The following is a 144,179-nucleotide window of genomic DNA, read 5'->3' as shown; positions in this document are numbered from 1 at the left end:
AATTCTTTCTGTATTAGCAGTCCTGCCACAGCCATCCTCTCAGTTGTTTATACTCTGTGTGTCATAGAGCTAATCAGGCTATAGTTACTCAGTAAATAGGGTGCTGGCAAGCTGCATCCAACTTACTATGCTGAAGGTACATGATACAATTCTGTAATGTATTGGGAATGTGACTTGTCCTGGTACAGAAAGAAACTAAACAGCCAACCTTCCCAGAAAGCTGTGGCAGCACTAAATGAATTTATGTTAGAATAAGTAGAGAACAAATATTTGTATCCTAATGACTCAAAGAGCTATATTAAAACTGTTCCCTCAAGTGAAAATAATTTCTAGTTCATCTGGTTTTAGTGTCAGTTGAGACAAAGACAGAGGATTGAGGATACCTTATGACAATTATAATGTTTATGTCCAATCAAAATGAAAGCAATAGTGCAATATCTAGTTTAAGTAGTATACCTTGTATAAAAACAACCAATTTTGGAAAAGTATATTGATCACAGGAAACACTGAAAGAAAAACAAAACAAACAAAACAGGATAGATAGAGACAAATTGCAAGTGGACTGATGTCTAAAACAAGGGTGCTATACAGAGGTTTATTAATATTTCCAAGTTAATTCATCCCTTATCTGTTTGAATTAAGCCTGCTTTTTTTTTTTTTTCTTTTTTTTTCTTTTTTTCTTTTTTTTTTCTATTACTTTTACAGAAATGAAAAAACATGTAATTGGGACCTTGTGGGGCCTGAATGGGACTGTGGCACATTCCATCCATCCGGTGGCTCATTCATTTAGATTTCATCATAAGAAGTTGATTTTTTTGCCAGTTACCAGCATTTAAATTATGAAAAAAATAGTGATAATTTCATTGTACTTTTTTTTTTCTTTTTATAAAAGAATTTTGTTGTAATGACGACAGGCCTATTTATTTGACTTTACATAAATGACTTTGGAACAGAGAATTGTCCCGTGGGTTGTAGTAGTTCAGTGGTTCATCTTTATGAGTCCAGAACTTATGATTGTCTCTTAAAAGACAAAAACATACTTATCCCATGCAAACATTTTATCCTACACCTCAGATAAAGATCAAGTAGATTCAAATACCGTGCTTAAAGTAAGCAGATGTTTGACCTTATGTCCTGAGGTGAGTAAATTCCATGCATTTTTGTATATATAGCTTAGTCCCTGCCTTTTTCACACAGGAGAATTAGAGGTCTAACCGATGCTCAGTAATGCATGTGATCTCAGCTGAGCTTGAGAAATGCAGGCTTGAACTGAAACTGACCAGGAAGGAATATTACTTTGCTCAGTCTTGTTTTAAAGTAATTATCTTGATCAGAGTTGGGCACTGGGACAGGCTCCCCAGGGCAGTGGTTACAACACTGAGCCTGTTGGAGTTCAAGAAGTGTTTGAACAATGCTCACAGACACATGGCTTCTTTTTTGGGTGGTCCTGTGCAGATCTGGGGTTGGACTTGATTATCCTTGTGGGTCCCTTTCAACTCATGATATTATGTGAGTATATGATTATAAAAAATATTGGAAGAGATAGAAAAGGTATCTGGCACTAAAACACTTTGGAAATGCACGTTATGTATTGGGAATAAATGGAAATAGGCAACATCATTTCACAAGTTTGGTACACTTAAAATTGATACAAAGAGAAATACATTAATCATTCCCCAAACCTACTTCAAATTATGTGTGTGAAGCACTAGGAAATATTGTTAAAAACACTTTCATGGTTTTCAGGAAATAAACACAGCTGTCTGCAGTAAAGGATCCTTAACATAATTTTGTCATTTTGTCATGTTCATTATATCCTTTATTTATGATTTTTTTTTTTTTTAAGAAAAAAAACCACATTCTTTATTGTGTTCTTTGGAAGTTACTCAGTTAACTGTATCTGATATTTCTTTTTATCCTGTTTTTAACTTTCAATACTATTCAAGAACAAGCATTTTCAGTATTACCCTAACACATCTCACAAACTGTTGCCTCTTCGTGGAATAGATAGTGAACAGTGCATCTAAGATAAAATGAACATCAGAGAAAATATCTTACAGAAAACAAGCACATTCTGAATGAAGAGCCTTATAAGAGCCAAGAAGCACCAGCCCAAGGACTTAAATTGCAGTTACAGCTGATGAACTTGGCTCACAGTGTAAGCGAGCCTTCAATTTGGAACACTAACTAAGAATCTGAATCAATTAAAGTAAATTAGGTAATCCCTGGCTCATTTCCCCAGGTGTGAAAACAAGACAAGCTCTTTGACTTTATTTGAAATGAACAGGTTAAAACAATATGGTCTTTGCATCTGACCGTGACTAGGGAGCCACTGCTGAGAGGCAGGCAGCAGAAGGGCAAACAGAGACCCTCAGCAGAGAAGGCTGCCTTTGGGAAGCGATGGAGGGAGGAGGAAAAGGACAGTACAGAGCACTCTTCCAATGGTGGAACAAGGTCAGCAGGATTTTCTCAGTCCTCTTTTGAACAAGAAAGGAAAGAGATGTTAGAAATCATATATGCTCATAAGAAATTGCAAACTTAAGCAGGGTTTTTTTTTTTTGTTTTGTTTTTTGTTTTTTTGTTTTTTAGCAAATTGCTAGTAACCGTAGGAAGGAGAAGCTACTGGAATCAGAGTGTGATAGTCCAGTAGCAGGCTTTGCCAAGATTTGAAGGATGGAAAAGATTCTTCACTGAATAATTTAGCTCCTTCAACTGCATGGATTATGCATACAAATATTTCCTAGAGCTGCAGTTACTACAGGAAGGTTAAGAATAGGCTGAGAAGTAGTTTATATGATAGCAGCCTCTACTGTGAAACAAAGGAAAGAAACCATTTAAAATTTTTGAATAATGTCTTTCTTAACTGGACTGAATTTGCCCTCAAAACCTCACAGATCCAGAAGGTTTAAATGTCAGCTAGAATCAAATGATATAACTGTAGACTCCTCCATGTAGGAACAGCCAACCGTGCAGAGCAGTGTAAAACCTCCCCAAAGGCACATTTTGGCTCATGTACTTTTCCTGGCGTGTTAAGAGATACAGGAGCTTTAAATGAAGAATTGCTGAGCTTTCAAATAACAAGAAGTCTATCTGTGAATATCAAGGGAAAAAAAAAAAAAAAAACAGTTTTGACTTGGCATGTGCTAAGCAGTGACGACTGTCTCACAACTAACAGCCCTGGTCCAGGTGTGTGTTTTTTTTTTTTTTTTTTTTTCCAATTTGCAATGGCTTCTATTTTCAGTTAAATAAATTAAAAAAATTGCACACATATACTCTCACAGTTACCCTGCCAGGAATTTAAATTCAAAGAGATGAGAAGTAGACAGTTTAGATTTAAATAACTAACTGAGGGCTAAGCAGTGCAACGCCAGCTCCCTTAAGGAAGCCTACATGTTTGAGATGATCGTATGTATGACTAATAGCTACATAAAATCTTTCCAAGCTTTGCTTCTGTAAATAGCAGCTATAGTAACCCTTGTAGTTTAGTCTTTGGTGGAGCTTATTCCTTGCTTTACTGTAATTATTTTCTTACCAGTGGAAGTGATATGAATAGAATAATTGGCTTTTAAAATCTAAATGCACTGCAGTTGTTTCATACAAGCTCTCTTTGGATACTCTCACTGACTGCAGAAACTCTGCCATAACCGTTAAAAACCCCTATAACACTACTGCTGTTAAATAACTATTGTGATTTGATATGTGAGAACATACAACTTCTTCTTCCCAAAGCATGATTTATTGCATCCAACATTGTCAATACCTCAGATATGAAATATTAGAAATGAAACTGTTGGCATTTCACGTACATTGTTTCCACAGGTCAACGCTGACTGCTGATTACTCAATTTAAGGAGCCAAGTGTTTGTATCCTCCTCCCCAAATCCACAGAAATTATCAAGGTTATCTTGGTACAGTTCCCTCAATGAATATAAAGATTGATACGCATTTCAGAACAATAACATTTAATCTTCAGTTCAGGTTAATTTAATTTAGTCATACATGTTGACAGTTATTCTGAAGATCAGTGTTTTGACATTGCATTTCCTCTAGATATTTGGAGAGTTTGCTTTGACTCATTTGGAAGAAACCTTGAGGAAGGTCAGCAGTCATAGCTGAAACATCACTTTCTTGAGTGACTGTCAAAATAAATAATTTAGACTAGCATAGGTTATTGAAGTCAGTGTTTCTTTTGCAATATTCTATGTTAATTGAGAGGGCTATGTTACAAAATTTACTTTTGCAAATAAGTTTCAAGGTTACTTTTACCGTTCCCCCAGTCACATCTTTCTGGTTAGATAATGTAGAAATAGCCAAGAGTGTTATTACTGTCAGCTTTTTGCTCACCAAAACCTCAGTTCAAAGAGGACACAGGATATTTTTAGGATGCAAAGTTTATATTTACTTTGGCAATATTATGTAAAGTTGGCTTAAGAACTGGGACATCACCTTGTGACCTGAATTTACTGGTCTACCACTGATTTGCTGTTGCCTTGGTAAAAATTGTGGTTAACGTTTTCTTACACTGCACAAGTCCTGTGAAGATCAAGAATAACAGAAGAGCTCATATATGACAATAATGGAAGTAATGCAAGCATATTAGATATGTAGCCAACTGAAAATATACAATGCATTAGAAAGCATTTACTTCCATAACTGTGTATACAGAAGGATAAAGCCATCCTTATCTACTATGATTCCCTAGCTGAAATGACCAAGTGTCTGTTTATATTTGGGCCAGGTTAGAGATGGTGTTTTGATCATGGTTAGATGACTTAAGATCATTTAGGTCTTCAGGAAGACGTCTTACTATAGTGTTGTAGAATATTATCCCAGAGACTGATGTTATGTTACTTGTTTATATAAATGTTCTCAGACATTGGGATGGTCTGTATAAATACCCTCTACATATGGATACAGCTACATTAGCAATTTTTCTGAATTTACTATGAAATGTAACCAGAAACTCTTTAACAGAACTGAATTCCTGAATTCTGTCTTTCACTTAAAACAGTGACTAAGCTTATCCTCTCTAAAACATTATCACTCTTGTTATAAGTAATGAATACCTAACAACTTAGAAGTAATTACTAATTATTTTGAGTTAATGTTTAAATGTATCTTCCTCAAGTAATTTAGGACACCACACCAGCCTTTTATCCAGAAAGAACCTCTGTGCAAAATAATTCTTGAGCTGAAAAACTGCTGAGAGTAATTTAAAAAAGGAATTATTTTTAAGGAATAATGGAGTCAAAGAATGGTTTGGGTTGGAACGGACCTTAAAGATCCGACCCTCTGACATGGCAAGGACACCTTCCACTAGATCAGGTTGCTCAAAGCCCCGTCCAACCTGGCCTTGAACACTTCTAAGGATGGGGCAACCACAACTTCTCTGGGCAAATTTTTCCAGTGTCTCACCCCCTCATGGTGAAGAATTTCTTTTTTGTACCTAATCTAAACATACTCTCCTTTAATATAATGCTGTTATCCCTTTTCCTGTCACTACACTCCCTGATAAAGAATGTCTCCCCATCATTTCTGTAGGCCCCCTTTAAATATTGGAAGGCCACTATTAAGTCTTCCTAGAGCCTTCTTTATTCTAGGCGAAATAATACCAACTTTCTCAGTTTTTCTTCATAGGAGAGGAGCTCCACCCCTTCATGGCCCTCCTCTGGGCCTGCTCCAACAGGTCCATGGCTTTCTTATATTGTGGGCCCAAAAGCTGAATGCAATACTCCTGGTGGGGTCTCGTGAGAGTGGAGTAGAAGGGGAGAATGACCTCCCTCAACCTGCTAGCTATGCTTCTTTTGATACAGCCCAGAATATGGTTAGCTTTCTGGGCTGCAAGTACACATTGCTGGCTCACGTCGAGGTTCTCATACACTGGTACCTACAAGTCCTTCTCAGAGCTACTCACAATCTCAGCCTGTACTCATGCTTGTGTTTGCCCCAGCCCAGGTGTAGGATCTTGCACTTGGCCTTGTTGAACCTCATGATGCTCCCACAGGCCCACCTTATCCAGGTTCTTCTGGATGGCATCCCTTTCTTCCAGCACATCAACTGCACCACACAGCTTGCAGTCATTGTCAAACTTGCTGAGGGTACACTCAATCCCACTCTTCATGTCACTGACAAAGATTTTATACAGTGTTGCTCCCAGTACTGACCTCTGAGGAACACCACTTGTCACTGGTCTCCACCTGGACATTGAGCTGTTGACTGCAACACTTTGAGTGTGACCATCCAGCCAATTCCTTACCCACCATCCATCAAATCCATGTCTCTCCAATTTAGAGACAAGTATATAATGTGGGACAGTGTCAAATGCTTTGCACAAGTCCAGGTAGATGATGTCATTTGCCCTTCCCCTGTCCACCAATCCTGTAACCCCTTTGTAGAAGGCCATCAGTTTTGTCAGGCACGATCTGCCCTTAGTGAAGCCATGTTAGGTGTCATCATCCACCTCTCTGTTCTCCATGTGCCTTAGCATTGTTTCCAGGAGGATCTGCTCCATGATCTTGACCAGCACAAAGGTGAGTCTGACTGGCCAGTAGTTCCTGGAGAAGTACTTGTTCTTTTTCCATAATTGGAAAAAGAATAATTTCATTACTGGCTAAAATTAACAGCTTTCGTCAAGAAAGAAAGAAAATCAAGAATTGTTTGCTTCCAAGTCGTATGTTCTCATTAATGTATTGTAATAAAATAATGTGGAAATAAAATGATTTAGATACCTCAGAAAAACAAGCACTTAATTATGCTTGTATATAATTAAAATTTTTAAAAGCTTACTGAGCCACAAGCAACCTAACCACCATATTATTTTTTTCCCATACTACGTGTATGTTTTAAACTCACAGTATTTTTGACCATATGTCTTATAATGAAAAAGTTATTGTCTTCTAAGTGGTGAAATTTCTCCTCATGCATCACATTTTAAATCAGGCAAAAGTTTTCTTCTGTCAAGAGATTAATAACATCTAACCAAAATACCTTCCCATCTCTTTGCTTGTCTACTTACTGCAAAACAGAGCCATCACTTCTTGCATTTTTTTTAGCTTCTTGTCATTTTCTCATAATCAGAGACAATCTGGAGAAAGCACTTGTCTCGTTGGTAGACAGATATATATCCCCTTTTAACCTCTAAGCTGGCTGACTGCATGCTGAATTTCAGCCTTGTAGAACTGAAGGCACATGTTAAAGAGCTGCCATCGCTGTAGCTCATGAAGGAATTTGTGTTGTGGACGGTTACAACACTTGCCAATTACAGCCTCATTCAGAGAGTCCAACTTTCATGAAAAGAAGTAATTATTGCTTTTAGCTGTAGTAAGTGGTCCATTATCATTTACTGAGCTTACTTCCTAAAATTTGGTACAAGTCATCACTTAATTCCTTTACTGACAAGTCAAAAGAGTAAAAAAAAAAAAAAAAAAAAAAAAAAAAAAAAATACTGATTAGCTGCAGCATGCAGTAATGTTGGCTTAAAATTCAGTGAAGTTTTTCAGCACAGGTGACTATTTTTATAGTATATAGCCTTGCTCTCCCTTCCTTCCTTTTGCATTTTTGTATGCATTACTACTTGAAAAGGGTTTCAACTATGCTTCTTGAAGCAGATGAGAAAATTTAGCAACTTGCATCAATAGTATCCCAATGAACATTAAATCCCTTCCAGGAGGATGAATTTCAGCACAGTTTTAATCAAGCAACAAGGTTTCTTTGAAGGCTCATCAACTTCCAGATGAATTCTATGCTCTTGTGATAGCTGCAACATTTTTCTTACACCTCAGTAGGGATATGACAGCAATAAGGCTATTCCACATTCGGAATATATAACTTGAAGTTATACATGATATGTTTCTTCAGTGTTATAAGCTTCATGTATATTTGGTCAACCAAATAGGATTTTTGTGCCTGCAGGAGACTGTGCTTTGTTCAACTTTGTTTGACCTTAATGGTAGGCTTTTTCTTGCTCTAAAAGTGAACAGTGAGATTTACCAGCTGAATGGCTCGAGTTTCACAGATCTGTTGTATACTAGCGTGTTTTTCTCCAGCTTCTCAGAGCCTGATGTTCTCTAAATTTTGTCTTTCTTTTTCTATTCCTGAATCATTCTGTGTATTAGACAAGACAGTGGTAAGACTTGTCTATAGGGTACTGGTTATATTCCTTAATTTATGCACGCTGTCTAGGGATCCAGTCTAAACTTTCAAAGAGGTATCAATACTCTTCTTTGAGTATTTTGTAGGGTATTTTCCTGTACATGTCTGATAAGTGGCTTCCTGCTGATTCATAGCAGCTGTTCTCTGTGTTGGCTAGGACATAAACACATAAGACATAAACCCTTTCTTTTACCAGATAGATTCCACCTATACACGCTGAGTGTCCACTGTAGTTTTATATCTGTAAACTTACCACCTGTCTTGCCTTTTTAAAACAATGCCAATATGATCTTTTATAATACTTAGGTTAGTGTCTTTTATTTTCTCTTCTTGAGTTACTGAGCAGTAGTATTTCTCCAAAATACTGCCGTTAATTTTTCAATAGCCAGGTCCACATGAGTGCAACATGATACACTAGGGCCTTTCTCTGTGGAGAAGATTAATTCTCTTTCCTTTTCAGGATTAATTCTCTTTCCTTTGCCTACATTATAGGGATATAATAATGTCCATAAGTATCAGCCTGATGAAGAAAGTACTCCACACTCTTAGCAAGGTAAGTTCTGATGCCACACCAGTGAATTGCAGCCATATTTACCTACTGCGCTATAATTTGAGGAACATTGTTGCCACTGATCAGTCCAGTTGGAGACAATCAATGACTAACTCAGTAGTCTTTTTGTTTAATTAAAATAAGATTTCCCCCCATCCTTTCTAATAAATTTATGTCCACTGACAGGCAGGCACAGTCATCTTACCGTTCAAACACTCTAAGGCACATCCTTAGAAAATCATCCCACTAAAACCTCCTAATCTCTTTCCAACTAAATTAGTAATTCTAATTTATTTGCAGTATTTTAGGTGCCAGTATTTTCTTCTTTGTGTCTCTTCCCTTGTTATTCTTCTGCATGGCCCTCTGGATGATAGTACTCCGTAATCCTATATCTCAGTTACTGGTACCACTTACTACCATTCACAGAATTAACACTTTTTTTTTTTTTTTTTTTCTTTCAGTTATCCAGGATACTGTGATCAAATCTCTCTTATATTAAGGTAAACCAAAATGGTTAAAGCTGACTTATCTATCATAGCTCACAGGGAGATATGATTTTAAACTGTTTTATTTTAGTTGTGCTGGTTTTAGTCACTAACAGTTGACAGATTTTCTACTGGCATGTAATTTCCTTCATCTTTTCTTAGAACAGTTTGTCATTTTTAGTTTTTCTTTATACTGTTTCTGATTTCTTCCTTCTCTCTCTCTCTCTCTCTCTTTTTTTTTTTTTTTTTTATTTTTCCTTGTTGTAGTTCATTTTAATTTTTCTAGCTCTTCTTCTTTAAGTAATTTAATATTTAATTCTCTTCATGGATTTTGGCTGTTTTATGCCATTGTTTTTTTTATGCCATTTCCCCCCAAATAATGCTCACAGACTTCTCGTAGGTATCCCTTCTTTAGCTGGTGTAAAAGCCCTCCTATCCCAATACAAAAATCTTTTAACCATTCTTTAATAATACTTGTGAGTAAATAAATCTTCTGTGGCAACTTTTCCTACAGCAATCTACATCAGGTAAGCGAGACTCTTAACAGTTTAACTTCTTTTTCCAGGCCAGTTAGATGTCACAAGAGGCAATTTTAACACTAAGGATCTTTTAAATTTAGGAATGTAAAAATTCCAAACCATAACTTGCATGGGTACCTGTCTTATCTGTTGAGTTTCTGGAAAACAAACAAAACATGACTGTTACAATCTGGTGATTCGTCTCTTTTACTGTTTTTTTTTTTTTTTTTTTTTTTTTTTTTTTTTTAATTCAAATCCTAAAATAAATAGATCTTTTATAAGTGTAATTTAGCTTAACCTTAGATAGCCTGTGGATATCCCACTAACCTCTTACAATGCAGAACTTCGAAAATATAATTGAATATTGGTCCTTCAAAAGATCTTGTTCTGCACCAGTTAGACCTTCATGTTCAGCCTGGTTTACAAATGTGTTCCAAAAGCCAGAGACCTACAGGGACTTAACCCCAAAGGGCCAAATTAGTGACCAATAGCTTGCTGAAACTGTAGTTCAGATACTGAAAATATAAATTAATTAGAAATTGCTATCCACATGGCATCCTTCTTTTCCTGCTTGCTATAATTCCCTGTACTATAAAGGCCAAGCATAAAAGCAAAGGACTGAATCAGGCTTTGTGCTAATTTCTGGAAAGATACCCAAGATTGCCTGAGTTATGTAGGGCAAACTGACAGCAACAGTGACATCTGCAGAGCTGGTACTGTCACTATCAGCAGCACAAATGTGTTCTTGCATCTTTTATGAGTTTAATTCAGCTGAGGATAGAATGGATCTTTTGACAAATTCTGTTCTACAATTACAAGTCTGTTGCTCAAAGAGAAGGCTGTTTCTCAACTGAGAAATCAGAGACTTTGGTCATCTGTAGGCTGAACTGCTACAGTAATTTAACACAGAAGCAAGGAACATATAATCCAATTATGGGAAGTAATATCTAAATCACCCCAATTCCTTTTTTTTTAATGGTTTGCTTTGGAATCCATTAGGACAAAAGGATCTTTATGTATGTAAAATATTAATAAAATGAAAAATTGAAGTGATCATACTTAGTTGTAAGTGAACAAAGTACATTCATTTATGTTCCTTATAAGTATCGTCATTCAGACATTCACTGTCCAGAATATGTTGTCATGGTATCCAATATGGCCAAAAAAATAGTAATAACAAATGATGGTGGTTAGGGAAATGTAGCAGATTACTTTTTTGGTTTGATACCTAATGATGCCTTGAATAGTCAAAGACAAGGACCTGTTTGAGGTGCAGTGGTAACAATGTTCAGAGGGTAAGCTCTGGAAAAGCATGACCTAATGATGCTGAAAATACAGAGAGTAGAACGAATATTAGAGTATTTTTTTCATTGTTTGTTTGTTTGTTTGAGAAATGAATAGATCTTATTAAAAATAATTTGGATCTCAGCTTCTATATACTAACTGGGTTAACATTTTTGAATTAATCTAAGTTATGTAGCCAGATCATATAAGTCAAGATTCTGAGCCCCTGCCCTTAAGGAGACCTTTGGATAAGATTTTGGTTTTGTATGAGGTCAAAAAAAAAACCCTTTGCAGCCTGTGACCAGAAACAGGCTGACAGATCTAGTTTGCTAACATGTGAAAGTATACTGATTTAATTTCAAATGTTATGTTATATTTGGTTAGTTAAGACTGTGATAAAGGAAATGTTTATCAGTCTCTCTGTCTTTTCCTGGCCTGAGACTCAAGACCAAATATGCTGGCCAATATGAAGAATGTAGAATTGCTTTCATATGAATGCCTTGAATGGAGAGATTAGTTGTCTTGAAAGAATTATTTTTTCTGTGACAGATCTTTAGAATTGTTTTCTAGGGTGCTGGGAAATCAGTGGCTAGTCCAAAAGCAAGACAAAGGAGCAGTTAAAAATATCCTTCTCCTTCCAAATCCTGTAGAAAAGATGGCAAGATTAACGTATATGTGGCTGCATAATTTTTTTCTGCTGTCAGTCACCCTTAATCTCTTCCTATCTTTGGCAGGCAGGAAAACACAAGGATTTGAAGGGCCAATTCAAAGGACAGGGTGGCAATCTACTTTGTTTAACTGTAAGACAGAAGCTCTGAATGGAAAAAGCTCTCAAAGATCTGCATATCGCAACCTTTATGTGATGACAGCAGCAACCACATCCTTGCCCAATGAAGCTTTCCATTGGTGTTTTCATAAGAAAGATGATCTCAACCTTGCAATCAGAAATGTTTATCTGCTGTTGAGCCAATAACAAACTCAAAGTTTAATGTAGTTACGTCCTTGAGGTTATCCTAATTTACATCAAAATCTTCCCCCAAAACATCTAAGACTTTTCCTGTCTAGGTTTAGTCATCAGCCATTCTACCTTCCCTCTTCAGTCAATGGAGAAAGACAGACATCTCCTGAAAGCAATTCAGAGAGCTCCTTCAGACAGCGATTTGACCTGTCTTGCTGCATGAACTATATATAGAGCCATGATTTTTAGCTTGGGCAGTATGAACTCATCCTCTTTGTGTCCTGGGCTTTGTTTTAGTAGGTAATAAGTGATGAATCTGTGGTGCTATATACTAAAAGCTGAAAGTTCCAGTTTTCTAAAACCTCTCTTGTAAACCCACAGTTAAGAATTGTGGTACAGATCAGAGGAAGACAAAACAAGGCATATACACATAGAGTACATGTCTTCCACAGTATTCACAATCATAACTCTGAATATCATCCTTCCTAACAAACAATGTTTGACTGTGAATGGCATTTTAGAATTTCTGAAGCACTTAGTAAATGGTCAATTCATAAAAGAACAATGTGACAGATTTTGCCCATGTACCCTACATAAAAAAGGGACAACAGCTACTTAAAATGTTTTGCATTTATCATCTTTAGGAAAAAAAAAAAAAAAAAGAATTTGGAATCACTACCCAATCCCATGGGATACTTACTCTGTGTCCAGTGTGACCCTAATTATAATGATAATATAATGAAGAAATGTTCCATCTCTTCCTGTAGCTGCACAGTGGCAATCTGCAGAAAATTGCCTTCAGCTGTAGATATATGAATCTATGTTTCCGAACAGTGAGCTGTGTTCTCACAACAGCACAAGTTTTTTTAAGGGATCCTTTCATGAACTGTGATTAAGAAAGGAGAATCTCTCATACTGTTAGAAAGCACCAGGCAGCCCAAAGTAACAACCAGATGCCAGCTTAATTTAATATAACTCAAAAAAAAAATAATCAAAAAACAAAGCAAAACACAAAAACAACAACCCTACCACAAAGCCCAAAAGGGCACTAGCACTGCCACTAGTGTGAATTATAGATGGTTGTGACCTTATTCCAAATTAAAGTACATAGCAAGCTTGCATACTCCAGTGCCACAGTTGCAATTCTGACTAGCAATGTGTGAATATCTTCTTTGTTAGTCAGTATTTCCATGTGCTCATCACTTCTAGAAACTTCCATTTACCACTGTTATATTTTCTAATTCAAACACAGTTTTTTTTTCTTTTTCTTTTTTTGTTCTTTTTCCACAAATTTCAAGGAAGAGTTCAGCTTTCTCTCTCTCTCCCTCACTCTCTCTGTCTCATCATGCCAAGTGAAAAATGTTTTTTCCCATAATAATTTACTTTAAAATTTGTTACAATCCTAACACCAATGAAGTAGGTGGCAAATAAGGTGACATTTGGCTGGGTGGGAATTCTGAAGTGTGCTTCCAAAATTCATTTTGATTTCTTCAGTTTGCGTTGCTGGAGTACTGAGAGCTTCATGCAATTCCATAAGGGAAATTAAAAAAAGAGTCAGAGCTGTGAACTTACATTAGTTCTTACTCTTGAAGCAGTGCCTTATAGCTACATCCTTATAAAAGGCTAGCTTCTCAGTATCAAGGGATTTCTCAGTAATCCTTGTGTGAACAAGTATAAAAATCAAGGCATACTCCTCTATTAAGAGCATTCTATATTTTTTTTCCCTTTCTGGTTATTGGCATTTTGTCAAGGAAGAGAAGGTCAGTTTTCATTCAGGTAACAAACTAATTTCAGTCAGACTACAAAAATTTAGCACCTAATTGAATATATACTGAGAGCACATGAGCTGCCTCCTTTGTGGCCAGCAGGATGGAAGAATATTGCAGAGTTTTTCTAGCTCATTACCAGAAGCCTTGCTGTTGCAATCTCAGTGGATGGAACCTAGCAAGCAGGGAACATCATTACCCAGTCTATCTTCCTGCCTCTGAAGGACAGTAATATTTATTGATTCTCAGGAAGAAATAAAGGGATCTTATAAGCAGAGCAGCAGATGAAATCAGTAGACTATTGACACTGAAAAAGAAAAACATGAAAAGCAGTGTGTCAGCAAAAGGCCTGTGTAGCTCCAGCTGAAGAGTGTAAGGCACCTTTACAAGCAGGAGAATGGTGAAGAGGGCTTATGAATTTTGCCCTCCTGTTTCTGACTGGATGTCCAGGACCAGATTGCTTGCATGGTCTAACTTAATAATTAAGGCCGATCCTTCCTTGTCATTGTGCTTGGGGTTTTTGCACTCCGGTATTTGGCAGCCCTTGTTGAGCCATGAAATGCTTACAGGCCTGTGCCAAGGGCTGGAAGGTTGGCTGAGGCCACCTGCAGCAGCTGGCTCAGTTGTGGAGCGAGTTAAACCCCGGCCATCTGAACAGCCCCGTGGGTATGAGGGTTTGCAACACTCACCCTGTGAGTGGTGAAAACAAAGTGACAGTGACGGGTTTGCAGCAAAGGTTCTTTGAAGAAGTGAGGCCTTTACTCAGCAGGGTCAATTAGGGCCTGCTAGCTCCACACTGAGCCTTTGATATGAACTTGATTCCTTACACGTTCCAGTTTGGGGTTGCTGGAGGAGGTCTGTAATGTAATCCTTTTCTGTTTAGAATCATGTAAAAAGTGTACTGGAGTTGCTGAGGTTGTTTTTCAGTACTTTGAGAAAAAGGAGCTGTACAACTACAAGCTGTGTGGCTCTGTATTTTAGTTTGTCCTCCAAGAAGGAGCAAGGCGAGGTGACCTCCTGAGGTCCCTTCCAACCTCAGCCGTCCTGTGATTCTGCGACCGTGCTCTGGTGGGGAGCTCCATCTCCCAGGTCAGCCCACTGCTATCTGCAGGGCCTCGTGCTTGGTGGCATGGCACAGGAGGTTAAACTGCAGCTTTCATCATCAGGGGGGAATCTGATCTCTGATACAGGCGAAATGAGTTCTGGTAAGTGCACCAAACGAGTCAAGGCACCTTGCTGAAGCTTTTGTTATATGAGACCACATTTATAACGTTGATCTGTATCGAGTCAGGACGTGTGACCTCCTTTGTCTGATGTGGGCACTGCTATAATCTATACCTTCATTATCTCAAGTGCAGGAGCACTGTAACCCCACTCTTGCTGTCGAGTCACAGCTGAACACTGCTGTGAACTGCAGGTGCCCTGAAAGGCGGCCATGCAGTGATGAAGTGACTTGTCACGCTGGGACCGCCGTGCATTACACCCATTGCCTTGGGAGCACGCCGGTCACCAGCTAGAACGGAGGGGAAATTCATGTCCTCTGCCTTGACCTTTGCCTCCCTGGGTGGCTCAGGGCCAGCTGACCTGCAGGGACATTTATTTCTCCACGCCATGTGCTACACGTGTGATTACAAGTTCAGGAGCTGGGGGCCAGCTTAACCTTTAATAGGTCCGGGATGTGACCTGTGCATTTTTGCAGGCACAGGGAGGAATATGATGATGATGCATACATTTAAATAGCGTGCATGCCTATGATCATCTAGTTTGACTTTCAGCATGGCAATGATCCTTCCCTTCCACTGGAATCTCTGTGTGATGTACATAGGTATGTGGTCAGAAATATGGGCAAATATTTTGCCTGCTCTAAAATGCTCTTTAATATGTGATCATTGTTAACATTTGTAAAGCAGATAGGATTTCCTAAAAATAAACCTTGCCCAGCTACCAAGACCAAGGTGAAAAAATAGCTGGGACTGCTTTTTTCAAATTATGTTGTTGATACAGTGATTACTGTGACTGAGTTTTCTGCTGTAGTTCTCTTGGCCCTTTGTTTCCTGAAGCTATTATAAATATTTCAGTCACTGTGTGAAATGAATTTTAATTTTCGAAGAATTAACTGTATAGCTTAAATATTTATAAAATATTATATATGGAGACTATTACAAATACTCCTTAAATGAATCAGAAATAAAAATGACATTAGGAATTGCGATCCTTTAGAGCATTAAAAATTACTCCACTAGGTGGGGAACTTGCATCAAGTATGTAACTAAATTGTTAGCACTGAAATCATAGTTGCTGCTGCAAAAACTAAATTTCTAACAACTGTGTAGTTTTTGTATACTTTCCTTCTATCAGTTCTGATGAAGAGCATTTTTAAATTTTTGGCATAGAAATTAGGTGAGGTTTTAGAATATTATATTAAATTATGTTTAAAAATAATGTGTATTATCATATATTTCTTGATATTTTAGGTAAAGAAAGGTTATCAACTTTTCTGTGAAGTTGACGTGTTTAAATTTTTTTTTTTTTTCACTATCCAGATCATTCTAATGAGGTATTTACTGCATGGACTCTCCAAAGGAATAATCTATGAAAAATATTTGAAAAAAAAATAAAAATCATATTTAACTTGATCCCAGTAACTTCAGAAAAGGATTACTTTATTTTTTTTTCCCTGATTTTGTAAACATGGCCAATATTAAGTTATCAAGTTCCTCAGAAGTAGGAAGGGGACAAATGCTGACAAAAGAGAATATTTTAAGGTGTCTTTTTGTATTTGATATAAATCTGAGTATAATCATGACTTGGTTTAATTTTGGTGTTTCTGCAGATTCAGGAGCTACAGGTATTGCAATATTCTGTAGGTTCCATATAGGTGGGAGGAGAATGAAGATTAGTGGGGCCAATTTTTCTTAATCTAGTGGCATTAATCTGTGGAAACAATCTGCTAGGAATTTGCAATCTGCATGTTTGTCTGTTAGAAATAATTGAAAAGAGGTATAATGTTTGTTTAAGAGTCAGAATGTGAAATTTCCGGGACCCACAGCTCCAGAAGGGGACAATTCTTACAGGACCAGTGCTTGTTGGGGTGTACTAACTAACATTAAGCTTCAACATGGATTTAGAGCTAGGATTTGGAAATGTAAGAACAAAGTGATTGTTTTCTGAAGGGAGTGAAGAATCAGGAAGAGGGCAGCATCTGAAAGGGGTGAATGCTCTATGTCCTCCTTTACTCATTACATATGCTAAATTAGTGCAAGTGTTAGATCTGGGATTCATGAATTCAAGTCTTCAAGACATTTGTGATTTATTTATTCTGTTGGCCTGGCAAAATTAGGAAGACGGCTAGTGATGACAGGGTAGAAGTGGGATGTACTCCTGTTATGTGGTTAACCCTGCGAATAATTAAGGTCAGAGATAGGGTTTGGAAATGGATTTCCAAGATTTCATCTTTTAATATATTCTCTGTGGCTTGCTGAACTCAGAATACAAGACAACCAGAGTTGGTAAAGGCAAATGCTGTGTGTTTTATTGTTGGGATGCACAGTGTCATAATTAAGATTAGGGCTAGCAGTGGCCTGTGCATGAGGTTAAGGCTCTACCTTGCTTTGAATTTAGGTCTGAGATTAGGTTTCAGGTTATGAGGCATGCTCTCCTATTGTCAGTCCTTCCTAACAGCCCAGATCATTGCTGCACGTTATTATTCCTAACAATTTGGAAATGGGCAGTTTTTTGATAGGATAAAGGTTCTATGTTGTTTTGCAGAAGCTAGATTTTTACAGGTGTACTGGCTAGGGTTAGTGTTAGGAATCAGGAATCTGAAGTTCACTCCCTCCAGTTTACCGTTGGATTCTCCAGAAACGAGGGAAATACAGGGATGACGTATTTCTCCATGATAATTTGCTTTCCTTTAAAACTAAATTGCTGTATCCACTGCAGGTGTTGATATCAATATTAGTGTTGGAGCTACGGTTAAAGTTTGAGGTTTAATATTAAGGGAACCTCCTTTTTTTTTTTTTTTTTTTTTTTTTTTTTTTTTGCATTCTATAGGATTTAGGTGATTATGAATAAGGGAGACAACTGGATGGACCAGCGTTTTATATTATCTTTTACTTCTGGATTTCCTTTGATTCATCCATATAACTAGATTTTACATTAGGACGTGCACTTTATATGACTTACAAAGACAACAATAAATAAAACTTATTAATATTTATTTATATTAATAATTACTATCAAATAATGACCTTCAAAATTATTAAATAATATAGGGGGAAATTCCTCATATTCTCTGTTCTACTAGAAGGGGCTCCTCCTAAGAGTTAAGTTTAGGTTCAAGTTGGAATTGAATTTAGAACTTAGAAATCTAAAGCTTCAAAAGTACAGTATAGTATATAGTCATCTTTAGTAAGGTCTACCAAATAGTGGAAAAGGCAATTTGAAACAAGATATTACTGGAATTAGAGGCCATATCCAACTAAGCATAATTGAAATTGAATTTAGGGCTGGGGTTTTAATTTGGAAACCCATTATTGTGGTGGTTATATCCCAGCCAGACCCAGTACAAGTATTTCAGGAGCCCAGTTTGGTATGGCACCTTATAGAGCACTTTGAGGTAGAAATGGGGAATTTATCACTGGGGGGCAACATGTTGTCTTTCTTTCAGTGATGAAAGGGAACTCCTGCCAGTAATTAAAGCCAGAGTCAGGGTAAGGGTTTGTTGGCCTTAAAAGCTCAGTTTATTGCTGATCTTTATGTTGACCAGAGAGTTAGAAGAAGCATTGGAAGGGATAGAGGCCAGTTTATTTTTTTCTGTTATTGTCAGTCCCAAAGGTGTAATTAAGATTATGAGCAGGGATATGGCTAGGGTTAGTGTCTGGGTGCTTAAAACCCTGATTTAAAAGCCTCGAGCTTGTCTTCTCTAATGCTTCAGATTTAGGGCGGGTGCTCATGTCAGTATTGGCCATTCCCAATTTTGTTCTTTTGTTTTCAGAATTCATCAGCTGCCCAATATTAAAGCTAGGACTTGGTTTGGGGCTGGGGTTTTGGAATCAGGGCATCCAAATTTCTGGTTATTGATGAAGTCTGGAGTGCTGCAATGTTAAGAAATAGCTGCTGGTGAGTTAAACTTTGCCTTTGGTAGTGGTGTTTTGTATTCACTTCTGAAGTATGGATTTATTCCCTGGCCACAGCTGAAGTGGGATTGAGATTGATCAGCCATCTCATTCACCTCCCTTCTGAAGCCTGCAATTATTTTACCCAAATGTAAATCCAAGCACAGTTGATAATTTGCTTTAGGGTAACTTCCAGAGAGTTTGGCAGAGGACTGCCCTGAATTTGGCTTTGTCTGCCAGAACATGTATCCACCACCCATTTGTGTTCCCAGATTTGCATTCTCTAGGACACACATCATGACACTGGTATTGTACTGGTGAGTAAATCCATCTCATTGCTCTGGACACTTTGAACTGAAAAAACAAAACAAAACAAAAAAAAAGGATTTATGTTTTATGTTTGTTGGTCAAATATCTGTGCCAAAGGAGGTGCAGGCCAAACAGTGCTAAAGGGAAAAAAATGAGAAGAGGATAAGAAGTCTGCTCAGATTGTGTTGGTGGCCAAACTTCTGCTGCTGGTGGATCCACAAAGGTGGTGCAGACATACCAGAGGTTGCCGACTTAAAGGCCTCACAGCTTTTCCAAGAAACAGACAAATCAAAACTGTGGATTGACAGGACTGGTGCTAGTGTAGAGATGAATGTGTATGCTGTACAGTGACAGGACAGCTTTTGTTTCACTTGACCTGCAACGCTCACAGAATAGGAGGTACTGCAAAAACTGTCGAGGGCTGACATCTCTGTCCTCTGCCAGATAAATGAATAGGCATCCATGGCCATTTAATACTCAGCTATCTTTTTAGCTTGTAACATCCTTTAATGACTTATTTCCTGTAATGCTTTTCTCTCTTTTTCCGGTACAAGTTGGAAAGTATTGACAGAGGGCAGTGGACCACTACGCACAGGGCATGCCTGCTTTGTTTGTTCTCTGCTTGCATGTTGGGTAAAAGGTAAAAGGGCGACAGAACCGGAGAGACTTCCTGGAGGAGGAGGAAGATGGATCCTTCCTGGGGAAACATCTGGGCACAGCTGGAGCGCAACAGTTCCAGAAACTGGAGCATGGGGGAGAAGAGCAAGGAGTCTCAGGCAGAGACTTTTAAGAGGGGTAGGGAACATCTGCAGGTAAGAAATGAGACATTTCCCAGGATCCACGAGAAACAGCAGTTTTCTTCAGTCCGGAAAGCTGGCTGTCACTAAGCCTGCATACAAGGAGGTCTATATGTGCAGTGTATAAGGCAAATGGAGAGTTGTTTATAAACTTTTTAACATCTCTGTTCTACATGCTTGAATCACTTTGAGTTTCCTGGGTATAAAAAGTGCAGGATTCAGTTTTCTAGGGAAACATGACTTTGAGTTTAAAAGTGTTGTTTTTTTGGGGGGGGGAGGGGAGAGAAGGAGTGTCAGTACTACAGGAAAAAGGTCCAGGCCTACCCATGTCAGGGTCTGGTATGCACAGACTCCTTCTCAGATGGCAAGATCACAACAACTTTTCTGGCTGCTGCACTGTACCAGTTTTGTACCTTCTGGTTTGGCAATAATGAAATGTAATCTTTCAGCTTTTTTTTTTTAATTTTTTCTTTTTTTTTTTTTTTTTTCTTTTTGAGAAAACATATCTTGTTTCTTTTCATAAGTGCTTAAAAGTGTTCAGAGTTGTTTAAATGAGGCATAGGTCAGTGTACCAATTATTGTGACAGGCTTAAGGAATGCTATTGTATTTATATCTTACGAGTCACCTCAATCACAGTATCTGTTTTTTTTTGAAGGAATAGTCTATCAAGACTTATCATTTAATAAATCAATAACTGTAACTTTTTTTTTTTTTTTTTTTTCGTTTTTTTAATATACAGAATTGAGAAGGATTACTTGATCAGGAAAGCAAAAGATCCTCTAATTCCAAGAGTGTTAAGCTTTTTTTTTTTTTTTTTTTTTTTTTTTTTTTTTTTTTTTTTTTTTTTTTTTTAAACAAACAAACAAACAAACTTTTTTGCTATGTTGAGAATTGCTTGGTTCCTAGCACTTTGTTCTCCATTCTTGACAATTTTTCACCACACGTTTTGCTCTGCCAGCTCTTGTAACCATTGTAACAGTCTGCATGTGCCAGTGCAGGTGATGCCACGGGGGGCTGTCATACTCTCAAGTATGATGTGATGGACAGAGAACAGAAAATAATTTATCTCAGTTGTGCTTTGAAGCAACACAAGTGAGAGCCAGACTGAGAAAAAGCTTCCTGCTTTCAGATCTCTGTATGGAAAACTTCCAGATAACTGGATCCTCTGAGTAATTGTTTTCCATTTAATTAAGGTAGAAACAAAAGATCAAGAGCTAATATGTCCGCAGTCAGAGATAAAGTCATGGGACACAAAGTACAGGTGTAATGAAGGAGATTTTTGTTTTTAAGTGTTATATCTGTAGAACAAGTGAAAATCCACAAGGAGGAAGATTGTGAGCTCCTTCCTCTTGCCATAAGGCAGCTGTGTAAAAGTGATCTCAGCAATGCCAATGCACAACACAGAGACATAAGAAAATTCAGTATCTGCTCAGGTAAAACTGTAAGCCTTATTTTGTGTCCAGAAGACAGCAAATTCAAGCATCTCTAACCTTAACTTGTCAATTCAAACATGTTTCCAAGATGACATTTTTTGCTTATTTTGCAATTGCAAGTCATGCACTCTGCATGACTTATTCTGTGTAAGGGAAATACTGGTTTTCTGTCCAAAAGTACTTCATCAAATCTATGTTCTTGAGAATGCAAGAACATTTGTGCAAGTCCCAGAAGTATGACTTTCCCAGGAAAATATTTGAACAGCCCAGTTTCACACTGGCATTATTACATCCCGTTAGATCAGTGAGATCATAATTCTGGAGCTCAGGAGCCACAGGAAGAAATTCTATTTTCTATTTTTCTCTGTGCCTGTATCCTCCATCAGTTGAAGACTTTTCAGGGATCATCTTTTCAGTCTGGAGACATCAATAGTTAGGCAATCATGCAAGGTATATGTAGAGTTAGGTGTGCAAGAGTGGAGTCTATGGAGCTACTTGTCAATATGCAACGATAATAAGAAATCCCATGTAAGCATAAACCTCGTTCATTAAAAAAAAGCTATAGCTCTCCACCTTCAGCAGCTATCTCCTGAAATTGGAGTCCCTTTCTCAGAAATCCCAAAAGCAGACAAAAGGCAGACCAATACAACTTATTCAGTGTTTTGAAGCATTCGCTGCTGTATTCAAACCTGTTTCTTCCATCTTTGGAGGTGGCGGAGCAGGGGGAGTTGCGTGTGGATTTTGTAGTTTCTTCTACTGCATTTTTGCATGCTGTATGAACTAGTTGAATGGACTTTGAACTGTTCAGATCACTCCAGGCTTTGAACTCCTCTTGAATTACTATAGGCAAAGTGGAGGCAATTTAAGAGGACTAGTTGAGAGAATTTATCTCTAACTTACTTGAGACATAGTAATAAATTCCCTTGGGTAGTGGGCAAGGTTGTTCAATTCATGTTCAGATTTAACCTTAAGTCTCATATATGTAGATTTAAACTCTAAATTTTGAATAAATGATAAGGACATCAGAAGGTAAGGACAAAATATATATTATTTTGTTTCTTAATTTTGCAGAAGAAACACATTTTTTTTTCCTTTGTCCAAGAAAACCAGTCTCACAAGGCCTCACAAGGAAGAAAAGACAACGGTACTTCCATCACTTGTGAATTCCCTTTGAGGGCATAAGAAATTCTGCGTGTGCCCCAACCATTTTATAAGCAAAAATTAGGTATCTGAATTTTTCATGCCTTTCTGGAGCAAGGAGCTGCTGAGTGAGGGCTTCAGGCAGGTGAGTTTCAGATTCGATATGTAAACCCCAGACCCTTTGTATGAATCCAGGTTTATATCAACATCCTGTGTTCCTGTGCTTCTGATGGCTCCATGAGAAAAACCTTAAAGAGCGGGAACACCCCCTTTCTACAATTGCAGGGTGAAATCCCAAACAAATGGCAAGGCACCCATCAACTTCACTCATGCCAGGAATTCACATGTGGTTAAAAGATAACTAGTTTTGTTTTTATTGTATGTCTTTCCCCTTTGTTGATGAGCCTTGGCAATGAACCCAACATAATGAGACTTACAGAGCTTCCTTGGACAATATTATTATTAAAAAAAAAAAAAAAAAAAGTAAAAGGAAGCTGTCTAATGTATCTAATAATAACTGAATGACAGCAAACTGTTCGCATGGTTGTCTTTGTCAGCAGGGAAAGTATTTAGTGATTAAAGGGGGAGGGGGGCAATCTTATATTCCTATGAAAAATGCAAAGCACTAAGCAATGAAGGATGGCAGAAAATATGCCTGTCCACAGCAAACAATGGAAATAACTTTTCATTAGCACCATTCTGAAATACTTAGCTACAGTTCTGACTGAATACTTCATATACAGTTAATGAGTGAGTTAGCATATAGGCTCCTTTTCCATCCACGGCCAATCTCAACCCTTATTTATACACAGATAATGTTTTATGACAAAAAATGTAAATCAGACTTCTTGGTGACCTAAGAATATTGCATTCCAGTCTAAATATTTTTTCTATCCTATTATTCACAAAAAGATTTTTGTTGTCCAATTGGAAAAAAAAAAAAAAACACACATTTGTCCCAATATTCAGCCTTGTTCTCACTCCTTCAAATATTTCAAATTAAGTGTTGTAACAACTATGACTAATACTTTCTGGTTTTCACTTATTTATTTTCAGACTGTGGTGCCAGGATTTGTCATTCTTATTTGTCGTTATGTCTTTTGTACAAGTTTTTACAACATCTTGTTTTGTTACTAATTAAAATGTAATTGTTATTACCAAATTGTTCCTGCCAGTTAGAACACAGAGCAACAGCAGCTATTCTAGCACCTTCCTGTCTCCTGGGATATTTTAAGCTACAGTTTTACTTCATATTAACTGATTATAAATTGACTTGGTGCTGTTATTTGTTTTGTGAAATTGTTCTGCATATGGCCAGCCTGTTTGTTTGGCTACAGGCACTTCTCAGCTATTGAACCCAAACGGGTTTTTGTTTGGGGCAAATGTTTGTGTAATGTCCAAAGTGTTCTTCACAACCATGTTAAAAAGAAAGTAATTGATCTGCAAATTGTCCTAAAATCTGTCTACTTGGATGTTTCTCTGTGAGTTTATATTAGAGGATGGCACAAACATGGCACATGGCACATGAAGTGCTTTGGCTATCGGGCTGTACTCTGTGTTGTGCTCTTTTTTTTTTTTTTTTGCTTCCTTGTTCCCTCATTTAATAAGACACATCACAGTAGATACTTATGAAGAAGGCATTCCAGTCTGTGCCATCACCATGATCAAGATTTTGATAATGGATTTATTCACCTGCATGGGTTTATTCCATTTTCCATCCTTATGAGAAAGCTACCTGTGCTTAGGAAATTAGATAATTAGGTTTGCTGTTCTTTTTTTTTTTTTTTTTCTTTTCTTTTTTTTTTTTCAGTGAATGTGGAATTTGCTTACATCTTTGACAATATTAATGTACGTACATCTTTCTGCTTGCTTCCCTCCCCTGGTTTTAGCTGCATGTTCAGCCCGTCCTAGTTTGGTCATGTAATATATTTTTCATCAGCAAATCACACCTACTCCCATGCTACTTAAAAGATTTCCTTTTTGTCTAAAGTTCAGATGTTTTAGTTAGATATGTTAAAATCCCCATCTATTGCCAAATGCTCCATTTCATCCATGTGCCACTGCCTTTTCCAGGCACTGTTTTCGGGATCCCTTGTGATGTCCTTTACCAGTGTCATTTCTCTCCCTTTAGGAATGAGCAGAGTTTTCCTGAGGTCAGGGGAGGAAAAGGGTGTGCCACTAAAGCCCCTTTCTGCCTTCCTGCCACAGTCACCTCCTGCGAAGTGATAAGGGCCTTCCACTGCTGCTATTGTTGCACTGGACAACTCTGCAGAGAAGTTCCTGGGCAAGGTGTGGGATGTGACTGCCTTTGTGCTGCTGTCCCCCAAGGTACAGGGTGTCAAAGTCTGGTCTCAGCACAGGCTGGAGACATTTGTACAGATCCCGTTGTATGTAACTGTGCAGCACTCGGTGTTGGAAATAGGATTCCAGACTCTCATTAAAGCCTCACATGCTGAAATGTTAATATTTCATAATTAAGAATATTACACAGAAATTATGCTGTTATGTATAATTTTTCCTATTCATCAAATTTCAGATTTTATTTTGCATTATTTTTTGGATGCATTTAAGCATTTTTCATCCAACTTTGTCGGATAATTACTTATCTGTCATCTGTTAATGTCTGCTTGACAGCTAAACAGCCAAATCCTGGCATCACAGCCAGGGATATTTGCTAGTTTGCTGCTGTAGCTTTCATGTTCATTGTTTGCTCTGTAATGGCCCTTAAACATTTCCCATGCCTATTTGGGCTAGAATGATTCTTTACATAATGCCTTAGAGGAAAACAAGGTTCTTCTAATAGCAATTAAAATTAGCAATGATATTAGGCTAAGAATTTAAAATCACATCTCATTCTGGTGCAAGTTCCCTTTTATCACTAAAAAAAAATAATCAATTTTCAGCAATGCTGTATATCTCATGCATAATACACAGTTTCAGTGATTTACTTCTTGTTTTGGCACAGGCACTGTTGAATGATATAAGAGCTAATTTTGTTTTTCTGCTTTAATAGCTGATACTGTCTGCATAATGAACCCTGTCTGAGCTTCACCAGGAGAGTTAGACTGTTCAGACACTTCTGTTGGTACAAATTTCCTGTTCATTCTCTCAGAAGTTTCTCTTATCCACGGTTTGAAAGAAAAGACCACACATGAATAAGGGTGAGACAAATCCATGGCCTTGGGATTTCTTGGCAAGGTGGTTTTCACAAAACAGGAGTGGAACAAAATAATGAGATGGGAATCTTGGGATAAAAGAATCGCTAATAGCACTGAAAGGCATTCCCAGCCATGCTACATATTTTGATAAATGACATTGTCATGTTTCCAGTGGATCAGATGAGGAATGGTGCCATACTTGGAGAGATGCTCAAGGAAGAAGAGTTTTTTTCTTAGCCAGAAGTAGATTTTCATTTATTTATTTATTCATTTATTTATTTATTGAATAAAGGCAAAGAAATAACAGTGCAGACTACCAGTTAGATCAAGAATTTGAGATATATGGACGTTTGAGATGTTTTACCAATTGGAAGTATTCCTAGAAACTGATCTTTTGGATTCAATTTCCTCTATTAAAAAGCAAGCAAGCTAACAACAAAACACAACACACACACACAAAAACAGTTCAAACAGACATGAAAGGGGAAACTGGGAGAAACTTGTGCAACCTCTACTCTTAATGTTCATCATAAAGTAAATAAGGTAAATAAGGGTAAAGACAGTTGTGAATAGAGCTAAAGGAGTACAGTAAAGGAGTAAAGAAAGAACAAACGCTGTTAAGAGTAGGTTACAGCTGAGATGTAACAGAACTGCTGGAAGGCAGCAAAACTAGGGTAAAAATCCTGTCTGGGAATGGGGACCAGGCAGCAAGGAATGATGCAAGTGCACGTATCTTAATGCAAGCCAACATATACTGCTGATACATTTCTATGTTTCTGAGAGGAGGGCTAACAAGTTTTTGTTTGCCAGTTATCTTAAGCTATGTCAGATTTATCCTTAATGTTTACGATATATCGTTCTATGTTAAGTAGATGCAATTTAGCTTAAAAATAAACACCTTTTACATAGGAAGGCTTTGTAAGATTAGTAAGTGGATCTAAGTGTTGGAAAATACTTTTTTTTTAGTAATAAAAAATGTGTAAGTGCATGCATCTGTCTGCCTGGATTCAAGTGGAGTGTTCAGATCCTAAATTTACAGTGAAACAGTGACAGAAAATAAACAAAGCCAATGCTGAACACACGCTTTGCTTTATGCATTTGTGTTTGCATAAAACACAGAGGTCTGACAGCTGTGTTCAGTAGGCAGAAAAACAAATAAGTTGAAGCTCTCAGAGTGTAGTCATTGCATTCGGACAGGTGGGATTCCAGCAAGATAAACTGCAGTGAATACCAGCTGGAAATCACAGGATGAAAGGAGTTAAAATGCTCTCTGGGGACTCTGGTATGACACAGGCACTCCAAGCATGTCTTGCAAAAGCTGAAGGCCACCTTTAGTGCTGAGTTAGAGCTAAGTTTCTGCCCCGTTTGAAAAATGTCAAGAGAATTGGTATAGATTACGTGATGCCATGCAGTGCTTACGCATTTTCTGTAAATCCCTGACAACTGTATCTATCTAATGAAGCAGGTTCCAGCTATGAGACTTGGGAAAACTAACGTAAAGAGAAAGGGAAATGGGCTGGTGATATTCATCTTGTTTCACCTGCCTCAAGTGATTCTGGTTGGAGCCATTTGCACATCTCTGTCTCAAGTGCTCTGTGAGAACAGACACCAATCTGATTCTGGAAAAATTTTGTAGGCAATAAGAGTGAGGATAATGCTTTCTGCAGAGAGGTCTTGATGAGTCCTCTGTCAGAGGACTTTTGTACTATGCCAAGATAGTTTTCTTCTGTTTGTAACAGCACTGTTTGTCATCTGGGTTCTGAGGGCATGTAGCAAAGATGGAGCAGTTCAGGCCGAGAGGACCATGATGGAAAGTGATGGAAAGCAAGTATGAAGTATGGGTTGGTCCTTGTGTCAGGATTACTGGGTATGGGATGAAAGGAATAATAAAAGCAGTTTTGGATGTCTAAATTGATAGACAGGGCTCATATTAATTCCTATAAATAAGAACAAATGATATACACTGAAAGAAATACCTGGAAGGAAATTATAACACTTTGAGGTTATTTCTTTGACTGATTTTTCATTGACTTTATGGCAAATTCCACTGCCTCCCTCTGAATTAGTGTGGCAATGTTTTCCATGTAGTAGCTCAACTGCAAAAATAATGTCTCTTACCAAATCTTTCCACCATGACACAGAAACCATTGATTTTTCTCTGCCTTAGCAAGGTAGAGTTTGCCTGTTATATTGTGTGAACCTTTGATATACATTAGCCACAGAAGCTACAGCAGCTAAAACTTGTGGTAATGCAGGTATGTTATCTCTGGATGATGTGGTAGATAAGTGGTGCAACTGGCACACAGGGGCTGCACTTTACAGTCACTTAGCTGGCATGCAAATGTGGTAGGTCATAAAGCAAGTTGTCACTCTTTGCTAGAATCATTAAGGTTGGAAAAGACCTCCAAGATCATCTGGTCCAACCATCAGCCTACTACCAATATCACCCACTAAACCATGTCCCTAAACACCTTAAGTTCTAGCATTATAAACAGAGTTAGTTGTCTATCCAAGCTTGCAAAAATAAGTAAACAAATAAATACATAAAAAAGTATTCTGTCATATTTGCTGAATATTAACTTTGGATATGTTCTATTCCTCTTTATAATAGCATCACTGTCAAGTCTCTCAGTGTGACTTAGGAAATGTGTGCTTATGATGTACAGTATGGTGGTTCAATAAACCACCATCAATAAGAGTCAGAAAATACTCCTGTAAATATTCCTCTTTGCTTAGTGAAAACATAAACGAACAGCCAAAAAAAACCCACCCACCCATACATCAAGTATTGTATTAGGTACTATATATATTTTGGAAAGGTCAGTGTAAGGAATTGCAGTAAATCTAGGACCACCTTCAAACAGATTAACCTCCAGGTAAATTTGTGAGCAGCAGTGCTCTCTATTAACAAGATGTCTCTGAAGGCCTTGGGCTGGCCAATAGGAGACAACAGACCCAGGGATTTAGGTAAAATTTAGGTCAAATGAATGATCTTTAAAGCATATTTCAGAAAATGCTCTAAAAAGTAAATCCAATTGCAACGCAAGCTACAGCTCAGCAGATTGCATGCCCTATGCTTCACCATGAGAAAGTCATCTGAAGAACAAGCATTTTTATTTAGAGGAGAAACTAAACAATTGGGAAAAAATACATAATTTGAAGCTTTTTTAAGATTACGGGCTAAAACTTCTTGATTAATTTACTGAAATTAAAAATCGGTAGTTAAAAACATTATATTGAATGTTTTATTTAAAAGATATCATAAGAAAATGGCCAATGCTTTCAAATTAAGGAATTTAATTAAAAAGGAAAATGTGAAACTTAAATGTTGTGACCTTTTTATTTGCCCCACTCCCTGTTTCTGGGTGAATTTATGTGCTCATGTTATCCCAGGTTCCCCACTTCCAGTCCCCCCAGAGTTCATTTACTTTACACAAAAGCTTATTTGCCCAGCTCTGATGCCAGCCTTAAATCTCACCTTTTTTGTAGGAGGGCCTTGGAAAGAGACCAAATTGCTAAAGCTTGTGAGAGTCGGAGAGTAGCTTGCTGAAATACTGTCTCTCTCTCTCTCTCTCTTTCTCTCTGTCTTTCTTTTTCCAGAGAAGAAGTGCTAATGCTGTGATGCCCAGCCTGTGGTGTACAGATGGTGATGGTCAGTACAGTTAGCATGTTGTAATAACATAATATTTCATATCCTGACCTCTGAAAATTGATGTCATTTATATTCTGCACATGGTAGATTTAACTGTTTCAAAAAGGCTGGAGGATTACCTGAAACATTATATTCAATATCAGTATGTGTTTCAGACCAGTAAAACAAAAAGAGAGATTTTACAGATAGAACTGAGCTTTTCCAGAGAAATTAATTATTTTTATGTCCCTGGTAGAGAAGATATAATATACAGAAGGGACCTACCTTTTTTTTCCATTTGAGAAAGTGAGAAGTATGTCTCTTCAAAGTGTCTCCAATTTGAGACTAAATAAAACCAAGCCAGATTTTGCAACCAGATTTAACAGACCACGATAAGCCTAGACATATATTTCCTACAATGTTACAAAATGTTGGCATTATTTAATGGAACACATAGCATTTATGCTTATTGCAATGACCATCCCTTTACTTGTGTGGTGCCACGCACACACACTGTGCTTTGTGTATGCCTGTTACTAATAACACGTTTTGAAGTGGTTCAGGGCAGAGTGCAGAACCTGGTCCTGTGTTAGATCTTACATGCAAAGGTCTTGGCTTAATCTCCCTGTACACACCTGAGTGTTTCTACACAGCCAATGCATGCAAATGAAAGCAGATGATTTTACTGCCATCATTCCTCCATCAGTGCTCCTGGAACAGAGAGGAGGCAAAATGAAACAGAACCTAGGAGTGAGTTTTCAGTGACAGGTTCAATCAGCGTGTTGCTAAGATGGCTTTGAGTCCTCCCTTTCTCTTTGCTTTCGACCAATGTAGCTGGACTGTGTGAGCTGTTTTGGCTCTATGTGCAGAGCTATAAAATGTATGACATTTAATAATTAAAAGTCTTCTACCATCTTCTACCATTTGCAGCAGAGGTACTGAGTTGAAATGTCAACAGCAGCAACCCTCACAGAAAAGAAGTAATAACCGAATGCCTTTTCACACTCTAGGATCTGAATCCAGGAGCTGCATCACTTAAAAGCTGTGCCTCCCAAAGGCCACTGTGAAGTCCATGTAATATACAGAGTGAATGGTAGTCAGACTAAGCGCTGACAGGGTAAAGTAAATGAAAATAACCAAAGGAAACAATATAGTACAGTGCAACATACAGAAAATGAAAATGAAAATATGTGAGAATTCTTTGTATATGCTAAATTATACATATTGGTGACTATTTAACATCTTGTGTCTGTCATGTATTTGTTTTATTTACTGTGAAAGCTAGAAAGGAAAACGTTCATAAAGTATTTAAGAGTCGGTCTAAGTGGAAAAAATGTTTTCCCAGGATAATGGACTCCTCCAGCTATTAGGCAATGAAGCAAAGTAGAAACATTTATTTTTCCAAGCAGAAGGCATTGCTTCTGAGATAAATCTCTACGATAATGAACATAAAGCAGACATACAGTATAATTAACCCAAAGGAACCCAATTGTGCACAGTGTGTATTGAATGAGCAGTGACGGTAGTGGCCTGACTCCAAAGCATCACCATGGGGCTTGGGTCCCCCATTTGCAGCAGGGCTTTCCATGGTCAGCAGAGACAGCAATCTCCAGCTATGTATTTACTCTCTGAGAGTGATACTGTTAGAAAATATAGCTTCCCTTTTTAACAGAAGTGGAGTTTGGTAAGGGGCAGGTGTTGATAGACTGCTCTTTCTGCACAAACGTCCTTTATTTGTTTCCTACACAATAAAGGCTTTGCAGTGGGAGAAACTTCTAATCTTGCTTTCCAGTGATCCTTATATTGCTTTTCCCTCCAGTTAGTTTTGATGCAATAGCTGCCTACACTTGTTCCCCCCAAATTTCCAAACATAACCGCAAGTAGTTTATAAATTCCCTCCTCATGCACCTCTTGTGCTTTACTCTGGGCCAAATTAACACTTTGTTTTCCTGCTGATTTCTCACACCTTGTGGCTCAACATCCTGCAGACTCAGATTCAACATAATTTTGATGGCACAAACAATTTGAAAATCTCCCTGGCTTCCCTACCTTTCTCACACTTGCTTTCTTCAATATTTGCTCAACATTTTCAATATTCCTTTAAAAAAAATCTCATTTTTAAATGTCATCTCTTGAGAGCTTTTTAACCCCCTGAACTTGTATTTCATCATCAATTTCAGAAATATTTAATTTTGCCTTAGTAGTAATTCCCTTCCATTCTTTCAGGAAAAGAGTCACCAACCTGAAAATGTAAAGAGGTAGAAGCATTTCTAATTACTGTATAAAACACTTCATTAGGATATTGTCATAAGGAAGTAACTTGAACTCAAATACATAAGTACATAATCTGGTGATACTTGTAGAAAACAACAACAACAACAAACCAACAACAAAACAGGATTAACTTCAGGAGCTCAGAATGAAATGCAAGCCTTTGTTATTGCAGGCACTAGCTCATTTGCTTGGGCAGATCAGGCTGAACTTGTCACAGCTTCCCTTGATGATATGAAATACAGGTACTTGATGCTGGGGCTATTTGATCTTAAAATGTCACCAAGGCTATTTGTTCCAGGTCATATCACTTCAAACAAAGTATTTTAAACTCTTCTCCCTCCTTTCTTCTTATCTGATAGGTGGATATCTTTTCTATTGCATATTGTAAAACCAGCAAATGTCTCTTGTTCTTTCATCTTAAATCACTGCTTTCAGAAGTTGATACAATTGTCTGTGTTGAGAACTGGATACAATGGCTACCTGTAATATGTATAATGGTATTAGTAAATAAACACTGCCAGACAGCCCCAAAGTGCATTTAATACTTAACATTTTCATAGCCATTGCTCTGTCTCATGGCCACATGCAGAAATAGCTGGGGCTTCTCATTACACCTCTGTTCTGCTTAACTTCTGTATTTGATAGCTGGCATTAAAGTTATGTTAAAATATGACAAAATAGGATTCTGGTGTTGGCTTATCCAACGTTACAAGGAGTCATCTTTTCAGTATTTTATATCAGATTAATTTATCTGATTCAATCTTATTGGCAATTGAAAGATTTAAAAATGTATTAATATATCAAATTCAGATACTCAGCTGTGCTCTGCTTGCCCTAAGGCCTGCACTGGAAGTGTTGGGTAGCAGTTTTAGACGGAGATGGGGGAGCTGCATGCAAGCCCAGCCCAGACTTGAAAAAGTGTGTGGTAATCCTCATGAGGCTGGTGTGTATTGGTTACAGGTACTAGATGAGACATATGTACAATACTGCTGTTTGCAGTGTGGGTTTACCATCTGAGGACTCAGTGAAGCTGGGGAGAAGTGCTGTTGTGAATAGATGAATTAGTGAATTGGTGAGCAGCATTTGGTGCAGGCATTGAAATATTAAGGGGCATAAAGCCAAAACAAAAATATCCCTGTCTAGCTGGAGGCAACAGAAAGAGTTTGGGAAAAGATAAACATTCTGAATCTGATACAGGTCATGCTGCATCGGTACAGTGCAAGCTGTAGAAATCCTTAGAAATCATGTATCTTTATGTGGTTGTCCAATCTGGACTTTATATTCAAATTCAAACCTGCGTTTTGAGTACTTCCCCTCCCTTCATTTAAGATGAGAAGGTGCAAAGAGGACGGAGCCAGGTTCTGTTCAGTAGTGCCCAGTGCCAGGACAAGAGGCCATGGGCACAAACTGGCACACATGAGGCTCCCTCTGAACATCAGGCAGCACTGGCTGTGTGGGTGATGGAGCACTGGCACAGGTTGCCTAGAGAGGTTGTGGAGTCTCCTCCTTGGAGATCTTCAAAAAGCCACCTGGAGGTGGCCTTGCTTGGGTAGGGGGTTGGAGCAAATGGCTCCAGAGGTCCTCTTCAGCCTCAGCCATCCTGTGAGGACTCACCCCTTTTAAACTCACAGTCAGGTGTCTCAACATTAGGTCAAATGAACTTTTAACAATATAAATTAATGATTTGGCTGAAAATCAGAGGTTAATTTAAACAAATATTTGGTAAGATTATGATTACTGTCTATACAACTGAGAACTCTGTGATTTGAAGATTGTTACATAGGTGAGAGGAAGGAAATGTCTCCATATGTATGCTATCTTCATTTAACGAAATCTAAACTATAATTGAGGCCACTAGAAGTGAACATTGCAAACCTGAACTCATTTAAAGGAAGCCCAGGAAAACAAATGTGTCCTGTTGTAATCATCCTTACCAGCTGTTTCAGATTTTTTCCCCCGTGTAAATACAAAATAAGAAAAAGTTCATATCTTGCAGACATATTATTTTAGTGGCACTCACTGACTATATTTAAAAAGCTGTGCAGGCTGGTAATATCTACACAAGGGAGAACAAAAGTTTAAAACCATAATTACATTGCCAAGTCATTTCCTGAGGGGCTTGTAGGGTGGCCAGCAAAGGCTCCCACAGATAAGTGAAGAAACACTGCTCTCCGCTTCCTCACGATTACACGTCTTTTGTTTTGTCTGGCTGAGGTTATGATTATTATTTCCACGGTGCCTGGGAGGGCCAAGCCAGGCTGGGAATCCTGTTGTTTAACTGCAAAGAGAGAGTCAGAGAGACAGCACTGGTTCCAGAGCACCTGTTGAAAAGAGATTACGTTTGAAGGATGAGCAAGGGTCACTTCCAACACTGGCAGCTGAGCATGCTCAAATATACCCTCACCAATACACTTACTGTTCAGCTCAAACAGGCATTTTCCAGGCAAGTAAACAAACACGTATATTCACATCAATATACAGATCCATGGTCTGTCTCCTACTTCTGAAAATTTGGCTCTGTGTACATGGAAGTAGAAAACAACAGCTGTGAAGGAGGGAATTTGGAGTACAAATGAACACCAGAGCCAGCTGTAGATTTGCATTCTTTGACATCTGGTGCTGAGCAGACACTGGGGAATTCTGTGACAACAGGAGACTTTATGCATCTGTCAGCTAAATCTAGCATTTCTCTTTGGGACGTTTGCATGGATGAGGTTGATCTCAGAGAGCCGTTTTAGGCCAGAACAAAATAAAGGAGGAGGACTGTGTATGATTCAGACTCTCAATTTGTATGCAGAGCTGGCAGGTTGCAAGGAGCTTGCCTTGAATTGGGATTGCACATCTGTTCTGCCAGAATTTGCAAGATAGCTTCCACAAAATGCCAATGTATTTGATTTCAGCAATGCTGTGACTTGGGGCTCCATTACAGCCTTTTGGTGCATAACAAAAAAGTTAGGTGTGTGTGTGTGTGCATGTGTGTGGATGTGGGGAATCCCATTAAAGGAGAGTGACCAATACTGTTTAAAAGAGGGATTTTCAACACTTCTTAAGATCAACTGGCATATCATGATAAGCCCAAATATTCAAGGAAAAGAAGGGCTGTTACCATATGATATCATCCCTTGAATTAAAGTAATTCTGTTCTTACTTTTTGCAATTTGATTTAAACTGGAGTCTTTTTGTAATGTTAGCAGGAAAAACACAGACTTCACAGAAAAGCATTGAACCTCTTCGCCTCCTAACCCTGGATAATTGAGGGTGGTTGTAGACTGACCCATGGTGGAGATGCTCTGAAATCTGTGGCTGCAACCTTTCCACCTCAGACATCTGAGAACACACAGCGATCAGCAGTGGGGCTAATGAAGACTGCCCTTTCTCACTGTGTGCACGCTTCCCAATCCCTGCTATGCCCTAAAAATTATTGGCAGTGCAGAGGATGAATTAAGCCTTCCTCCTTCCTTATTTTCCTTCTCAGACAGGCACGTGTTAACTTGTGCTGTTTGAATTGCTTATGTCTGGGGATGACCCCTGTGCCAAGTGATTCCTGCAGCAGAGGGAATGCCAACGAGCTTTTTAGAGCTGCTGGTTGTAGGCGTGTGTGGGGGGTTCCTCAGGTACCAGTCAGCAGGACCCTTGTCCCCATTATTTGATCACATTAATCAAGTTAGAACCATTGACAAATACAGTGACTTAAGAAGGACTTGAGTTACTAAGACTATTTTTTAATGAAAATTGCTATTATGCCCTTGCTGTGTATATGTGAAGAAATACCCCAACTGTGTTGGCTGCCACTTGTCTCTTTAAATAGTATGTGTTGTGCTACACATGGTGGTGGTGAGTGGTTCTCTAATTCAGTCCCCGAGTCCCTCAATTATGGCTTATTACCCCATGAAGGATAAAAAGGAGCTAAAACTCTTAAGTATACCCTTTTAATGACAGCTAGAAATGTCTATATTACTTCAGCAGTGCTGTAATGGAATCTGGTGTGCTGTATAAAGATCCACAATTTTCCAAAAAAATACACTCCTGTAACTTTGAAGGAGAGACAGGTGGAAGTTTATCAGAAGGAAATAGGCTTTGCTGAAAGCTCATGGCTGACAAAATGGTGAAACCCAATTTCTGTGAAATTCTCTGTTGGTTATAAGTCAGGCATGAGAGAAACCTTGCTCCCTACAGATGACTGCCAAGTTTTTACATTGGATACAGATGCAGCTTTTTGAAGACAGAATGCATTTGCAGCGTATGACATGCCTTCCACTGTTACTAATTCCTCTCAACCAGGAGGTAATAGCTACTTTTGTTGGTATTATGAAGTGTTAGGTACATCAGTGTGTGGTGTTTGTGAGTGTGTCCACATGTGTGAACGTAGCCCTTGTAATTAATATGCAAACTGTGGCCACTACAGGTGGTATTTTAGCCATTCGATTAATTAAGTCCAGGCTCCTCCTAACACACAACCCCAGGATATACACCCACCAACCTTTCTGAAATGCTAGATCACAACACTAACATGCCTCAGCAAGGGGTGGGCACTAACCTCATGCTAGACTTGAATCATTCCAGGCAGTCTGTTTTGAATTTCCAAATGTGCTGTCCTGTTCTAATGAGTTAATTCATTTGGTATCCATTTCCTTCTGTCAGCTGCTTTGGGAAAATAATAGATTGCGTATTGTTATCTTATCCTTGTCCATCCTGTTAATTATTGAGGAAACGCAGCTGAAGATTATCTGGAGTTTTCTATGGCAGAGGTTGACCTGTGGCAGTGGGACAATGATTGATTACATCTTGAAGGAGTCACAAATTGCAAAATGAGTATTCATTTTATTTGCTGTCATTAGCATGGTGTTTAAAAATGTTTTCCTTCTTTCATATAGAGAGACAAAAACAGAAGTATAATCTTAGAAATTGCGTAAGATAGTCCATCCCAGTACATCAATGCCATCCACCCGATGAGGATGGATATACTAACATACTGCAATTTCCACATTTGCCAGCAGCACATTAGAAGTCTCCTCTATTCCTTTCTTGCTTGTCTATAGTCATTAAATTGACCACACCATCGGAATTCACATTATATTCACTCATAGTGCTGGCATAAGGCTGGTGAGGCATGAGGACACAGTGCTTCCACCCCACATCTTGCTCGAGCTTTGGACTCACAAGGCAGCATTGTCTGAAGCAGTTACCCCAGTGATGCTCCTGCTCATTGAGGCCCAACTTTATCCTGTGATTGGCAAGGGCAGCTCCCCTGCTTCCCAATGCTGTGCCAAATAGCAGTACCTGCACCCTCTGTGTTATTCTGGTGAGAATCGCAATGGTGAACTGACCCTGCCTGAGCTTCATTAAAAATAAAAATAAAAAAAAAAAAAATAGCTGGGGTTCTTCGGATTCCCTTTTTAAAAATAAAAAAAATTCCATGAGGCACAGCTGCTGTGCGACATGAGCTATTAATTGCAGCCTTCCCAGTTCTTTCCCATCCCTCCACTACTTCTGGGAGCTTCCATGTTTATTGTGCACATCTTCCTCGGTTTCCTAGCAAGCATTTCTAATCTATGGATAGTCCAGAAAATAATTTCTAGAAATGCCTGGATATCTTTGCTCCTCAGTGCTCTGGTCATGTTTCCCATGTCAAAATTTTTGCACTGAGCTGTGTGCTGAGCCCACTGTAGCACAGAGCACAGCATTGCTTGTGCCCATGCTCTCTCTTTTCTCCAACCACAATTAGATCATCTCAAAATATCTGCACTGCTCAGGGGCTCTAGATTTCACGTGAGGCTTCACAGATTAATTTAGCACAACTAGTTTACCTTGGGATTTAAACAAGCTACTAATTTAACAGCCCTGAATCTTTCCTGCTGTCCCTGTGCTGAAGTCCTATGTTTCCCATAGGATCTGTGGGAATAAAGAGTATATAAAAAGAAAAAGAAGCATGAGATTCTTAGCCTTTTAGCACTTCATCTCCCTGTGACTTTCAGACAGTTCTGACTTGCACGCTGGAGAGACTCTTTTTTTTTTTTTTTTTTTTTTTTTATAAAATAGGAAACAGATTGAATGTGCAGGCTTTCATTGATCTCTGTGCAAGTTCACCTCTCTGAAGAAATCCCCAAAGAGTTCAATGCACTGCGCAAGGCGTATATTGGACCTTGTACTCAAGTCACTCAAGTCTGTTCTCTCCTGCACTTAGTTTCTGTTCAGCAGGTGGTGGGAAGACCTCTTTATTTTCTCTTACTGTGTTTTTAAGTATTGCAAATGATTTTGACCATCCTAGCCCTCTGTTAATGCAGGCCACCGAAGTGGAGCCCTGAGATGCTCTTTCATCCTGAGCAGAGAGCAGAATGGGAGCAGAGCCTGGTTACACGAGACTGAGGAAATCTGTTCTCAGAGGAATCCTCTGCAGCTGCCTGCAGCATTGCCTGAGCAGTCTTCACCAGCACCGGGATGATGCATGAATCCAAGCTGGGCCAAACAACTTTCACCCTGTACACAACTGAATTTCCAATTTTCCTGAGCATTAAGTTCCCTCTGAGGTACCAGTGGCTCCTGGATGGCCCCGCATACCTTGGGTGGGCTGCCTGGCTCTTCTGGTGGCCATGGGTAGATCAGATTTTCCTTGCTGTTGAAGAGCTGCAGCTGCACATCTGCAGGAGACTCCAGGGAGAAATCAATCTCAGTTTGATTTTCAGAAATAGACTCACAAATATAAGATTTGTGGAAGAAAATGCTGGCCAGGCTTTCCTAAAATTCCATCATTATTTTTACAACTTTGTCCAATTTTAATTCAAAAAATATGTCCTGTGTTCTCCATAATGTAAATTGGTGCAGTCCTACTGAAGGCTCTGGAATTACATCAAATATGCTAGCAGACAATTTGGCCCATGAAGGGAAAAAAGCCTCTATAATGCTATGCTGTCAACATCAGCATTCATTTTCCTTATTGTCTGTACCAAGGGATCATTTTCTTTAGAAAGAACTCTAACTGCAATTCTTACTATCAAGAATATTGCTTTTAAATAGAAAAATAAAAAGTAAACTATGATAATTTTCAATAACTATACTACTATAGCCTTAATTTTCAAGGAAAAACATTACCTAAACTCAATTTCAGATAATGTTCTATTATGTGAAAACCACTGTTGATATAATAACTTCTATTCTAGGTTGCTAGTAAAGAGAAGAACAATGTGACCCATTTTAAAACTGGCTCACAGAAAAATATTAGCAAGCCATTTATCATTTCTGTTTAATTTCGTTGATAAGAACCATCTGATAGAAACATTTCTTTGTTGCAAAACTAACAGCAGCATAGGACATATCTGACCGTGACACATGAACTTTGCTGTGGTAAGAAAAGGATTTTGTGTTTGTTGCCTGTTCAGTTTGAAAGAGAAATGGAAAAAAAAAAAAAAAAAAAAAAAAAAAAGGAAAACACTCACCTTTGAATTCTTCAGTAGATGGAGCCTGGATTTTTAGTAGTCTCCAAGTCTCCAAGTAATGGGCAAATCACTCTCCCATGACTGGGGTGCTTCAGTGGCCAGGTACAGGCTCTTTGGGGAGGACAGGATGGGAGGATGAGGAAAGGCAGTTGCCCTGTATTTGAGAAAGAATCAGGAATGCAAGGAGCTCTGCCATGAGCCAGCTGAGAGCTGGTGGGACTGGACTGGCTGGCAGACCACGGGTAACATTGAGTGGGTGTCTGTTCCAGACTTCCTGATAAGAAAGAAGCAGCAGAGCATCAGGCCTTTTCCAGACAAACCGAAGAAATCCCTTCTTCACTGGCCCTGGTCCTCTTGGGAGCCTTTAGCAATGCTGATATCTCCTGGAGGGGGCAACACAGCAGGGAACAGCAATGCTGGTTTCTGCAGGGCAATGATGACAGTTTCCTGACATGAGTGATTGATGAGGAGATGAAATGTGGAGACTGTGCAGGACCATATTTCTACAAATAAATAACTGGATTCACTGGATGTGAATGTCAGGGGCAGCCCTGGTCACTGTGACTGGTGGAGCTCAGGATGCTGAGAGAAGGCGCATAGCAGATTAACAGCCCTGGACATTAGGAGAGCAACTGCTGGCCTATTCAGGGACCTGCTCAGAACAATCTCATTGGAGACCATATCGTAGAGAGGAGGAGTCCAGGAGAGCTGGCTGATTTTCAAGGATTACCTCCTTCAAATTCGAGTGTACCGTCCTTGTATGTAGGACTACAGGAGGCCTGCATGGATGACATGCACGCTACTGACAAAACTCAAAGGTAAAAAAGAAATATTGAGGAAGTGGAGGTACAGTCACATGGTATGGGAGGAATTAGAGACACTGCCCAGTCGTGCAGTGGTCAGACTAAGAAAATCAAAGCCCACCTGGATTTGAATCTGGAGACGTCTGTGAAGGGCAACAAGAGAAGTTTATCCAGGTATGGCAGCTTCAGAAGGGAGGCTAGTGAAAATGTTGGCCTGAATTAATGGGGCAAGGGACCTTGTGGCAGAGAACAAGGGCAAGGCCAGTGTACTCAATGCCCATTTCTCTTTGGTATTTGCTGGTATGACCAAACTTCAGGAATCCCAGGCCTCTAAGACCCACAGGAACACCTGGAATGAGAAAGAATTAGCATTGTTGATCCTGATGGGGATCAGGTTAGGGAAGACTTAAAAAACTTAGACACACCAGGCTATAACCTGATGGGATTCAACCGCGACTACTGAGTGAGCTGGCTGATGTTACCATGAAGCCACTCTCAATAATCCTTGAAAGGTCATGGAAGTTGGGAAAATCATTCCGATCATTCCCTGAGTTGGTAGCCTTCTATGACAAAAGAACTAGCCTGGTGCATGAGAAAGTCTTTTGGGAGGTGGGTCGTGCTGAAGAAGCCCCACGTTGGGCGCCAAAAAGACTGTCGTGGTTTAACCCGACCGGCAGCTAAACACCACGCAGCCGTTCGCTCACCCTCCCCCCTCCCTCTCTGGGACGGGGGAGAGAAATGGAAAGTGAAGCCCGTGAGTTGAGATAAAGACAGTTTAATAAGACAGGAAAAAAAAAATAACAAAATAATAATAACAATAATAATAATGATGATACAATGGTGATAATACGAAAGTAATAATAGTATGTACAAACAAGTGATGCACAATGCAATTGCTCACCACCCGCTGACCGATGCCCAGCCTAACCCCGAGCAGTCCGGCCCCCTCCCCCCAGCTAGCCACCCCTATATATTGTTTAGCATGACGTCAGATGGTATGGAATACCCCTTTGGCTAGTTTGGGTCACCTGTCCTGGGTCTGTCCCCTCCCAGCTCTTACTGCACCCCCCAGCCTGCCCGTTGGCAGGACAGAGCAAAGGCTGAGATGTCCTTGGCTTAGTATAAGCACTGCTCTGCAACAATTAAAGCATCGGGGTGTTATCAGCACTCTTCTCATTCTAAGCCAAAACACAGCATTCCACCAGCTACTAGGAAGAAAATTAATTCTGTGCTAACTGAAACCAGGACAATTAGTTACCTGGACAGTGGGACAGAGTGCACCCTCAGCAGGTTTGCAGGTAATACAAAATGGGGAGAAGTGACTACTACACCAAAAGTTTGTGCTGTAATCCAGAGTGACTGTGACAGGCTGGAGAAATGGGCTGACAGGAACCTCATGAGGTTCAGTGAGGGGAAGTACAAAGTCCTAACCCTGAAGAAGGACACGTCCAGGCACCACTATAGGCTGTGGGGTCAACCAGCTGGAAAGCAGCTTTAACAAAAAGGACCTGGGGGTCCTAATGGCCAGAAAGTTGAACATGAGCCAGAAACACAGCCATGAAACAGAGAAGGCCATCAGCTTCCTGGGCTGCAATAGGCAGAATGCAGAGCAAGAATGGTGATCTCTTCCCCTTGGTGCTGAGGAGGCCGTACCTGGAGTGCAGTGTCCACTTCACAGCTTCCCAGTACAAGAGAAACATGGACATACTGGAGAGAGTTCAGCAAAGGGTCACCAAGTCAATGAAGGGACTGGAGCACCTCTCCTGTGAGGAGAGACTGAGAGAGCTGGGACTACTGTGTCTGGAGAAGAGGGGCCTTGTTGGGGAACTCCCCAATAAACACCTGAAGGGAAGTGCAAAGAGGATGGAGCCAGGCTCTGTTCAGCAGTGCCCAGTGCCAGGACAAGAGGCCATGGGCACAAACTGGCACACAGGATGCTCCCTCTGAACATCAGGCAGCACTTCTGCGCTGTGTGGGGGACAGAGCACTAGCAGAGGTTACCCAGAGAGGCTGTGGAGTGTTCTCCTTGGAGATCTTCAGAAGTTACCTGGGCATGGTCCTGGACAGCCTTCTCTGGGTGAACCCTGCATGAGGAGAAGGTTGGAACAGCTGGCTTCCAGAGGTCCTTTCCAGTCTCAACCATTCTGTGAAATATTTGCTGATTTAATTTCTAAAATGTTCTGTGTCTGAATAAAGGTCCATATAATAGGAACAGACATAATCACACTTCTCTGCTGTTAATAGGTTCTATGAGAAAGAATTCCCATATAAGCCTTCTGGTTGTAAGTGCACACAGAATCCTGACATCCAAACAGAAAGACAGCAGGGACCTTTTCTCACCTGATGCTGGGGCAGATGGTGTATGCTTTGCCTCTCCTCACTAGCCACAGTCCTTAGGGGCTGGGCTGTCCCCAGGCAAGGAGCACAGGGAGGATGATGACCTTGGTCCATCCAGATCACTGGTGAGGAGGAGAGGGCTGCTGGTGCTGGACAGCTGGCTCTGCTGGCACTGAGGCAGCTCAGCCCTTCTTTCAAGGAGAACCTGCAGCTGATTTCTCCAGCCTACTTTCTAGACCTTTTGTGCTGATCCTGCAAAGCTCAAAGGGAATAGAGCAGGGCTGGGAATATGTGTGAAAAAAATTATCTCCCCCAGCCTTTTTAGGTACTGAACAGAAGGAATATGTAAAAGCATGGTATTTGCACCAGTTCCACTGAGATAAAACTGCTTCTGAAAGCAGTTTTTGGTTGTTCAGGAAAACTAATTTTCTTCCCAGGTTTGAATTAAACAAGGTCATTTCATTTTTTTCTTCAGCTTTCTATTATTGTGTTGATGATTATCATCAATTAATTATTTTGAACATCAAGCATACAGAGAAAAGTATTTATTTATTTATTTACATCATACTTTTAATAGTAAATTTTGGACTTCATTTTTATTAAATGAAGAACCACTACCTACTCTGTTTTAGGATTAATGAATTCATGAGGCTTATTTTCACTGGCTATGAGGGAAAGACAACATTTTAAAGCAAAATGAGGTAGCTGATATCTTTCTTAATGCATTTTTAATGTATGAGACATGGCGAGGAGCAGAAAAACATTCTGTGCTCTGCAATACACTTTGACAACAAAAGAACATAAAAAAAAAAAAAAGAGTAAGATAAAAACAAGTTAACAGAAGGTATGGAAGAGTGAAAGATACAGCCATGCTATTAGTCTCCAGTTGGATAATTTTATTGGGATTTCCAGCACACGATGAATGAATCAGATGAGTGGTGAGGGGATGAGGATGTTGTGATATTAATAAGAATGTAATTCCATATGAAACTGTCCTTCTGTGATTTATAGCTAATAATATTACTGAAATGAGGAAATGAGGCTAATAAAGGCAATCAATCCTATATTATCTTTTTTCATTGTAAATCTGATTCTCAAAGCATTTCTGATAGAAAAATGACAGATTTGTCTTCTCCTCCCAGCAAGCTCTGCTGACAAGAGAAGTCCCACTGAAATCAATTGATGAGCAGTCCAGGGAGTACATAAAACTCTGGATGCACTTCTGTTCTGCTTTGCTTCTGTGGTTCCTCTCTGGTGACAATGTCCTTAGAGCCACATTTTCTTTGAGTAAGAAGGCTGCTACAGCACACTTGAAGTGCAATTATAGATCTTACTGATATACCAGCAAACTCTTGTTGCTCTGACAGTTACCTTTGATCTTGCTGACTTGGGTACCGATCACAAAGCTGTGCTGTTCCAATCTTCCCAGATCCCTGGGTATTTACGCACTTAGCTAGGCTGCACTGCACCCCATAGTGCTTGGTTTCTCTGGTATTAGTACTGGAGTAAACCAAAGCAAGTTTAGCTTGATTGTGTCTACCCATGCTATAAGAATACCACAGACTGCAGTGTATCTCCACTTCTGACTGTCATCTTTTCCACTCCAGCATGTCTTAATCTCAGTAACTGAAATCCAGCTGCAGTGAAATTTGGCAGACCTCAGAAAACTCACAGACTCTTTTTCTCTCCATTATGTGCCTTGCCTGTTTCCAATATAGTTTCATTACTTGATTTTCTCGGAAGGGAGTATGTGATTTAGAGTATTTATATTTATAGCATCTGGATGAACACCTATTTTTTCAGAGAAATGTCATGGGATATCTCAAAGAGAGACATTTAAGAAATACTGGAAGTACTTTGCTTTGCTTCAAGTACAGAGTTCACAGTTCTCCTTATGAGAGAACATCTACAATGAAATTACTAATTTGGAGATAGTGTTGTGGACACTAATGTATGATCAGCATTTTGGTGGAACGTGAAGAGAAGCTTCTACACATATTTCTGTCCTCAAGCCCAACATGTTCTTTTCTTGGATTCTGGAAATGGACACCATGCCCATGTAAGTCGATGGCAATAACCTTTTAGATGTCAGTGAGGTAGGATAAGATCTTGTGTAAACAGCCAGTAGTCATATCTTGCCCTTGTCTCATGAACTTTGCTGCTATCTGTTTTAACACCTTATATGCACACCTCACCCAAATATGTGAGTAGGCACAGATATATGACAGAAAGGAGGTATAATAGTGAAGAAAAAGACGTGTGAATACAAAGTTGGAATGAAAATATGGCATTATGGACAAGATCATACCACATATTTTTCCTGTGCAAGGCTTTTTGGGGGAGATCTTAGTTCTAAGCAGCCACTGAGGCTAATGGCATAAACAGTAGATTACTGGAAAAAAATGTTTTTGAAATATATGGTCAGAATAACTAAAATATCATCTGAACTCGGTGAGAGCAGTCTTAGATATGACATGGGCTGAGGAAACATCAGGGACACAGTAAGAAAGAAGTTGACTACTGATTTCAAAAGAAAAAATGTATATTAAGTTTTGTTAAAAAGAAAAAAGGTTTAAGTTAGAGTTCTGACTGGTTATTTTTATTTAAGGTTACTTATGAAAACCACTTAGCACAGAGCAGATTAGACCCTAGCACTCTTGTGCTGTCATCACGGTAAATTCATTAATGCTCCACTGAACTGTTCTAATGCCATTAGACTGCCCAATGTCACATGTGCTGTGTCTATGAATGATTTCTTTGTCTCTCCACTTAGCATGGAAGATGAAAGGCACTGGAACTTAACTGATTTTTCAAGCCAAGAATCTTTACAATTGTAAATAAAATAAGTCCCTTCAACTTAACATTTATGGCCTCCTTTCTCTTGTAGAAACTGACGTTAGTATCAAGAAAAATCAGGTACATAGTGCCTCTTTAGGCTCCTTTTGAAGAAAACCAGGAAGCGAATAAGTCATATGGAGATGCGTTGTATGTATCTTTAGAAAAGCGCTTACTATTTCTAGGAACATTGCTGCTAATGAGAGTGTGAGAGACAGTTCTTCATACGTTACAGCATGCACTGTTGCATTCTCATCAACTCTGATGGATGTTGGTTCTATGGGTATGTAATTCAAACACAGAGATATAAGGAATAATATATTAAATAACCAGATAAAGTACTTATATATATATATATATTTAAGACTAATAATAGAAAAAATGCCTGCATTAATAGAATACTATTAGAGGTTTAAAATTTCCTATCTCATAAGCAGGAAACCCCAAAATGGATGGTCTCCATAGACTGCAGCACTGTATGAATCTGAATAGAAATACCTTGAAGTAGTAGATCTAAAATATAATCATTCATGACAAACAGTTTTTTAGCTCCTGAACCTAATGAAGGTCACAATCTTCCTGTCAATAATATTACTTCTGTTAAAGTGAACAGCAATGTAATCTGAGATCTTGATATATTTGGTTCTGTGGATAGAATTTGACTGTGATGTTTTCTCCCTAGGGCAATCTAATTCTCACATGAAACATTTCCATTTTTCAATAAGGACAAGATTAGACAGAATACGATCCCCGGTCTCTACAAGACACCATACAAAGGTGAGTACAGAGGAATAAACTGTGTCAATGCCTCTCTGCCCTCTCTTTCCACATCTATCAGTAAAGCTGGTTTGATGTGGGTGGAAACACACTATTCTTTGTGAAGTGCTGGCACAACATGCCCTCATTAGCGGAGTATACCCACTTTTATTTGGCACTCTTGCAGTACCTCATTTAAACACTGTGCTGCGGGGATTTTGTAAGTTTCTGGGATCTTAACTATGAAAGAAGTTATTCTTGTAAATTCCTGCAGCTTCCTGGGCTTGATGCACGGCATTGCTTGGCACAGCGAAAAAGCACCAGCACTCCTGTCACAGAACAACTTGCTTCAACACCATACGCTAGCAAAGAGGCTCTGTGATAAACAAGCTTTTAATTTTGTATTGCAACACTTTCAGTTGATAATTTGCAACTTGACAAAGCTGTGTGTCAATGACTATGCCAAAAGCTCAGCCCTGAACAAAGCCGCTAAAAGAAGTGTGAGTGTAGAGGAGAAAGCACTCATGGGAAGCTGACAGAAGAAGCTTTACAGATGCTTTGATCTGGTGCCATCGGTTTTACTGTTACAGGCATTCTATTTATTGCTAATGCAGAACAGTCCAGGAAGAGTCCCAAGAAACTCTAAATGACATCTTTCAACCTGGGGAGTATCTTCCGTGTCTCTGAACTCCGAGGTGGGAGCTGCCAAAGCCAAAAATGCATGGAGACTCAGACCGATCATGAGGAGCATGCCATCTTGTACAATAAGGTCCCTCTTGATCAAACTGTCATTTAATCAAGGTGGATGGGTAGACAAACCTCAAAGAGCATCAGTTTTTCAGCAAAAAGCCCCACTGACTTCTCTAGTATGACACCAGCCCAAGTGTGTCAGGGATGGGCCATCCCTTCTGTGCAAAGGGAATGTCGGCTGCTCAAGTGCATGTTAACATACCCAAGATAAAGTCTTTCAGTGCCAAAATGAGATGCTAAGTGCCAAGCAAGAATAATAATAAAATCTAAGAGAATTTCAGGTCTCTATAGGAAATATTGTTCCACATCTAGAAGCCAAAACCGACCTATTCCAGAGATAGTGCTTACACACAGTCAAGCAACTTGTCAAGCACAAAGCACAACAGGAACATAAATAATAGAGGACTTTTTCTGCTTACCGGACTGTCGTCTTGTTCCCTGAAACCTTCACAATGATCCTTAACTACTGCCTTGTCTCCTGGTGCTCTTCCTCTGCCCCTTTTCCAGATGAAGAGAGGCGAGCTTATTTGCTTTGCTGATGCAGATATAACAAAGCACACTGTTCTGTGAACTAACTCCCTTCCTGTGGAAAAAAATATTAGGAAGCAGCTGAGGAGATATTTAAGAGTCCTGTGTTTCAGTGTAAAGCAGAAAATGCCTGTTTTCGGATTCTTAAACAGGAGGGTGGAGACTGAAAAATGAAATCTTAGAAGAAAATATCAAAAAAGCTTCTAACAAATTCTTTAGTGAAGAAGCATTCTCTGATGCCTCTCTTTTTTTTTTTTATATATATATAAAACTGATGATTTATTATATTTAGTCTGTGAGGAGAATTGATTTGATAGGAGTTTTTCACTGGTTTGGAAACTAGCAGTATCTTTATAATTCTGAATGTGAACTTTTCTGTTTGAGATGTTTCCTTTCCTTTCCTTTCCTTTCCTTTCCTTTCCTTTCCTTTCCTTTCCTTTCCTTTCCTTTCCTTTCCTTTCCTTTCCTTTCCTTTCCTTTCCTTTCCTTTCCTTTCCTTTCCTTTCCTTTCCTTTCCTTTCCTTTCCTTTCCTTTCCTTTCCTTTCCTTTCCTTTCCTTTCCTTTCCTTTCCTTTCCTTTCCTTTCCTTTCCTTTCCTTTCCTTTCCATGTGATTTGGGACAATAAGATAAACCCCTTTATCATATTATCACCCTGAAAGAATACTACTTCAAGAAATCAGTGTACAGAATACCTGATGTTTCCACCCCAACCATTTTAATTTAAAACAAAACAGAGCAAAATCAGTTGCTTCTCCTAAACTATCTGCATTGAAACATGATTAATGAACAATAGGAGCTAAAACTGAATGGAAATGTATCCTGCCCCTAGGTTCCAGCTGAACTATTTTGAACTGATGAACCAAGGATGTGGGCTAAAGGGGATTTCTGGCAACATTACCTTGTCTCATGCCATCATCCATCTTTTGCTGCCTGGTCTCCTTTTAAATACTTGCTCCTTCAGAATTATTATCTGCAGTTGACCACTGGACTTCGGAACTGTAAAGTGCTTTCCATATCTTTTTGCTTCCTGTTATTTTTCCTTTGAAATCATATAGCTTGTTTTCCATTGCTAAGATTACAAGTGACATGACAAGAGGAAAAGGGCAGACAAAACTGAAAGAAAATGGGGAGCTCTTTAATTGCTATAAAGCATGGCAAAGTATCTCAACTCTGCAACAGAAAAGAAAGGAGCTGTTGGACCTGTTGTACTGAAAATCTAGTGCAGTGAATCTAGTGTTGAAATTAAAAAAATATGACCCTGAAATGAAAAAATAATTAGAAACAAATACTATAATGTGTGGAAAAAGGATTAAACAAATATTGATATGGAGTCGAAATTGCGGACGTTATCTGGAGAGGAGTCTGGTCTGCTTACATCATGTGTGGGAAAAAAATTTGCAGTTTATTAATAGGTGGTACAATATCATAAAACTTGGAATTTTAAAATCTGATTTAAATTTATGTACTTGCATCCTAGAATTCTGCTAAAACTGTCTGAACAGATCTTTCATCTTTTCCGTTGATTTTTAACAAATGCAGGAGAAAGTTGCAAGACAAAGAATTTCAACTTCATGCAAACATTAAAGACAAAAAAAAAAAAACACAAAGAAATGAGATAATCTTGGTAGTTACTGTCTGGTTATCTGACAACAATTTCAGGAGAAATACTGAAAATATAGATATGGGACTGCAGCCACAGAAATTTGATGAAGAGCAATATAATTAATGCTAGCGACAATAGCTTTGCAGAAAGCACATTTTGTCAAATGAACATATATGATGATATAATGAGATTACAGATTTTTATGAGGCATAAGGTTTGGTACTGTACAAGATTTTGATTAAAAATAAATGAACACCAGTACTGATTGAAATGAATGGTGTTTTATGTTAACTAAATGTAAAATGATAACACAAGCTGTGTTCACATTCTGTAGACTGGCTTCTGAATACACAGACTTGAAAAGAGGACTTAATGTTTATACTAAACAGAGGCAGAACAAGAGCTCCAATGTCTGATTCAAAAGGAAAAAAAAAAAAAAAAAAAAGATTAATGTGACTGGTCACTGTGCACATAAAAAAGAAATGAATGAGAACACTGAGGTAAAAACAAGAGCTACACAGGAGGATTCTGGTGTCTGTATTCTTAATGCAGAAAACAGGAAAATGTGCAGAAAAAAAAAAAAAAAAAAAAAAAAAAAAAAAAAAAGCTTAGAAAAAGATATCTTGGTCTTATTCTTCCAGTAAGTGTTAATGAGCTCCTCTTGTTTAGACCACAAAGAGGTGACCAAGCGGGTGTGTACATCATGGAGAAAACACAAAGCAATAAAGGCTCTTTATCAAGGCAAACGAGCATAACATGAACCAGTGGCTGGATGTTAAAGCCAGATAAATTCAAATTAGAACTGGGTACCCATGAGTTAACAGTGAAAGGGACTAACTGCTGGAACAAACTGTCAAAGGAAAGTAATGAATTCTTCATTTCTTGAGGTCTTGAGGTCGTGCATTTCTGGAAAATGTGCTTTAGCAAAACACTAGTTATTATTTATTTATAACCAAATAATTAACATGGTACACGAGTAATTGTGAAATGCAATAGCCCGTGATATAGGAAGGCAGATTACACTCCCAATGTATGATTTCATAGCTTTACCAGAACTGGGTGCATGAGCACTTTGCCAGTTATAGATGTTTACACATTGATAAGCAAAAGCCAGTAGAATGAAGGAAGAACTGACTCTCCTTTTGCTATCATTTTACAGAATCAAATAACGTTGTTATTCTCCTGCCACTTGATCCTGTTCAGTGCTTCCATGTGTTCATGTGCTTCCCAGATGAAAAGCCAACACTTTTAAGCCAACATCTGCCTCTGCTCCTCCAGTGAAAAAACTGCTCAGGCTCATTATTTAGCTCATTTTCTCCTTTTATTTTTAAGAGTAGAACAGTATTGCATCTTTCCCTGATTCATATTCAGTGCTTCTTTTTCAAACATTTAATTTGCAGGTAGCACATTTAACATCTACCAGTTTCACTGACAAAGCACCACTCCATTTCAATGGGCATTAGATGATAATCCTTTAGGAATCTCATATAATGTTAAAGATCTGAAATGACTACAGTTAGGTAAATAAATATTCAGCATCTTCTTATTGCAGATTTTCGCCGTGAGCATTCAATCGTCTTCCTTGAATTTCTCCTGGGTATATCTTTAGTTCTGCTTCCTTCCTAAAGAAATAAAGAATTATTTACATAGGAGTTTTGCCATGTCAGGGCCTTTAATTATGATTTCTTTTACTGTGTTTCAGAGATATCCTATTTCATCCTTTATCTCTCCTTTCCTCAGCCTACCAGGGGAAAAAAATCTCACTTCCCTTCTACTCTTCTATTGTCTGAAGGACTAGACTTTATTTTTGTACTTGTTTTACTTCACCAGCAATTCCTGTTATCTTCTCCAAATTCTTTACATTTTTTTCCAGAGTTAGATTCTGATAGGGAAATGAAAACTTCCAAGAGACTACACTAGGTTATTCTCTATTATTATTATTATTATTATTATTTAGTAGGCACCTTAATCGCACTGTATTTCTTGTTATTTCTTCCATTCCCTTTAACTGAGGTATTTTTAAGTCCTTAGAAGTGCATTCTTATTCCTTGGATTTTCCTTAAGGAACTGGAGACTATCCTATCGTAGATTTATTGCCTTCAAGATGTGTATGTGTTCTCTCATTGGCAGCCACAATAGCCTTGTTTTACACATTTGAATACTGGGACAATATATGCCAATTATGCCCATTAGTTTAGATATATGAGCTTCTTCACGTATTCCTTTCACCTCTTGTTTACTCCTACAGATGCAATTTTGTACTTAGGGATTTTATACCTGTGTGTATTTGTGTACACACTTTCAGCTCAATTTGTTGATATTTTAATTCCAAAGAAGCCATGTATACTGTAAAGTTAAATGTGGGAAATATGTGCAGGACCAGCCTGCTATCCTATTAGCTGGTAAAGTCAAGAAGCACGAATTTATGCTTACAGACCACAAAATGTACATGGCCACTGAAACCACATTTGGTGTGGATTTAAAGGGAAGTTGGAGTGTAGCTGCTATATTTTGCAATGTTTGCAGAACAGCATTTGCCAATGTAAACCTGACTTGCAAACACATGGAGTCTTTCACTGTAAATTGTTTCTCTTTGCTCTAAATGGGCTCTTTATTGAAAATGGTCTCTCTTTACCTTGTCATCTTGGACTATTTATACCGCCTGGCCATCCTTTTCTTTTCTGTAACACAGGAAAAAAAAAAAAAAAAAAAAAAAAAAGATAGAAAAAAGATAGGCAAATAGTTTTATTCCCAGAAAGCTGAAATATTCTTCCTTGCAGCTCCTTTCAAAATATGCAAAGCATTTTTAAATTTTATGTTATGGAATCTTGTACTTTACTGGACAAATGCAGGAACTTTCTGCTTACAGTTCTATGTATGGAAAAGAGGCAAACTTATTTGAGAGAGTAACCTGGCAAGAATAAAGGCAGAAACAGTATCATGTGAGTGAAGATTTTTGGCCAACCTCATAGTCAAGCACAGGAAGCAAAATAGAAAGCCTTATTTACTGAAAAAGCTAGACGCTCCTGGTCTTTTAGTTGCCTGTGTTTCTGTATGGATATTATCTTTTCTTTCAGGATACATTGGCAAGAATTGAGAGATGGCTTAGAGAAATGTAAACTCTAAACTCTTAGAGAAATGTAAACTCTACTCTAAATTACCCCAAATGTAATACTCTAATGTCCCATAGAGCAATTCTATTATAATACTAAGTCCCTCTAATACTCTTCACAGGCAGCAAGGTAATAAAGAAAAAAAAGTGACTAAAAAGTGACTCTTACAATCTGAATTACTTAACCCCCAATCACAGAAACAACTGTCGGCTCTGTGGCCTGCAGAGAATCCTTCAGGTAGGACTGTACAGTTCAAAATAACATGTATGAAATTCTCTTTTTATGTTTTCCTACAGATTTCAGATAATAACCTGCACAGTTATGTGCATTGAACTCCCCCCTGTTGGCAAGTGGCAAGCAGTAAGTTTTCAAAGTTGTTGAAATTTAACTTCTTTAAAAAACATTACTAGTCATTAATGATGGTTTATGGATACAAATTTGGAACGTTTCAAAGTGTCATTTTACAAAAGGGAATGTCAGAGACTCAGCCACCACTGTCCTATGAGTTCAAAGAGAAACTGTAAAACCTTGGATCCCTCTGCTTTAGATCCCCTCTCCTACCCCCATTACCATCAAAGGGTCAGATGATTAATTACAGTTAAGCAAGAAGTCAGCATGCTCCACAGGATCAGCAGATGACCTGGGATGCAGGGAGATGCGCCCTACTCCTGCTTCTGCTGCTGAGTTGCTGTGTCACTCATGAAGTCCATTTTGACCGTGCTTTTCCTGCTCTTTACCCATCAGTTTGGTATTAGCTTGAGGGCCATAATTATGCCTATATATTTTACAGTATGCCAAGCCAATTTAGCAAACATTAGTCTGATGAATAACACCATGAGCAATGCATTTTTACAGAACAAATACTGTATTTATTTGTATCATGTATTTATCATGTTTTTATAGTAAAGTCAACTACTGGGATCTTATGCACAAACTTGAATTTTAGATGCCTAGTGATAATAAAGTTTCTAAAGATCAATTTAAGGTCAGTTTAATAGATGTATGGAACAGGCTGCTGATGTAAACCGTATGCTTGCCATGCAGATTGCACTTAATTAAAGAGGGAAGATCTTTAAGTGGAAGTGGATGCCTTGGGACAAGTACATCAGGTAACATAACACTACAAGGTGAGTTTATCTAGATGATTGCTTGGTACATCAACATTTGGCAAAAGGCAGTGCCTGGGGCATCATAAATATACTATACATACATACAAAAATGGACTAACAAAGAGTGCAACGATTTCAAGAGTGCCTAAAGGACTCCAAATCTCACTGATCTAGAGAAAGACCTAGATCATGCCACTATCTTCATCTGATTCTGTGATTCAGTCCCTTTACTTGAAGCTAAGTCCATAAGCAAATTAGTTGGTTTGTGCAGAGATTGTTCAGATAGATCCTGGTTGGAGCTAAATGTGAGATCTCTGTCCCATGCTCCATTTCATTTTAGAGACATTACCTTGAACTCCCTTGTTACTCACACACTTTACCAAGTCAAAAGAATCTTCAGAAGAATCTAACCTGCTGATTAGATCATCCTATGCTGGACAGTAGCTAAGGAAGAAATGATATTTGCACAGAGAACAACATACATACATACCAACTCTTTGGTAAGGCTTTACCTGCTATGCCTAATTTTGCAGAAAGATATGGAAAAAATGGACAGGTTAAAAGGAAGGGCAAAGAATATAAGTAGCTTAGTTCTTAACTTCAGTTATGAATGGAAGCCATGAAAACTCTGTAAATCCATGAAAAGTATTTATTATAAAACAGGAAATCACAGGCCTGATTATGGTGCCACTCTTGAGTGTTAAATTCTAGAACAGACGTCCCACAGGAAAGCTACTGCAGGAAAGGACTTAATACAGGGCATGAATGAAGCACTGTGCCTCAAGGAGCAATGGAATGAACCCAGCCTCCTAAGCCTGTTTTTTCTTCAAAATGAGAGACTTTGCTTGAAGAGGAAAAAGAATTTCCAGTCAGATGGACCAGAATCAACGATGCAAAGGGACTGATGTTAATAGGAATAATTAATGTGTGTTTAAGAAGCAATTATGGGATAAAATTTATCAAACAATAAAGCTAATTTTGATATATGCATATGCAACATAATATTATCATGTGATTAAAATTCATGCTAGAAAACCTGTATGTTCTGTTTGTACTGATGTTAGGTATTCACTACAAGAGAAAAAACATTTATTTGCTTTTATTTTTTATTTTTTACCATGAGTTGCTGCACCACCATTGTATTTTGTTGGGGTAGAATATATTCCTTTCAACCATCAGTAGTGAAGAATAACAAGTAACTAATGATCCTGCAGAAAGAAACTTGTATTTCCATTCTGATCTTAAAACAAACAAACAAACAAAAAACAGCAAAAGAAAACCCAATATATTCTACTTTTTCTTTGTCCTGTTTTCTTTTCACCTTGCACACAGCTCATGAACCAGTACTCTCTTGCTTCATTAATGAATTTCTAGCTTACTTCTTCCTCTCCTTCCATCTCAATTTAACACTGGTGATGATTTCTGCTCTCATGTCAGCCTGCACAGGAATCGTAAATGCTACTGCTGAGCTGGGGAACACTGAGGTCCACACCTAGATAAAAGCCTGTGGATCAACAGTGCAGGATCAGGGTATTATCTTCTCAAGGAGGTCTGGATGCTATGGTACCTACTAGTACTGTAGTCTGGATGTTACCATTGTAGCAACTTTATTTCTGTTGCCTTTCAGGGACTGCGACTGTCAGTGCTGTTTCTTTCCCCTTCCTGTCACTGATACAAAGTGACAACACTGACAAAGTTTTTGGGTCACTGCCATACAGTAGTGCCTGACTACAGAGGTCCCTTCCAACCTTTTTTCCCTTGACAAAACAAATGTTCTCCAGGTCCATGCATGGCTGTTGGCAAAGGATATGGGAGACTCTTCTGATACCCTTAAGTTGGGGCACCCTCTCATACCCTAGTACACTGTATACTCTGCAGGAGGGGTTCAAGCCACACTCCTGGATGTGGTCTAAATGAAGGAGTCCCTGTAGAGCATGGAGGCCTCAACCCTCCTTCAGAATGTATAAGACAGAGCTGGGCTCTCTTGCTTTTTCAGTGTCTCTCTTAACCTCAACAAGTGCTTCCATCCCCTCCCAGGAGGGGCACAGCAATGCAAGAAGAGGAACCACAGCATCACAAAATGTTTGGGGTGGGAAGGAACCTCTGGAGGCCATCTGGTCCAACCCCTGCTCAAGCAGGGCCACCCAGAACAGGTTGCCCAGGACCATGCCCAGGACCATGCCCAGGTGGCTTTTGAATATCTCCAAGGAGGAAGACTCCTCAGCCTCTCTGGGCAACCTGTGCTTAGTTGCAGCACAGCACGGAAGTGCTTCCTGATGCTTGTATGGCAGCTCCTGAGTGCTAGTTTGTGCCCATGGCCTCTTGTCCTGGCACTGGGCATCACTGAACAGAGCCTGGCTTCATCCTCTTTGCACCCTTCCTTCAGGTGTTTGTAGACATTGGTGATTTCAAAGCAACAGTGATCAACGATGATCAGAAGAAAGTGTATTTTTTTTTTTTCCCAGGGAAGTGGTTCAGTCACCATCCCTGGAGGTCTTTAAAAGATGTTTAGATGTTGAGCTTAGTGATATGGTTTAGTGGAGGACTTGTTAGTGATAGGTCAGAGTTTGGATTAGTTGATCTTGGAGGTCTCTTCCAACCTAGATAATTCTGAGATCCCCCTCCAAGCTTTCTCTCCTCCAGCCTGAGCAGTCCCAGCTCTCTCATCCTCTCCTCACAGGAGAGGTACTCCAGTCCTTTCATCGACCTGGTGTCCCTTCGCTGGACTCTCTCCAGTACACCCAGGCTTCCCTTCTACTCCGCTGACTCCCTGCCAGCTCGGCGCCCCCCAGCACCCCCAGATCCTTTCCTCCAGCAGCCCCCAGCCCCCGGGGCCGTCCCCCTGCAGGCGCAGCAGGACTTTGCCCTTCCCCTGCCGAAAGCGCTCTCCCCGGCTGCCCTTGCCACAGGCGGGGGTACAGCCCCGGGGCTGGGAGAAGTCGGGGCATTGCTGCGGGAAACCGAGGCAGGGAGAAGCCGGGGCAGGGCAGGGGGAAGCCGGGGCGAGCAGCGTCCCCCGGGGGCCGCCTTCACACCCTCCGCCGGGGGCGGGCCGCCGCGGGGCGGTCGTACTCGCTCGGCTCCCCCCGCGGCATGAGGCAGCGCTGGCTGCCCGCGCCCCGCTCCGCCGGCTGCCACCGTTCCTCCGCCCCCAGCCCCAGCCCCTGCCCCTGTCCCCGCCGCTGTCGCAGCGCCGTGAGGCGGCCTCGCCCCTCGCGCAGCCCCCGCCGTGCCCCTCCGGGAGGAGCCGGGGCCGCCCATGGCCGCTGACAGGAGCCTGCTCGGGGGCGCCGAGCCCTGCCCGCGCCGGGAGGAGGCTCCCGAGTGGGGCTACGAGGAAGGTGAGGGGCCGGGCGGGCTGCGGAGGGGACAAAGTTTGGGTGGCCGGGGGGGGGCTCCGCTGTCTGTCTGTCTGTCTGTCCGTCTGTCTGTCCGCCCGTCCGGGGGAGCCGCGCCGCGCGGTGGCTCCGGTCGCGACATAACGGCTTCTCCCGGCGCTGCAGGGGTGGAGTGGGGGCTGCTCTTCCCCGAGGCGAACGGCGAGTACCAGTCGCCCATCAACCTCAACTCCAGGGAAGCCAAGTACGACCCCTCGCTCCTCGACGTGCGCCTGTCGCCCAACTACGTCGTCTGTCGCGACTGCGAGGTGATCAACGACGGGCACTCCATTCAGATCGCCCTCAAGTCCAAGTCAGGTATAGCGAGACACCGCGTACACTTTTCCAGTGGCCTTCCGCAAGCGCTAAAAGCTCATATATTGCCTTAAAAGTGTGTCCAGGAGCATAGGAGGGAGCTGCTGCCAGCCCCAGCTGCTGTGCTGCTTCTGACTTAAATGGGAGCAGGAGCTGGCTTTGCAGCAGGAGCTGCAGGTTTTGATGCCAAAATGAATGGATGGTCATAGGGATTTCTTCAGAGCTAGTTTGGGGTTCCCTGCGGTGGTGGTGTCATCTGTTTCAGTGGCATTAACAGCTGGCTGTTGTCAGAAGCAGTGCAGGCTGCTGCACAGACGGTGTGATGCTCAAACTGCTTTGTACAGCTGGCAAAATTCATCTGTGGTCCAAAGACCATGTAAGTTAAGGTAAAGTTTTTCTGTGCATTCGAGTAGGCTGCCAATGCTAACTGCACAACTGGACAACTTAAGAAAGATGTTCCAGTTACACATACTTACAATACTGATAAAGAGCAGGTAGCATTGCAGGTAGCAATCATTTCTTAAAGTGTTTTTTTTTGGGTTCATTCAACAAACAAGAACTAGAAGCCAATAAAAAGAAAAGCACTAGAAGCCACGTTGAAGTTTAGTGAAATTGTGGTATCTCATTCAGACCTTTTGTGTGGATAAACTATTCTGTACAAAGGAGACAACTGTCAAGAAAGTTGGCAGAAGAAAATCCTTTGTGCTTCCCAACACTGTGGTAGTGCTTACCATGTGTTTTGAAGAGTATCCAAGTTAGTCTAACGAATCTTAGCTAGCAACAGTCTTTTGGGGGCATTTAAACAGCTGAAGATTGTCAAACCATGAGACAGTCCAACTTTTGTTTCCTTCTGAGATCCCAATAGTCCCGTAAGCTGCAGCTGTGCAGGGAGTGAGGGAATCAGTTCAGTTTTACACTATTTTTTTTTTTTAAACACAAGGGTTTGTTTTATTTAATAATGTTGTTTTCCTTTATAATTTCCCTTTCATGATAAGTTCCATGTCTTATTGCAAAACAGAACATTTGTTTCCACAGATTTTTGCAAATTGCCAATAGAACAGAAGTTTTGTACTTCCAGACAGTTTTACTGCCTTCATCAGTAGCAGAGCTCTTTTCTCAGGGAGCATGGTTCTCTCTGCAAGATCAGGAAGGTTATTGATTCTCCTGCAGAGTGGACAAGAGCGACCACAAACCACATCTCACCACTTGTGTGCCAAAATGCAACTCATTAAAACCTACCTTTCCCAAGGGCAGGTTGTAACTTGGTGACAATGATTATTAAGATGGGACAAACATACTTATGTGCATGTGCAAAACCATTAGAGATTTAGGAAAAGAAAAATACTGCTTTTAAAACTTGAATGCAGTGTGATGCCAGGCAGATGAGCATTGAAGTATAAGCAGTAATGTGAAACAGAGTAAAAGTTTATGACTGAGGTATGGGATTAGGATTTAGGAGATCTTGGTTTACTTTCATCTTCTATTTAGATTTCATATTACATAGTTTTCCATTTCTAAGCTGGGAATAATTCTTCCGCTTTTGGGAGGGAGAGGACAGCATTTGCTATCTCTACGATGAGAAAAAGAGTTAATAAGCTCTGTTTGACCTACTACTTTGGCCAATTTTCAGGGATTGCGGAAACTCCTGCAGCTTCTCTTCCTCACAAGGGATCTCTGATGACAAGTCCATTTAGCCAGATAATTTTAATGGGAACTGTTGAATACTAAGTGCTTTTGAAACTTTGTCCAATTAATGTGGAAGAGAGTCACATCTACTGTTATGTTGACAGTCAAAGAAAAACTTATTTGTGGAAAAAAAATAAACTGATTAAGTACATATTAAAAGTCAATTTGTCACTCCTGGAGATTGATTTTATCCTTTAATTCAGGACACAGTCCATCTGGAATTCCCCAGTCTTTCTTATTACTTAATTGTAAACATTTTTACAGGCTGCTTCCAATTTGATCATCATACATATGTTATACATTAGGTGGAAGAAGCATGACCAACTGTATAATGGAACTGTATATTGAAAAGTGCTGTGGAGGATATCCTACTAACAGAGACTTCTGTCAGTGGATTGTGTAGCAGATGGTGGTTTCGGAGTTGTTTTCTAGTAAGGATCAAAAGTTGATGAAAAGCAAAATTAAACATGTTGCATCTATTGACAAGGATCAAAATTTGATGAAATGCAAAGGAAGATAAACATGCTTCATGCATTGAAATTCATTTATCATGGGATCAATGTATAAATTAGGTTAAAAAATAAACTCTTTGAAGCTCCTGCAGATACAAAACTGCATCATATAGAGAACATTTTTTTTCTAGTTACACTTTATCTAGGAACAATGTTTTAGAACAGAGAAATGCTCTGCTTTTCCAAAAAGTAGACCTAATTAAGTTTCAAGTTCTTTTATTCTTCCAGGTTTCCCTAAATACTTTAATTGGTTGTTTTCTCAAATGTTCACCAGTTTTGTAGATTTTCCCTATAGATACAGGTATGGGTTCAATATGGATAAAGGAAGTTTAAGAAGCAAATTTGGATCCATGACTACATTAAGGACATTTCATTTTAGAAATGCTAATGACTATTAGATTAGTTGAATTAGTAATGATTATGAAGAATCATTAAAGGAACATTAATCAGAATATTTTACTTTTTTTTTTTTTTTTATCCAGTGCAACTGATTATGAAAACCGTAACTGATCATTTTTATTTTTTTTTTGATAGTTCTGTATTTTTGTTTTTGTGTTTGCACGGTTGCAATATGACACAATTGCTAAATTGCTTTAATATAACTAAGGCTACTTAGTTTGTGCATCAAAATAACTTTATGTTATGGAAAAGTCCTTCCCTAAAGATGTATGTTATGCAATTAAATAATCACTACCAGTTGTCAGAGATTGTAAAGGATTCACAGTCAATGAACTGTAAGCTAGAGTGAGAAAGACTGTGAACATCCTTAAGTAAAATTCAGCCCTGTGTAGAAACTGGTACTCAATGATTTCAGCAGAAAGTTACTTACAACATGTGTAGATATTTGGGCCAAAGCAGATTCACAAATCCCTGGGCAAAGGGTTTCCACTGGTTAATTTAAAAGTAGATTGGATGCTAAAAAGGTCCAAGCAAAATCGCTTGCTTATACTACTTATTCTTATGGTGAAGCACTCTATTAATGCAAAAGAATCAAGGTGTTATATAAAGTGATTGCTTTGAGCTGCAATTATGGATAGACGTTTTTAAGAATTCTGAATGTTTTAAAAAACTGCCTTAGGAAAAAAGTCATGGCTGCCTACGAGCTGTTTTAAAGTAAATAAGCTCCTGTGTCTAAGTTTGATTATATTTGGATATGGGGGCATTCTGTATCTCATAAGCCTGACAGGTGGTATATGTCTTAACTCCTTCATCTTGGAAGATATTGGCAATCAAAAGTTTTCTATCAGTTTCTGTGACACAGCAAATATAGGTGATGAAAATTAAGCATTTGGACTAGTTGGAGGTAGTGACCAGTTCAATTCAGAACCCCCACCATCTGTTTAGAGTACATACCTGCTGTCTCGATAACAGCAATAACCATATTCGCTCTTCTGATAAAGGTATAATATTTTTATTTAGTGTTATGAACCAGCTGTTCTGCCTCATAAAACTGAGACAGCAGCTGACAGTGTTTTCACTGTTGTTTGTAGCTGCCTGGATTCTCATTCTGTGCCTGCACAGAAGTTCAAAAGTAAAGATCCTAGAATTATTAAGGTTGGAAAAGAAATCCAAGGTCATCTGGTCCAACCATCCCCCTACCACCACTATCACTCATGATGCCATGTCTGTCAACTTTACTTTTCTCTCTCACACAGTTGATAATAAAGAAGCCTGCAGCCATCTCCCCATTGTATTTGGAGAATATATTCAGTGGATTGTCTGCTTGGAAAGCCAAGTTTGTTACCATTTGTGTTCTTTCCCAGTGTTAATAGGTGGGCCGTTACCTCGAGGACATGAGTTTGAACTACACGATGTTCGATTTCACTGGGGGAGAGAAAACCAGCGTGGTTCTGAGCACACAGTTAATTTTAAAGCCTTTCCCATGGAGGTAAGAGTGATCCTGCATTGTGTTAACCCTCCTTAAATGCAGAAGATTTACATTCACAGCCTGAATTTGTGATAGTTCAAAAGAGATTTTCTTCTAGCTCAGCATTTTATTGCTTTATATTTCAAAAAGCTGTCTTCCTGAGGTGTGCAATAGTGCAGGTAAACTAGCATATGCATCTGGGATAGAATGCCTCCAGCACTTATTCCATTGTGTGATTAATTGGTCATAAAGTTAACTTGCAGAATAATTAACTTCTGTCTTAATAATATTAGTGTTCTAACAAGATCTGCTGTTTCAACACTTCCTGTGTCACCTTGACTAATAGCTATAAATGGAGACTAATAGCTATAGATGGCCACTGGAAATGTTTCCATAGCAAACAGTAACAATTTAGGAACATTTGGAGGAAGCATATAGTAATTTGTTAACAATCTAGTTTTACTTACCTGAAAGCTGAAGGTTATGTGATAGTCTTACGCATGCTCTGTAATATCTCAATCACAAGCTTTTGAAATGCAAGCAAAGTGGTCTGAAAAAATTCAGCTGTTCACAGGGTGTCAGTTTGGGTTCCTAGGCAACCCAACTGCTGGGGCCACTACCTTCTGCCCTCCAGCAGCCATCCATCAGACTGCTTCACTTTCGACTGTCCCATTGCTTACACTTCCAAGGAATATCTTGGAGTATCCCTTAGACCACGGGTTACAACACCAGCTTTAACAGATACCAACCCTGATGCTTGGTGACTTCAGCTTTGCATCTTTTATTTCATTTGCTGTACACTGTGTCAGTTTTAAAGAATGATTTTTTTCGGAGTTCTCTGAGTTATTTGTACATTATATATCTATTGTAATCCCACAGGAGCCTGAAACAATATTTTTTTTTTTTTTTCTGTGTTGTTCAGTGTTAGGAAATTTATTGCAGTGTTATTTGTGAGTGCCAGACTGTTGGAATAGAATTGCTTTATCGAAAAGGTTATAAAAAGTATTAGAGTATCTATGGCAGACCTAAGTGTAAAAACCATGTGGGCTTATGCCACCAATGTAATTTTTAGGGTTGTTCAGATGCTTTCTTTAAGAGTCGTGGGTCAGATTTTGGTCTCTGATGTTTGCTATTTTGCACTGGTCTGTCACAAAAGCCCAGATATAAAGTCACTCATACAGGCTTTGCAGTTTGATTTCAGGCAGATTCCAGCAATTCAGGAGAGTTAATCAAACAGCAAAGGCTCATCAACCAAAAGGAAAGCAGAGAACTCACCTCTGCATCCTGGTTACCTGGCATAATATATACAATAAAGTTTGTACGGGCATGACCTCTGGGCTACTGCAGTGTTTCCATGAAGTAGGAAGTATCTTGCTCATTATGAAACAGCCCTGCCCTGTGCTGTTCCTCAGGACTGATTCAGCATGTGGTGGTCAAGAAATGCTGCTATGAATTATGTCAAAAACTGTACTTGGACAAGCCTTCTGTCTCCTTCTCTATAAAGGATAGCGAACAGTCTTGGTGGTATATAGGAACAGATCAATAATATCTGCAGAAAATGCAGCATCTCAATCCCAAGGAAAGTACACTTGACCCAGAGATGCAAACTAACAAACTTAATCAGTCATAAAGGGGTTTCATTCTTCATCTACTCAGAAAGCAGCATGGCAGCTGCACAAACAGAATTCTGGCAGTATTGAAGAACATCATCTAGAGATGAGCAAGCTGGTGTTATCCTGTCTCTTGCATCTAAACAACTTTCAGCTAGGCTCTGATCCCCAAGAAAGAATTAAAAAACCAAGAAGTTTGTAGTAGAAAAAATGGACTCATAATACACTTTAAATGCAGTATGAATGTTTAACTTTGCAAACATCCTTATGCATATTAATTCTTCTGGCAGAAAATAGCTGCTACCATCATATCCAGTGGCACACACAGGTATATTGTTTGAGCAAGTTCATTGTCTTCTGTCCCATGTTGTAAAAAAGCACAGCGTGGTCTCGTTGACAGATGAGTTGCAGTTCCTTTTGCTTTGTCCATGAAGAGCTGCTGTATTAAATCCAGCTGAAATTGTCCAAATCAAATACTAGACTTGAGCAATAGTAAAACAGGTGTTTATGACCCCTAATGAAGTAGCGTATCTGAGACTCCAAAATGAGTTATCTTCTCTTTATGTTTTAAGGGTTGCCCCACCTAGTTGCTTTTGTGGAGAACAATTGTTTTTGTCAGGAGACCAGGAAATCTATTTATTAATTTTTAATATTAGCATTAGTTTATGCGGATGTTGGAAGTCAGCATATTCTGAACACATATTGGACTTGATTTTCACTGGGCTTGTTAGTTACTGAACATAGATGGTGATAGGTGCTTATTTTGGATATATACAAACACTCAAAGGGAGTTTATTCTTCATATTCTAAATGCAAAATAAGCTTGATTTATAGGTTTTATAATAAGTTGTTTGTGAACAAATGCATGGCTATAAATATATTGAGCACCAAGCATGTAAGTTTGGATCTTTTGCCAGTGGAACAAATCTAGCAGGACATTTTTCCTAACAGACTAGAAATGAATTTACAAAGCAAATGATAAGTATTTTAAACCATCCTCCCTTTGTGGGAGGAAGACAAGCCAAGTAGATGAGCAGTAATATGAAAACCTACGTGCTTGGTTTAAGTGAGCACATTAACACAAGAAACTAGGTCCAGATTATATACTCCATTACACTATTATAAAACTGGGGCAGAAATCAGTGTAGCAACTTTTAGTTTAAAGATATCTATTTGAGGTAACTATCTAGGACTATTTATTGACTGGAGCAGCTGTCTTGTTTTTAGAGCTGAAGACTGAAGGCTTTATTTTATTATTTTATTACTTTATTATTTATTGGACTGGATAGTTGTGGAACAGCTTCAGATTATCAATGTAATGATCTTTGTAAAGGATGCTGTTAAAAAAGTATTATTTTTCAAAGTTTGGAAGAAAACTCTACAGTTACTTCCTTAGTGTCTTCACCTTTGATACCACAACAGCTTTTATGGAAATTAAGCAATATCCTATATTAGTTAGGTAATACCCTGTGTCTCTTAGTGCAACAACCTATCATTTCTTACCAGACAGCTGGGACCTCTGGACATGGTTAGGATATACAGGTTCCTGGTGAAATAGGTTTGACTACTAAACTTATGTAACCTCTCAAACAGCTTCTTGAAATAATTCACACTGTAGAAAAATGTTGTTTATGTGACTTGGAAGCTGAGTTATACAAATGATGTTATTATTGTCTGAAGTTCAGCAAATATATGTTTTTCACCTTTCTTGACTGAAGAAATCAGAATGTTGACGATAATACACAAGTGTTATCATTTTCAATGAAACATCTGTGTTTGCGATCAGTGAGGAAAGCAGGACAAAAAAATAAATAGTTGTCAAAAGGAAACACTGTAACAAATCTTTTTTAAACAAAGGAGGAGCAGAGTGCTCTATGTATCAATACAATACTCCTCTCTTTGTTTCATGAAAACAAGAACACAAAGGCTGTTCTTAACCCTTTGGACAAAAATTGGAAGGAGACATTGTGCAACCTTCTCCAGAAATTACTCTCACCAAGTACTTTTACTGCACATAAACAGTGTTATTTGCCCTTTGGCCACCGGTTTTTAATAATGGTCTTAACATTGAGAGACTGTTTCTTGCTAGCAAGTGGAACAAGGTACCAAAGGTTAAATCGTGCTTTGCAGTACACATTTCCATGAAGCAGTAAAACCCACGCTTGTACCTTCATATGAGTTATCTGAACATTATTTAGGTATAAAAAAGAGAGGAAGTATTCCATGTCTTTATTTCCTTCAGGCCAAGAGTATGGATTAGAGAAGGAGGAGGAACAAATGAACTAATGAAGCTCTGACTCCCTTCCTTACCTTTGCTGTACAGAAGGGAGGCAAAGAGAGACAAGAATAGCAAATTACTACTCATCCTAGCCATCAATGCATACGTCCTTATTAACAAGGTTAGTATAGGGGCACCTAAAAATGGAGTCCCACTGTATCTGATCTGTTTATAGACATAGCGTACTGTAGTGCTGGGTCTAATCAATTTACAGTCCAAAAAAGACAGAAAGGACAGCAGGAAAAAGAGAACCATCAGATGACATCAACGAAAAAAAAAATTATGAAAAAAAAAAGTTTTTATGGCTTCTGAAGTGAAGGGAAACAAGGAAAAATATGCCTTCAAGGTGTCTCCTTCTCTTATTTATTCAAGTGGTGGCGTGACCAAAAGCATAATCTGAACATAAGGAAACAGTTGTTTTCAGGCTGCTGCTCTGAAATAGATCTTGAACTGAGAAAATAAAAAGGCTCCTTTCAGTGCTTGTATATGACAAGGAACATAATTCTCTGTAATCCATCCCCTTTAAAATGTAGGATTATATTAGCTGTGAGCCATGTGAAAGCTCTCAGTGGAAGAGGATTGGCAGAAAATCATTTAAAAAACGTTTCCAAGATCTGCAGGAAGATTAAAAACTGTATTATTGTCTGTCTTACAGTTTTTGAGTAGAATGGAAGAAAATTCAGTTGCCTGAAGGACCAGAATCAGTTTTGTACAGGAAAAAAGATGCTCCTTTCTGTTGTGTAATGAAGAGCAGACTAATTCATTCTGTAGTCTCTTTCAGAGTTACTGAAATACCTGCTGCAATGTGGTTATATATAATTCAAAACCATATCATACCCTCTGTCCGATGTAAGCCATAAAGTTTTCCTTTGTTCATGTGAAATGGTGCCTGCCTGTGGATCTCATCAGAGTTACAGTTTTAGGGCTTAGACTGCTGTCATTACACTTCTTTACTCTCAAGTCTCTACAGTCTTTGGCATGAAGATTTCTCTGTGTCAAAGTTTAGAAATCAAATGCATGCACATCATGCATCTCCTTCCTGGCATTTCTTGAGAGGAAGTGGTGTGCTTTCAACATGGAAGTTTATTCTTTGCCAACCTTAGATATTTTTTGCAAATTTATTTAATCTTGACGTCTGTTTTATTCAATTACGTATTAGCTTGAGTAGCAAATTATTTTGGTTAAAAGGATAGAACTATATTTGTAATTGTAATAGGAAGCATATGCATCTCTTTCTTTCCCTCTTTACATGAAAACTTACAAACTGCAGTGGGATTGGGTAGGCTTGAATGACAAGCAGGATTTAATCCATAATGTCAGCATTTTCTAATATGTGAGCTCAGTCTTGAAACCTGTGAACTTTTGCTGATAGTTGTAGCGGGACTATGATCCTAGTCATAAACCCTAAAACAAAATGTTTTAAACCAAGGAATAAATCCCCTTCCCTGAGCAGCACAAGACCTATGAATGAAGAATATCCTGCTTAGGCAGTCATGATGAGGACAAAAGAACAAATTTCAGAGTGGTTTACGTAGCTTCATGCTGAGGTTTGGAACTCTGCTTAGAAATTTTCCAAGTTTTCTAGTGGAAAATTAGCTTGTTACTCAATAGCTTGGAAAAAAATCTAAATTTTGAAATTATTGCAGATGAATACTGTGAGCCATGTGCTTCTTATAAGAAAATGATGACTTTCATGTTATAGTTAATGACAGTGAATGTGATGCCTATAACTGTGCCAAACAATGTTATGTAAGACATAATATTTTATTGTTTAAAGAAAAAAATAAAAGCAGCAATCTTGCAAAGGCTTTGTGAAATGTGGCAATATATGACTAAAAACTAACAAAACTATTCTGGTGATAGAACAGTTCAGTGCAGTTCAGTTCAGTTGGGATGGACCTTCCAACATCACCAAGTCCAGCTGCCTGACCACGTCAGGGCTACCCAAAAGCTAAAGCATGTTATTGAGGGTGTTCTCCAAATGTCTCTTGAACACCGACAGGCATGAAGCACCTCGCTAGGATGCTTGTTTCAGTGTGTGACAACCTTCATGGTAAAGAAATAGTCCGTAAGGCCCTGTGTGAACCTTCCCCTGCACATCTTTGTGCTGTTCCTGTGTATCCTGTGATTGCCTACTAGAGAGAAGAGACCATCACCTCCCTGGGCTTCCTCTCCTCAGGAAGTTGTAGGGAGCTGTAGAGCTATATCCCTGACAGGTTATGAATAACAGATTAATTATAGTTCAAATTAGACATGCCCATTGAATGTTATTTATTTTTTTGAGGACAAAATTGTGGAAAACCACAGAAAAATCACACAGATATCAAATATAAGCAGATGTATTCAGTTTTGATTTTCAAATCTGCACTGATTTACAGAGAAACAGATTTTTTTGCCCATTATGCAGGTGCTTTTTAGAAGCATAATAATAATACTTAGCATTACACAGCACTCCATGGGCAAAATTGGTCCTAGGACCAATTCCAGGGCTGTCACTGAATTGTATTGTGTGACCCTAGCCCCATACGTGCAGGTGCTTAAGTATTTTTTGTGCTTTTGTATATCCCATACACTCCGTGGTACCCTAGTTGATGTGACTATTGTTTGCTTTTTTTATAGTGGTACAAAGCTGGGAGGTCTCTGTTCCCTCCCCGTATGCTAAATGAAAACTGACAAGAAGATAAAAACAAGATTCCTATCGTTGTAAAAGCACACATGGGCATCTTATGACTCTTGAGATTGCTAGTTGCTAGGCTCTTACAGTATTATATTTTTATTATGGTTGAGGGTTAATTTGACCCAAATAGGCACATGCAGTCTCTGAAGTATACTTTGTTTCTAGGTAATTTGTCAATATGAGCTTGGGTTGGCCCTTGTTTTGCTCAGTCACATGTAGTTGGAATTTACCAGGGAATACATCTATGCACTTCGAATTGTGAATTCATGGAAATAACAGGTGCAAAAATGGACTGATGTGCTGCCACAAATGCTTTTAGCTTGGCTAGCATCCGAGAAACGCTCAGTTAAGCTCTGTGGAAGATCTTAATGATCAGGAAGATCAGATGTAGTAAATGTCATTTTTCCTTCTGTGTGAAATCTGCAATTTATTAATTGGTTGTGAAAGACATATAAGCTGCCAGACATCGGGTCAAAGAAGAGTGGCATTAACAGTCTATAATGAAGCTTTATTCTTTCGTTTCTCTTTTAGGAGTTGTCTTACTTGCAGTCAGTTGTGTGTTGTGGCTTCACTGCTCACACACATCTAAAACTTTTGAAGGGGCAGGTGCAATAGTCTGTGATTTCTAACTTGTACCAGGATGGAGAATTTCAAGAACTAAATGGTCCAAACTACAAATGACTGAGCAAAATAGGAAGAACTCTTCTAGGGAGACATGTTGCAGGCGGATGGAATTTAGTGAAGGAAATGAGAATGAGAAGAAAGTGAGAAGTGAATCAAGCTTGGTGGCACTGCATCCTCGCTAAGGGAGGCAAGGAGCTTTGAAGGCAAAATAGCTCTCAGCAATCCCTGTCTGGGGTGGAGGCAGTACATCCTCTGAGACTTTGTTAAAATATGTGAAACTTTTCCACTCCTTGAGCTGAAATACTGCTTTGCCTTCTCATTATTTTACTTTCTCACAGAACTGTCTTGGTCACAGTGCTTCTACTCATATAAAGACTGCTGCTGTGACATCCCTTACTGGAAACCCCATTCCCAACATTAAAAGATAGTTACTGATGTTTTCACTCTGCTGTGGGAGAAGAGCTTGTGTAGTCACTTAGAAGGTGGGACTTCTGAAAAGGATTTAAGCCCAGGTTTCAGCACACACGTCTTTTCTCTGCTGGTTTCCTTGGATGTCTGCCCTTGACTTGTTTTGATTTGGTTCTACGTAATTTTAAAGTTTCTACCATGATCATTGCTGACACTCTGCTTTATGTCTTGCCTCAATTTCTTGGTGCCTTGGCACTTTGCCCTAACTCCTGTGCCTAACTGTTTTTCTGTCTAAGATCTGTCACTTGTGGAAGAAGCTGGGAAAGGAGATTCCTCATTTCCCCCGTTTCCATGCTGCATGCTGATGTCAGGACCGGTTCCTAGGTTGGCCCCAGTATGAGTAAATACTCTGTGAGAGAGACAATAGCTTTCTGACATGAGCTTAGTCCGCCCCCCCCCCCAACTTCCCCCCCTTTTTTTTGTTGTTATGTGTGTTAATGGTACACATATGGCTCTCAAGAGGTAATGGATAAAACTTGAAGCTCATCTAAGAGCTGAAGACCTTTGAAGGCTTCCACAAGTATTTACTGTCATGCCTGAGTGCTTCACAAGCACAAATAATGTAATACTTGAAACATCAGCGTGAGGGAGGCAAGTTCCGCTCTTGCCAATGAACTGGTACAAAACAAGTTCAGAGGGATTAAATTATTTGGCCTTGGTCACGCATGTCTTTTTCAGGACTGACGGAGAACTGACTCATAATTCCTAGATCATCAAATTCTAGAGAGACTTTGAGACACTACAGTACCAAAATAGCTAATTTAGGTTGTAAATCCCCGGTCAGCAATTAAACCACAGGGCTATCTGATGCCTTGCTATGTGGACCACACTGTTGCCAATGAGACAGCCTCACTGCTTATTCCTACCATCTAAGGTGGCAGCACTAAGCCATGTAAGGAACTGGAGTGAGGCACAATTAAAGCTCGACAACATTTTGGGAGTCAGTGCAGCTAGGGGACTGAAGAGAAGTATAATACCATTATGCAATGTGCAAATGTACAGTTCAGGAGAAAACTTGGATATGCATTACAAGGGTTATTATTGTAATAAAAGCATAGCTGATGCTATGGAAAAAAAAACACACAAATGACTCAGTTTCCAAGAGGAGTGTAGTATGGATGAGCAACTGCTCACTGGAAAACAGCCAGGCTTATAATTTGAAATGATAATATGCAGCCACAGATTCTCATCTTTTTAGAGAGACCTTTAGCTTTGAAACATGCAGAACCACAGGATTCAAATCAGTTATTAATAAAACTTAATAAATAGGAGGGAAAGAGTATTATTTTTTAATTTATTCTGCCTTCATTAGAGAATCTATTGTTGAAAATTAAATCAGTGATTTAAATCCTTCCACATACAAACAGTCTGGTTTTAAATCCAGGACAACAGATTGCAGCCAACACTTTGTGGAATTGGGCATGCCTATATTAAATGCCTAGTCATATAAATAACACTTCCAGAATTAACCACTTAACCTCCACCACTTTGTGTTTTCTGTGTTGTTGGCATTGCTTGCCTGTAATATCATCAACCAACATCAAGGTCCAGTTCCCTTCTACCAAGCTTCACACTTTCCAGCTATGGAGATGTAAAAGCACATGCAGACGCACATGTACACCCATGCAGGTTGGCAGCAATCCAGTCTAACAGCAGGATGGAGGGTCTTGTGCTAAAATCCTCGTTTTTTCCTTCCTGGCCTTCAGGGGAAGGAAGAAGAAAGGCTTGAATGTGTATTTGCTCCTGTAAGCACAGGTAAGGGCAGAGCTGGGGCACCTCAGCCTACGTGTTTGCTGGGGCCAGATGTGGTGTCAGGGAACAATGACCTTCTGTGGTGCTCCTTGCTTCACACACCGAGCAGAAACTTGGCACAGTGAAGAACTTGACCCATGAATCTGTCTGTGAGGACTATGTAGCTTTTCATTAATGTACTGGTTGGGTTCATACTGAAAGTCAGCAATATAGAAGGGTGTTCTGCCTTTTTCATTCCTTTTCTTAGCCTGTATAATTTTTTCTGAGGTTGGAAAAATGTTCATTTTTGATTAATTCCTGTTTTCTTTTAATTTCCTCTGCATGCCAATAGAAATAAGCAGTGCTTGTGCTTTCAAGCAGGAAGAAAAAGTAAATACAAATTATAGTACCCTCAGTTTCCCCTATACCCTTTGATGCTTTGCCAATGATTTTCCTAAAAACCAGACAAGCTAATGCCACATTTCAGTAGCCTCTGTGAGCTGTTGAGGAGATACTTTGCCTTCTGTTCAAGGCCTAGACAAAAGGGGCCTAGGTGAGGTTTGCAAAACTTTCTGGGGATTTGTGTCTTCCTTGTGCTGCTTCCTTTTTCTTAACCTTGGAAATGAAGCCTTTCTGTGACAAGTTGGCACATCCTTAGTTTGAAGAGGGACACAAGATTTGACCCATTTTTTGCCTTTTTAATAAGGTTAAATGTTTTTTTCCCTTAGCCTTTTAGCTTCTTTTGACAGAACAGAAAGAAGAGCACTCAGGTGGATTTTTGTTGTTGTTGTTGTTGTTGCCATTACTTTTCTTTTTAGAGTATTTTTCATAGCTGTGGTCTTTTGAATCTCTCCATATACACGTGTACTTCCTGCTGTTAATTTTGTTGTTTCAGTTGTCCAGCAATTGTTTTCCTCACATGAAATGAGGCTACTGCATGTTATCAGACTCTTCAAAGGGAACACAGAAGCCTGGTTAATGTTAGATGTTGCAATGTTTTTATTGTTCTTTTTCAGTATGGTTCACTAATGTGGTAGATACTTCTTTAGCACAAGGGATTTGCCACAGTGACTGCTAGGGTATTTCCTGAGATGCAGTAAACAATCCTACAGTCCCATTATGCTTTGTCTTTCCAGTGGCATGCCTGAAGGTATGCTGCACAATTGCCTGGACAACTTTTGCAATCTATTTTTGTTGTCTAGGTAATTGTTGCTGGGCTGGCTTTTTGGAAAGAGAACAGATTTTGGAAGGTCTTTGCAACCCTTCCTTATACAATCTAACTAAAATATTTTTTTTTACAGTGACATTACGGTTCAATCCTCTTTCAAAAATGTCCATGGAGAGAAGAGCACAGTCAGCAAGGGTTCTTCTGGACTAGCTTACGTCCCAGCCGAGCAGAATACTGAATGTTTTAGCCATGAATTTTGCTTTTGGCCTGAGACACTTTGTATCTCACACTGTGACTGCAGGGTTGTCTAAACACAGTCTCCAGCATACCTTGTACTCTACTCTACGCCAATTTGTTGCTTCCACCTAATTTGTCTGATTTTAGATTGCAGACTTCTTTGTTCAGGGAATGTTATCTTGTTCTGTACATACCCAGAACCTTACAGTTAAGTCACAGACTAGACCTAAGTTTTTAGATTTTCAATAAATTATAACAAGCAGAAGTTGAACAGAAGTTTAGCTTTTCCTTCTCCTACATTATATTATTCAGGAGGGTTTTTACTTAACAGTGTTGTCATCTGTGTTTCTTGGCACTGCTTCCAGCCTGTCTTTCTTCCTTAGCACTGACCTCAGCATTGCTTTCAAAGATAGGCACAGAGTTCCCTTTATGTCTTTGTTATGACAATAATCTATGTATGAAATGATAAAGATGATTTAATTCCTACTGAAATTCAGTGGCATTTTGGCACCTATCCATGACAGAAGCCTTGAAAAATTCAAGTCTACAAGCATAAACCAAGTTCACTGATTAATATCCTAGCTCCCTTGTCTACTTTCTCTTTCTCCTCTTCTTCTTGCTTTTGCCCAGAGTTCATAATACAGTCATTTGTTTTTACTTGCATTTGCTTTTTTAAAGGAATGTATTTACCTCGACTGAACTGTAATGTTTAACCATGCAGGCTTTATATTTCATGGGGTTTTGCGTCTTTTTTCGTGGTACAGAGTATATAAATGTACTCCCACTTTTTCTGATATTTTCAAACAGCTTCTGTATCATTTCCATTAACTTTAATTTCCGAAACCTCTCCTTCAGGCTGTTAATAACTAACTTTCTACTTTTTTTAATCACTTTTCTTGAAGCTGTGTGCCCTGGTCATATCCTTGGTTCGGTCCCCTTGTGAGGATTTGGAACTTAATTACTGTGTGTTATGGTCACTGCCAGCAGCTTAGTCAATTGCTTCCTGAAACAATTCAGTGCCAAGTCAAGTATCAACTCATAAATTCTTATGCACATGTATAATAGAAAGGCACAGTTTTTCCACATTTTTTCTTTATGTGATATAGTTTATGCATTTTTTTTTTTAAATATGCATAATCAAAGTATGTCTAGGCTGTGTTGCTATCCATTATTACTAGCTGAAATCCTCAGCTTCATTTCATCCTTCTCAGACCAGGGAAAGGACTTTATATTGGCCCTGGCTAGGAATCCAGAGTTTCCCATTTGTACTGTTCCCTCCTCAGTTTTTATGGCATGTTGTGAGTGGAGCGGGAGTGTACCGATCTTTAATAAACCTGGGTGAGTCCAGGAGAATGATTGTTAAGCTCTACAGTAGATATCAGAGCAGCTGCTTTCTTACTAACTGCATGAAATTTAACAGGAGAAAGTTCCAGATTCTGCGCCTGAGATGGGGCCACCCCAGCTATATGTGCAGACTGGGGGATGAGAGGCTGGAGAGCAGCCCTGCAGAAAGGGACCTGAGGGGTTCTGGTCAATGTCAAGTTGAACATGAGCCAGCAGTGTGCCCTGGCAGCTCAAAGGGCCAACTGCACAGCACTGCTAGCTGGTCAAGGGAAGGGGTTGTCCTGCTCTGCTCTGCACTGGTGAGGCCTCACCTCAAGGACTGTGTGCAGTTTGGGGCACCACAGCATAAGAAAGGACATAAAACTATTGGAGAATGTCTTAAGGAGAGCTATGAAGATGGTGAAAGGTCTAGAGGGGAAGATGTATGAGGAGCAGCTGAGGTCCCTTGGTTTGTTCAGCCCAGAGCAGAACAGGCTGAGGGGAAACCTCACGGCAGCCTGCAGCTCCCTCATGAGGGAAGTGGAGGGGCAGGCGCTGAGCTCTGCTCTCTGGGGACAGCGACAGGACCCGAGGGAATGGCATGGAGCTGGGACAGGGAAGGGTCAGGCTGGGGGTTAGGGAAAGGTGCTGCACCAGAGGGTGGTCGGGCATTGGGACAGGCTCCCCGGGGCAGTGGTCAGAGCACTGAGCCTGTCAGCCTGTTTGGACAATGCTCTCAGACATACGGTTTGATTTTCAGGTAGTTCTGTGTGGAGCCAGGAGTTGGGCTCAATGATATAGAACAAAGAGGCTTTAAACTAAAAGAGGGTAGATTTAGGTTAGATGTTAGGAAGAAATTCTTCACTCAGAGGGTGGTGAGGCACTGGCACAGGTTGCCCAGAGAAGCTGTGGATGCCCCATCCCTGGAGGTGTTCAAGGCCAGGTTGGATGGGGCTTTGGGGAACCTGGTCTGGTGGAAGGTGTCCCTGCCTATGGCATCTTTAAAGATGCCCACAGCATCTTTAAGGTCATTTCCAACCCAAACCATTCTATGATTTTGTGATCTTTATGGGTCCCTTCCAACTAGGGATAGTCTATGATTCTATGAGCTCTAAAGCTGCTTTAATTTACCTTAAGAGGTAATCACTGAGGTGGCATATACGTGGATTCAAAACAATGTTTCAATGCCACTGTCTTTCTCAGCGTGACAGAAATATGACAAAAAGAGATACTATTATGTTTCCAGACTAACATGTTTTAGATGCAACTCTACTTAAAACGTGGTGATGCACTACTCACCTGTTGGTCTTTTAAAGAACACCCCCTATGAATTGAAATAAGGATCAAGAAGATAGGAGAGCAATAATATATCTCTAACCTTGAGATAAATTCTTGGCCTGTAGTATTACTGGACTAAGCAGACTTTTTGGGAGCTTGTAGTTGCTAGTTGCACAGCTAACCAGAAATACCTGCGTAACCTAGTTCTGACCAGAGAAAAAAGCTTTCCAACAGACTCATTTACTCTTGATGCAGCATGCACTGCAGAGAGAATCTTTTGGAATACCTAGCTCCTTAGTGAAGAGCAAGAGTATATGGATTAGAAAAAAAGTACAGTGGGTGATTGCAAAAGCAGCATGCATTCAAGTAAGCCTAGTGATGATAGTGTCATAGTTTGATGTTTTAATAGTTTAACATGCAGATCTGAAGCAGGATTATTTAAAAATGATGGTCTTCTCTTGTGTATAGAGCACAAACAGGAGCCTCTTGAACAGAGTGATTCCCCATGTCACAGCTCCTTACAAAATTGGCTGTGGTTGCTGAGGCAGGACCTACACCCAGGTTATGTAGATGTTTCATCTTGCCTCCTGCTGCCCCAGCTGCCAGTGGTTTTATCAGGTGTAAGTCTGCTGCATGACCTGCTTCTGATGCCATTGAGGACTTTGGTATCGGCACCTGTACCTTGATTCCAAGGAACTGTGGGTTTGTTATTTCTGTCCAAACTGCCTAGCTTAGTCGATAAAAACATTCCACATTGAACAGTGTTTAAAAGGGGTCCCAGTAACAAATTGGGGCTCCAGGAGTTTAGCAAGAAGTATTCATAAAGAAAGCAGCAATATTATATGAACTACTTCTTATGGTAGCAAGACATTTTGCAGATTTATAGCAAATTTGTAGCATTAAGATTAAATAAGAGAGCAGAAACATTTGAGCACAGGGTCCTTCTTCTTCCTCGACTGTTAATCAGATATGTCATAACGAAAGATTAGCTGTGGTGTATTTCAGAAAGTGTTTTCCTATAATGCACTAGCTTGTCTCACATAGCCCTGGTCTGCCACTTGTATAACAGAGACCCACTAGCATGTTGCAGTGGGGGATAGTCACAATAGCGACTTTCTGACATTGCAAGAGTTAAGTAAGCTCAGGTGAAAGTAAACTTAGGTGAAACTTAGACATTTACTAGGTGATGTTCACTGACAGGGTCTGAGAAAGAGTCATCATTTGAGAGTTAATCAAGAGTCATTGTTCTGGCAGTTGTGGGCACTTCATGCCTGGCTTCCTGACCAGAGAGAAGATGGGCCAGGCTCTTCTGAGAAGTGTGAAAGGGCAAGAGGGGTTAGGTTGCAACAAGAGAGATGCTGATTAAGTACGGAGAAAAAGTTCTTCACCATGAGGGAGATGAAGTATAGAGCAGGCTACCCAGGGAGGCTGGGGGATCTCCATCCCTGGAGATATGCAAAGCTTGGACAGGCAATCTGATCCAACTTTGAATTAGTGGATGACTTTGAAGTTGGAGCTGCTTTGCATGGGGAAAGGAGGGTTGCATCAGCTGGCCTTCAGAGGCCCCTTCCTGTCTAAATTATCTTGTGATTCTATGGTTTTAAGTTTCTTAATTAGAAATAGAGTAAGACCAGCAACAGAGCTTAGAAGATCATTTTTGTTCCCAGTGAGTGTAGCACCCTGCAAAGATCTGCAGAGCAGCCAATACCATAGATGGAGGAAGAATGTACATGTTCTTGTAACACCTTTTTTATTGAGAGAAACTAGCTTCCAGAACTAATGCTAGGTCATACAGAGTGACCCTAATTCTTGCCAGAATCTGTCATCCTAGTGACTGATGCTGTGTAAAACTCTACCATCTCAGGCCTTTTCTTTTCAGCTAGGTATAAAAGACGTTTATGTGGTACAGAAAGGAACCAATTAAAGGGTAGGGTTTTCATTTGTTTATTGATTTTAAAGCCAGAATCTCAGGTCCTTATTAATTTTTGAAGCAGTCTTGATTTGAGACAGGCCCCTAGTTAATGTCAGCGTATGTTTTTCTTGAGCAAGGACATCAGGACTAGGATCAAAAATCTTTTAGTTGAGTGAAGAATGGGTAAAAATTGAGAGGATTCTCAGGATTCGTTCCATACAGAATAACCATTCTGTGGGGTTCACTCTGCTGCCTGGAATAATTTCTTAATTCTTCCCATGAAGGACAGTCTCTCCATTTGTTGACAGAATAAATCAACTTTATCAGTAGTTTATCATTTGCCTTTGTGAGTTTTCAGTTCATCCTATTCTGACTAAGTCGCCACTACAATTCTTTGATATACAGCTGGAAGGTTAAAAGGCTCCAAAGTACTTTTTTTCCTTCCTTCCTATTATTATTATTATTATGCTAAAGAGTTTCTCACAATCTTATAATATTTCTGTAAAAATATGCACTGTCTGGCACTCCAAGCCAGCCCTGACAATCAGCAGCATAGATGACTCATTCTGGTTGTACAGAAACATCATAACTGCTGAGCATCAACACATTAGCTAACAACTTGAACAGCATCTTTCCTGCTGCAGCTTGTGCGCACTCGGAATGAACCACACTAAAGTGAGCTGCCAATTTAAAAAAACTTATGGTTGTGTTTTCATCAGAGGCTGGCACCCCTTGTGAGTATGCACTCTCAAACCAATGTCCCAAATCAATATGGCCTTCTCAAATCAATGTAAAACTGAAGGTTACCAAACTACAGACCATTGATCTAGTAAGTCTGCCTGGCTGTTAGCTACTGGTAAGATACATGTGCACAGCTGTGAAGTTGTCAGTGTACACAGGTGTTACACTGGTAGTTTCAAGACTTGTAAAAGCACTGAGGTATTTCCCATGTGCACATCTGATTTCCATTAATAACAGGAGTTACAGGCCATGCTGGCTGTGGACTGTCCCTTTTAGAGTTCAAATTTTTGTAATGTTCATACATTTTTAGCCATTTTTTTCTGTTATCTGAGATTTTCATCTAATGGCAAATTAAAAAAAAAAAAAAAAAGTGAACAGAAGGCTGAAGAGTTCAGAAAACCTCATGAATGCATAGGATAAACCACAATTTGAAAGGAACACTTTGCTAAGCACACTTAGGTCTTACTGATTCCTTGGTAATATTTCCCTTTCTGAATCCTTTGTTCGTTCACTTATCCAGACCCCATATGAGCTACATTTTTCCTCTTCTGCAGAATTCATTTGACTTGGCTTCCAAGTATTTAGACAAATGTTGACATCTATTTATTTAAATGTGCATGCAAGGTACTTATCAGAGGAGAAAAGATGTGAGCCCTTGTGACCTGTTGTTGGGAGATGTTATAGTATTATTATCTTTCATTAGATCACCTACCTAATTTCAGCCTGTAAATCCCTAATGACAGAACCTTTTCTGTCATTTGTCATGAAGTTCTAGATATCACCTAGATTCTGAAGATGGGAACCTAATGGAAACCCTGCTGGGTCAAACAAATGATCCATCCCGTATTCTGTCTCTAGCAGTGGCAATAAGAGACGCTGCCTGAGGAGAGCGCATGAGCCTGACCTCTTTTTGTGTTGTACTCCTCGGTCATCCATGGTGGTTGGGCTAGGAGTGCTAGAGGCTACATCTCTAGCTGTTCTCTTTAGTATCTGTTTTTAGAAGTCTTGGCTGTAACTTGTCTAACCCATGTATGAACCTGCTGGTACAATATGGCTCCACAAGTGTTTATGGCAACAAGTTTACAACCTACTGTGTAAAAAATAGATGACTAATTTACTGTAATAATCACTACCTCAAAGGCAATAACACAGTTGCATTTTTAACACAGACCAGAAGTTTGCTCTACATTGGGCTACAGAAACATGGTACAAAATATTGATTCTTGTTCCATGGAGTCAAATATTTATTTAAATATCGAGCATTTAATATTTCACCTTCTTGAGTGGAACCTCCACATTACAGGAACCTTTGGGCCAGAAGGTGATGAGTGTCCATTTCAGTACCTTTAGTAATGTTGATTCCTAAACCTGAACCTTGTCAAGGGTACATCAATATTATGCGAAAACATCTTTTGTCTTTGTGTTATCTTCTTTTTGTCATAGACCATCCTGACCTCCATTAAGTTGGTGGAAAGGAAGGAAGCTCTAAGAGTATGCAGAGAATCTTCTTTCCCCGAGTAAATAGCAAGGCCTAGAGATATGCTTGAAATGGGTAGCTAATATTTAACTTACTCTTCCCATGTCGCTGGGAGATGTGGAAAGAGGTGCTGGCCAGTGGGTATGTGCTTTGGAAAGCAGTTCCATCTGTGGGGTGTTTGGCACCGTTCTCCCCCTTTCACGCAGCAGCTCTGTGTATTTTACAGCACATCCTCCTGGCAAGCTGTTTATGCTGCCTCACAGACGAATTCTAGATGTCTTAATATTTTACACAAAGGTTTGGATATCATTTTCCTGGCCAATATATAACATTAGCATAGGAAACAGTCTCTGCCCTGAAGAGGTTGCTGCCTAAGACAGAACCGCAACCTCTTGCTAGATACCCTGGGGTCATTGCTCGTATGGTCTGCAGTGCTTTCTCATTTTTCCCTCTCTGAGGCTAAGTGTTTTCCTTTCAAATCCTCACAAAAACAAAACAAAACAAAACAAAAAAAACCGCTGTTGTCAGAACACGGAGAAACATCAGATTACAGACTTCACCTCCAGAGCTGCTGAATGTCGTGGCAGCCTTAGCCAAGCCCCGCCTGTTGACACAGCTGAAGTAATGGGCTTGTTCCATTTGGCTATCACCCTCAGCGCTATTGTTCCAGCCGCCGAAGGAAAAGCTTGCTGTGACATTTCAAACAAAACGAATGGCCGTGCCATGTGGCATTGTTCTCCGCAGCACCAAGGACATCGCCGTCGGGACTGCAGTCACTGCAACCTTTTTCCTGAGCCTGTGCGCTCCTGCCTGCCTGCAGCCGGCTCCCCTTTCCTTCTGCAGGTCAGGGTTTTGGTTAGCATCGTGGGACTCCCTGAGCTCCCTCTAGTGGATACCTAATGCAGGCTCCAAGCTCTGGACTCTGAGGGTGGTGGTCTGTTTCCTAAAGGGAGTGTCAGGGAATGGACTGTCAGTAGCTGATCCTTTGTTTTTATTCTTTTAAAGGCCAAAGGTAAATCGGATGTATAGACCAGCTTTTTATGTCTGCTAAAGTACATGACACCAAGTACATTCATGGGAAATGATGAGATGGAATAGTTCTAACAGGGAACATTTTTAAATCTATAAGTTTTATAGCAGTGGTCTAGTACATTTATCCCTGTTTTCATGTGTGAATGAATTCTTTAAAGTTTTTTTTTTTTTTTTTTTTTTTTTTTTTTTTTTTTTTAAGTACAGCAAATGCCTGTGATCAACATGACCAGAATTATTTGCAATGATAACTTGAAATGTAATTTGATTTACAGTCATCAGGAGCAGCACCTAAAATTATCCTCAGAGATGAAATAAGGGGAGTGGAGTGGATTTTCTCAAGTGCTGAGGTCGCTTGGTAAACTCCTGCTTGTCAGAAGCATTTCATAGGGCTTGTTACTGGGACAAATTGAAGCACAAAACCAGAAAATGTTATCTGTTTTACAGACCAATTTGTCTGAAGGTGGAAACAAGTTAAGGAAGTGATATTTTAACTTTAGACGTATCTGAGCAAAATTTCAATCACTTGATTTTACAAAAGAAATTAAATTTAAGAGTTTGTAGGATTTTTTTTTTTTTTTAGCTGTTTTATCTATTTGGAATGTACAAAAGTTGTTGGCAGATAAACTTGAAAGCATCACTGTGTTGAAGCTCTGCAATGTTATCAGACTCAGCCACAGAGATTACATTTTAGTAATCTGTAATTTAGATTACATCAGTGGTGGAGAAACTCATGTTTGAAATGTATATTACATCTCAGCAGGTGGTGGTGTCCCCTGCCTTGCCTCGCCTCACCTCGCCTCTCCTCACCTTGCCTCCCCTTCCTTTCCCTTCCCTTCTTTTTCCAGGGCTTTTCTCAAATCAAGATGGACAGCTGTGACACTTCACCAGGACAGACTTGATGTTTTCCATCCAGTATCTGCTGCCTGACTTGTTCATGGATCAAATCCTATAGGGCCTGCTCCCCTGTGGAAGGCAGTTGAGGGCTCTCATTTTGCTCTTTAGCATCCCTTTCACTGCTGCCCCAAAGCTGATCCTCCAGCCATTCTTCTCTGCTCAGCTTTCTCTCTGTTTAACCTTTCCTGAAATCACTTCACCTGCTCTTACTGCTGAGATTTGAGTGACTCATCTTGGAAGGTGACATGTGAGACAAGTGACATTAAGATAATACAGTCGTCCAGTCCAATGTATGTCTGGACAGCCTGTGTCCATAATCATACCTCGGGAGAGAGCTGGCAGGATGAGGAGCAATGCTGGCAGGTTGTATTAGCTGGTGTTACTTCAGTGTTCAAAGTGAGGGAGTATGTAACTCATCATTAGCGTGGTTATTCACACCTTTGTAGCAGATATTTGGTAACTGGCTATAGATTGCTTTTTCTGCAGCTGACATTTTTTTTTTTTTCTTTTTTTTTCCTTGGGATTCCTGATGTTTATAATGGGAATCTATTTAGATAGATGTGCATAACCACAGACATGCACATGCATACATGCACTCAAACGTGGAGGCTTTGTTAACTGAAGTTAATTTCTGGTGTTTTTGTCTGTTTGTTTTAATTTCAATTACAAAACATATTTTTTTTTTTTCTATTGGTCTATTTCCACTGCTTTGTTTCAGCTTCATCTAATGCACTGGAACTCCACACTGTACAGCAGCATCGATGAGGCAGTGGGGAAGAAGCACGGCATAGCTATTATTGCTTTGTTTGTACAGGTAGGTTTTCTGTGCTGCAGTCGTTACCATGCACTGTCATTTGTGTGAGGAAAAATAGTTCCTTTACATTTTCTTTCATTTTTAATGATTTCGTAAAATAAAACAATGTGTTTTATTTTATGAAAATTTATTTTATTCTGCTGGTATTCTACTTGAAAGACATGTCTCTGTCATGCCTCCTGTGCACATGCTGATAAGTACCTCTTGTTTAAATACCATATTTAATGTATATTAGTTCAAGAAGGAGTGATATGTAGTCAAACCATCTTTTCTCTCTGCGCCTGGCTGTAAGTAGACATCCACTCACCATGCCTGTGAAGACAGAATGAGGACTGTCAGGAGGTGGAGGTGCTTCACTGTCTCTGATATGTTCTTCTCCTTTCCTGGCCTGCAGTGCAGGGATTGGGGAAATAGAGGAGAGGAGGAAAGAGGAAAAAAAAAAAAAGAAGGCTAAGAACCCACTGACCCAAAACCCAGTAGCAGAATTGTGCTTTTTTAAACACAGGTGCAAGTGTGTTTTTACACACAGCAGAATTGTGAGACAGGATCCCATTACTTCCTCAGAGACATCAGACCGCGACTGTACTGAGTCTTTCTGCAGATCTTCAGAGAAGCCTATGACATGGAGGCTTAAATCTTGCTGGGAGAAGGCATAATGCAAGCTGGGAAGCTAGGCCTATAATCTAATTGCTGCTGAAGGTTTTTCAAGGACTGCATCGTATAAAGAAGACCATCAGTTTTACTCCTCGAGCACCAGTTGCTCATCCTCCTCATGAAAAGTGGCAAACTGTTTTGTTTAAATAGGTTTATAGGAAAAGACTTAGAATTCATGCCTGGATCAAATGGTTTTTCTTCCACAGTGATATTAATATGTCATATTTCATAACAAGTTTATGAATGCCTTTGAGCTTTACCTCTGTTTGAATTTAAAGGTACATTGGTTACAGCTCCAACACGGAGATAGAACTACTAAAAATGGAAGCTAGGCGGTTTTCATTCCCTCAGTTTTGTATCCTGGAGGGCTGTGTCATAATTGCTTATGTAACTCACCTTTAATTCTAGCAGAGGTAACCTTTGAGTTAGTTAGAAAGTTATATATAAGTTCTTAAACAAATATGAAACTTAAATGATACATTTTCCCTTTCTGGTCTCTCTCTGTCTCCGTAGTCTGAAGCATTCCAAAGTGCATTTTCATCAGCCAGGAAAGGCTTCATATAATTAAAATTGACTAAGGAAGAAGAGTAGTTATGCTGTTTATTAAAGGAATGAGGAGAGGAAATTCAGTGACCATTTCCCACTGATGGCATGGAAATATAAGACTTTTGTACCACAGTTCTCAAATGCATCATTTAAAGGTTAATGAGAATATTTTCACCATCTTAAGTGACAGATCTTGGTGCAATTTAGAACCTACATTTTTGAAGTGATTTTGATATCTTCTACACACTTCGAAGGTTTTAAAATAAAATCCCATTCTGAAACAAAAGAAAACCCTTTTAAATTACTAGAAATAAAACCTACCTTTTGTTGATGTTTAATTATTTTCTTCTAGTATCTACTTTTCCATTTTATTTTAAAAAAATAAAAATCCAAAGGCCAACAATTTTTTCAGCATCCAGCTGTTCTGCTCTCTCTCATTCGCACTTAATTCTTCATGTCATATATGCACATGTTGGCAAAGAAATCAAGTGGAAGGCCATGCTCAGTCTTTCTACTTTGCCAATGCTACATAGAAAGTAAAAGCTAGGGTCTTTAGGTGGGTGATTTAGATCAGAAGCAGATGAAATCAGTGTGCAGAGTGAACAGTGTTCATGGAAACTGGTTTCTTTTGAAAGTTTTAAAAAACATTCTGTAAAGACAGTGCTGCAGAGAGCCATGCTTTTGCCTGCAAAATCCCAGGGATGCCATGAGGGAGGGGCTCTGCCATTCTGCACTCTGCAGGCAGGAAAAAAACTCCCCTGAGCCTTAGAGACATGTTGAGCCAGATTTGCAGCACTGTGGGAACAAATTCAAAAAGTGTCTGTCGTGTTTGTTCACTCTGTTCCTTTCTGTGTACTTTTCTGACAAAAACTGGTAAGGACAAACTGTATCCTTGGCATTTATATGTCATAGAGCTGCATGATTTTGAATTTACATGCAGTATATGCTGCAAAACAGGCCTAGTCAAAATTTACCAATCTTAACTGTGACTCTTTTTCTTGCTCTGTCAGTTTTTGTCTCTGCTTTAAAGTTATTCAGACCTTGTTAAATTTTGGCTGATGCCTTTATAGTAATTTCATTGTTTGGAGTTGTCATGTATCAGTGTATTTGGTTAATACAAGGTTGGGTAGCTTAAGTAAAAACAAGTACAGAACTTACTGTTCTGTTTGACTTCTGTGTTTCACAATTTCAGAAATAGCAAAACACTGAAATTCATCTTTGCTGTTGTATTTCAGATAGGAAAAGAACATGTAGGCCTAAAGGCTGTAACGGAAATTCTTCAGGACATCCAGTACAAGGTAAGGCATCAGCTGAAGAAATGTTTCCTTCACAGGCCAGAGATGAAGTAAGTGAGTGAAGGATGGATATGAAACCCCGAGGCCAAGAGAATGTTTTCAGACTTATTTGTAGTAAAACCACATGTGAAAGCCATAGTTCAGTGGCCTGTATCAAAAGCTCAGTATTTTACAGTATTTTCAGATAATGTACAATCTGTGTAGTTAACCTCCTTTGTCTGATGTCCAGAATGTTTGATCTCCTACACTAGCAACTGATTTCAAGTACTGCCTTTCTAGTGATTATGGAGTCAGTGTGACTGTAAGCACTGCAACATGCTTAGTGAACACTAGTAACAGCATCTCCAAACTTTTCTGGTTTTAATTCATAGAGGAAAAAATAGATAAACACCTGTATTAAGTTGCAGTGGGAAATCAGCAAAAACACAGTGCTACCTTGTCAGGTGGATTATGTGTTGGGATGCTGAAGAACAGATTAAAGACATATCTAGATTGAGGAGATCTGAGTGCTCTCCAGGATGCTATCTAACACTATCTTATACTATCTTGGGCAAGCTACTTCCATCTCTCTCTGCAAAATGGGAATAATCATACTTACCTTGATTTTAAAGCAATTTGAGATATATTAATGAAAAGTTCTATATTGTTCTGGAGAGACTAGCCATTCACTTCAGTGGGTGCTGAAATATAGAAAAATGAGAAGCTGTTATGAGAATTTAAAATCTTTTCTTAGGCAAATAATATATGGTAAGCTTCAGTCATGATGTTTAATATTACAGACTCATTGTTTATGAAGGTGACTTTGAAAACATTAGTGTACAGAACTGTGCAGTTTCATTACTGAAGACAGCCAAATAGATGAAGGTGGTGGGAAGCTTCATCATTATGAGCATTTTTTTCTACTAGTGGCTTTTGCAGGGCCAGCATCAAACTGACTTTCTGCACACATAAAATTTTCTTGCCTTAAATAGGTGAATCCAGAATTTAGTGTTTTCTAGATCAGTCAAGGAAAAGCTCACTTTCTCCCTTGTTTTTTTTTTTTTCAACTCATTTTGTATGGAACCCTGAATTCATGTAGAGAAAGAATTTTAAGGCTGGGGCCTGGAGGGAGCACAAGTACTAGAGGCAGAAAGTTAACTAATTGCTGAGATAATCTTAGAAGTAAAACATGTATTCAAACAAACAAACAAACAATGAAATCCACAACTGTTTGTGTACTTGCAAGGACAAACACAGTGATGATTAAATGGGGAATGTTAATGAGATTGCTTTGCACAGGAATTCAAGGTTTAATGTTAGCAAACACACAGTGTTTTGCATTACCATTCATCATCATTTTAATAAGAAACTAGAGATGAGATTGATTTGTATTCATTTTTTCAGGGAAAGTCCAAAACTATACCCTGTTTTAATCCCAACTCTTTATTGCCAGGTAGGTGCCTTTATTTATTTCTGTATGGGTGGATTACTAGCTAATTGCAGAGGCTGAAACAATCTCAATCTAAAGAACAGTCTAACTGCAAACCTGAGAGTGAATCCCATCAGGTGATAATGCATTTTCCACCTAATGGTGCTAATAGGAGTAGGGAAGAAGTCCCTTTTGAACTTGGGATAAATTCACACTTCTGTCATGCGAGTGGAATGTGATATTCTAGACAGTGCCCTGCTGGCAACATTGTGGCTAGATTTCTTGATGATTTGTTATCCCTCCTAGAGGGAGAGTGATGTGTAATCCTTTCTCTACTTCTGCATGAAATATGAAGATGATTTCCTTAAAGAGAGGCTTGTTATAACTTCAGAAAATGTAAGGTTGCCCATTATCAAGTTAGTGTTTTGTAAGCAACAAAAGACAATGCCTTAATGCAATGGCAGTTGTATAGGATACGGGGGGGGTAGTGTCAGTGGGAGGCAAATTCCAATTCATATAGCCAAGGGTAACAATAAGAAAAAACACTCCACCTTGTCTTGAAAAAAAGTGACTTCAAAAAAATGCATTTCTACAAAACAAATATTTCTGCAAGGAATCTTTTGAGCTAAATTTCATGCCATAGTAGCAAGATATTTAAACTAATTTTCCAAATAACCGTGGTCTATATTAAACTTTTAATTATATAAAAATAATGTGGTTTATGTTGCAAAGTCAAGTGCTCAGCATTTAGGAATTGCAGGAATTAAGGCTGGCTGCCTGTGTCCATTCATATACATGCATGATAATACATATTTTACCAGAATTTATTTTTACAGGACCCCTGCCTCACAGTTCCTGATGCTGATCAAGTCACATAAGCCAAAATTTTCATAAGTGATCTCTAATTATGTGTTCCTCATTTTCTAGGTGGCCGACTTGAGATCATGGGGTCTGATTTGCAGAAGTGCTGATTGCTTACACCTGCAACTGAAGTGAATGGGAGCAGTGCTCTGACTGCATTAAGTGCTAGAAAGTTAACTACTCTGAGAAATCAGGTTCTAAGCATCTCATATTAAACACTTCAAATGAATAGATGCATTTGATCTTAAACTTGCCTCAGTTCCCCAGCTTTAAAAATTGGGAGTAGTCTGTCCTTTCTCACCACACTGGGGTGCTGAAAGGATAAACTTACATACATGAAGCACTCAGACACTGAAGAAATGAGTGCACTAGAAATGAAAAATCAAGAAAATTAGTCTTTCTAGGAAGCAGGGGTTGAATAGCATGGGAAAAAGAAGACCTATGACCATATATTATGCTGAGAAAGCCAAATATTAGCTGCTGCTTTTCAAGATAGAATCATCCATCTTTGCAAAAAAATGATGAAAGCTTCTCTAGAAATTTCATATGTGATCATGTAATGAGACAGTGTCATAATGCATGCACAGGATGGGCTGAATTAATTCTTGCAGTTCTTAACTTTGAGTGCTTGACAATGCAACTTTCTTGCAATGGATTTGCTATGTAATTCCATAACTGAGAATGAAAATGATATCGGCAAACCAAAATCCATTCACTGACAATCACAGGCCTCTTTAGCAAGTTTTAATTCTAAGGACATTCCTCTTAGCTAGTAGTGAAACGGCAGTAACAGGTTAGGTCAACCAAGCAAGTTTATTCCAGTTCCCATCCCCCCATCCTGTCCTTGTCAAGCTAGTCACAACCTTCCCCTGGGTCTCCATGTCACAATTAACTACTCTTTGTCTCCAATTGCTCTCTAGGTTTGTTTCTTTTCCCCTCTTTTACAACCAAGCAGTTTATTCTACTTCTTTAGCTGAGTCAGGAAGTCATTTATGATTATGGCCTATAGCAGCAAAGGACAACCTTGTGTAGTTTCAGTTAAGTGCGGTGTGACTGGAATGTCTGGGCAATAAAAACTGAAACGATTAAAATATGTTGTATGTAAAATTAAAACTCTGCTGAGATAAACTGTTGTATGTTTTCATGAGAGACAACAGAGTAATCTCTTAAATAAATACTGATTTTTTTCCTGTGGAGTCCAGCTCACTTTCCAAAGCTAGCAGGCACTAGTGCATCTCAAAAAATATGTCACCAGAATTATGAACTGAAAAGTTTGGTTTGGGCTGTTTTCACTGCTTTTGTTTTTCTAAAAAGTGAAGTAAATTCATCTTTGAGACATACCCTAAATGTAGAATTAAGTTACAATTTTACACATCCCCTCTACCTTCAAAATGGGATGCCTCTTAACTCTAATGTTTTCTGCTTGTTCTAGGGATAAGGGATTGATATTTTAATCCAGCAGTGAACTTCAAGCTCCATGCAATAGTGGGTTTGAAATTCTGCATGACCAGAGTGTTGAGAAGAAATCCAATTCCTTCATTTGTTTTTCAAACATGGAGCTAGGCCCAAAGGAGAGCAGGTCAAACAACAGTTATTGCAGTAGAGAATGTGGAGTTGGGAAAGCTGGAGGCTCTTTCCCAAGATATGGTTTATTTGCTCTGTTAGTTTAAGGAGTTGTGCTCATGTTATTTGCCATGTCTATAAAGTGGCATTTTCATCTTTAAAACATTCATCTACAGGGAGAAGTTACTGTTATGTAATAGCTGTGTGCTCATGTGCAGTCATATGAGAAAGCATTGGACAGTGCTTGGCAGGTCATAAATTCACACCTTACCTTACTGCATACTAACTTCATCATAGGAGCAAGCCCATGGCTATCATAAGTCGTCATAATTAAAAGACACAATCCTTTTCCTTAGTGTCATTAAAATTCCACGTTTCTTTTAATTTCAGATCCTCTCCTGCGTGACTACTGGGTATATGAGGGCTCCCTCACCATTCCACCCTGCAGTGAAGGTGTCACCTGGATATTATTTCGCTACCCTTTGACTGTGTCCCAAGTGCAGGTAACAGCTGTGCTTAAAGTGACCTTGGAATATGGTTATGAGCTAAAGGTTATGGCGTGCAAATATATATATCAGGGCATTATATTTGTTCTCCATGAAGATCCCATTAGATCAGTACATGGCTTTTCAAGTAAAGGTTAAGCCTTTTGAGTCACTGAAGGCAACGCAAAGGTCAGAGATGAAAAACGTTATCATTTATAATATGCATTTAAAATAATTCTGTATTTAAGTGAAAGAAAAAGAAAGAAGTCAACGGGCAAAAGAAATTCAGTTCTTTGTAATTGTAAGCTTCCAAATATCATTGCTTTTTGATGTTAAAGGAACAAAAAAGCTCAGGGAGATACTGTGTACTGTGTCCCAGAGAATGAAAAATGTTAACATTGTACAAGCTAGCTATATTGTGTTCAACTATATTTATCTTACCTTGCTGTTTTTTAGTTCTATTTTATAATAAATGTCAAGTGGAAACTACCTGTTTAAAGTTGATTTCACATATATGTATTTTTAAGTATATTTTTTGTAATATCTAACAGTCACATAAGTATTTCTATATAAGAAATTTCAAGCTTGTCAACAAATAATCCCAATAAAACAACAAAAACTTCCAATGATTATTCTCCTGCAGCCTATGAGACCCACCTGGAGAAATGTGGGTATATTTAAGTGAAATTATCTAAAATCCTTGAAGCTGAATGCACTAATTTTCTCCACTGAAGGATGTGCAAACAGAAGGGAAAAAAGCATAAAGGTGATAAATTTGTATTATTTCAGCTTTAATAATCTAAAATTTTGCTAGTAACCCCAGCAGAATATTTTAACAACATACCATTTTAAATCAGCAATTTTTATTTTTTTTTTCCCACTTGAAGAGTGGATTCTGGTTCTAATCATAGGATAAAAGTGATAGTTCCCAATAAGCTTAATTGTATGTTACCTGCCAATTAAATGTATTTTATCAATCACTAATCTGTTATTTATTTATTTATGAAAGGATAAGTCTTATGGCTGCTTACTACTGAGTAAATGGAAACAGAACTCTGTTGGCACTATTAAATTCAGAATAACTTTTAAAAACAGTGCATTTTGTAACGTGTCAGCTAATTGGTCAGATATGATATGGATAAATAAGAGGACTTAATCAAAGGTGTAACAATCATAGCCATTAGACCAACACATTGTATAACATTTTAGTTCATGTTAGTTACATCTTTTGTATTCTTTATTCTTTTATAATCCAGTCAGTGGACAGAGGAGGGTATAGTTCAAGCCATGCATTTTCTGGGAGATGATGTGGGAGGTGAATGAGGGAGGAATTATGCAGAAAAATGAAACTTTAATTAATGTTTATGTTCTTTCACCGCAAGAAAACAAAATGTTGGAATGTGGTATGAAGGGGATAAATCTTCAGAAAAGAAATACTGCGCAGTGGTGTAACAACCTGTGATTCAGTACTGCCTTCTTGCTTTGATTACTGAGCACATCTTGCTTACCTTTCTTTAACAGAGAGCCTCTGTTACATAAAGTGTCTGGGGAAAAGAGAGGGATGCATTACTATGACCTGCTGTGGCTGAAGGGTAAATGGTCTTTACTGTTGCATTACCTTGGTTGGTATAAACTCAGTCCAACAAGAGCATTGCAGTGATGAAGGGCTCACAAGTCATGGAAGGGCTTAGGTAACAAGACCACCCTGCCACTGACATAGTGTGCAGCAAAGATGTGTCTCTGGAACAGAGAGAGATTGGAGTAGACATGCCAAGATGATTCACAATACATGAAGAGATTTGGCAAACCTGATTCCTGGAGTTTTATTACTGACTTGTGTGGGAAGGAGATCAAACCTTGTCTGAAAAGTCGCATCCTGAAGTATTCTTTTTGCACATTCTTGCCCTGCTTTTGTGTTTTTATCATCCTCACTTATCTTACATTAAAATATACAGCACAGAAAGAACTGCTTTGACTACTTTTGTAAGACCCCTTACCCATGAGGTACACTGCTGGAATACAATGCAAGAAAATAGAAAAATCTCTCCCATTAGGCCAGCAAAGAGCAGGAGGAAAATTGAAAAAAACTTGCTTGTTCTTCTCTCCACTATATATATATATACTTTTAATAGGACATTTGTGAATAATGTGCTTTTTATTCACTGAAGCCCAGAACAAATACGTTGTCTAAGCCAGTCAGAATAGGAGTTTTACACAATGGTGAAGTGAGGAGCTGTTGTTCTGCTGTACTCATTGTTGGAGTTAACTGTTTTTGTATTGAATGGCGAGATCTCTAGTTCTTTTGTCTACTTCATTCGAAGTTGAGTCCTAAAGGGCAGAAATAGTAACTAGCATTTGAAACTGGAGTGGGAGTTGTGCAAAATTTGTGTAGTCTGTGAAATAAAACAATCTGTGAAGTTCATGGTATTTTATTCACTGAGAGACAGGTCTGTTTTCTTGGAAGGTGTGATGAAGGCATGTGAAATTCTCAAGTAGAAGGTAATACTTCTGTTTCTCACGTAAAATAAATGTTCATACAGAAAACTTGCAGATATTCTTTGTTTTGTGCGTTCTACTCTTCAGCTAATATTTAAGTAAAACAGAATAAAGCAATGTTCAGAATCTGACTATTGGGAAGTGGCAAAAACATTCTTGCAAAGTTCTCCAAAATATAAGCTAACTTTATTTTCACTCGGTAGAAACCTGATTGTTAACATTGTGGAATCACTCTTTCACTTTGCTTCTGAATTTCAGCGTGAAAAGTAGAGTCATACTTAGGGACTACTGGGTGTAGATGGCTATTCCTGTTAAAAAATGTGTGAATATTCAAGAATGTTTATCTGTGTGCCTCTAGAGTATCTATATCCTCTACAGGGTGTACTTTACAGCATTGTCACGTGAGGCGTTGGCATAAGATGGTGAAGAGGAAATAGTAAATGGTTCCGTATTAGATGAAGCAGTATGAATAGGGCATACATATTTTCTTTTCACATGGAAATTTAATATGAAAAGTACCATCAGCACAGCTAGTGTCCTTTTCTGACAAAACCACTTCTCAAAACTGAAGCATGCCACCAAGTATGTCACCAAGTCTCTGACAGTGGGGTCTGAACCATGATATGAAAGATTGAGCAAGGAGACTGGTGGGCTCAGAAGCAATTACCCCTCCAGAGTGGGGCTGCAATTCCTGACTTCCCTGAGGAATGGATGTGGGGATCCAATCAGTCTTTTCTGACTGAGGAAACTGGAAGCTGCTTTGTGAAGAATACCTCCTGGAGAAAGATTTCACTACAGGGACTGGGGCAGAGCATTTGTAGTTGTAGTAGTAGATAATTCACAAATGCCAGGTTTGCAGAGTCTGCTCTTCCCTATCCTTCATCTGTGTTTGTTTAAGTATTTCATTTTCAAAAGATCAAACAAAAGACACATTCCTGTAAAATGCCCCTGCCTCTTCCAAAACTACAATTATTTCAGACTTCCCATAGTTGATTCAGTTTAGTGATGGTGAAAGATGGTACAATACTAATTTAGTGATTTAACAGCATTTGACTCCTGAAGACTTTTTCAGTTCTGAAGCCTGTAGTGGGTTTGTTTTCAGTTTGCTTTTGATAAACATTAAAACAAACAAACAAACAAACAAAAAACACAAACAAACAAACAAACAAAAACAAAAACAAACAAACAAACAAAAACAAAAACAAACAAACAAACAAAAACACAAAAAACAAACACAAAACTTCCAAAATAGGAATCTGCTTCTGAAAACATTTTCAAGGACCTTCTATGGTTCTTTCTGTTTTTCATCTTTTCAGTCTAAACTATTGCTTTATATCTCAGCTGCAAGAAACAGAGCAACATTCATTTCTAAGCACGTTGGCTTTTGAGGAAAAAGCAGCAGAGCAAAACTAGCCTCTAAATCAAATATAAAATATATAAAATATAAATCAAAATAAGTCTGTATCATTTCTGCTTTAGAGTGGAAAACAACAATGAAGGTGATTGTCATCCATTGCAGAAAGAAAGTATTCTCTGCAAGCAATATAAGAATAAAAATGTCATTACTTAGATTAGTACCTCATTTCCTTTAATTTTGGAATCACACTTGCATTCTCCCTTTAACCCTTCATAGGGTGTTTTTCATGGAGAAATTCATTCTCTGCAACCTCTTAGATGATAAAATGATTAAATACTTCAGGGTCCATTTTGCTTTCTGTATAGTTTCAGTTTCAAGTTCCAGCTGAGCTAATAGTGAGACACGACAGGGTCGGTGCTGATACAGAGCCTTCAACTACATTTGCTGTATCCAGCTAAGGTAGCTTGACAAAATGCCAAAGCAAAAACAAACACAATTTTTGGAGTAATTTTAATTACATATGCAAAAGACTAGACACAGCACTGTTGAACAGTAAGGTATAATGTTGCTGAGAGATGCATTGGTTTTCTTAGCCTTATGTCACATAGAGCTTGATGCTTATACGAGGGATGAAGATGGAAGCTCTGACACTGTCCACTACATCAGGTTAGGGTGAAATCTAAAACGAGTCCACCAAAAATACATTATTTTGGACCATTTGAAAAGTTTTATATTGATTTTTGATTATATTTGATTTATATATATATATTTAGCACCTATACCTACATAACTTTTGAAGTGATATTTCCTTTTGATTTCAAGAAATAACATATTGTTATGTATAATATGTCACAGACTTCCTCTACAGTTCAAAGCCTGTTTAAAATTCTCCTGGTTTAGCAAATAATTTTAATTTAAATGAAGCAACAGTTTCACACAATAAATAAATCACTGGAAGAAATACAAAAGTTTCCTGTTGACTGAGCTATTCCTGTACTTCTTTGAGGAAGACCATAATGATTACTTTAATGTCACAACTGTGAGGTTGATTTCATGGGGATGTAATCTACAGTGGGTAAAAGATGATGGATCCCAAAAGAAATTATGAAAGCACAAAGGATATGTTTGCTAAACCACATGCATAGAAGTTCTTATTTTTCTCTATTTTGACAGTGCTGATATATAGATATAATGATGTTAGCATATGGTATCTGAGCGCTCCAGGTTTCAAAGCTGCAGAAGTGACAGGAAAAGTTGATTTCAATCATTAGTCCCATAACAAAGAATGTATCTCAGCTTCTTCATGTCTGTTTTTCTGCCTTTCAGATAGAGGAATTTCGTAGACTGAGGACACATGTTAAAGGTGCAGAACTTTTAGAGGGCTGTGATGGAATCCTAGGAGATAACTTCAGACCAACTCAGCCACTTAGCGACAGAGTCATCAGGGCTGCATTTCAGTAGCAGAAGAGGAAAAACAGCAAAAATCAATTTTTATTTAGGTAAGTAAAAGCTTAGCAGAAATATCAAAACTTTGAAATAATTTTCATAGGGGAGATATTGCCAAAGGAAAAAATGAGTCAATTTCAGCTAATATTATGATATATTTTCACAACTATAACGTTTGACACTACTGTTTTATTTTATCCTGTGGCATAACACATTGGTTTTCCTTTCTGAAATGCCAATAATTGGAATAATTGGGTTCTTTACTGGCTGGAATCTAGTATGTGATTTAGTGAATTAAAATCTTTCTATTGACTTCAGTAGGCAGTTGTAGGCAAAGTTAGTTCGCAGTTACTTCTTGTAGCTTTAAGTTTCTCCTACTGCAATGAGCAAGAGCACATTATGCCTAGGGTTGTGTGATAGATTTGCCTACTTCTAAAGGTCTAAAGGACACTGATTTCTTCCTGTTTTAAGACCAGTCACTGGTGAATCTTGTGATCTAGTGTTCTGTTAAACAAAGTACTGGTTACTAGTTCTGGAGGCCCTTTGGAGGTCCTTTTTTTTTTTTTTTTTTTTTTTTTTTTTTAAATCCCTTTTTCCTGTTTTAGAATGCTGTACTTTCCCAACCAAACAATGAATCTTGGGCAAAACCAGTGCAGATACAAGAGGAGATAGTTAAACAACTTCAGTCATGGCTGATTTTTCATGTTACATCATTCCCCAAAGTAGTTGCTGCTTCTTATCCTCAGTGATGCTTTTTTCTTTCATTGGCTCTCAGAGCAAGGATGACTTTGGATTCAGTACAGAAGAGCTAATACACACGTGAACTTGTATTATCCACACATGAGTTATTAAAACCGCCCCTGTAGTATTCCCTTAGCTTCTATCAATTACAACATAAATTCCCTTAGTACTCAACTGTTACTCCTAAAGCTCATTACACTTAGGTAATCAATGCTTTACTATAATGAAAACCCTGGTAATGAGATTCTTAGAGTTAAAGAAAATTTGCTATCAAGACAGCTAGTTACCTTGATCAGTCAGACACCGACATTTACGGTTGTTTTTGTAATACAGTGGTCCCATCTTGATACCAATAGTATGAAAGCTAACCTAGAAAATATTTTTAAAAAGAATGAATCTGTTCACTTACTTTCTTTAGTAAGTCCTGCTACATTTTAGCATAATAGAAATGTTCATCTCCTACTCTAAAATAAACTTAAAAAAAATAATAAAAACCATAGGGTACTCTGGTAGAATCTATTATATAAAGGCATCAGTTTTTCTATCTGCACATTTCTTCAAAGCCATATGCTTATAATAGAAGCAATTCTTCCAGAGTTTCACCTGGAAGCATGCTGCTGAAAGGTTTTTGATATACACTGTAGGGTACAGACATTTATTTGTACATTAAACTCACGCACTATCTAGGTCAGTGATGGAACTGCCTGTTTCACTTCAGGCTCTGTTGTGGGGTTAAACTTCAGAATATGCTCTGGATCCCATACCCAACTTCATATAAAGTTAACAAATGATCAAGCAGTAGATAGCACCTAAAAGAGATTAATAATTAAGTGCTTCCAAAAACGGATCTGTTAAAAACTAGTGGGAAGATTGTCTTTCCCTCTGCACTTGACAAATTATTTAGTGGTCTGGGACAGTGGCCAACAATTTTAATGTTCTTTTGATATAGTGTAAGCATTCAATATAACATATGCATCTAAATATTTTAATGTGTTTATTTGTATTTTATAACTCTATTTAATATTAGCATCCCAGAAGTTAAGTAAAGAAAGCAAAATACTAGTCCTTTTATTAATATTGCTTTCTCATTCCCATATTTAAATTTGGGCACATCCTGAAGCCCAATTCTCAATTACATAGTTCTCTGCAGTCACAGAATGTCGTCACTTTAATCTTGAAATAGATGATTCAAATTCATCCAGGCTTCTGCATTAAAATTACGTGGGAAAATCATAGCAATATTAAAGTACAATTTTTCCCAGAGAATGAATAATGCCCTCAGGCCAGTGCAGGTAATTCAGGTCTCTAACAGTGAAATTACTTGACACTCTGACTTTGAATTTTAAGCATGAAAGAGCTTCCCTTTACAATGCTGGAACTGAAATGTGAAAATTTTCCTTTTGCTTTCATGTTTGAAATTTTATTACATTTGTCGATACTTTTGATGAATTGTTATAAATAACAAGATTTATCTTGGCTATGCTTCACAAAATAATCTGCAGTTTTAATTCCCAAATGATGGAATTTTTAATGTGAAATGCCAGTGTTCACTGTTGGGTTGTGTTAATTATAGACTCTTAAACACTGAGAAAGGACTGTGACTCTGAGCATTGTGTAGCCCACAGAAAAATCTCTTGATTGCCTCTCTTCTGCACTTTCTCCTCAGAAAAGAAAATAAACAGTCTTACCTATTTTGTTGTGGTTTTCTCAGACTGCTCTCTCCAGGTGGGAGGTGTTGAGGAACAGTAGCTCCCCACACGTACCTCAGACATCCTCAGAAAAGATAACTCCCCTCCTTCCTAGGAATGAGTAACGGTCCTTCAGCTGGGGCTTCTAACATGGGTTATGAAGACCCAGTAGTGGACGGGGAAGTAATAGTTTGCAGAGTTGGATCTACATAATGATTACTTCCAAGAGAAAGTATTGCTTGCTTTCAAAAAGGACACTACCTTTTATTTTAAAGGTCATAGAATCATAGAATCATAGAATCATAGAATATCCTGAGTTGGAAGGGACCCTTAAGGATCATCAAGTCCAACTCTTGACACCGCACAGGTCTACCCAAAAGTTCAGACCATGTGACTAAGTGCACAGTCCAATCTCTTCTTAAATTCAGACAGGCTCGGTGCAGTGACCACTTCCCTGGGGAGCCTGTTCCAGTGTGCAACCACCCTCTCTGTGAAGAACCCCCTCCTGACGTCCAGCCTAAATTTCCCCTGCCTCAGCTTAACCCCGTTCCCGCGGGTCCTGTCACTAGTGTTAATGGAGAAAAGGTCTCCTGCCTCTCGACACCCCCTTACGAGGAAGTTGTAGACTGTGATGAGGTCTCCCCTCAGCCTCCTCTTCTCCAGGCTGAACAGGCCCAGTGACCTCAGCCGTTCTTCGTACGTCTTCCCCTCAAGGCCTTTCACCATCTTCGTAGCCTTCCTCTGGACACTTTCCAACAGTTTCATGTCCTTTTTATACTGTGGTGCCCAGAACTGCACACAGTACTCGAGGTGAGGCCGCACCAGCGCAGAGTAGAGCGGGACAATCACCTCCCTTGACCTACTAGCGATGCCGTGCTTGATGCACCCCAGGACACGGTTGGCCCTCCTGGCTGCCAGGGCACACTGCTGGCTCATATTCAACTTGCTGTCTACCACGACCCCCAGATCCCTCTCTTCTAGGCTGCTCTCCAGGTCTGGTATGTCTTGAGTATTACAGTTACAAACACTTCTTTTCTGACATGATGCTCTTCTGCCAAGACTGCTGGAACTCCTGTCTGTAGAGCTTTCAATATTTTCTCTTTCATTTCAAGCCAGTGTAGTGCAAGCACTCAAAGAACCTTGAGAAACATTATTTTCCTGTGGCCATAACACTCTGTCAAGAAAAGGAGACAAATGTTCCTTTATAAGTGGTGTATACACAGGCATAGGGAGAGGTTGTGTAAAAGGTCTAATTACTTTTGACTGAATCAGAATGCAGGCTTTCTGCATGCCACGCTCATAAATCTTTTGAGCATCTGCTTTTCAGCCTTGATTGAAACCTTGACAGAATTGAGCCTTTTGTGGCTTATGATCAAATGGTATATGTTGATCTTTGATGCAATTTGCAGTAGCTTGTTGAATTGAAGGTACAGATGATACAAACATATATTGTGTAATCTCAGGTAAAGAAAATATTGTTATTTTTTCAACTGTTCCTTTATTGTAAGAGAGAACAGATCTCAAAATAGCCGCCTCCAATTCTGGAGCAAAGTTCGTCTAAGATGAAATAGAGATATTAAGGAGGACACAGCAGGTAGAACTTTGTAGCTCCACTGCTCTTTTTAACCTGTTCGGTTTTAGGATAGGTTTTTGCTGCTTAGTTGACCTCTTTTGGCTCTGCTTTTCCACTAAAAATGCATCTCTATCCTATAGCCTGGGGTTAGCAAACCTCTTGGATCTGTTCATTGGATTTTTTGAAATATATTGTTTACAGAACAAACTTTACATCCTTTCTTTTCTGCAATTGCTGAAGTTTTCACGTTTCCATAGAAATAAAACTTTTTTTTTTTTTTTTCCTTGTTTATAACCTATTTTAGTCATATCCAATAGAATAGTGATAGAGCTAGTCAGGTGACAGGGAGTTTGTATGGAAAGCTCAGTGCAGATTTGCTTTCAGATATAGAAGGTAAAAAAAATTGAATTTAATTTTAGATTGAAGAACAGTAGAATCACAGAATAGTTGTGGTTGGAAAGGGCCTCTGGATATGTGTTAGTCCAATCTCTGGCTCAAAGCAGTGTCAACTATAGTGGGTTGTTCAGGGTAATATCCAATTGGGTTTTGAATAATTCTAAAGCTGAAGACTCCACAACATCTTTGGGCAAGCTATTTCTTTGTCTGAGTGCCCTTAGAGTAAGAGAAGCTTACATGAGATTTTCTGTATTTCTTTTAATTATTTTTTTGTGGTCTGTTGCTGGACTCTTTCCAGTATGTCCATGTTTCTCTTGAACTGGGGAACCCAGAACTAAATCCAGCACTCCAGACATCTCACCAACGAGGAGTAGTCATGAAGGATCATCTCCCTTGACCTGCTGGCAATGTACTTTCTAGTGCAGCCCAGGAGGCTGTTGCATGGGTGCATTGTTGGCTCATGTTCAACTTCTTGTCTAGCAGGACCCCTATATCCTTTTCTGAAAGGAAAGAGAGGAGGAATAGTAGAGAAAAAAGACATAAATGTTGTCATTAAAACACCAAGTTTGTGCTAGGCCTGTAGAACAGGAAGGGGTAATTTAGGGTGGGAGGAACAGTGGCTGCATGCTTGTTACTGCAGGGATTGCATGATTTCATGAAGGAATAAAAGAGACTGCATGCCTCATACCGCAGAGACTGTCTGGATGATGTTGTGAGGTACAACCAAACAAGCAGAAATTGGCACAGCATTAGGTTCACAGTATAAGCTAAGGAGGGAGGACAACATGGTGACCGTATCTGGTGCATTTTGTGAGTGCATAGTGCAAACTACTCACTTTTGAAGCTACTGAGCTGTTCTTGTGGCAGCAAAACTATGCTGCCCTTTCCACGTGAAACTGAACAAGGAATCAGCAGTGCTGGTGGGAATGAGCTATCACTAAATAGGTAGTGGTACATTCCCCTCTTTGTGGCATTGTGCATTGTATGGTAGCAGTAGAATACAGTATATGAAAGGATATTTAGAGTATTTACAGAGTGAGCTGTGAAGCAGTGCCTTGCCTTTGAGAAACAGGGTTGAGTGGAATGATGCTATAGTCTGTATTTCTTTGCCTAAGTAGATCTCAGTGAACTTCACATTTGAAAGGGGGTTCACATTACCAATGACTATGTCATTGCTCTCAGTTACTAATAGCTTTTGTGGTTCCTAAAGTTCACAAACAAATTACTCTGAGAAAGTTCCAACACTGAGGAGTTTTATGGTTTCCTGTTGTGTTGATCCAGATCTGGAGTGAGCTTTCAGCAGCCATGCATCATTATGCTACTATGGCCATTCTTCTCTCTTTCCTGGTATTAAAAATAAAACAAAAACAAAAAACAGAGGTTATCAACACTAGCTCTTTAGAAATACAATGATTTCCTAGATACGATGAAATGTGAATAATTATGCTGCTTTTCATCAAGTGATTTTTCATCAGTCATTATTTGTCTCCATGAGGTCAAGTTTTTCTCTTGAAAGAGAGCTGTTTAATTGTTAAGTTTCAATCTTTGAGACACACAGCATCACGCTATCCACACAACCAACTACTGTTCTTCTGTTTTTGAGAGCTTATGTATGGTGCCCAGCACACTGCTGCCACTTCAGAGTACTTGAGAGTGAGCTTACGTTTGAGTAACTATGGGACAGAGAGCCAAATACCTTTGGCTTGTGAGCCACACACCATAATTGAAGAGCTACTGGAAGCATACTGCCAAAAACTTTGGAGAGTTTAGGGGACAGAGAGCTTCAGGAATGGCTGAAAGCAATCTTTTCAGGTTGCTTCCCACTACTTCATTGCAACAGAAGGAAAAGGGGTGTGCAGATTAACCCTGTAAGGTCCATCTAAAGCTAAACAAAATCATAGGGTAGCATAGGAATCAACCCCCTGCTATGTGCTTCAGATAAGATACTTCATGTTGACAAAAGCTCCCAAATTTCTTGGCCTGTGCCTCTCTATCAACACCACACATTCAACACCACACGTTCCCCAATGCACTGCCTTCATCAGCCTTTTTATGAAGAAAAAAAAAAAAAAAAGTACAATTCCCAGCTGCTTACCATAACTCGTGTATGGTTTGTACACTACTGCTTGGAAACTGAAAACTTACTGAGGAGCACCTGTCATAAAAAAACTTTCTCACAGCATGTTTGTTGGCAATTTCAGCATGAAAGCTAGGTGGAACTGTGACATGTTTTATTCACTTATGGGGAAAATGCTGCAGATCAGCGTCGAGGCAAAATGGTCTGAAGCTTAATCATCTCTAATTGAACTACACCTGATTTTTAAAGTATATAGACTATAGATTAGTATGTGTAATATATAGTAATGTAACAGCTCTCAAATGTTAAGGGTATTAGAAGGACATATAAGTACATGCATCTGGCTACAGAAACAGAGAAGAAAGCCCACAAGATGTATTCCTTCTTCTACATGGTTGTGCAGCATGTTAGGAAATGGCAGCATGTTCTGTTTTGCCTCAATGAAATAACACAGGGAGTTTTAGCAAGAAAATTATTACTCCATTGGAACCGAGAATCCAGGGATTGACAGATCTTTATTCTTATTGGAAATTGTAATTCTAATTCTTTCATATGGATGAAAACAATGAGTATGCATACAAACTCTTGCTAAGCAGACAACAATGTTTTGAAAATAAATATCAAAGAAAAGTGATCCAGTTATTTGGGTTACTGACAATATTTCTGCAACTGATAATTCTCATTCAAGGAAGAGAATACCAGAAGTGATTTTTGTTAGCTGTATTTTATGACTAAGACCAGATTTTGTGGCAGCAATCCTACAAAGCAGAACTTTTTGTAATTTTAATACCTTTTTATGCAGACTCAGAGCTCAAGAGAAACAAAGGTACACTTTAGTTAGCTTGATACTGTTAAATGCCCACAGAACTAGATGGTGCATTCTATAAACTGTGACCTTTTCATGGAAAGAGTTATGAAGAGTTGCAAGAAATGAGGATTCATAAGGTAGTGGGACACTCTGAATCTTTTTTAACTCAACAAACTTTTTAGTTTAACTTGGTATTGAGGAGGCAAGATGCTTCTACAATACAAGAAAAAAATAATAATAAAGAGAGACACTGTGTGCAACAGTAATGGTAAAGAATATGCTAAGACAAAAGAGGTAGAAAAGTTCTCTAGAAAGGAGATTGACTAATTTTAAGTAGCAGAAAGATGGTTTTGATCTTGCATAGTGATTAACTATAAGCCTAAGATGGCTGTAGTGGGGTGTCTTGCTTCCTCCGTATCTGATGGAAAGCATTGTGGCCATCCTATTTAATTTCTCAGAAATTTACACTTGATGGCACTGATCCTTAAAAAAGTTTTTCTTGGAAGATGGTTATCTGACCTGTAAAGGACTCCTCCAGAAGCAGCGGGACCCTATATGTAGGACTCAACCCAAGCAAAGGAGATTTAAGAGACAGAAATATAAATATAAACAAGCAGGTCATCTAGGCATTTTTTTGATTATAATATGCAAGTACATTGGTACAATTTTAGCTTAATTATTACATTACCAAAAACTCTTCAGAAGAGTAAGAGAAACAAGTACCTTAATATATGCATAAAATATTAGCCTGAACAGTATGTTACTTGACTATATGTATTGTAGAACAGTGCTATTAATTTAGCATGGTAGAAAAATTAGTCTTAAATGCGAATAATGGGTAAACATGAATAACACCACCACCAATATATACAATTAGTCTTTTGTGAGACAATACAAAGTATTTCTGTACAACCACAACTGAAATCTTCAAGCTGGCTCATAATTAGGCTCCTTTCCAAAAGTAATCCGTTAATACAATAGCTGCCCAAATCCCAGTTCAACTTAATTTCACTGACTTTGATTTTTGGACCAAAAGCATTAAGCTTGAACTAGTGAAAAATGTACGAAGTGTGCATTCAATTAAGGAGTAATTAGATACTCAATCACCCTTACATCACACTAGGGATTCTCCAAGAAAGAAGAGATATACTACTCAGTGCAGTGTATAAAACAGTTTTGTTAATTAGTTTAGCACTAATTGAGATTGAGAAAACATCACTTTGTCAAAGCATTAGTTTGCCTACACGGAAGCTGAAAAGTTTTTGGTTTCTTCTGAGCTCATTGAACTTATGAGCTTACTTGGGTTTTTCAGTCGAATGCCTTGATCCAGCATCTTCTGTCCCCACAAGAGAAACCTTTCTTTTCAGGAAGGGGGTTGGTCCCTGCACCATCATATCAGTAGCCCACTGGAAAATATGCCAAGAGTTTTTCCAGAGACTGCAAATAACTTGCTATAGTAGTATACATATTTTTTTCCTGTGTTGTACTTTTATACCAAGCCTCAGGAAGAAGTGGGAATACTCTGTGCTACTGCATGAAGTATATAACTATGTCTAAAACCAGCTGCTCTGAGAAGGGCTTACAGACTCCCTTAGAAAGCAGCCATCAGAAAGTTCTTCAGGTTGACCATCAAATGATCTGGCTGTCAAACTGCATGATTTTGGGGTGTGTTGTGTAACTACGGAGCATACAGACATCATTGCACAGTTTGTCCTGTGTGTAGGCACCGAATCCTTGACAGTACCATAGGAGACTAACGACCTCTACACTCCCTTTCTCCTTAAGGAAAGGAGTGGGAACTCTCTAGAGAAGTATTGAATGTTCCTGCAAGCGGTTGTAGCCCCAGGTGATTGTATCCAAACATTTGTGGATTTCATGTGTACTGAGCCCTAAAATAACCTCAGGAAAAATGAGATTGTTAGTACAACGGAATGAAATGATTTGTTGCTCTCATACCTACCACTTCTGAATGGGGGCTACCTGAGTAGCTGATTTCCTAAGGTTATGCTGCAGCACATGAATATGTGTTTGCATGAAACAAAGTCTTAATTTATCTCTACTGCTAACACGTCAGAATATTACTGCTATTAGGAGGGTTAAATTGGGCGTTTGCTTTCTATTTCTTGAGCCCATCTGACTCCCATGAGGGCTGTGTACTCAGCACTTTACTTGGTAGGTCCCCATAGATGGTAACAAATTCTGGGTGATAGTATGTTTTCCTTTCTACTTTACAGCTGTGCTCTCCACATTAGAATCAATTACCTGATTGATTCAGAAAGCCAATTGTAAAGCTTTGTTTCAAGTTTACTGCAGCATTTCACTTTGCATTTTTATTGCCATTTCCTCCATTGCTATTAAATCTTCCACCACTGGCTTTACCCTGAAAGAGAAGAATCAGGACCATTATGTCCATGAAGTATATACTCTGAAACTGTCCCCACCTGCTGTCATGAAACCCCTGCTTTTAGTTTTCCGTGTCTCCCTGGCTGGACATAAACAGTCTTTCAGACCCGCTGCGGAGGAATTTCAGTAACATAATTGTTCCATTCTCTTTTCAGAGAGGGGGAAGACAATGCTCCCACAGTGCCCTTGGATGAGAAATGGAAACTTTTGAGGCTGCTGCTTGAGTTGAACCACAAAGCCTGTATTGTTTGTCTTCATCTAATTCAGCCTTGATAGACAGCTGTGACAGTTGGTCTGTCCACATGGTCCAGTGAAATTCTGGGAATGGAGCAGTACATTAAAAGAAGAAAACACATTAAATCTTCCAATTCACACTGTTAACGATTTTAAAATGGTAATTATCATTGCTTATATAGTTTCTTTGCCATAGCATTCAATAGTGGTCTGTGATCCAAATAGAACTAATTTTAAGCTTGGTATGAATGTTAATATATGTAGAAATGCTCATTATTGTTTTGAATGTTACATTTAATTTTATTTTGTAGCATTTCTTGTGCTGTCAGTAACCATCTTTTCTGTAGAGGGGAGGTGCATTCTGTAAAGTTAAAAAAACATTGGTTGTTCACAGAGAGTGTTATACAAATTCTGAATTAATTTTGGGGCAGAAATGAACAATTCTCTGCCAAACCTATGCACTTAACATGGTTTATCTGAATAAAGCTGAATGACATTTGCAATACTAGGAACCTTATTCAAATAAAGAACAAATTTGAAATAAGGAAAATAACCGATGTAACAAAACAGAATCGTCTGGATTATTTTCTGTTTGGTGAGTCATGGAATTTTACAAAGAAATGTTCAATTTGGGCAGAAAATTATCAGCCTTTGTTCTCCCATGAGTTATGACAGTTCCATTTGTTTCTGCACATTGCTGAGGATGGTGGTCTGGGGACCTGCTCTGCATGTCCTGAGCTTGCTGCACAGCATGGGGGTCACCACGCTGGGCCACACATGGTACAGACAGAGCTCTGACAGAGCTCAAGAGGTAAACTCAGCCTAAGCTGGTTAATCAAGCTCATAGCTTCTGATTCCTGCAGAACAGGTAGCCGAAGGACAGAGGTAAGAAAGTGGTGGAAGGTAGCTTTGATCGCCATGGCTATCAGCATGGTCCGTTTCGCTAGCACGATGAGGGCAGGCTTATGTGAGTAGAAGAACGCCTGAGCACAGATGGCAAGCTGCAGGCAGGGCACAATGGGGATGCAAACAGAGGTTCACAAAGCAGAGTTTACTCCCTCAGAGCAGGTTGGTGAGTCATCAATCACAAAGTCGTCACTATGCAGTGGCAAATGCAGTGTCACAAGGCGTGCTTAATCCACCTCTTCAAGGGCAATAGGGAGGGCTGCTGCTGAATAATGAATTATGAATTCTCAGTCATTTGTGTGTATGTTAGGGTCAACAGAAAAAAGTACAACAAACTCACACACTGCACTTGAGCTGGGTGAGAGGGAGTGGATACTGCTCACTACTTCATGTTCTCGTGACTGTGTGTACTGGAGAAACATTTGCAACCTTTGGAGAGACACAGCTGCCCTTGTAGTAAGTATTGCAATAAATGCACATAAAATATGCAGCAAGCAGCCCATCGTGAAGTCATCTGTTTAAGAAGCTTAGCAGAGTTGTAATTGGCAAATTGCTTCTTGGGCCTATGGAAAATCGCATTTCTTAGGGTTTTGCTTAAGAACGTTCCTCTACCTTCTGCCCAAATTTAATGAAATATAAGCACATTCTCTAGTCAAGGGGCTTGAGATTTCAGTACTGGCCAAAAATAGGTTTTCCATCTGCAATGTCCCTGCACTTCAAAATGTCAAAGGAGCAGCTTCACTCACTGGCTGCTGCTCCTCTTCCTTCAGCAATGACTCCTCAAGCAGCTGCAGCTGTAACTCAACCCCAACAGCAGAGCCTGGCTTCCTCTGGGTCTATATCTTGCCACAGCACAGGGAGGAGTCTGCATAAGGTCTGCTGTACAAAGTGTCTGCTCTGCAATAGCTTGGCTGGATTGTCTGCGGTTTTTGACAGTAGCCCAGTAATTTATTGCAGTTGTCTGGCTTGGCTCTAAAATAAAATTAAATTAAAATAAATAAAAATCCTAGGAGGTGGAAGTCAACGGGTTTCTGCTAGTTGAAGACCTCTTGCTATCTCCTTGCATGCAGTAATGAAAGAACTGTCCAAAAGATTCTGAACCTGGCAATTCACAGGTTCTGTGAACAACTCATTCGTAAGATCTTCTCCCTTTGTACAAAACATATTAATAACTACTGGGTATTAACTGAAGGAAACTGTAATATTAATACAGCAAATATTGACATTCTGATGAAATTTGAAGTAGTTTATTCTCTGAATAAACACGTTCCTTATCTTGGAGCTGGTTGATATTATTCTGGCTTTGAAATACAGATACATTGCAAAGCAAATGATGTAATGTCTCCACTGAAAAATTGACGTCCATTGCTTCCTTTTCCTGTGCTCCCTTCCTGTGTTTGCAGTTCTTTCCTGCATTGCCTTGGACAGTGAAGTTTGAGCTGTATAAATCCTACTGCTGAGAAACTGAGGTTAGAAAACTTGTCTCAACATTTGTGAAATTTTTTTTGAAGGCTTGGCTTTGAAAAAAAAACACAAAACAAAACACTAGTAAAAATACTTAGTACTGTGTTTTGTCTTTAGACCCAGATCTAATTATAACAACAAATTCACTCCCCAAACACACCCATTCTAATTACAGATTGGTCAACCCACATTTGTGGTGTGCTGGGAAAAGTTAAATTAGTCTTTCTGGTTTCAGTAGGAATCCACAGGGAGGAATTTGCAGAAAGGCTCTCTGTGTATTACTCCGGTTACACTGCACCCATGAGAGGTTTTATTGAGTGTGGCAAGGCTCTGCTACTCTTCAATTAGAGTTCCACATGCCTGCCTTTGTATTAATGTTTTTAAGAAATCATAAGAATTGATAAAGGTGTTATAAGGGTAGTGTAAGGTTAATAATTTCCTCTTCAAGCCTGTAGCCACAAAAGTTCTTCTGAATTAGATTGCTATCTGCATTGGAAGTATTTTTAAAGATAATTATATATGTCTATGATGCACCATATAATTTTAAGGACTTATTACAAATGTGAATTAGAGGTTTCCTGTACGTGTTGAGGCCAGAAGAAATTCACAGGTAGCAGTTACACACTTGTAGATCTTGAAATTTATGACATTATACAAGCAGCTATATGCCTCATGAAGCAAAGGCTGGCTTTGCAGCCTTCATGACAATTTTAGGATAGCACAGGGAATAAGAAGAAATTCAACTTTTGGGAGAAGTCAGGTGAGCTAGGGCAGGATGTCTGCTGTGGCTGATTTCCAACTTCAGGTGATGTGCTCTTGGGGTTTCCCTGTAGTTTTCTGGAGCTCCCAAGGAAAACTCGGAGGCATAAAGATCTCCACCTGTGTTCAGACTCGTTTTCAGAATGCTTTGCACTCTGGGCTGTGGTCCTGGGCATGTAAAAATAATTTTGAACTAGCTTTGCAATGTGTTCTTCCTTCATACACCAGCACTGTCTGCTGCAATGCGAGGTGGCTGGAGAACCATTCACCACATCTCCTGAGATTGGACCACGCAGAATGTGTCTGGAAGTGTTTATATGCACATTTATTTATGAAACCATATCTGTCATCATAAGCACACATCACTGTGTGTATTCATATCCTTAGAATGCTATACATAGAAATACTGTTTTTAAACCAAGAACAGTTTAAAAAGAAGTTTAAAATTGCTACTTAAAGCTAAGAAATTCCAGTATGAAGACTGTGCACCTGACATCAATTCACTGCCACCGTACATATTCAGTTGGTGTTTGTATGATTTGCTTATTTTTCCCTTTGCCTAATATATAAGTCCTGTTTCCTTCTATTTTCCCCAATATTCATTATTCAGTCCCAGGTCCTTTGTACTGGATGGTGTTCAAGACTTGCTCTAAAGAAATAATCATTAATTTTCTCATGGGGCATCCTTTCTTATAGCATTTGTTTTAATGCTTCATATGTATTAATGAACTTTTCTTTACATGCACTTTGAAAATGCCTTCTCCCCTGTATCACCTGAGGGACATTTCTTTGATCACAGAGCTACTATCCATGCAGTACCAGGCATAAGAAGCAGGGCAGTCAGCTAGTTTAGAGAGAGAGACTCTTCATATTGCCCTGTAACAAGTGGTCCTTGTCCAGAAGAATGTATTATGACTTTATCTGCAAAGTTAAATGCTCAGCATTGACTCAGTAGTTAGGTTACCTCTTCAGCTTTCTCCCTGATAAATTCGCTGAGCTGATGACTTCAACTGCAAGGTTTGTTTTTCAATGCTGGGTCATTTTTGTGGCCCTTCTGTCCAGTACCTTTACATCCTTCTCACCAATGTTCTTGCCATGCTGTGTACAGAGGCAATATCAGCTTTTCATTTCTGCTTGTCTTCCCCAGAGCCTGACCCCATCTTGATTCAAAGAGACCCTTCTCCTCCCCAAATATCAGGCAAACAACAGAAGATGGGTTCTGAGAATGGGAAATATTAGGTAAACTTGAAAAGAATTTGCCCAATAAAGTACACAATGAGTTATTTAAGCCTTGAACAACAAAGAAGAAAAGAAAGTGCAAAGATAGAAGAGAGCAAAGACAGCATAGAGAAATTTCTGTAAGTGTCCTTTCCTCTAGCAGAGATGTGGCTGGAAATATTCCTTCTCTAATTCCATTTCAACTCGACTGTGTTGGAAGTGGCCCATTCTGGGTTGAAAATGGCCCATTCTGATGAAGTCACAGCCAGCCCCCAAACCAGTGGTTAGAAAACACATCTAGGAAGCCTTGTTCCCTGAGCCTGCTGTTCTGTCCCTCTCACACCAGCCCCAGGGAAGTGGCTGCTCCTCCTTGGGCAGCACACAGCACAGTCCTTGTCACAAACCCCAACTGTTCACCACATTCCCTGTGGTTTTCTTTTTGTTCTCCCAGGAAGACAAGAAAGACATACACATGCTCCATTATTCTGAAAAGTGAAGCACTCAAGAAGGCTGGAGTTTCAAGCACGTGAGCAACTCTTCTGCACATTATTTAAGACAATGTTAGTGTCTGAGATGGAGATGAAAACATCTTGATCTTATATAGACATAAACTCCTTGCATCCCTTAGGCTTTAATATAAATATACGCTACAAACAGTGCTTTCTGAAGTGCCCCCTATGTAAACATCTGACAGTGGTGAGCTTGAAACAGATGAAAGCTATGATAAAGCAGTGAAATATACAACTGTATATGATACACCATGTCAGTGGTATTTTAAATAGCAGGTATAAAGCAATTCTGGAAAACATTTTTTTTTTTTTTTTACTTCATATTGTGAAGATACCTTTTTTTTTTTTTTTTTTTTTTTTTTTTTTTTTTAATGCACTACAGGTCAGCTGGAATTGAATGTCATTATCTTGAGTCATAATTAGAAAAACACTTGATCTCTTTAGTTATATTATCATATATGTGTGATTGAGTAAAAAGAAAAAATGCAAACCAAAAGTAGCAGAAAGATTTATTCATGGCTTAGAAACATGCAGTAATTCACAGAGATAAGGAGATGTTTACTCACGAGAAATCAAAAACAAACACAAAAACCCTGAGATCTTTGTGCTCTTGGCAGGGAAGCTGGTAATGATTATCAAGTGCATGATTCTCAGTGTGAAATTGTAGGCTGCACTTTAGCAGATGTACCACAGCAGTTTGAACCTTTCTGATTTCTTGGCATTGTATGTATTGACCACTCCTAGTACAAAATCCTAGAAAAACACAAGGCCAGAGCATGTCAATACCTGTGATTAGGGTCATAATGAACGGCAAATGGACTTGTAGATCCAAATAACTTGTTTTCAACAGAAGTTATGGTATCTGGCCTTCAGATGATGTGACTGCAAAATTTTTACAGGTGTCCAGTAAATATGTTTAATTGCACTATGTTATACAGCCACTAGATGTCTGCATACTATAGAGCTTCAGGCAGAGTTTGGTTCCCACCATAAAAGGCAGACAAAGAAAATAATTCAGCATCTGTGGATATCTCTCTTAGTATCAGACAGGCATTTTTTTTCCCTTTACCTATGCCCCTTATTCAAGGAGAGATCTGTAGGCAAAGAGATACTCTACAAGAAAAAATAATAATAATAAAAAAAAAAATATATATATATAGTGAGGCTCGTTTCTATTTGAAAGGAAACTGTAGATTAAGCCATTTGTTGAGATCACATCTACTAGGATAAAATTCACAAATAAACTCTGGAAATCAAATAAAAATTAATGTACCTGAGTTGGCACAAATTCCAGTTAAGCAGGTTGCTTGGCTCCAGGAGCAGCAGCAACCTGTAGCAGAGACAGCGTTAAGTCTGGCTCTGGCAGTTATGTGAGGGTGGGTGCCACCTCAGTGTTAACATGAGGGTCCATGGTGGAAAGCATGACACCCAGCATGGGAATGGGGCAAGCTCACCATCCCACCCCCTGCCCCCCCCCGGCAGAATCCCCAGGGTCTTCGTAATACTAAAAATAACATAACCATTTATTACTTCAAGGTTATCTACACATATTTTGGGAAGTCCCACTCCTGAACATCAGGAAACCCCAGTCTACACATTGGCTGCAGCTCTGGCCCAGGGCCTGCTCCTGTGGGGGCTCTCCATGGGTCGCAGCCTCCTCCAGGCCACCTCCACCTACTCCACCAGGGGCTCCTCCACAGGCTGCAGCATGGAGATCTGCTCCATGTGGGACCCATGGGCTGCAGGGGGACAGCCTGCTTCACCAGGGGCCGCTCCACAGGTCACAGGGAAACTGCTGCTGCCTGCCTGAAGCAACTCCTCCCCTACTGCTGCATTGACCTGGGGGGTGGCAGGGCTGATTCTCTCTCATTTCTCACACCTCTCTCCCAGCTTTTGCTAAGCAGCAGTATTTTTTTTCTTCTTTTCTTCAGTCTGCTCTCCCAGAGGACCAACCAGCATCGCTCACTGGCTCGGCTCTGGCCAGCAGTGGGTTCCTTTTGGAGGGGCTGGAAATGGCTCTGATCTGACATGGGGCAGCTGCTGGCCTCTGCTCACAGAGGCTGCTCATACTGCCCCCTGCTACCAAAACCTTGTTATGTAAACCCAGTACATATGAACACATTTCTCACAGGATTTCCCCAGGGCGCAAGGATCTTCTACCCCTTCCTGGGGGCTTACTGTGTTGAGGATACAAGATGTGGATGGAAAAACACCTCGCAACTTTCAGGACCCTTGCCTCTGTACAGTGGGATGTTGAGGGGTCATTTGCAGTGTCCTATGATGCTTACATTTGAGCTCTGTCTCCTCCCTCCACAGCCTGTTGCCACTTGTTCATGTTGGTTTTATGCCCATGCTCCAAGATACAACCTCCTCTTGCTCCTCGTCTGATACCTTCCCTTGCTGGTGTAGTCTCTTTTCCAAATGCATTTAGTAGTAGGCAGCTGCAGAGCACAGCTGCTTTTTGTGTGCTACCTGATATTATAATATTTATCATTTCTCAGAAGGATTTGAGCTCTGTATTGTGTTCAGGCTTTCCTTGTTTCTTTACAGCTCTTGGTTAGTTAATCAAGTAACAGTTCCTAAATCCATTTCTCATTAACAAAATTGAATCTAATATTAAGTATTCATTCTCATTTTAGAGTTGATTATCGTAATTGTGGTTAGTGTTCCATCACAATTAACTGTGTTTTTAATCACTAAAAGGCTAACAAGCACTCTAAAGCTCATTTCACACTGATTTTATTTGGTAAATGCAGAGAAGGAAGATCCTTTTGATGTCCTGTGGATATCAGGTGCAGAAATTTTCTTCCACTGTCCTTAAGTCAGTGTCAAGTTCTGTCTTTGTAGCCTACATGAAGCTGAGGGGTAAAGCACTGAGGATATTTATCTTCTTTTTTTTTTTTTTTTAAAGAAGTGAAAGTGCAACTGACAGGTTGCTGTTGTTGCTTCTTTTTGAATTAGAGCAGAATCCTGTTGTCATTTATGTGAATGCTGAACTATGTGTTTCATTGCACTTTTGCTCCGTAACACCTCCCCTTCGTATGCAAAAATCCTGAAATTATTTTCAGCAAATTAGTTGCCTTGAGAGAAAAGCCTACAGAGTGGCTAAACTTAGTTTCACAAAAGTAAGCTTAAGAGCTTTGGGGCAGGGTGGGATGGAAACCTTGCTTTTCCTTCTCTCTTTTTGTTTTGTGTAAGAAAGCATTCAGTCATTAAAATATGAAATCTGTTACCTCATGGAATGTAAAACTCTTGCTACTAATGACAGAACTTGGGAAGTCAGACTCCATAATGTTTGCTTAAATCACTTGTAGGTAACACAAGAAAATGTATCTCCCTCCTCTGTTCAGAGTGGGGAAAGGTAATATTTATGCATAAATGGCATTTGTAAGCAAACAGCCAAAACAAATACCCAAGATGTAGAGATGAATTTGGAAATGTGCATGCAGTGTCAGGTTCAGGATGTTTTATAGACCTCTTTGACTTTCATATGTGTTCTTTTCATGAGCATAAGCAATATGTGTTTTCTTAGGAGAGGCAATTCTATAGCTTTTGATTTTTGTTTTGGTAAAAGAAGCATTCAAAGTCAGCCTACAGCTCATGCAAAAATAATAATAATAATAAAAAAAAATCGAATGTACTTCTTCTAGAAGTTTTACAAGAAAAATAATTTCTATAGTTAAACCTAGCACCTTTTTTCCTGTCATATACTGTTTCTGAAAAACATGCAAGCTCTGCTTCAACAACATTAGATCTCTCTTCTCCTGGATCATGCCATGCTGCCAATCTGATCTGAGTGAGACATGGGCATATTTCTGATGAATTAGCCAGAGTACTGGGTATGGATATATGCCAGACTTTATCCCAACTATGGATAAACAGATGATGTGTACTCAGCACAAAATTAGAGTGGGCAGGATGAGCTAAAAACTGATCTGTCAAGACAGATTGAAGTTGTACTAAGAATTCAAAATATTTGGAACAAATTTGAACTGACAGACTGAAGTTGTTTTAGTGTTTTGTGTCATATGGCCATGGGGCTTTTGATCTTGTAATAAGCATCTTAAAACAGGTTTACCATCTTGTCTAAGTATAACCTCAGTTTTAGCAAAGTAATAACCTTCCTGATGTTAAGACCAGAAAGAATCCTTTGGGTAATTTCACCTCTAGTTGTGAACCACCTGGTCCGTAGAGTTTCCTTCAGTGATCCACATTGTGTTCAACAACCTCCCATCAATCTCGAATACCAAGGACCTGAGATATAAAATAAGCGAAGCATCCAGCAATACTATGTTTGATCAACACATCATTTAGGCTGCAAGTGTCTGGGATTTGCACCTTGAGTCACTCTTTCACTCTGGGCCCTAGGAAACCTCTTAGGTTAGACACAGGACTCCTCAACCTGAGTCCCATCACTCCCTGAGCTCCCTCTTTTTGGAGGTTATATAGCCCAACACAGTGGTTTCCTTCTGCCAGCAGAGACCAGGCAGAGAGAGAGCTCACTGCTTGGCTCGTCTCAGTAGCCCTTGATGCCAGCAGCCAAATAGCCACCAGCAGAATAGAAAGAGGAGTTTAGACAAGCACTAGTCTTATCAGGGAGAGGCAGGCATCCTGTATTTGGCTGGTGTTTGTAGCTCAAGGTAAGGCATCAGTTGCGGAGAGGAGACAGCTGTGGCCAGTGATTACCACACTGGGTTACTCCATTGCCTGCTGCCTCCCAGCTGAGATCTGCATTTGGCCATGGGATGTAGACCACTCTTGCAGGGAGTTAGCAGGCTCAGCATGTACAGGCTGAAGTCTCAGTCAGGCACAGTGTGGAGATCTGAAGTTGTGCCGGGGTATGGTCTCAAGTTGCACCAGAGGAGGTTTTGATTGGACATCAGGAAGAATTTATTCATGTAGAAGGTGGCCAAGCATTGGAAAGGGCTGCCCAGGGAAGGGGTGGAGTCCCCATTCCTGGAGGGCTTTAAGAGATGTGTGGATGTGGCACTAAGGGATATGCTTTAGTGATGAGAAAGTTTGGCTTTAATTTGGTTACATTAATACATTGCTGTTGTTGTGGTTTCCCCTGGCCAGCAGCTAAGCACCACACAGCCATTCGCTCACCCTCCCCCCTCCCTTTCTTGGATGGGGGAGAGAAGTAGGAAAATGAAGCGTGTGGGTCAAGACAAAGACAGTTTATTAAGACAGGAAAAAAATAATAAAAATAGCAATAATAGTACTGCTACTACTAATGCGTACGGAATAAGTGATGCACAATGCAATTGCTCACCACCCTCTGAATGATGTCCAGCCTATCCCTGAGTAGACCCCCCCCCATCCCAACTAGCCACCCCTATCTATTGTTTAGCATGACGTTGGAGGGTATGGAATACCCCTTTGGCCAGTTTGGGTCAGCTGTCTTGGGTCTGTCCCCTCCCAGTTCCTGCTGCACCCCCAGTCTGCCCACTGGCAGGACAGAGTGAGAAGCTGAAAAGTCCTTGGCTTAGTGTAAGTAGTGGTCTGCAACAATTAAAACATCAGTGTGTTATCAACACTCTTTTCATCCTAATCCACAACATAGCACCCTACCAGCTCCTAGGAGGAAAATTAACTCTATCCGAGGTGAAACCAGGGCAGCTGTTTTCTGGCAGGTCGTGGCAAGATTGTCTGGCTTGGGGAACTTCTGTACACATGGCTTTTAGGCTGCAGCCAAAGTGTTCCTCTAGCTCTGTAAGTCTGAAGATGGTTGAGTGGTTTTATAGCTGCCTGGCAGAGAAGGACCTTGGAGTATTGGTTGATAGTGGGCAGAAAATGAGCCAGCAGTGTGCTCAGGTGGCCAAGAAGGCCAATGGCATCCTGGCTTGCATAAGAAACAGTGTGGCCAGCAGGGCTAGGGAAGTGATTTTCCCCCTGTACTCGGCTCTGGTGAGGCCGCACCTTGAGTACTGTGTTCAGTTTTGGGCCCCTCGCTACAAGAAGGACATGGAAGTGCTCGAGCAAGTCCAGAGAAGGGCAATGAAGCTGGTGAGGGGTCTGGAGAACAAGTCTTACAAGTGTCTGAGGGAGCTGGGATTGTTTGGCCTGGAGAAGAGGAGGCTCAGGGGCGACCTTATCGCACTCTACAGGTACCTTAAAGGAGGCTGTATCGAGGTGGGGTTTTTCTACTCTCCCACATGCTTGGTGACAGGACAAGGGAAAATGGGCTGAAGTTGTGCCAGAGGAGTGTAATAAATTACTGAGTCCCAAATAGGATTACAATTATAGTTTACAATTTTTTAAATGAATAGAGTTAAGCAAACAGCGCTGGGTGTGCCAGGAGTCTCTGCTCCTCCAAAATGCACACAAGTAACATCAAACGGCTAGTTTTTATGCTCCTAGGCTAATACATATTCATTACTACTTCTAGAAAAGGCAGGGTTATTATAATTAGTTCCTGGAATCCGAACCCTCCCACTGGCACATGCGTATCAGTCTCTGATGGTCTCTCCGGGAGTCTCTCATGCTGAAGGTTCGTAGTCTTCCTCCAAGGCTTTTTCCTTGTCCTTCTCCTTTGTCCATCTTGGCTGGATGTCAGAGACTTGCGCAGCATCCCATGAAAGCTTTGTCTTTTAGTCGTCCTTCAGCTTTTTCCCTTCTCCTTAATCTCTTGGCCACATATCAGAGACTTGCATAGTGTCCCATACAATAGTCTTAGTAGTTAGCAGTTATTCTGAAACCCCTTTGTTCTCTTGTTCCCTATTGACACAAATTGCTGGACAATTCCTTTGAAAGATACAAGAACTATATACATTAACCGCTCTGTTTTTCTTAGACTTGTATAACTACAAGGGTATGTAAGACATACCATATTTCATCATATCATGCAGCCCTAGCATTGTTCCACATGGACACGAATCAGATGAACACATTTCACAGGAAGTTTAGGTTGGATATTAGAAAGAACTTCTTTACTGAAAGGGATGTTAGGCATTGGAATAGGCTGTCCAGGGAAGCGGTTGAGTCACCATCCCTGAATGTCTTTAAAAGACGTTTAGATGTAGAGCTCAGTGATATGGTTTAGTGGAGGACTTGTTAGTGTTAGGTCAGAGGTTGGACTCAGTGATCTTGGAGGTCTTTTCCCACCTAGATGATTCTGTAATTCTGTTGCAGTCTCCCAGTTCAGAGTCAACCACCTATTAGTCTGGTGCAATGGATTTTTGTGCTCCTTGCACTAGCTATTCCTTCACCTCCTCTTCAGATACAAGGACACATGTCTTTTTCACACTCCTTTGGGAGTAAACAAGCCAGGATAGATTAAAGCCTCTTTCTTCAGGTCAGTAAGCATACCTGCCTGTGGTTGCAGTGAGAATTCAGGCCCTAACAACTCAAGTGTCTTCTGGGTAGGATAATTTCATTGCCCTTTGGAAGACTTACCAGGACATAGTAACAAAAGCAAAGGCATAAAACAGTACCTGAGGCATAGGCTACTTTTCACCGTGCAGCAGACCATAGGTACGATAGCATTTCAGACAACTATGATTATGTATAATGTGAAGTGTTCCGGCATGCTTACAATCTGCCAAAGGCCAGAAAATGGGACCTTCATTTTAAGACTGTTTTTCTTTTCCATACAAAGGCAACAGAGAAGGAACTTTTCCTTCACCTAATTTTATTATGCTGCAACTCCTTCAGGTGTCCACAAGGAACTTTGCACTTCCCCCCCCAACACCACCAAAAAAAAAAAAAAAAAAAAAAAAAAAGGACACTGTGGCATAGAGGTATAATTTCAGTTCACACCAGAAGACATTCTTCTCACTGCAGTACAGTTAAGCCCTACAAAATGTCCCCCCCCCCCAAAAGAAAAGCCAAAAAGTAATGTTTTTACAAATTGTAAATTTGTAAAATTAGTTTTACATGTTGGCATTATTTACTTGTCTGATCTTGCATTCAGGGCTTGATCTGTCTAAAGGGGAACGTGAAATGCCATGCAAGGTTGGTTGTATGACAGACAATGGGACTTTAAAAGTTTGAACTGTTTATATAGAAGCAAAATACAGAAGAGTACACTATCCCCAAGGGAAACACAGAAAACTGCCTGTTGCTTCTCAGGTTCAAAGTTTTCCCTTAAAAGGTGTGAGCAGAAGTGTACTCAAACAGCTGATTACAATTCTTACATATACAGGAACATTTTCCTCTCCAGTTTCCAACTTGGAGTGCAACACTTTTCATCATACTCTTAGATCAGGATTCTGATTCTAACAATGATTCCTGGTGCAGAGAACTTTTCCAGAGAAGAGAGAAGCAAACCAGTCCTGACTGCTTTGAATGAGATGGAGATAGCAAACAAATGTAAAAGAAAAACCTGTGGGATTGTTTTCCAAGAATTGTCGTAGTCCAAAAGCTTTAAATTGGTTCAATCCGTGGAAGTTAATTAGCATAAACTCAGGTTGCATCACTGAATTTGAAGTAGTAGGATAGCCTTGCACCATTGCAGAGCCTCAGTCACGGATTCAATTGGCATTGCCTCTAACTCTATACAAGAATGAAAGAGAAAAGCACAGCTTTCTACTTTGTCAACTGCTGGAAGACCTAGAGAGGAAAAAAAAAAGTTGTTAATTAAGAAGTAATGTTATTTTAAGGCATTTCACCAAATATGTAATATTTGGTAGTAACCAGACAACAAATGAAAGGGAAGAGGAAACAGTAGAAGGTAGCTGAAGAAGCCTTAATTTAATAATTTAATTTAAGCCTTAATTTAGTTTAAGAAGCCTTAATTTACATGGCAATTGACAACACAGACAACCTGCAATGATTTCCAAGTGCCTTACACTATTCACCCTTGAGACAGAAAAATGGGATTCCTATATGGTGTTAGGGGAGTGCAATCCCTCTCAAAATACATAAGTCTGGGGTACACTACTGAGTACTGAAAACATAAGACTAGGCAGCACTGAACTCAACAGAGAAGAACGATGGAGTCTCTCTGGCTGTTCATGTAACAGAAAAGAAACTCAGGGACTGGTGACCAGGACTGGTTCTCCTACTGTAACCCAGCCACACATAGCCATTCTGCCTCTCAACACATCTCTGGATGACACTCTTAAGGATTTGTTTAACCTTAAAGAAAACCTGAAGTGCATTCTGGAGTTATACCAAGAGGAACATGCTCCTCTGAACATCCCAAGGATAGTTGAAGCTTTGCAAAGCTACCATAACTCACCTGGAGGAGAGCAAGGGAGAATGAACAAGTGGGAAACATATCTTCCCTTGACCCTACCTCAGAAACCATTAACAATGACCCCTTTCACACTTCTTCAGGGTGCCAGTCTATGGAGGGGTCAGGGGTAGATGGCCAACAATAATTTGTTTCTTTCAAGTTATCTCCTTGAAACTGTAACATCTGGTAGTTGAAAGGCTTTTGACTTGTGTATTGTGAAAACAGCATTTCTTTTATGAACAGCACATTCTCACAACTGACACTTCCCAGAAGTAATGATAACGCCACCAGTATCTACCCAAATCTTTCTTCTTACCACAATGTGAGGTCTGAATTCACAGTAAGGCACCTTTTTCATACAGCCTGTTGATCAATCTTAACTAATACTTAAAATTCTTTAATGTCAGCCTTACCTGCATGCACTTGAGCTTCTGATGTTGTGTTATTATTATTTAGGGCTGGGAAGGAAGCTTAGAATCCATGTAACTTCACTGAAAACAGAAAAGGTGAAGGAAGTACTCAAACTCCCCAACATGAAACAACTGTGGAACACTTACCTGCCAGCTTCTGAACTTGAGTCACTGCCAAACTGCTTCCCATTGAAGTAGCACCACCAGGGTTTTACTGTACTGAGAAGGCACCACCAACATAACTAGCTCATAGAGTCTCTAAAACTATTTCACAGAGATGGTAGAAAACATGAAGAAAAAGCAGCCTGCTGGGGAACACTGAATCCATTCCAAGCACCCTAGGTAACCTGAGCCTCAAACTCCCCTGAAGAGGCTATTCCTCCCATAAGTCCTCATGCTTCCTATACAGCAAAGGTCAAATGATCCCCACCTGGCAGATTTCACTTAACAAAGGTCAGCCAAGAGACCTTGTGGAATAGGTTCATCTACCTGGCTTCAATGTTTTAAGGTCAATTGCTCCTTATTGCTAAGAGAAATAACCTGACACGGGGCTTAGTGGTTAGAGTTGACCTAATGAATTAACTACAAAGGGTGTATAAGGGTCATATTTCTGTTAGTCATTCTGTGAGGAAAATTAGAACAGAGCCTGTTAAAATAAGATAAATAAACATAAATAAAAGAAAAAAGAAAATGACCTTAAAGGCAAATTTGCTGTCATAGATTTTCATCTGTCTAGTCATGACAAGTAAAGTATATAGGAATCAGAATGACTTTTCTTGCCATTAATGTCATTTAAAATTGCTTTTCTGAGATCTCTTCTCTCCCCCACCCTCCCAGCTAGCCACCCCTATCTATTGTTTAGCATGACGTCGGAGGGTATGGAACAACCCTTTGGCCAGTTTGGGTCAGCTGTCTTGGGTCAGTCCCCTCCCAACTCTGCTGCATGCCTAGCTAAAAAAATGGTTGATGGCTCTGTGGAATCATGTTCCTGGCGCAAAAATCTGGGGACCAGGAATGGGGACCAGGATTGTTTTGTATGAGTAGCCAGAGGCTGTTCATACTGCCCCCTGCTACCAAAACCTTGTTATGTAAACCCAGTACATATAAACACGTTTCTCACAGGATTTCCCCAGGGCGCAAGGATCTTCTACCCCTTCCTGGGGGCTTACTGTGTTGAGGATACAAGATGTGGATGGAAAAACACCTCGCAACTTTCAGGACCCTTGCCTCTGTACAGTGGGATGTTGAGGGGTCATTTGCAGTGTCCTGTGATGCTTACATTTGAGCTCTGTCTCCTCCCTCCACAGCCTGTTGCCACTTGTTCATGTTGGTTTTATGCCCATGCTCCAAGATACAACCTCCTCTTGCTCCTCGTCTGATACCTTCCCTTGCTGGTGTAGTCTCTTTTCCAAATGCATTTAGTAGTAGGCAGCTGCAGAGCACAGCTGCTTTTTGTGTGCTACCTGATATTATAATATTTATCATTTCTCAGAAGGATTTGAGCTCTGTATTGTGTTCAGGCTTTCCTTGTTTCTTTACAGCTCTTGGTTAGTTAATCAAGTAACAGTTCCTAAATCCATTTCTCATTAACAAAATTGAATCTAATATTAAGTATTCATTCTCATTTTAGAGTTGATTATTGTAATTGTGGTTAGTGTTCCATCACAATTAACTGTGTTTTTAATCACTAAAAGGCTAACAAGCACTCTAAAGCTCATTTCACACTGATTTTATTTGGTAAATGCAGAGAAGGAAGATCCTTTTGATGTCCTGTGGATATCAGGTGCAGAAATTTTCTTCCACTGTCCTTAAGTCAGTGTCAAGTTCTGTCTTTGTAGCCTACATGAAGCCGAGGGGTAGAGCACTGAGGATATTTATCTTCTTTTTTTTTTTTTTAAAGAAGTGAAAGTGCAACTGACAGGTTGCTGTTGTTGCTTCTTTTTGAATTAGAGCAGAATCCTGTTGTCATTTATGTGAATGCTGAACTATGTGTTTCATTGCACTTTTGCTCCGTAACACCTCCCCTTCGTTTGCAAAAATCCTGAAATTATTTTCAGCAAATTAGTTGCCTTGAGAGAAAAGCCTACAGAGTGGCTAAACTTAGTTTCACAAAAGTAAGCTTAAGAGCTTTGGGGCAGGGTGGGATGGAAACCTTGCTTTTCCTTCTCTCTTTTTGTTTTGTGTAAGAAAGCATTCAGTCATTAAAATATGAAATCTGTTACCTCATGGAATGTAAAATTCTTGCTACTAATGACAGAGCTTGGGAAGTCAGACTCCATAATGTTTGCTTAAATCACTTGTAGGTAACGCAAGAAAATGTATCCCCCTCCTCTGTTCAGAGTGGGGAAAGGTAATATTTATGCATAAATGGCATTTGTAAGCAAACAGCCAAAACAAATACCCAAGATGTAGAGATGAATTTGGAAATGTGCATGCAGTGTCAGGTTCAGGATGTTTTATAGACCTCTTTGACTTTCATATGTGTTCTTTTCATGAGCATAAGCAATATGTGTTTTCTTAGGAGAGGCAATTCTATAGCTTTTGATTTTTGTTTTGGTAAAAGAAGCATTCAAAGTCAGCCTACAGCTCATATAAAAATAAATAAATAAAATAAATAATCGAATGTACTTCTTCTAGAAGTTTTACAAGAAAAATAATTTCTATAGTTAAACCTAGCACCTTTTAGAAAAAAAGCACGCAGCTCAAATCTAAAGATGTTTCACCAGAATTGGTCTATGTTTATACCTGACAAGAAGTTATGTTTCTAAATGTTTAAAGCTCATACCAAGATTGATACTACATACCTGACTTGGTTTTGAAAGTTGCTGATAAAATCATTATTTTCCCACTGACTTCACAGGTAACATAATTCAAGAGTGTTGCAGCAGAATATATATATATATTTATTTAGAATACATCAAGTAACTGAAAATAAACTATTTCAAGAAAAAATATTAAAAAGTGTTATGATGTATTTACACATTAAAATCAGCCAAGTTCCCTGTCCACTTCTTGATGAGCAGGCACCAAGTGTGCTCTGAGGGAGAGGAAACTGAATTTGTTCAGATACCTTGCTCTGCTGTAGCTTGGAAAGCATGAGTCCATCAGAATATGGTCTCCATTGCACCAAAGAATTCCAGATGACAGTTTATCTGTGATGGACATCTACATCTATATCCCGTTGCAGACCCATGTCACCTAAAAATGGAGCAGTCACACCTGTAAGTGGAGGACATTTGGAAAAAGAGGGAAAGGAGTTAGAAATCTGTCAAGTCTAAACCTGCTCTCAAGAGTTCTTCAGTTACTATTAATGTGATCGTGTGGCTTTTTTTTTTTTTTTTTTTTAATGTTCTTGCTCTCTTAAATTGCCTTTCATTAGATTTTAATGATATTTCTTCTTCTCCGCCATATAGAGTCATCCCATTTACTGGTACATTCATCCCGTTTGGTTCCAGTTGTACAGCCTTACATTCCGAGCTATAGTAAAAATATGTGAAATCCAGACTATTTTACCAAAGTGATTTTCAATTACTTACAACCAACAAGTCAACCAACATTAAATCACAAAGGTTAACTCTGTCTACTTAGCCTTATCTTCATAGCACAGTCCACAGAACTTCATCCAGTAATTCCTTCATCAGTTGAAGAAGCTTTCATTGACCTAATGCCTAGTCTTGAATTATGTTTAATCTGTATTCTCAATGCTTTACTTGTAGTAGTATGTGTAGCCATATGTGCATTGCATGCAATTTTTTGCATGGTTTTCATATCTTCTGTTTCTCTTCTGTTTCACATGCTTTTTTTTTTTTTTTTTTTCCTTTTTTTTTTCTTTCTTTTTTTTTTTTTTCCTTTTTTCCTTTTAAATCCAATATAATTACTTTTTCCTCATCAGCTTTCTTGAGAATTCCATACTTTTTGCTTTCTTCCTTGATTTTTTTTTTCCTGTCATATACTGTTTCTGAAAACAGGGTGCATGCAAGCTCTGCTTCAACAGCATTAGATCTCTCTTCTCCTGGATCATGCCATGCTACCAATCTGATCTGAGTGAGACATGGGCATATTTCTGATGAATTAGCCAGAGTACTGGGTATGGATATATGCCAGACTTTATCCCAACTATGGATAAACAGATGATGTGTACTCAGCACAAAATTAGAGTGGGCAGGATGAGCTAAAAACTGATCTGTCAAGACAGATTGAAGTTGTACTAAGAATTCAAAATATTTGGAACAAATTTGAACTGACAGACTGAAGTTGTTTTAGTGTTTTGTGTCATATGGCCATGGGGCTTTTGATCTTGTAATAAGCATCTTAAAACAGGTTTACCATCTTGTCTAAGTATAACCTCAGTTTTAGCAAAGTAATAACCTTCCTGATGTTAAGACCAGAAAGAATCCTTTGGGTAATTTCACCTCTAGTTGTGAACCACCTGGTCCGTAGAGTTTCCTTCAGTGATCCACATTGTGTTCAACAACCTCCCATCAATCTCGAATACCAAGGACCTGAGATATAAAATAAGCGAAGCATCCAGCAATACTATGTTTGATCAACACATCATTTAGGCTGCAAGTGTCTGGGATTTGCACCTTGAGTCACTCTTTCACTCTGGGCCCTAGGAAACCTCTTAGGTTAGACACAGGACTCCTCAACCTGAGTCCCATCACTCCCTGAGCTCCCTCTTTTTGGAGGTTATATAGCCCAACACAGTGGTTTCCTTCTGCCAGCAGAGACCAGGCAGAGAGAGAGCTCACTGCTTGGCTCGTCTCAGTAGCCCTTGATGCCAGCAGCCAAATAGCCACCAGCAGAATAGAAAGAGGAGTTTAGACAAGCACTAGTCTTATCAGGGAGAGGCAGGCATCCTGTATTTGGCTGGTGTTTGTAGCTCAAGGTAAGGCATCAGTTGCGGAGAGGAGACAGCTGTGGCCAGTGATTACCACACTGGGTTACTCCATTGCCTGCTGCCTCCCAGCTGAGATCTGCATTTGGCCATGGGATGTAGACCACTCTTGCAGGGAGTTAGCAGGCTCAGCATGTACAGGCTGAAGTCTCAGTCAGGCACAGTGTGGAGATCTGAAGTTGTGCCGGGGTATGGTCTCAAGTTGCACCAGAGGAGGTTTTGATTGGACATCAGGAAGAATTTATTCATGTAGAAGGTGGCCAAGCATTGGAAAGGGCTGCCCAGGGAAGGGGTGGAGTCCCCATTCCTGGAGGGCTTTAAGAGATGTGTGGATGTGGCACTAAGAGACATGCTTTAGTTTTGAGACTCGGTAGGTTATTTGATGTTTGTACTTGATGATATTGAAGGTCTTTTCAATTCTCAATGATTCTATGAGATGCAGTGTAAGAGAGCACTGCTCACATGAGAGACTGTAAAATGAAGCTAGCTGTGGAAAACCCTCTCAAGCCTTACTAGAGAAAAGCACAAGTTACGCTGAACTCTGAACTTTATGATCCGTTTTAAATCTTCCCTGTCTGTGAAATCAGGTGATGGATGTTAGGTGAAGAGTCAAAAAAGGTTGTTGACTGCTTTAGATAGGGACACAGTTTTCTTTCTGTGGATGTGCCAGGTGTCACAAATGTATTTTTACTTTTTATTTTTTATTTTTTAACAAAGCGATCAAATCAGAGTTTAATTATGCATGAAAGTCATGTAAATGTTCGTGCACTTCTTGGGATAAATGTTTTTCCCATTCTATCCACTTTTAAAGCTCTTGATCTGATGGTATGTGGATTGGATTTGGCCAAAGCATAGCACTTTTCTCCAAAACTGATTGTCACCTTCTGAGACTAGTCCTGCTCAGGACCTGTTTCTTACATAGCACCTCAGGCAAACCTTCTATGAGCAATAGGAGATGGCCTGGAAGCTATTTATTTTCTGCTTATCAGGTTTATGTTATACTTGCACATATTTTCCTCTTGCCAGAGCCATAGTAAGCCATTCTAGTACCCAGGAAGCTATGTCTCATACATTGCCTTTCCTAATAATGCAATTTGAATAAATATTTGTCCAAATACTTCAATGTTCAAATACTAATGTAACATTAGGGTTGCAGGCTGTACATGTTGATTGTTCACAGCAAGATATGATGAAATTACATCAGTTCAGCCCAACCTTGTAGTCAGTCCTTTGAAAGAGGGATTGTTCGTATGGCTGGAAATGGATGGACTTCATGGTACTTGCAGTAAGATCACCTCTATTTTGGGAGAAAAAGGCAGAGCCACCCCAGTAGACGTAACAGGCCTCGTGGAGGTCTGAAGTCTCACTGTTGAATCCATGGCACTCAGCTCTTGAGCTGGAAGGACTTAATGAAAAAGTTTGATCCTTCCTGGATCACTGAGGAAGGTCATAAAAGGCTAGGCAAAATAATGATTTATTCTCTCTGCCTGGGAGAATCCAATGGGAATACCTTCAAGCAGGCTTGTCTGGAGCATTTGTTTCCAGAAGAGGTTTCCCCTTGCCATGCATGAGCTTCTTCTACCTGTTGTTGCTATAAAGTTATGGGGATGGTGAACTGCACTCTCTGTTCCTATACCAGCACTGAAGTAAGGGTGACTGATGGATATTGGTCCAAACTGCTTTAGAGAGATTCATGTGTGAGCCTTCCCCATCTTCTTAGAAAGCCTTTCCTCTGGACTAAATGTGCTCACTGTCTCCTCCTGTCATCCCCCCAGTCCCTCTTGGGTCCTCTTGCATGTGGACATAGTATGACAGTTGCATCATGAAGACTGGTGGCTCCCTGGGACAGCAGGGCAGGACCTGGAAGCACATCCCATCCCACTGCCCAGCCAGGAACTGGGCAGTCAGGGGCACCAGGGCAGCCCCAGCCCCAGGCATTGGGCACCTCTGGTGGTTCAGCCAACATCCCATTGATTTCTGATGCTCTTCTTTCCCTGCCTCCCTGCTTCCATCATGCAGCTCACCCTGGAGGACAAATTCATCCCCAGCACAATCAAGGCTCTGGGACTGAGAAATTTGCACAGCTTAATTTCATGGCCTCATCAACGTGCCTTGGGAAGACAGCATCTGATTAAGTAGTAACTAATCTCCCTCTGCTATTAGAGTGAAATGTAATACAGTGGAACATTTTGTACATTACCTGTCTATCTCCCAAAGTTAGAGAATGAAGAAGGGGGAAAAAAAAAAAAAAAGGCAAACTATTTTTTGGGTAGAATAGGAAACCTTCTGATTAGAAAAAGAACAATTTCAACATGCTCTTCAGATGATCCCGCTCTAGCCAATTTTAAATTAATATAATTTCACACTGATTTCATAGCTCTTTCTTCATTCCTCATACACATAATTAATCTGTAACTGACATTGTCCTTCTCCAGCTCCCAGCCCTGCTGCTAGCACTACTGGGCTGGTGTGCACAGAAAAGCAGGGAGAGGTGAAGGGATCTAACCTTGCTGCTTCTAAACAGCCAGGCTGTCACTTTCTGCTAAATCAAACTTGTACATTCTAGCAGAAAACGACTTCAATAATCTTTACATTGCCCTGTTTGCATTAAATATGGAGAGTCAGGAGTATGTTCTTGTCTACATTAACTCCCACTCTGGAGTGGGGTTTTGCCTACTGCACCTCCATGAGTGACAGCTCTTCACAGAGCACTACAACAGTTTCCCCAAGAGAAAAAGGTAAAAGGAACCAGCAGAGAGACTTACGCAAGTTTACTTCTTTTCCATAAAAACGATGAGAGTTGCACTCCTCGATTTCAGACAGCTGGACAGCCCAGCAACATGCAAGCCTCAGAGCCGTGGTGTGACAGTGCCATCAGCTGTTCTGAAGCCATATAGCAAACAGCCCCGGGCTGGCGTCCCCTGCCCCAGCAGCCAAATGGTGGGGGCGACCCTGTCCCTCTTGTCTGGTTCCTGGGAGCCCCTCCAACAAAGTCAGAGGTGCCTAAATGGTAGAGAGGCAGCTCTGATACACCAAGGTAGAAAACAAAGAATCAGTTCTCTACAAACCAAACTGATGTTTCCAAATGTTGCCAGCAGAGGATGTACCAAGCACATTTTTTGCTGGATCAACATATAAACAGATCCAAACAGCCAGATTTACCAGCAGAGGTAGCATAACTTCTGTAGAGACACAGGAAATTTCAGTGTAAACAACAATTCATGAAAAAAGATAATACACAGAGAGAGACAAGGAAGTTATGCACTGTTTTTTTCTGATATGCTTATCCCACTAGCTCTTGACTCATTAACACATTAAATGGTAAATGCATTTCTGATTTTGTTAATACATCATTAATACTGGGAATATCTATGCTAGGCCATTTCCAGTATATAATGCATTCTCTTGCAAAGACAGCAGCCATTTTGATGGCTGAATATTTTTTTGTTGCAGTAATTCATCTTTTAGATCTGGGATAGTCAGCAGTTTAGTCATGGGGCAGAATAAAAAGTGTTTAAAGAGACAATGGTTACTAGACTGAAGGACTGACTCAAAAGGCATTTGAAAAATGGTTGCTATAAAAAGGAATGGTAAGAGCATCAACTGTAGATAACAAGACAGCATTTAAAATTGGTGTTTTAGAGAAAGATCTGTAATCTTCTCAAAGAGAAATGTCAAAGACTACTTAATGGTTACATCCTGTATCAACAAGAAAGTATACATTTTTTACAGAAAAAAAAAAAAAAGGAACAGATTTTCTCACAGCTATTTTTCTCCTTATTACAGAAACTGAATATTTCTAGGAAGCCACAAGTATATTTCAAAATATACATTCTAAAGTGTATAATACAGTGAAATACTCTGAAATAAGTGTTCTGCATTAATTCTGTTTTCAGACTTCATCAATGGACTGGCTCTGACAATTCGGTGTCTTGTTCAGTGGCAAACCACTCCCTTCAGTGGAACAGGATCAAATATTTAAAAATGTATTTTTAAATGAATTATTTGTCTTAGCATACTGAAATGAAAATGACTCTTTTGAGTCATTTTATCTTCTGTGCCTAAACTGAGTTATGTGGTTGTGCTTGCTTCCTAGAGCTGACTGTGACTAGTTAGCTCATGTTTATGTCTCAGTGTTTGTTTAGTCACAAAGTCTCATCTAGAAGGAGTTATTAACTTTCTGAAACAACCTGTTTACTCAGTACATGTTCTCTCTGTATTATGATAAACATGAAATTAGATGGATTAATGAAATACTCATTGGTCTATGTTGAAGTCTGCAGAGGAGTTATTCTGGATATAGGGGAAATTGCGGTTATCATTTATTTGAATGGGTTTGTCAGTATAAAAATTATCAGAATCATTTTCCCCCAATTACAGTGCTCACAGCATCTGTGCTGTAGTAAAAAGCAGTGGATGAAAAGATTCATCTTCCATATTGTAAATACAGTCAGGTTCTTTCAACTGACAGCATACTAAGGTTCATTTTTGTAAACAAGCATGCATTTTTCCAGTTACTGGTAATATCATTAGTGGCCTAATCCTGTTACTTTTAACTCAGTATGCAAGTGTTAGGAAGGTTGAATGTTGCAGTAAATTCGTTTACTAAACAGACAATGATAAAAGTATTTTTGTTACTTCTTTCAAATGGCAAATAAAATCCTATCTGAGTACTTTATCATACTCTTGTTTTCTCATGGTCAGCTTTTTATGTTTTCTCCATGACTGTTGGAGCCCTAGCAGACCTTTAACACACCAGGCACCTTCATCACTTTCCCTGAAAGTGAGAAGTCATGTTTCACCCCCTGCCACTGCAAGAGCAGACAGAGGGAATCTGGAGGCCTTGGCAGCTCAAGTCCCTGCATATACTCGGGAAACACAGAATATCCCAAGTTGGAAGGGACATTAATCACAGAGTCCAGCTCCTGGCTCCACCCAAAAATCAGATCATGTGTCTGAGAGCGTTGTCCAAATTCTTCTTGAACTCCAGTAGGCTTGATGCTGTGACCACTGCCCTGAGGAGCCTGTCCCAGTGCCCGACCACCCTCTGGGTGCAGAGCCTTTCCCTAACACCCAGCCTGGCCCTCCCCGTCCCAGCTCCATGCCGTTCCCTCGGGTCCTGTCACTGTCCCCAGAAAGCAGAGCTCAGTGCCTGCCCCTCAGCTCCCCTCATGAGGGAGCTGCAGGCTGCCATGAGGCCTCCCCTCAGCCTGCTCCTCATACATCTTCCCCTCTGGACCCTTCACCATCTTTGTAGCTCTCCTTTAGACATTCTCCAATAGTTTTATGTCCTTTCTTATGCTGTGGTGCCCCAAACTGCACACAGTACTCAAGGTGAGGCCGCACCAGAGAGCAGAGTGGGACAATCCCTTCCCTCGACAGGCTAGCAATGCTGTGCCTGATGCACCCCAAGGTATGGTTGACCCCTTTGGCTGCCAGGGCATACTGCTGGCTCATGTTAAACTTGGTATTGACCAGAACCCCCTGGTCCTTTTCTGGGGGGCTGCTCTCCAGCCCCTTGTCCCCCTTTCTGTACATAAAGCTGGCGTTGCCCAATCTCAGGTGTAGAATCCGGCACTTGCTCTTGCTAAACTTCATGAAGCAGCCCTCCAGTTTGTCAAGATCTCTCTGCAAGACCTCCCACCCTTGAGGGAATCAGGAGTGGCTCCTAATTTAGTGTGGTTTGCAAACATAGTTACTTAGTATGCATTCAAGTCCTGCATCCAGATAATTTATAAAAACATTAGAGAGAACTAGCCCTACCTTAGCTCATGCAATTCAAAGCTGGTATCAGAAGCTTCTCATGAGACATTCTAGAAAATCTCTTAGCTCTGAGAAGTTAGGATGTAACAACCCTACTCTTGACTGCCTTTGAATCATCTCTATGTCCTCTATTTGAATAATACAAAAAGAAATCAAACACATCATAGAACACATACATATTTATACACAACTGAGCAAGCAAGGTCCAATCAACATCTAAGACATGGAGGAAGAATACTGTTCAAATACTAGTTTTGTTTTGTTTTGTTTTGTTTGTGTGTGTGTGTGTTCAAACCTGACCATCTGTCCTCCCAGAACCCTGTTCACAGAGGTCTCATCACACAAGTGGATGTGGGAGGTTTCCTCTATTAACTGCCTGAGACAGATTCCTGCACCCAGAGCGGCACAATCTCCAGTGCAGCCTTTGAGCAGGGCTGAGGAAGCCTTCAGTCCCCTCCTCTGTCCTGCTCCCTGTACCTACACCCAAACCAGAATACAACTCACTGTACTCAGGAGCACCTGGAGCACATCTCTTTTGCACTTTCATTAGCAGAGTATCTACAACAAGATATTGTCACTTGTGCAACTAAGAGGTAGGCAAACCCCCATGGAGTAAAATAGGGCAATGCATGAGAAACTCCATCCAGGTAAACAGTGGCATCCATCACTGGTTAGGATAGCCTTACATCCTGGCAACACTTTTAGTATAGGGGTTTTATACATCTGCCCCTAAAACTGACATTCTTTTACAGCTGTGATGTCAGAAACACCCAAAGCATTTTGGCTGGCTTGCTGCAGGAGATTTCAGTTATACTTCCTTCAGATGGTATTCTCCTCTGCAGTGGACATATCTGGAGCCAATTTCTAGTGTGCAACTTCATCCAAAACCTCACTGTAATCACTGCCACTTCTGAGGCTTCTCAGAAAGGGTGGTTGACAGGAAGCTGCCCAGTTACATGAGTTTTAACACATCTTTCAGCTAACTCTGAATCCTAAATGAGAAATCTGCTAGAACATGCAAAGACATCATGTGGATTTATGATATTTGCTTGAGGACTCTGGAGTCATAAACCAATGAATGGATTACAATGAGATAAATACAGTATTTTCTCCTGCCAAATGCAATTCTGTCCCAATACATTTCATTGCATTATTTAATTGAAAGCAGCTTCCATTTTGCTCAACCCAGCAATATGAAAGTTTAAAAGATAAGCCACATTTCTTTGTTTGAACACACTGTCAAATGTATTTGAAAATAAAATGCTCAATCACGATAATGTTAAGTCTACTCCTTATGTTTGTGGGTTTAAAATGTTAAACTTAATAATACGTTTTCTTTGAAATGGGGCCAATCCTGCTTTACTTGAAGTCAATGGGAATTTTGCCAATGACATACATGAAAGCAAGGTTGGGGCCTATATATTAACTTCAGTCTTTAGGACTCGACAGGAGCCCCAAACTTCTACTTTCTGGAAATTAAATATTTCCAACTGCACTGAGCTGTTTCTTGCAAATAGCTGCCACATTACCAGAAAAGCATTAAAACGAACTGTGACAAAAAGTGAAATGTATATATATATTTGATATTGCTGCCAGATTCTGAAGTTTTAAAGCAATAGCGATAAAGTGGAAAAATACATTTATTTTTTTTTTCCAGGAACAGTTGCATTTCTCCAAGATGTGAGACACAGCCCCAGTCCTGCGGACCAATACACACAAGAAGAGTTGCAAAGCACAGATACTGTCTGCTGTCCTCAACAGGCCTGTGTATAGTTTGGGAGTCCACCTACACAAAGTTACTGGGTAGCAATGTCTGCTGCAGCTGCTTCAAAGATTTTTTGAAGAATGGTATTTTAAAAGATTATTATTAAATTTACAGATACATATTTGTATTGCTGATATTTCTATTTTTATATATATTTTTTTTTACTTACTGGTTAGAAAGGAGGGTGAAGAAAGTTTTATTTAACACTTTTATTGCCAATTCTAATCAAATTAATTTAATAAACTCCCAGTTTTTATGAAATCCTAATACACTCAATAGGCAAATGAAAGATGGACCTGATACATCTAACAGTACATGGTGAATGAATAGCCCTTTCAGTGTTCAGTTCTTTTGAGTAGCAGTCAACACATCTCACGGAAAAGTTTCTGCATTAGGACCATTTGCTTTATGAAGCCTCAAGTTACTTCAACTAATGCTTTAATTATGGCCTGAGAATGCAAGCAAACTTGAAGGAAATCAAGAGACAGATTGGACCAAACACACAACCTTACTTTTTTTCATCAAATTTAAGATGACTGTGTCCCCTTACACCTTATCTGTTTTTGGAGAAGTTTTCTTCCCCTCTTCACTTAGCAAGCAGAAAACTCAGAGTTGAGCACTGCAGCCCAGGAACAAATTAGGTGCCTCCAGTAACACAGTGTCACTGTCCCTGTGCATCTGTTTTCATAAGACTGGCATGCCTATAAGGCTCAAGCTGAGGCCTTACACATGAACAAGTTCAGAAAAGTTGTAAAGATACTTCAGAGATAGACACATCATAAAAATCACAGAATCACATAATTATCTAGGTTACCTTTATTTTGTGTGTGTGTGTGTGTGTGTGTGTGTGTATGTGTGTGTGCACTATTTCATCACAAAGTATTACTAAAAGTCATGTTCTGGTTTTGGTGACATACAAGACCTCCCTTCCCCATGTAATCTTGAGGAATTAGTCTGACCACCCCTTGAACACCCTCCATCCAGCATTTTGTAAATTACTGGGTGGCTTTGCACCCTTTGCATCCTCTTTTCCTCCACTGATATCACAGTAATTTGGGCCTGATTCTCAGAGACGCAGCATGTCTACAGATCCATCAGACTATGAAAGATTTTGAACAATGACACCTCCTGAACACCAGCACAAGCTGTCTATATGGAGTTCTTTCCACAGCAGGATGTTCATTTTCAAATTCAGTGTAAAGCATACTAAAAGTGTATTATTACCTCTTTCTATGACTTAATATGTACATGTATGTCCTAATAATCCTTTCTCACTTTGGATGGATAACGATGGATTTTTTTTATTCATCTGGGAAAGATGGAGTTTGGGGTACAATGCAGTGGTTAAATAATTGCCAAGTCACCATAAATACATTACTCTATTTAACATGCACAATCTTACATTCAATCAACTGATGATACAAGCCAAGCAGAACTAATCAAAATATTGAAAGTGGGTGCTTGCTGCCAGCATCTCTTCTCCATTTACCAGATAAGCTATTTACAAACCTAGAATGTGAGCTACTTAACCATGAGTGAATTGTGTTTTTTTAAAATAAAGCATAGCTAAAATTAAATAAAAATGTTCACTAAGAAGAGTTAGGGAGATATAGGCTGACTGCAGATTGGATTTTCAGTTGGAATATCCATCACTGGTGATAATATCTTCACTGTTCGCTGCTGTTATAAAGACCAGATATCCATTGTTACCAAGAAATGGATATTATCACTAGCTTTCCCAAAATCTTAGAAAACTGTGTTGAAAATAACCCCTAGAGTTCATCTGTCCACCTCCTCCACAGGACCAGGTATTTGCTAAGAGATGTTTATCAAGCCTTCTGTCATTACATTATCTGATATTACAGCCCCAGACCCTGTGAGCTGATTCAGATCTCTTCCTCCAAGCAGGAGGTGGAGGGGATCTCTTAGGTGATCTCATTCTTCTGAGCACACAAATATAACTGCATTTCTTTTTGTGATAAAGAAAAAGGCAAATATAAAGGAAATCTGTTATTGAAATGTACCAAATTAGAAGGAAGATTGATGACGTGTTAGTCAGATCTGTCAACCTGTTTATCTTCTACTGACAACCTTGCTCTTTCATTTTGGGCAGCAATCTACTGATTCCTCTGTTTGTGACTCCCTGAGAGACTGGTACATGTTCCTGTATGGCCAAGGGGTCTGTGCAGCTGATGGCTCTGGTTCTGTACCCTTGATGGACACCATGAGTGCTTGCAGGTGATCCCTGCAGGAGCCCAGAGCGCTCACCACACCTAAGAGATGCAGTGTAGGCTGTGTCCACTGACCTGCATTTGATGTTTTTGCTACTTGTCAGGTGACAAATAAGGCAAAAAAGCTGGAATCAGGAATATCAGCCTGGTATTTTTGGCCTGCTACACTGCACCAACTAAAAGCCTTATTTATCACAGAATCACAGAATTTCTAGGTTGGAAGAGACCTCAAGATCATCAAGTCCAACCTCCGACCTAACACTAACAGTCCCCACTAAACCATATCCCTAAGCTCTACATCTAAACGTCTTTTAAAGACCTCCACGGATGGTGACTCCACCACTTCCCTGGGCAGCCTGTTCCAATGTCTAACAACCCTTTCGGTAAAGAAGTTCTTCCTAAGATCCAACCTAAAACTCCCCTGGCGCAACTTAAGCCCATTCCCCCTCGTCCTGTCACCAGGCATGTGGGAGAACAGACCAACCTTATTTATGAATCTGCCTTCATAGCAGTGACATGTGAGGATGAGCATCACTGTCTACAGTTTGGCTGTGTGTAACTTGGGTGCCAGGAAGCTGTTTTCTCAAATCTTTGGCTTATTGAAACGTTTGGATGCCTGCTTGTACACACATTTGAGGAAAGAAGGTTCTACTTCTTCACTAGAGGAAATAGTTTCCCTCAGGCTCTGAAAGCAGTGGATGTTTGTTGACCTCTTCAGAAGGAAAAACAGATCCAACCTGAATGCAGAAGGTAAGTTTTTTACTTACTGAAGCTTCTCTCTGTCATTTGTACAATCTTTACAGAAGATTTCAGATTTGTTACTTCCGCCAAGATCATTTCTAGACAATGTGTCATTCTTTCACAGTCACCGATTTGTGCTCAGGTGTGTAACAAGACTATTTATTTACCTATTTATTGTCTTCTTATATATGTGACAATCAATGTGAAAAAGAAAATAAGGAGACACTTGTGCACTTTGTTGATTTTTTTTGTCAGGAAAGTTTATTGCAAAAAGTAAGTATAAAAGTTTGAATAAAATTTCTTCCAAAGAAACTAAAAAACAAAACAAAACATAACATTCCCAAGCACAAACTAATTAATAACCATCCTTTAAGTGAATAGATGTCAAAATATAGTTCCACTTGTATCTTAATTAATAGCAATACTAAAAATTACTGGTGTCACAACAGATGATTTGTTAATTACCAGACCTGTAAGGTTACACAGTAAGTTTATATATTCTTACATGCTCACTTTTCACTTAAATAGTAGTCCCCTAGTTTAGTGAAGCAGCTCATCAAGTTTTATTTTGTAGTAACATCTAGTGGGAAAAATACCTCCCTAATGCCACATTTTCTTCTGAAGACTCCTGCCATTCTACTTAGGCAGAAGAAACTGAGCTATGGTTTTAGTATCCCCTTTCTCTCAATTCATCTACTTATTTCTCTGAAGACTGTCACCAAAAACAGCTTCTCAGAGTGAGGGCTAATTAATGTTTTGTAAACATCTAACACTTTTCAGAACAAGATGGCAACTCATCATCTTTCTTTACTGCTGCTTCACATTGAATTAAGAATCTAAATATCAATTAGCAATGTCTTATTCATCTGCTCTTTAAGTTTCAATTTCATCTACTCTTAAGTTTTCAGTGTTGCTTCTGAACTGGATTAGACAGTCTGAAATCTTTCGCTTGCCATTTTCTATGTGTTTTAACATTGGTTTAGATATCTGTATAATCAGTAATTGTCTACCAGTGACACTGTCCTTGTTTATCTCCTCATGTTTCTGTAGGCTCCTCCAGAAATGCTCACTGCTTTTTCCAGAGCTACTGCTTTGCAGCCCCCTTGGAGGATATATCCCATAGCTAAGTTACCAAAGTAGCAGTCCTTCCATGAATCCCTCATGCAGAAGAACTGCTGAATTGCATTTTTGCTATGAATGTCAGAGAGAGTTGAAACAAGGATAGATCTGACTTTTTGGAATAGGCTAGCTACCTTGGCAATCCTGAGTCTTCACCATAAATAAAGCTTAAGTGTGTGTGCAGTTCACCTGTATTGACTCTACAGTTGTTGTTTATATGCTCTTTTCTGCAGAAGTATGGAGACACCAACTTTTTTCTTCGGTAACTTTAACAACTATTACATTATTTTTTTAATCTCCTCAATAACAATTTCCAAAGAACGTATGGAGAAAAAACAACAACAACCAACCAAACAAACAAACAAAAACAAACTGCCTGGTAGACCCTATTACATTTTTTATGCTAAGTAAAAATCCTGGCTGCACCAGAATAGTTTTGAACCATTTTGCACCTCGTGCTTCGTACCATTATAGTCCTTAAAGCTGCATGTCATAAAAGTGGAGGATAAATAAAGTAGTACAAATTATAACATTCTCATCAAAGATTCATATTTCTGCAGTATCTGTGAAAATATCCAAGTTGTAGTATTCATAAAAATATGGTTGATCTATACACCAAACTCACCGGCAATCTGAAATTTTGGTTGGATAGCAAAACAGATATTTTGGTTATATTGTGCATGTGTGTCATACATATGTATGTTATACATATGTATGACATATGTGTCATACATACGCATATGTACATACATATATATATACATATATATAAAAATATTCCTTTTAAATCAAATATGTACTTAAGTGGTTAATTGTAATTTGTAGGCATTAGGACCTTTACCTAACCAGCAGTCTTTATTTTAGAATTTTCTGTTTTCTGAGTGCTTAAGTGTGGAATCTAGTATTCAGTTGTTATGTTTTATCCAGAAATGTCACTCTCTAGTAACAGTCAATTTTAAGTATGTGTTTGGTGCTAAGAGTTAGAAAATATCTTTTACCTATCTGAAAAAAATGTCAAGGAAATAGATGATGGGATGGAAATACAGCAATATTCCAGTATAATTACATATTTTGGCCTCCATAGAACCATTTGCAATTTATTTATGAATCTTTATATATATATATATTATTATTATTATTTGTTTGTTTGTTTGTTGTTTATTTATACTCCTCAACAGGCTTATGAATACTCTCTTGTGTGTATTTTCATCAGCTACCTTTCTTCTTAACCTGTAAAAGCTCATTTTTATTCTACCAGACAAAGCATCTTCTAATACTTTATCATACTAGTAATTCTATTTCTTTCTGTGAAGGGTTTGATGATCTGGCTGTTTGGTAGCTCCCATGATGATCTGATGCACACTTTACATCTACACTATTCCTTCATTGCCTTCCACCATTAAACCAGAGGGGAAAGTTATCTCAGGAGACAAGGGCATGAGACTATTATTCTGCTTTAATAAAGCCCACAGTCATAACTGTCTGAACCAAGTGGTCGTTACAAAAATGTAGTTTCACCCTCTGGATGGGTGGAAGAGTTAAGGTATGTATGTCTAAAAGTCAGAAATTGCAAGTGGTCTTAAACAGGCATATTAGCACACGATAAGTGGGTGGTTTAGTAAAAAGCTGAGTTATTAATCAAAACGGTCAACAAGTTTCTGATGCATTTCTTTGTTTAGTTAAGTGCAATTGATTAAGACCAAGACTGATGACCCTGTCTGTCTCTTCAGTTAGGATATTCTTATATCCTGAAAATAATAAGCAAAAATAATGATTTATTATTACTTTTTTTTTTTTTTTTTTTTTTTTTTTTTTTTTTTTTTAAACAGAAATGAATGAGCCAAGCATTGGCAACATGACAGAAAGGAGCACAGGACTGCACTGGTTTCTGATAGTCAAGAGAAGTCTTCCTGACTAACTGCTGCAAGGAGTTTTTTGTTTCACATCAGCTTTAGCAAGATGAACTTTACATGAGAAGAGGAAGATGTCTGATGATAAAATAATAGCATTTGTTTGTTTTTTGTTTTGTTTTGTTTTCCCCAATGTATTGTAACCAGAAATAGACTGCATAAAATAAAATCTGATTACACTGTCTATGTCTTATTATCATGCCTGAAATTCAGAAATTCACATTGTGCCAAGTGGGGGATACCAGTACTGTTTGCAGCTCCTGGGCAGGTGTGTGAACCTAGGCTGTGTCCTTAGTTCAGCTAAGTCAGCAAAGATGGAGACAAAGGCACACACACTGTGAGTGCTCATGACATGCTCTGACTTGGTCCCATGTTAGAAGATTGGGGAACTGATACTCACCTGTATGTGTGCCCTTCTGGCTCTGGATACAGCCACTGATGCCAAACCATTAATATTTATGATTCCATTGATTAAAGAGTAATTATTTTATTCAAATTGAAAAGTTAAGTAATTTTGACTGAGTGAGCCAAAAATTTCTTATTGTTGTGCATCAGCTTTCTGTAACTAATTCAAAACAAACATTTAAAGCTATATTCATGGTATCTTTCAATTTATTCCCCTGCAGACTTATATTTATATTTAATATCCACTCATTTAATTTCTGTTTCTTTAGAGCCAGCTATAAATATTAGGTTACTTAAAAGATGACCTATAATGAATATTGAACTGGTGATTTGGGCAGTCTCTGCTGACTCTTGTTGAGAGAAAATGAATTCTCGCTAGGAAGGACATAAAGTCATGAATAAGTATTTACCTAAGGATAATATCAAACAAGTAGAAGTTTTAGGTGAGAAAGGCAAAGAAGGAATTCAAAATATGTTGTCACAATAAATCTATTATTCTCATCTGCTCCTGGTTTAACATTTTCACTTGACAGATTAACAGAGATGTGTAGCATATGGATTGCTCTGCTATGAATTATTGCATGTGGTATTCAGGACTAAAGTACATAACTCTTTTTAAAATGATCTACAATGGAAAATTGTTAATAAATTTTTCCTGCTCAGATCAATGCTAGTATTAGTGAGAGGAAAATCAATTTAAATAGACCAAAATTTTCTTGAAATTCATAAGTATATGGCTAATTTTATTCATTTAATTCTGCTTTCTCATTTCTGGTGCTCCTGGTCTGCAGCTCACACCAAAAAAAAAAAAAAAAAAAAAAAAAAAAAAAAAAAAAGAGAAAGGGAGAGAGAAAGAAAAAGAAAGTACCAAGAGCTGAAGAACCCATCCCCCATCTCTCCAAGAAAGGCTTTTCACATGCTGTTTATGGTGAAAACTGCAATGAAATGTATTTTCAGTTAGACACAGATGCACACTGACAACACTATGATGACATTTCAATTACCATAATACATTCAACACAGAGTGCACTTGTGAATTTTTGACTTTTTTTTTTTTAAATGACCCTACTGAGAAGTTCCATAACTCTAAGCAATGTTTACCCAAGGTCCTGAAGAGCTTCTACTGGTGGTTTAAGACACTGCAAATGAAACACAGGCCTTGGGCCTTGTGAAGTAAACACAACTTTTACTATACAGGTAGTGGGTCCAATTTACATATTCTGATTCTGTCTCTTCAATAGAGCATAGAGAGAGATGTTAAGGGCCTATGGGATAATTGAGGAATGTTCCTGGCACAATCCAGACAGTCCTTCCCACCCTCAACAATGGCATTTTAGTTCTTCATCTCAAGAATCTAATCAACAGGGCTGTGGCCTTGTGTCCCATATCATACTATCTTGAATGACTGCAAAAAAAGATGAGGTTAAGTCTTTGTTTGAACTCTCATTGGCATCTTTGTCCTTCAGTATTACCCTTTCATTTTGCTAATTTCTGAATTCCACTTCACTATGTTTATTTTAAACTGAAAACTAATAATATCCGTTGAGTGGGTGGTCAGAGCTGTGTTACAAGAATTTTCCAAGCAAAGCCTATATTTAAAATGAAGTATCTATAATTCAGTTGAAGAGAATGAATTTCACTGCTTTGAAAAAATGCTTTTTTGATATGACTCATGGTCATGATGGCAATTACAGTCATCAGATGTACTTGCAACAGATATGGGTATATATCTAAAATCACTGCCAGTTTAGCTTGCTGAATAGAAGGAACTTATAATAACAATTAATAGCTGTGAAAAATCACAGCCTTCCCATGTGCATCTGCAGTTTTTTTATGTTTTCAATCCACAGAGAAGAAAATGTTATGTTGATATCGACTATATTTAAAAACTATGTTTAAATAGCAGGATAGACCTGAAAGTATATGTCACTGGAACACTTTTTTTTTTTTTTTTTTTTTTTTTTAATCTGATTTATCCAAATTGTTCTATTTTATGGACACAGAAACTGTAAAAACTTGGGCATGTAAAAGCATCTGGCTACTGAGTGAAAAAATGAACTATGTAACAGATCTACCTGAGTATCCAGGCCAGATGAAATAGAACAAAAGGATATATGTACAGATTTTTGGTTGAATACAGGTTGATAATGCATATAGAATGTTTTTGTAGAGCTTCTATCCAAGCTATGGAAAGTATGTTATGTGAATAAGAATTGTTTACACAGTATAAAATTTACTGTACCAATTCTGGTATTTTATTCAGTTAGTACTTTCTAATAAACTTTTAACTTAAGACCTATCTCTTAAGCTTAATATCTTTCTGCAAAAATGGATTTTGGAGTATACAAAAACAACAACAAAAATATTTAGTTCAAGCCAATATTGGTCTTTTGAAGAGCTGCTAGAAATGGAATATCACATAACCAATATTGTGTTCATCTATTGCCTCCGAAGTGTGTTCCAAACTTTGGAAATAACATCACCTCAACCATACAAATCATTCATTTTTACTTCTCCCAAAATAAAGAACTCAGCTCAAATGGATTCTTTTAGTCATGTAATTTCTTCCTTACGAAAAGGAAATTTGGTATTTTTCTTACCAGAAAAATACTTGCCATCTATGAAAACCATTTTGCCTGGCTTTTTACAAATTCTTTTCACAGGCCTCATTGCTCTTCTACGGATAGACATATTGCCCATGTCTGACATCAACAGATGCAGTGCTTTCAGACTCTATAGAAAGTAATGGTGCCTGGCATTTCTAGGGTGAAAGCCTCTCTTTGGTTTTAGTGCTAATGGAAACAGACTTTTCGTCTTCTTGAAAATCCAAAGCCAGAATGTAAATGGCTATGTAGTAAACAGAACAGATTCTTTTGTAATCCCAGAGAATAAAGAAAAGTAAAAAAATCTCATATTGCAAAGTTATAGCAGAGCTCTGAAAAAACATTTTCTTTCCAAAGCATACTTTCTGTAATATCTATTAGGTATCCATTCATACTCGATGTAACAACGACAAAGATCTATATTTTACATATAAAGGAATTTGATGACTGCATACATTACATCAGTGGCAAAGTACTTACGAATGAGAACAAACCTCAGACAGATTGGCCATAGTGATTCACAGAAACATTTTATGTTAGGATGTGGTGTTCAGATGGCTTATACTAAAAGAAAATCTCAGTTACTTTGAATTAGTCCTACATCAGTTCTGAAGACTGGATGCTCTGCTTAGTGAAAGAATTCTGATAAATAAAATTTTATTTTTGTTCACAGGAGTTAAGAATCCAGTGCAAAGAATTCTCTATGGTCAAAAATAGATAAAGAATAGCATGAAGTATTTTGGAGGACAGTTTGAAGGGCAGGGAGATTTTATAACAGAAAGTTTACTGACAATGGTGACTGACTATGTGGGCATAGTACCTGGAAAGTGATATTTCTTGAAAAACAAGTACTGAACAATGATCCTTGGATTTCATCTAATTCATATAATAACATATTTTCAGTGTGTAAGATAGCTTCTTTCAAATTCATGCTTCAGGCCTGAAAAACTATGATATTCTCAGTGTTTGATTGCCATCATATTTACGCTAGACTGAAATAGGTTGCTAAAAGAGTGCTATTTCTCAAAACACTAAAGCCCCAACATACAGACCTATTCTGCTGCATCAGTGTTACCTATATGCAGCAGGATCTAATGAAATGCATCCACACCTGGTGTTAACCACATACTTCAGTCTTTGCCACATAGTGGCCTAAGCCCATAAAAGTCATCAATGGTCAAAATTTCAAGCTTGCCAGAAATCCCCAGGTTTTCTATAGGGACTGGATTTTGCATGATGTGCTCAACATTATGTCACAAGGATATTGCCCATCTCTGGCAGCTGGATACATGGAAAAATTAGTTATTTAGGAGATATCAGTCCTTAGGAAGAAGAGTGTTTCAGAGAACTCTGATAAGCAATGGTCCAAGGAATCTTAAAGGCCAATTAAAAAAAAAAAATGTTTTGGGTTCCTCAATTTAATGAAATATTTCAATCTAGGCAAAGCAATCTGCAACAATTCTCATTGGGATTGGAAGACATAAAATCTAATTGAAATTTCCCTGTGGAACATATTCATTTGCAAAAACTGCATGTTTCATCAGAAAACTCTTCTGATTAAAAAAAAAAAAAAAAAAAGGAAAGAAAAAAATATTAAAAAAAGTGCAGGTCTGTTTGAAACTTTACTTTGGGTACTGCAATTTGACTGTGAATATATAACTTATTTCCTTCCTGGCTTTGACCATGCAAGAATAGCAACATAGACATCACTACATTGTTATACATACAGAAAAACATCAAACTCCTAAACACATTCACAAATGCAAAATTTTGACACCCACTTAAGACTTAGTTTTGATCTGAGTTATATGGGCCAATTAACCCCTACCTCTTTTTGGTCTGATCAGTTTACATATGGCAATTAACTGGTTTCCACTGACATGGAAAGAATTCCTTTAAGGCCTTTTTTTCTTTTCTTTTCTTTTCTTTTCTTTTCTTTTCTTTTCTTTTCTTTTCTTTTCTTTTCTTTTCTTTTCTTTTCTTTTCTTTTCTTTTCTTTTCTTTTCTTTTCTTTTCTTTTCTTTTCTTTTCTTTTCTTTTCTTTTCTTTAATGACCTGGTTCCATCAAAGAATTTCACATTTCAATTTTCTGTTATCATCTGAGTACAGACCTCTTCAAAGTCAACAACCATCAACTAAGTGTCTAAGCATTGTTATTTCAGAGCTCAGCAGGAACAGTGACTCCAGAAGTTGTCACGTTTTTACTGTAAAATCAAGACTCAAATTCAGAATGAAAAGTTACGGCTAGGAATGAACTCAAAATGGGATATATACACTGGATATATACACTGACATGTATATGTTCCCCAAATGGTCACACCAACACACTACCTTTGTGCAACCTGGATCAATGGAAGTTGTAACATCAATGTAAAGTTATATTTCATTCTCCAACACTTGACAATTTTCGTTTGTGGAAAATGTCATTAATTTATCCCTGTGTGGTTTGAGTACTAGATACTCAAGTATTTTAGTACTTTCAGGGGGACAGAAAGAGTGTCATGGTCTTTATTCTTGCAAAGCACTGCAAAATATAATGGCTAGGAGTTGAAAGAGTTGAAATGAAATTAGAAACAAGACAATAATTTTTAATAGTGAGGTAATTAATTTCTGATGCAGACCACCAAGAGAAACATGGCATCTATATCTTTTGCTCTCTTCAAATCAACTTGTGACATCAACCTTTGGAAACATTTTCATTGAAACACAAGGAAGTTGAAAGCATCCTATGTTTGATTCAGAATCATAGAATCATAGAATCATAGAATATCCTGAGTTGGAAGGGACCCTTAAGGATCATCAAGTCCAACTCTTGACACCGCACAGGTCTACCCAAAAGTTCAGACCATGTGACTAAGTGCACAGTCCAATCTCTTCTTAAATTCAGACAGGCTCGGTGCAGTGACCACTTCCCTGGGGAGCCTGTTCCAGTGTGCAACCACCCTCTCTGTGAAGAACCCCCTCCTGACGTCCAGCCTAAATTTCCCCTGCCTCAGCTTAACCCCGTTCCCGCAGGTCCTGTCACTAGTGTTAATGGAGAAAAGGTCTCCTGCCTCTTGACACCCCCTTACGAGGAAGTTGTAGACTGTGATGAGGTCTCCCCTCAGCCTCCTCTTCTCCAGGCTGAACAGGCCCAGTGACCTCAGCCGTTCCTCGTACATCTTCCCCTCCAGGCCTTTCACCATCTTCGTAGCCCTCCTCTGGACACTTTCCAACAGTTTCATGTCCTTTTTATACTGTGGTGCCCAGAACTGCACACAGTACTCGAGGTGAGGCCGCACCAGCGCAGAGTAGAGCGGGACAATCACCTCCCTTGACCTACTAGCGATGCCGTGCTTGATGCACCCCAGGACACGATTGGCCCTCCTGGCTGCCAGGGCACACTGCTGGCTCATATTCAACTTGCTGTCTACCACGACCCCCAGATCCCTCTCTTCTAGGCTGCTCTCCAGCGTCTCATTGCCCAGTCTGTACATGCAGCCAGGGTTTCCCCGTCCCAGGTGCAGGACCCGGCACTTGCTCTTATTGAACTTCATGCGGTTGGTGATCGCCCAGCTCTCCAACCTGTCCAGATCCCTCTGTAAGGCCTTTACGCCCTCATTTGAGTCCACAACTCCTCCAAGTTTGGTGTCATCAGCAAACTTGCTCAAAATACCCTCTATAAGAAGACAAAGCTGAGGGGTCTAATGCCATCTGAGATGCTCTAAAATATGTGGTCAGGTCTCCAGATGATGTACAGGTCTCTTTTCCCACTGGTTTCACAGCTACCTCTCCTGGGCATCCAAAATGGCACTCAGGGCTCTTGGAGAGCACCTAGTACAACAGGAGATGAAGCAGATCTGTTAATAGTTGGTCTTCCTGTATTACTTCTGACTACTTTCAGAATGAAATGAAAAAGCAGGTTGCCATTTTGTTTTTATATTCTGTAATATCAAATTCAGAAATTCATACTGAGAAGCCAGTAATATTCTTCTTGGAAATTTGTAGGAAAACATATGATTGCGTTTGCTGCCTCTAAAATATTTTAATGGGTTTATTTTGTGCTGCCTCATAGAGAAAGTATGCTTATGTCAACAGTAAGTAATCACATAAAGCTTTGTAGAATCAATACTCATATAAATTTGAAATGGATATACATTTGAATCTGTTTGAATCTAGCCTTGATCTTTATCTTCCAGGTCTGATCAAAAATCTGTACCTAACTAGCTAACCAGCTGACTAAAGATCAAGTAACAGACACATTATTTTCCTGTTGCAATGTTTATCTGGATATTTTTATCCATTTCTGAGTAACACTATTCATTCAGGAGAGCACTATGAAAATGTAAGTGTAAGCACTACTTATTGTGAGCTAGGAACAAAGAGAGAAGCAGTGAATTCAAGGCTTTTTGGCTATAATGTGCTGCTTTCTAGATAATGGGCTCTCTTGGTGTTATAATGAAAAGCAAACATATCATTAAGAAAGAGCTCCTTAAAAACTGCCTGTCATATATCTTAAGCTTCATTAGTTTAGATTAATGACTTACTTGATATACATGACAATAGATGAAGCAAATCTTTGTTTATTTATTGACAATTCAATGTAACTGTGACATGCATAAGCAGGCTTCCTGATTAGTTCCATGTTTTAAAGTAACTTCGTATTATAAAACTTGTTAACTACAGTATCATTTTATTGAACTCTGCTCTATGAATGATGTGATCTACATTGAAAGGCGTCAATATTGCAGCCATTCCTGGAAGGCATTGGAGCATTATGCACACAGATTGGAGTAGATATCTCATTGTACAAATCCATGGACCCAGAAAATGTCCAGTTATTGAGACTGCACGGAGAGGACAATGTTCTATTCATAGGATCTGCAGTACAAGGTCAGAGAATGAAACCTGAACTAAGTGTAAGGTTCAGATTAGTTTCATGGTTTTGCAGAAGACCTCCCTGAAAGTTAGGACTCTGAAAGCACCAATCCTTACACAGAGGTCTCTACTGAAGGTTCATCGCACACAGCATAATGCTAGGAATGAATAAGTAATTGGGAATGATTTCCAGTTAAAGTTCAGGGAGAAAGAGAGAAGTAGATGTGGATATATCTAGTATCCTATTCCTCTGAGTTCCTCAAAGGAAGTTGTATGAGCCCTTAGTAATAGAGTAACTATTTCAGGAAAAGACTGGGGAGTGATGGTAGAAAGATATTTAATTTTGACATGTTTTTATTCGGATGAAATAACTTAGATTCAGCTTAATGTTGGAAACTGCTTGGGATGGCTGCCTCTCTACCCCATGACACCACTGACATCCTGTGGTCCTACAGATCCAGTGCCTCTACCAGTCTTCCTGAAATAGCATAATTAGAGATGGGTTTCTTTAATGGCAGAGATTTTAGTCAGACCTAGTAACATTTTTTCTTA

At 39.2% G+C, this 144,179-nt stretch overlaps 1 protein-coding gene across 1 annotated transcript; it reads left to right on the top strand.

Moving 5' to 3' along the window:
- The first annotated feature begins 55,922 nt into the window (after positions 1–55,922).
- CA8 (carbonic anhydrase 8) lies at positions 55,923–103,395 on the top strand. Its single transcript, XM_032182306.1, has 9 exons — positions 55,923–56,181; positions 56,344–56,535; positions 60,494–60,618; positions 80,766–80,861; positions 83,297–83,359; positions 84,740–84,788; positions 87,579–87,691; positions 92,853–93,025; positions 102,814–103,395. Exons 1-8 carry the CDS (start codon positions 56,100–56,102, stop codon positions 92,985–92,987), a joined length of 855 nt encoding a protein of 284 aa, XP_032038197.1. The 5' UTR covers positions 55,923–56,099; the 3' UTR covers positions 92,988–93,025; positions 102,814–103,395.
- Positions 103,396–144,179: the final 40,784 nt, after the last annotated feature.

Source organism: Aythya fuligula, chromosome 2, assembly GCF_009819795.1.
Source record: "Aythya fuligula isolate bAytFul2 chromosome 2, bAytFul2.pri, whole genome shotgun sequence".
Classification (NCBI taxonomy): Eukaryota; Metazoa; Chordata; class Aves; order Anseriformes; family Anatidae; genus Aythya; species Aythya fuligula.
The sequence above is the reverse complement of the archived record's forward strand: the minus strand, read 5'-3'. Positions and strand labels throughout refer to the sequence as shown.

Coding starts and splice junctions, on each gene's coding strand:
- CA8 (XM_032182306.1), top strand. CDS start 56,100: ATGGCCGCTGACAGGAGCCTGCTCGGGGGCGCCGAGCCCTGCCCGCGC. Junction 60,619..80,765: donor TTAAAGCCTTTCCCATGGAG/GTAAGAGTGATC, acceptor GCTTTGTTTCAG/CTTCATCTAATGCACTGGAA. Junction 80,862..83,296: donor TTATTGCTTTGTTTGTACAG/GTAGGTTTTCTG, acceptor GTTGTATTTCAG/ATAGGAAAAGAACATGTAGG.